Raw genomic sequence first — 144,179 nt, forward strand, 5'->3', positions numbered from 1 at the left:
ATTGCAAAACTGAGACCAGATGAGATCCTAAATGTGCTCGTGGGAGAGCAGCTTCCTCGAGGGACTGTGTAGGGGACGTGGGCAAAATGTTAAGAAGAGCCTTCCTGCAGCTGATTCTTACGTGGTGGCTGTGCCCAGGCGTTTCCAAGGCCGAGATGATGGGGTTGGTTAGGGTGTGAGAGGACAGCCCTGGCAGGCAGCCTAGGCCAGTCCACCAAGTGCCTGACACGTTCAGCCCATCTGCCCATGACTCCCAGGTTCACACCTCCAGTAGCCTTTCTTCAGAATCCTGTTCTGGATGCCTCCCCAGTGTATGCACAGGCTTTAATCCATTCCACCTTGAAAGTTCCTTCATTCATTCTTGTTTCCAGTAGGTATTTATCTAGCACCTGCTGCATGCCAAGCAGTGTTCTAAGCACCGAGGGCATCCGTGGAGCACCTGCCCTGCGTTGCTTGGTATCTACTAAGGAGAGATGGACAAAAACACAAGTAAAATGATATTTTAAAACATAGAGTGATAAGGGAAAAACTGAGCAGACTAAGGAGGATCAGGTGTGTAGAGGATCTAAAAGTTTGACTTGAAGAAGGTGATTGAGCCATGTGGATTCCAGACAGAGGAAACAGCCAGTGGAAGGCCCTGGGGAGGGAGGGTACCTGATGTGCCTGCAGATAGCCAAGAACAGTACGGGACGGGAGTGGGGGGTGGGGCAGGGTGACCTAAGGAGGGAGGGAGTGAAGCAGATTGTAAGGCCCTGTAAGGATTTGGGCTTTGACTCTGCGGAAGTTTCCCTACTGTTCTTCCTGTCTCCAGGGTTCTTTCAATCTCCGCCCCAAGCCAGCACCAGAGCTGTCTGAGAATTTTCTCCAGCCTCCGAAATACTGATGACACGAATGGCTTATCCATTCCAACAGTGGCCTCCCTAGCTAGGGAGGTCTGGCTTTGCCTGCACCTGTCCTTCGATGGGCCTGGGTGGGGGTATGGACTAGGCTGTGCCTGCCCCACCAGCACTGACTTCCATAGGCCAATTTTTGGAGTTACATTTTTAAAGGACTTTTGAAATACATTTTATTTCAGTCATATGAATTATGTATCTTACTCACTGCATCAAAAATACGAACTTATTTAAAGAGGTCTCCCTCTCCCTTCCCAGAAGAAAGCAGAAAACCACGTGTGTTCTTCCATATTTTTTCCTTTGCTCAAAATAAACGCAGAATTTAAAAAATGGATTACACTGTGCACAACATTCTGCATGTCGCCTTTTCACTTTATCTGCCCTGGACAAAGCAGACCTATTGACGGCCCCCAACCCCACAGAGGGGACATTCTGGTGGTTTCCAGTTGTGTGCGAACATCCCTGCCCCAGAAGAAACCGTTTAGCATGCAAAATTAAATGCATCGCATCCGGTCCAATGAAAAAGGAAAACAAAATAAAACCAGGTGAAAGGAGACAGAAACCCGTGTCTGAATACCCCAGGGCCCCCGGCCTCGTTTTTAGTCATCAGGTACTCCCCCAACGGAACCGCCGCAGGCTCGTTCCGTGCGCGGTCCCTGCCCCTGGGATCTGAGACATTAACAGCCACTGTGTCCCCTTCGCGAGGCTGGAGAGAGGCCCCCTGCTCTGAGATCCTGGCGCATCCCGACACGTCCCGGCCCGCTCAGCCTAGGTCTACCCACATGCTGGCTGTCCCTCTTCTGGAGGGCACCAGGGGGCGCCCAAGGACCGAGCGGCCGTTTCCGCCGGGGAGGGCGGATGGGCGGGCCGGCGCCAGGCGGGAGGTGGCGCAGAGCCGGGCTGAGCCGCTCCCTGCAGAGCCGCCGCCCACGGAGCCGCTCCAGCGGGTCTTAGCGGGAGGCGGATCCAGCTGGCGCCCAGGCTGCGCTCTGGCCTGGCCTCCTGCCCCACTGACCTGGGAGTGCCAGGGAGCGCGCCCGCCGCATTACCCCACAAAAACAGGGTACCAGCGGAGGTCGTCCCCGTCTGGTCACCGCTCACCCTCCCGCACGGTGTCACCGCCGCGAGCAGGACGCCAGGCCGCTCGCCCGCACACAACCTGCCCCTTCGGCTGCTCCGTGCAGCGCTCTCCGCCCTCCTGTTCCTGAGGAAGACCGGGGCACCCAGAAAGAAGGGAGGAGGCTGCCAGCAGCTTCCTTCGTGTCCTCTCTGGACTCAGGCTCCCACCCAGCCACGGTTAGGGCGCGAAAGAGAAGAGTGTGAGGGGGCGGGGGGCCTGGACAAGGTTGTGGGACTAAGAACCTGAGGGGAGCAAAGGGAGGAGGATTGGGACAGCTGTCATAGAGTAACAATAAAACTTTAGAAAAAGAAGAACCTGAGGGGTCAGGACGCCGAATGGGGGTAGTTGAAGCAAAGCGTGAGGTCTCGGAGGGGAGGGACACAGTACGGGGCACAACGCTGCGTGGCAGGAGCCTCTGTGCGGAAGCTCCGTGGTGTGTGTCACGCCGGGACACACCAGCTTCACCTGGGGAGGGGCAGCCTGGCCCTCCACACTTCTTTTTTGGTGCTGTGGGCTTAAAACTCTTCTGAACCCCCTTAATTTTTCTTCCTGTTACCTGTGGTGCACCACTCCTGGGTGCCTGATCCACCTTGGTCCTCATTGGGAGGAAGGGGACATGAAGATCACCAAGGCAACCAGGCCACGGTGCCAAACCCTGCTTATTTTCTCCCAGCTGGGGTAAATTTTTAAACCATCAAAAGATTCATTGCCAGTGGATGTCAAATTAAAAAAAATTGGATAGAGTCCCAATGTGGCAAGTTATTGATTTGGTAGCATAGGCAAGTCATTTAGGTCTCTGAGCCCCAATTTCCTTATCTGGATACAAGGGCAGCTGTCAGGAGCCCCGAGTACCTGTTAGGCCCCACCTTTGGTCTCAACAGCTGCAGCTCCCATCCCAGTCTGTCCAGGGTGCTTCAGATTCTGGGCACAAAGAAGAAAGATGTGGTTTCATTCTTTTTGGTCATTTTCAGACACCTGCAACAAACAAGAGGATCAATGACAGCAACCAAAATTGAGGGTTAAACTGTCAACACATGGATAGCTTTAGAACCTCAATATAGGGAAAGGGGAGAGGATGTCCATCTCCTTGGTGTCCTTGAATTCCATGATAAAGCCCCTTCAGTTGTCCCTCCTGGTTCCATTTTGTTTTCTTTCTTGCTATAACGCAGCAGGAAGCCCTTTCCTCCCCTCCAGCAGAGTTTTAAAAGCATTACCTCAGAATGCCAAATGTCTGGAGGAGAAGACTGGAAATGTGGAATGGGTGGAGGTAACGGCTGAGGAGCCTAGAAGCTGCTGGCTGGCTGTTCCGTCCTGTTTGAAATTGGCTCAAAAGACATGGAATTAGTAGGCAAAGCTGCCTCCTCCTCCTCCTCTTACCTGCAGAGGAGAGATCAGTTCCTGGTTGGCTGGGGCAGTGTCATTGATACAGCTGGTGTCATTGTTACCTTCCACTAACAGATCACTCGACACCTGTGGCCCAGGCAGGGCTGTGCCTGGGCATTGTCCTGCAGAGCTGGAGGCTTTGACCCTCTGCATTGTCCCTGAACCTCAGGGGAAGCCAAGATACAAGTGCTGCTGTGATGTGGTGCTTGGTGACCCAACAGAAGGACTAGATTGTTCCTGGTCCCTACTTCTCCTTGTAGGGTTGCAGCTGCCTCTTGGCTCCCTGCTACCTAGCCCCTGTTGCTGTCTCGGGCAGAGGAGATGAGTTTGTCGCTTGCTGGGAGCTGAGGCAGGGTAATGATGCTGCACAGAGAAGGGACTCTTGGAGTGGCCTTGGAGTGAGAAGTTGGGCGAGGAGTAGCCTGTCTGGGTCTCCCTGTCTGGCTGCCCTTCTGGTGTGTGCATCCAGGTGGCATCATGCTGCAGCAGATCCTGCACGACATGTACATTGACCCTGAGCTCCTCCCTGAGCTCAGTGATGTGCAGAAGCACATCCTTTTCTACAAAATGCGAGAGGAGCAGCTGAGGCGCTGGCGGGAGCACGAGGCTTGGGAGGCCCTGGCCCAGGCAGAGGGACTCAGGCCCCCGAAGGTCAAGCGAGGTACGTGCTAGGGAGTTACTGAGGGGCTGATTATTGATGCCAGGCTAGGATCTTCTTTAAAACGGGCACTGGTGTGATGTGGGGTTGGAGCTTGAAACCCTTGTTCTGTGAGCTTCTGGTCCTATTAGTACAGGCCTTAATTTTTTGACCAGGTCTGTAGGGCTCCAGGGGGGCTACCCAGGGACTGTGATGCTGTTGGGAAATGGGGACTGGCTTTGTCTTGTTGTGGGAAGCTCAAGCTCTGGGAGGACACCACTGGGCTCTCAGACTGTCTTTGACAAAGTTGGTGATTGCCTGGTGAAGAAGAAGCGTATTCTTGACCCTCATCAATGGTTCCGGGACAGAGGCCAGGTGCAACCAAGATATGCAGTTGCCCCCTCCCTTGTATGGGCAGCACAGTGGATCTCAGCCAGGGCCAACACTGGGCACCGTTCCCCTCCTCCCTGTCCTCATGAGAGGGTGCTCCAGTGGATGTCTGGAGAGGGTGTATTGGGTCATGTCCTGCACGATGAGTAACCGGCCCCCAATGGCAGTAGCAACTGCAGACAAGAAGCAAGGGCCCGACCTACACTTAAGGTAGTTTACATACTCTCATGTGCCAGTCGAGCCAAGGGGCTGGTATGCCTGTGAGTGAAGGCACACCGAAGCAGGCAGACTGCTGAGGCTTGGGACAGGACCTAGGGTCCTGCTGGTGGTGGTCCTCTACGTGGAGGCTGTGCTTCAGAGTTTGCAGAACCCGTTCACCTTCTCTCTCGTTCACTCCCCACAAGCTTCCTTGTGGCCTCCATCTGTTCTCCAGAGCATGCAAACTTAATCTGATTAAAGTTTCCAATTGGGAACAAAGTCCTGTTTCTGTCCTGGGCATGCTGACTTTTTGGGAACTTAGCTCCTGCTCTCCACTCCAGGGTCACTGCTGGACAGTCCTTGCCACGTGCCATAGGCCACACTTGCACCCCTCTGGACATGCTCACTCTAGCCTCTGTCCCCTGCCTTTATCTTCCTGACAAACTTGTTCAGGACTCGTCCCCTCCCCTGGAGTCTTTGAGGGGTGCTCCTGGCACAGAGAAGTTACTTACTCCTCTGCAGCTGCTTGGCCTGTGGGACCCACCCTGGCCCTAGCACTTGCCACATTGTTACTGTCATTTGTCATTTGCTTGCCTCACTCCTCCAGGGGACTCAAACCCCCTGGACTGTGAGACCTTACTCCATTCTGTCTTCCATCCCTGGGTCTAGCACAGAGCTGGCACAGAGTGTTAAGTCCTCCTTTTGAATGAGACACAGCAGGACCCCGAGGAGGCTGGGCAAGGACGTGGCTGCATGTGGCTGGTGCTAAGGCTGCGTGGGGCCTTCTGGGCCGGACAGCCCTGGCAGCTGCATCACTAGCCAGTGACAACGACAGGCTGCCTTGCCAGCCCCACCCGGCCTGAGCCCTAGGGCCTCGCATCATCTGTCCAGAGGCTCTTTTGGGAGGAAGACAGATGCCTGAAAATTTAACTGCAAAAATATTTTTAGGGCGATTTGTCACACATTGACATCTACATTTTCATGTATAAATTATACATTAAACTCATTTGGATTTCTGGCGCAAATGACTCTTTTCTGGGTAATTAATTTTCTGATTTATAAAGAATCGGGAAAAAGGAGAAAACACACGGAGGAATGCATGTATTCCAGGTCAGGATACTGTTCAGATCTCAGCTCTTTGCTTCAGTCCTGCCTGTGAACTGCCTGGGCAGGTAAGGGGAAGCTCTGCAGGGCTGGCTGTGCCCCAAAGGCTGAAGAGCTTCTTGCTGCACGCACAGTGCTTGCTTTCTGTCCTTGGGTCATGTTGGTCATGACACAAGATCTCAACAACCCTCCACCCTGTCAGTGAATGCCACAATTACCAAGTGCCTCGCCCCACCCCTGAATGCTCCCATAGGCCTGTGACCCCATTTCAGGTGAAGCCATAGTTCACAGAAGTGACACAGTCCATCCATAGTCATCTAGATACTAAGAAATGAAATTGGGAAGCACATCCCATGACTTTGACCTTGGGTCCAGTGAGTGATGTTTTTCTGTCCATTCACTTTTCAATTCTGACTTTCAAGTCACTTTGCAAGTTCAATAGATGATCCATGCACTCATTCATTTCTTCATTTCCTTTCACTCTCTTACCCAGCATTGCCACGTGCTGGCTTTGGTGAACTGGACAGAGCTCTGGCAAATCACAGCCCACTGGAGTGCCCCAAGCAAGGCTTGGTGTAGAGCAGCCACATGGTGGCTCAGGGCAGGAGTGTGTGGGGGCAACCTCCCTTGGCTGGATACTTCCTCTTCCTCACCTTCCCAGGCCCTCCATTTCCCGTTTGTGTCCCTTCCCCACCAAGTTTGTCCTGAAGGAAGCACCTGCTGTGTCTGTCGAGCTGTGTGCATCCCTTGGGATCCCTGAGCACAACGTAGTCCTGGTAAACCCGGAATGATGCTTTCCGCCCCCTGCCCATTGCTCCCGTCCTGCTTGTCCCCTAAGACCACCATCTCACCCTCTTTCCTGGCAGGCCTTCCCTAATTGTGTCTAGGGCTCACGTGCTAGAGGGCAGGACAGCGCAAGGTGTGCCTGTTGCTGCAACTCCCTGCTGTCCAGTTGTGCCTTGAGTGGGTAGGAGTAAACACTGGTCATGTGGAGCATTCCAAGTCACAGGACCTCGGGGGTTTCGTTGATGCCAGAACACACATTTGAGGGCCACACACAGGCATGGACTGGGATTGAATCAGTTATGGCTGGACTCCCTGAGAATGCAGGCCTGTCTTTTTTGTTTTCACTTTGTATTTTTGGTGAGAATCTTTTGATGTTCTACCCTGCTGTGAAAGATATACATCTTCAGCTTAGGTTGTTTTCTCATCTGCCATCATGCTTGCTGTTCGGTTACATTTCTGACCACATTTGATGTTCAACAGGAATTGAGTGCTCTTAGGCTGACATGCTGGGAAGTCATGTAACATGTTCCTGCTAGATTTAAGTCAGTCCCCCCACCCCTGCCCACATTATTATGACCTTTGCAATCTATTTCCTGCCTAGTGGCCTCTTACCAATGCAAGAACCCACACGCCATACCAAGAGTTGTAGTCTTCATACCCCCAACCCCTTCTGTGTTTGCTCAGTTATCCCAGTTTCTTGGGGCTGGAACTGGATGTTGTCTGGGACACAGGACTCAGGACATGTGTTTGAACTGCTGTTGTGACCCAGAAAACTTCCCCACCTGGGCCTGTAACTTCTTCCACAACTGGGAGTTTCTGTCAGTGTTAAATTGGTTCCTCTGTCACCACCTCCTTATCCATCTGGACATCCTTTGCCTGGGAACCAGACATCCTCCCCCACCCACCTCCCCACTCTCTTCTGTAATGCGGCTGACCACAGCCATACTGTGAACCAAACCTGCACATGCAGGTAGCTGGCTTCTTGTCCTTTGTGTTTCTTGCTCTCACAGCCAGCTATGTGTTAGAGTGTCTGTATGCCCCCCGTGCCAGCCCCTGGCTGCCCCTCACCCCAGCCTATGGAGTGCTCTAAGTCCAGCTGGGTTCCAGCCCCACTGCCTCCATCCTGCACAGCTGCGGTCAGGAGGTGGCTCCTACCTCCTAGCCCCCCTCTTTCTACCAGCTCAGCCTGTGCAGCTCCCAGAAGCAGCCCTGCCCTAGGCCTGAGTTATTCTCCTTAGCATCCTCTCTGTGTTGAAGGATTAAGCTACTCCTGCTGCATGTCTGCCCAAGCTTAGGTGCCTCCCATGGGCCTGGTGCATACCCTAATGAAGCTGTGGGACACAGTCCTTCTAGTCATTTGCCTTCTCTCTGTTTCCTGGGAACCATGGCAACCCTGCCTGGTGCTGTGAGCCTTCCTAGCCTCAGTATGTTCCCTTTCCTTGCATGGAGGTCCTGACTCTACTTTCCTGCAGGCACCCCTGATGTAGCCATGTTCACACCCCTACAAACCTTTCTTCACACAGCAGCCAACTGCTTTTTTTTATTTATGATTTTTTAGAGAGAGAAAGAGAGGGAGAAAGAGAGGGAGAGAAACATCAGTGTGAGAGAGATAGATCACTTGGTCGCCTTTTGCATGGCCTTCAGCTGGGGATCTGGACTGCCACCCAGACTGGGAACTGAACTGGTGACCTTTCAGTTTGCAGGGTCCACTGAGCCACACAGCCAGGTGCAAGTGCTCTTTTAATACATGAATCAGCTCATGATGCTCCCTTTCTCAGAGGCTTCCGTGCACTCAGAGACAATACAAATACCTTTCACTGTCCTCTGCCCATTTCCAACCTAATTTCCACCCTTTTGGGTTCCTCTGCTCTTTCCCCAAACCTTCAAGGGGCCGAGTCCATCCATCATTCATTTCTCAGTTAAATGTTGGGCTCTTCACCAACCACTCATTCTCACTGAGCTCCATCCCAATCTTTCTTTTACAACACTCTGCCCAATTTTCTTCATAGCACTCACCATATCGTAGGGTATCTTTTTTTAAAACTTGTGGTACAATTCACAAACCATAAAATCTACCATTTTAACCATTAAAGGATATGCAATCCAGGAATATTTAGTACATTTAAAACATTGTTCAACTGCCACCTCCAACTTGTTCCAAAACATTTCTTTCTCTCCTTTCTCTCTCTCTCTTTCTTTCTTTCTTTCCTTCTTTCTTATTGATTTTTAGAAAGAAAGGCAGGGGTTGGGGTGGGGAAGAGAGAGAGAGAAACATCAATTTGTTGTTCCACTTATTTATGCATTCATTGGTTGATTTTTGTATGTATCCTGACCAGGGATTGAACCCTCATCCTTTGCATATAGGGAGGATGCTCTAACCAACTGAGCCCACTCATCATCACCCCAAAAGGAAGGCCTGCATTCATTAAGCAGTCACTCCCCACCTACTCCTTCCCTCAGCTCCTGGGACCACGGATATCCTTTCTGTCTCTATGGGCTTGCCCTTCTCTTCCTTCTCCTTCTTTCCCTCCCCCTTTTCCTTCTGGATCTGTCTGCTCGGTTGAGGTCAATCTCCTCCATCAGCCTGAAAGTGCCATGAGACTGTGAGGGTCGCTTGCATGTTTCTGTCCAGGTTGGGAACAAAGCCTAGGGATATGGTGGGTGTGTGAGAGGGTGGGTGGGAGAGAAGCTGCTAAGACCCTTGCATGCCTCTAGGGGCTTGCCTGGGAGGACAGGTATTAACAGATTTATTTTTGAGTGAGAGACTGTGCACTGTGTACTGTGACTCCTCTAGACCCTGAAAGTCTTCAGAAAAGTATAAAAATCACAATATGCTTGTGTTTTGGGATATATTGTAGAAGCCAAAATACAATCTGTAGTGCATAAATAATGGTCATTTTGTCAACTTTTCCCCCTCATACATATAACTCAATTCACTTTCATTTCTTGTTTTAGGATTTTGACTTAGATTTTGGTTTGACCAACCCTGCTGTTGGTCTCTGCATCAGCATGGTGTGTGCTGCCTAAACCGTCTCTTCCCTCTGCCTTTGGTTATCACTTTGTTTTAGGAGAATCTGTTAAAAATGTATAGCATATGCTATTTTAAAACATTTTTAAAAATGTACTGGAATTCATTTTCTCTATTGTTATCAGGAATGAAACATTATTTGCTAAAGACGAGAAGCATAAATATATTTTTAAATTATTCTCCATGATTTTGTTGGTATAATCAATGATTTTAGATTGATTGTGTTTAGTTATTTCCTCTGTCAAGAGTTATGAATATCAATAATTATTTGGACACTAACTCTACTTTGCAATGGTTTCATTGCTCCCTACATTTTTTTCCCTCTGAGGGGAAATTGATAAATACTTTATTCTCCCTTTCCCCCATCGAACAAGTGATTTGGCCAGTCTAGCGGCACGCCCCTCACCATTAGGATCTCAGCATGTCAAACAGAAGTCATTAAACATCAAAAGAAAGCTTGCTTGAAGCTGTCTTCTGCCCCTTTCCTGTTCTTGCTGCTGTGATGTGGTGGGGATACCACTGATTTTGGCATGCTGACTTCCTTCCACCTGCTCCTGATTTTTCTGTTGATCCCAACAGTTTTCTAGTAAATACACATGTAGCATCCAGTTCGGCAATGACTGCATGGAAACACTGGGGTGTCAGGGATGGGGGGTGCCCCAGACTTCTGGAGCTGTTGCTCTGGGCCCCCTTCCTGAGCACTGGGGACAGGGGGACAGTGCTTCTAGGATGATATCGAGGTGGGGAGGTTGGGGAGGCCACTGACAGAATTCCCCTCCCGGTTTCTCTTATGCCCAGCAAGTGTGGGTGTCTCCAGGGGTGAGGGTGTAGTTGTTTTTGTCTCTGGAAAGAGATGAACCAAATAAGCATGTCGGCTTTTCTTGTCTAGAAGGAGAGAACTAAAATGTGGCCTGGCCCAGCTGAAGGCTTTTGTTAGGGGGAGCCCGAAGGAGTTCCCAGGGAGGGGCCCAAGTTCCGGATGCTCAAGAGGAAGGGTCAGGGTTAGGGTCCAGATGGAACACCTACTCTGTCTGGCCTCCCTGGGTCCCTTAAGTGCCTTTTTAAAATCTCACCCCCTTAGGGATCTGGAAGTTGGGTCTTTTATACTTCATAAAATCTAAGACACTATAGCTAGAAAAACATGCTGTGTTTATATACTACTTAAAAAGCTATACTTTTAACTTGGTACACCATTGTTCTGTCAAAAGAATTTAAAATGAGTCTGGAGGCTTTGGCTAGAAATAAGTGACAACGATTTATTAATGGCTGTTAGAGTTCACAAACTGCACACGTATCTAGGACCAGACCCAGGAATGTTCCAGTGAACAAAGGAAAACGATTCGTTTGTGTAATGTAACTGAGTCACACGAGAGAAGGGAGCCCTGCCTTCTTGGTCCATTACTGTGGTTAATTAGTATCAATAATTATGATGATGAATTTCAGGTGGTTGTCAAGTATGGCATCTGGCAGTCTGGACATATGGATACTTTCCTTTGAGGAGCCCTTGCACTTGACTGAGTCCAGGCTCTGACGCATACTGTTGTGACGAACAGCTGTGTAATGCGTGCTGCCGGACTGGAGCAGTGCAGGGAAGCTTACAAGTTTGAATGTCAAGATAAATTTATTGTTTTTCCTTAAGTTTTAAGTTCTGTTAATAATTTAGGAGTAGGGCTGGAAAAGATCCCATTATTTTTTCCTAAGTTCATTCTTTCCTCATTTGTAAGACATATCCAGATTTCAGAAATGTTCAAATGTCTTTAAATCAACGAAGTAAGTTATTATTCCTGTTTGAGTTGAAAGATAAATATGAATAGATTTAAAAATGTTCTTTTTTATTTTATTGATAATGCTGTTAGTTTTCCCAATTTTTCCCTCTTTGCCTCCCTCCACCCAGCACCCCCCCCACTCACTTAGGCAACCCCCCACCATTGTACGTGTCCAGGGGTCATGCATGTAAGTTCTTTGGCTACTCCACTTCCTCTACTGTGCTTAAATCCCCATGGCTTTTCTGTAGCGGCCTATTTGTACTTCTTAATCCCCTCCCCTCTTCACCGATTCCCCTACACCCTGTTTCCATCTGACAGCCATCAGAGTGCTCCCCGTATTCCTGATTCTGTTTTTGTTCTTCTTATTTGCTTAGGTTTTTTTTGGATTCAGTTGTTGATAGATACATATTTTTGCCATTTTATTTTTCATAGGTTTGATCATTTTTTCTTAAATAAGTCCATTTAACATTTCATGTAATAATGGTTTGGTGATAATAATCTCCTTTAGTAGTTTCTTGTCTGGGAAGCTCTTTATCTGTACTTTAATTCTAAATGATAGATTTTTGGTAGAGCCTGCTTTTCATGAGTTTTGGTAGAGCCTACAACCTTGGCTGTAGGTTCTGCTTTTCATGACTTTGAATGTTTCTTGCCAGTCCCTGCTAGCCTGCAAGCTTTCTTTTGAGAAATCTGCAGACAGTCTTTGGGGAACTCCCCTATAGGTAACAAATTTCTTTTCTTTTGCTACTTTTAAGATTATTTCAGCCCTGGCTGGTGTAGCTCAGTGGATTGAGTGTGGGCCTGTGAACCAGATGATCGTGGTTCGATTCCCAGTCAAGGCACATGCCTGGGTTGCGGGCCAGTTCCCGGCAGGGGCTAGTTCCCAGCAGAGGATGCATAAGAAGCAGCCCTACATTGATATTTCTCTTCCTCTCTCCTTCCCTTCCCCTCTAAAGATAAATAAATAAAATATTTTTAAAAAGATTCTTTCATTATCTTTAACTTTTTGCACTTCAATTATGATGTGTTTTGAACTGGGCCTCTTTGCATCCATGTTGTCTGGGACTCTCTGTGCTTCCTGGACTTGCATGTCTAGTTCCTTCACCAGATTAAGGAAGTTTTCTTTCATTAGTTTTTCAAATAGATTTCCAATTTCTTGCTTTTTCTTTTCTCTTTCTGACACCCCTATGATGCAAATGTTGGACTTCTTGAAATTGTCCCAGAGGCTTCTTATACTGTCCCTATTTTTTTCTGATCCTGTTTTCTTCTTGCTGTTCAGATTGGTTGTTTTTTGCTTCCTTATGTTCTCAACTTTTAATTTGATTCTTGGCTTCATCCACTCTACAGTTGTTTTTCTGTAAACTGTTCTTTATTTCAATTAGTGTATCCTTCATTTCTGACTGGAGCTTTTTTATGCAGCTGAGGTCCTTACTAGGTTCCTTGAGCATCCTTATAACTAATGTTTTGAACTTTGCATCTGATAGATTACTTATCTCCATTTTATTTAGTTCTTTTTCTGGAGTTCTGTTCTGTTCTTTCACTTGGACCATGTTTCTTTGTCTCCTCATTTTGGCAGCCTCCCTGTGTTTGTTTCTATGTATTAGGAAGAGCTGCTATGACGCTCTGTCTTAGTAGTGTGGCCTAATGTAGTAGGTGTCCTCTAGGGCCCTGTGACACAGCCTCCCCATCGCCTAAGCTGGATACTCAAGTTGCACCCTTCATGTGGGCTAAGTACACCCTCCTCTTGGAATCAAGCCTTGGTTGCTGTTGGCAGATCAATGGGAGGAATTGACCCAGGCCAGTCAGATGCAAGGATTGGCTGTGACCATTGACCACCTACCTCCACCCTCCATGGAGAATCAGCTGTGCAAGGACAGGTTCTTGGTGCTCCAGCATGGTTTGTAGCTGCCCACTGGGTGTACTGGCCCAAGGTTTTTCCCAGGTAGTGCAGGCAAATATCAGCCCCCACCTATGTTTTGCCTGGGGCCACCCAGCCTGAGCTATAAAGAAATCTCTGCTGGGCTTGGAGATTCTTAGGTGAAGCTAAGCTGTGAATATAGGGTAGCTGTTGCTAGTTCCAGGTCTCAGGCTCACTGAAGCCAGCTGTTGCTTATTTGAGAGGATTTAGGAAGTTGTCAAGCGTGAGCCAAGACCAGCCATTGATATGAAAAAGCAGCTTTGGTGGGCCTATAAGTTGGGTGGGGCAGAGTCTCTGGGGATCTTCAAGGCAGGCCAAACAGTGTTAGCCAGGTTGGTGGAGTTTCAGATATGGTACCAGCTTCCTATCCCTGTGGTTCTGTGATTCTGTGGCTCTCTGGGGACAGGATCTAGAAAAGGGCCTTTGCTCACCTTGATGTCAGACACTTCAGTTTCTCTCTGTATACACCGGTACCTTTCAAGCTGCTACCCTGGTGGTGCCAGAGCTCCGAGGGAGTGAGTCTCAGTAGGTGAGTCCATATGTGGGTTCTTTAAGAGGAATTGCTTGGAGCTCCATAAGTTTCTTTCACTGACTCAATCTCTGCTGGTTTTTGCAGACACAAGTTGGGGGTGCTTAACTTCCTGGCATGGGATCCCTGGGTTGGGGTGTTTGGGGCTGGGACTCCTTGCTCCCAAGATATTCCTCCCAAATTTTTATCCACCACATGTGGGTGTGAGACCAGCCCATTCTGCATCTGTGAACCTCCTACCAGATTGGATGGATGTGGTTTCTTTAATTCCATAGTTGTCAGAATTACATCAACTCAATTTCTTTCTTTTTTTAAAATAAATTTTATTGATTATGCTATTACAGTTGGACCCTTTCCCCTGTTTTATTCCCCTCCTCCCTGCACACCCCCTCCCACCCACATTCCCTCCTTTCAGTTCATGTCCATGTGTCACAAGTTCTTTAGCTTCTACATTTCCCACACTACTCTTGCCCTCCCTCTGTCTATTTTCTACCTACCATCTATGCTACTTAGTCTCTGTACCTTCTCCCCCCTCTCCTCCTCCCACTCCCCTGTTGCTAACCCTCCATGTGATCTCCATTTCTGTGGCTCTGCTCCTGATCTAGCTGTCCACTTAGTTTGCTTTTGTTTTAGGTGTGGTTGTTAATAACTGAGTTTGCTGTCCTTTCACTGTTCATATTTTTAATCTTCTTTTTTTTGATAGGGCCCTTTAACATTTCATATAATAAGGGCTTGGTGATGATGAACTCCTTTAACTTGACCTTATCTGGGATGCACTTTATCTGCCCTTTCATTCTAAATGAAAGCTTTGCTGAATAGAATAATCTTGGATATAGGTCCTTGCCTTTTATGACTAGGGATACTTCTTTCCAGTCCCTTCTTGTCTGCAAGGTCTCTTTTGAGAAATCAGCTGACAGTCTTATGGGAAGTCTTTTGTAAGTAATGGTCTTTTTTTCTCTTGCTGCTTTTAAGATTCTCTCCTTATCTTTAATCTTTGGTAATGTAATTATAATGTGCCTTGGTGTGTTCCTTCTTGGGTCCACCTTCTTTGGGACTCTCTGAGCTTCCTGGACTTCCTAGAAGTCTATTTCCTTTGCCAGATTGGGGAAGTTTTGCTTCATTATATGTTGAAATAAGTTTTCAATTTTTTGCTCGTCTTCTTGTTCTTCTGGCACCCCTATGATTTGGATGTTGGAATGTTTAAAGATGTCCTGAAGACTCCTAAGCCTCTCCTCATTTTTTTGAATTCTTGTTTCTTCATTCTGTTCTGGTTAAATGTTTCTTTCTTCCTTCTGATCCACACCATTGATTTGAGTCCTGGTTTCCTTCTTGTCACTGTTGGTTCCCTATGCATTTTTCTTTATTTCAATTACTTAATTTTTTCATCTAATTTACAACCATATTCAACCAATTCTGTGAGCATCTTGATTACCAGTGTTTTGAACTGTGCGTCTGATAGGTTGGTTATCTCTTCATCACTTAGTTGTATTTTTTCTGGAGCTTTGATTTGTTCTTTCATTTACACCATTTTTTTTTGTCTCAAAGCACCTGTTATATAGTAAGGGGTGGAGCCTTAGGTATTCACCAGGGTAGGGCAACCCACGTTGCTGGGTTGTGATGCTGTATGTGGGGGAGGGACACGAGAGTGAACAAATGGAGCTTGCTCTGCTGTCTGCTAGTTTTCAGTCACTTCCCATGCTACCCATAATGAAATTGGGCCATTCTGTTGCTGATTCCCAGGTGGGTGGGCTTGTGTACATTTTAGAACCCTGTGGGTCTCTCCAGTGAACTCGCCTGAGAGGCTGGGAGTTTCTCCAGCTGCTGCCTCAAGCCCTACAGGTGTTTTAAATCAGAGGTTTGAGGCTTTATTTCCCTGCACTGAAACTCTAGATTGCTCAATCTGTCTTGCTCCCCAGTCGTTCCTCCAAGTTTATCTGTAGGTGAATGTGGGACCACCCAGTCTGCAGTTCCCTGCCTCACCGGGTCTGCCAGTCACCTCCTTACCCTCCCAGTCCTCCAGCCTCCACCTTGTGGTGAGTCCTCTCTGCCCAGATGCCTGTCTCTGTCCCTCCTATCAGTCTGGTGAATGTTTCTTCTTTAATTCCTTAGTTGTCAGACTTCCAGACAGTTTTTCTGTCAGTTCTGCTTATTTTTTGTTTTTAAATTTGTTGTTGTTTTCCTTTTTGTTGTGTAAGGAGGCACAGTGTGTCTACCTATGTCTCCATCTTGGATGGAAATTCCTAAACTCAATTCCTGATGGTTCTGAGTGGTGGTGGTTCTGTATTTTAGTTGTAATTTTGATGTGGTTGTGCGAAGAGGTGAGTCTTGTCTGCCTACACCACCATCTTCTAAAAAATCTTGATAAAAGATACCAAGTGAGTTAAAACTAAAAGAACAAAATAAGAAATAAAAGAGAAGCATATTTGCAACATATATAATAGACAAAGAACTGGTATCCAGAGAACATGGAAATATTTCCAAGTAGTTAGCAAAAGATAAATAGAAAAATAGAGAAAAAAGATGAACAAGCAATTCACACGAGTAAAATTTCAAATCACAATGGCCATGTGGAAAGGTGTTCAACCTCTGCAGTAAACCACATCAGTGCAAATTAAAACGGTAAGCCTGGAAAAAATTTAAAAACTGTAGATGAGGATCTAGGAAAGCAGCTACTCTCTCTCCTACATAAAGAGCTTGGCCACATGGGGATGGGGTACACATGAAGGCCAGTGCCTGGGGCCAAGCAGAAAACTTGAGTTTCAGTGTATGTAGTTCCCCCTTCTTTTTCTGTCCCCCTTCCCCACTTTCTCCTGGCTGCTGCCAAAAGCCCAAGGACTGAACATACTGAATTTTGCCCAGCTCTGGATGGACGGGAGCCACTCTCCTACTAGGTGCAGGGCCTCAGCTGGGGTTGCTGATCTCAGCAGTCCAGGGTTAATTTCTCTCCTATTGGCTCAGGAGGATTATATGTGCCACCTCCCTGCTTCTGCACCTCTCTACTTCTCTGCTTCCCCTTCCAGCAGAGTGTCAGCAGGGGCAGTTTCTGAGAAAGGCTACCAGCTGGTTATCTCTGGACTCCCTGTAACCTGACTCCAGGTCCCAGCTCCAGCTCCTGCTCAGAGTAGCCGGGCTAAAGCAAAGGTTACCCACAGCTGCCTCCCCAGGCTATCTCTCCCAGTGGCTAGCATTACTCTTTCCAGGTTTTTCTCAGGTAAAAATTAGCAAAGCTTTTTAAGATTTTCCCCTTTGGGACCAGATTTTGCATTGAACTTGGGGGTCTGAATTCTTTTTTAAAAATATATTTTATTGATTATGCTATTGCAGTTTCCCAATTTTTGCCTTTGGCCCCCTCTACCTGTTACCCCACCCCCCATTTTCTCCAGAAATCCCCACTTAATTCACATCCATGGATTATGCATATAAATTCTTTGGCTACTCTATTTCCTATACTGTTCTTAACATCTTCTCGTCATATTTTGTACCTATCAATTTGTGCTTTTTATTGCCTGCACCTTTCCTCCCATTCTTCCTCTTCCCCTCTCAATTGATAACCCTCCAAATGACCTCCAACTGTATGATTGTTTCTGTTCTGCCTACTTGCTTAGTTTGTTTTTTAGATTCAATTGTTGATAGTTGTGAATTTATTGCCATTTTAGTATTCATAGTTTTGATCTTCTTTTTCCTAAATTAGTCCCTTTAGCATTTCATATAATAATGGCTTGGTGATGATGAACCCCTTTAACTTTTCCTTATCTGGGAAGTACTTTATCTGCCCTCCCATTCTAAACAATAGCTTTGCTGGATAGAATAATCTTGGATGTGTAGGTACTTGCTTTTCATAACTTTGAATACTAATTGCCAGTCCCTTCTAGCCTGCAAATTTTTTTTTAAGAAATCAGCTGACAGTCTTATGGGAACTACTCTGTAAGTAACCCTGTGCTTTTCTCTTGCTTTATCTTTAACCTTTGGCATTTTAATTCTGATGTGCTGTCATCCAGTCTTCTTTGGCTCCATCTTGTTTGAGATTCTCTGTGCTTCCTGGACTTGTATGTCTGTTTCTTTACCAAATTAGAGAAGTTTTCTTTCTTTTTTTAATTTAAGTATTTTATTTATTTTTAGAAACAGGGGAAGTAAGGGAGAAAAAGAGGGAAAGAAACATCAATATGTGGTTTCCTCTCACATGCCCCCAACTGGGGACCTGGCCCACAACCCAGGCATGTGTCCTGACTGGGAATCGGATGAGCAAGCTTTTGGTTCACAGGCTGGTGCTCAATCCACTGAGCCACACCAGCCAGGAAAGTTTTCTTTCATTACTTTTTCAAATAAGTTTTTAATTTCTTGCTCTTTCTTTTCTCCTTCTGGCACCCCTATAATTTGGATGTTGGTATGTTTGAAGATGTCCCAGAGGCTCCTTACCCTATCTTCATTTTGTTTTGGATTCTTTTTTCTTCTTGTTATTCTGACTGAATGTTTTTTCTTCCTCATGTTTCAAATTGTTGATTTGATTCTCAGGTTCATCTACTCCATTGTTGGTTTCCTGTAATTTTTTCTTCATTTCACTTAGTGTAACCTTAATTACTGCTTGGGTCTTTTTTTTTTTATGCTGTTAAAGTACCCAATGAATAATTAGTTCCTTGAGCATCCTAATAACCAGTGTTTTGGACTTTGCATCTGATAGATTGCTTCTCTCCATTTTGTTTAGCTCTTTTTTTCCTGGAGGTTTTTAAAAGATTTTATTTGTTTATCTTTAGAGGGGAAGGGAAAGAGAGAGGGAGAGAAATATCAATGTATGGTTGTCTCTTGTGCGTCCCCTGCTGGGAACTGGTCTACAACCCAGGCATGTGCCCTGACTGGGAATCAACCGTGATTGTTTGGTCTGCAGGCCCGCGCTCAATCCACTGAGCTACACCAGCCAGGGCTTTTCTGGAATTTTGATCTATTCTTTTATCTGGGCCATGTTTCTTTGTCTTCTCATTTCGGCAGCCTCCCTGTGTATTAGGCAGAGCTGCTTTGGCTCCCTGTCTTAGTAGCATGGCCTATGAATTTTCCATACTGTTCTCTTTGATGGTATGGAATCTTAGGTAATCACCAGGCCTCTGTATCGCCTGCTTTGTGGCTCTGTGTTGGGGAGGGCTTGGAGAGGGGACAATGCTGTTGCCTGTACTCTGGAGGTTTCTCTGGGAGAAAACTGTCTTCCTGTACTCACCCTTATGCCAGTTACTTTAATTTCTCCATGTATGCAACTGTGGCCTTGCTAGCTATTTCCCTGGGACTGAAGCCCAGAGGGAGCGAGTCTGAGTAAGTCCTAAGTCCATTGTGAGCCCTTTAAGAGGAGACTCCTGAGAATTCAGCAGTTTCTTCTGTCACCCCAACCCCCACTGATTTTTACAGTCAGAAGGTATGGGGATTTATCTTCATGGCACTGGAACCCTGGGTTGGGTGGTCTGGTGTGGTGCTGTGATTACTTGCCCCCAAGGTATCCCTCCTGATTTCTATCCACCACATATGGATGTGGGACTACTCATTCTGAGTTTCCATGCCTCTCTGCATCTCTGCCCCTCTTGCCCATGTGGATGAGTGTTTTCTCTATTTCCTTGGTTGTTGGACCTTTCTGATGATTCTGGGTGATATTTGTTTTGTAGTGTAGTTGTATTTTAAAAAAAATTGTGTTGATTATGCCATTACAGTTGTCCTATTTCCCCCTTCATTCCCCTCCCCCCTGCACACCCCTTTCCCCATTCCCCTCCTTTAGTTCATGTTTGTGTCACAAGTTCTTTAGCTTCTACATTTCCCTTACTATTCCTGCCCTCCCCCGTCTATTTTCTACCTACTGTCTATGCTACTTATTTTCTGTACCTTCTCCCCCCTTCTCCTCCCACTCCCCTGTTGCTAACCCTCCATGTGTTCTTCATTTCTATGTTTCCACTCCTGTTGTAGCTGTCTGCTTATTTTGCTTTTGTTTTAGGTGTGGTTGTTGATAACTGTGAGTTTGCTCTCCTTTCACTGTTAATATTGTTTATCTTCTTTTTCTTAGGTAAGTCCCCTTAACATTTCATATAAGAAGGGCTTGGTGATGATGAACTCCTTGAATTTGATCTTATCTGAGAAGCACTTTATCTGTCCTTCCATTCTAAATGAGAGCTTTGCTGGATAGAGCAATCTTGGCTATACGTCTTTGGATTTCATGACTTGGAATACTTCTTTCCAGCCCCTTCTTGCCTGTAAGGTCTCTTTTGAAAAATCAGCTGACAGGCTGATGGGCACTCCTTTGTAGGTGACTGTCCCCTTATCTCTTGCTGCTTCTAGAATTCTCTTCTTCATTTTAATCTTGGCTAATATAATTATGATGTGCTTTGGTGTGTTCCTTCATGGGTCCAACTTCTTTGGGACTTTCTGAGCTTCCTGGACCTCCTGGAAGTTTATTTCCTTTGCCAGATTGGGGAAGTTCTCCTTTATTATTTGTTCAAATAACTTTTCCACTTGTTGCTCTGCCTCTTCCCCTTCTGGTACCCCTATAATTCGGATGTTGGAACATTTAAAGATGTCCTGAAGGTTCCTGAGCCTCTCCTCATTTTTTTGAATTCTTGTTTCTTCGTTCTTTTCTGCTTGGTTGTTTCTTTCCTCCTCTGGTCCACTCTATTGATTTGAGTCCCAGTTTTCTTTCCATCACTATTGGTTCTCTGTGCATTTCCCTTTATTTCACTTGGTGTAGCCTTTATTTTTTTCATCTGATTTGTGACCAGAATCAACCAGTTCTGTAAGCATCCTGATCACCAGTGCTTTGAACTGTGTGTCTGATAGGTTGGCTATCTCTTGGTTGCTTAAATGTATTGGCTCTGGGGCTTTGATTTGTTCTTCTGATAGAGCCATTTTTGGTCAGGTCGCACCTGTTATGTAGTGAGGGGCGGAGCCTTAGGTGTCACCAGGGCAGGGCAACCCAGTTGTTGGGTTGTGATGCTGTATGTGGGGGTGGGGTCAGATAGAAAACAATGGCGCTTGTTCCACTCTCTCTCTTAGATTTCAGTCCCCTCTACTGCTTATCACAAGCAAATTGGGACCTTCTGGTGCTGGTTCCTAAGTGGGTGGGCTTGTGTATGTTCTAGGATCCTGTGGGTCTCTCCAACAAATTCTCCTGTGAGGCTGGGAGTCTCTCCTAGCACCTTTTCAATAGGTGCTTTTAGGCTTTATTTCCTGGTGCTGGGGCTCTGGGTTGTTTCGTTCTATTTTGCTGCCCATTTTTGCCTGGTTTATTTGTGCTTGAATGTGTGGCCTTGGTCAGCCAATCACCTTGCACACCTCACTGGGTCTGCTTGTTTCCTCTCCATGCCCAGGGTCTGCTAGCCCTGTGCTGCCTGTGCACCCAGGTCTGCCAATCACTGCTTTTTCCTGCCACGACCCCTGTCTGCCAGCCGCCGATTCCACCCCTCTTACCAGTCTGTATGAATGGTTGTCAGACTTCCATATAGTTCAATTTTCTCTCTGTTCTGGTTGTGTTTTTGCTTCTAAATCTTTGTTGTCCTTAATTTTGGTTGTGCGAGGGGGCACAATATTTCCACCTATGCCTCCATCTTGGCTAGAAGTCCCTAGTTGTAATTTTTGATGTGGTTGTGTAAGGAGGTGAGCTGTGTTTACCTACACCTCCATCTTTGGGGGTTTAAATTCTTAGGGTGCATTTTTCCATTTATTTCCTCCATGTCCTTTCAAAATTACATGACTTTAGGTCTCAAGTATTGTTTATTTTTATCCTATCATTTCACTGATGTGCTTATTTTCTGTCCACCATGGTTAGGTTCTCACACTCATACTCTGCTAGATGTTGAAGACATAGGAAGTCTGGTCCCTGCGCCAGTACATGTGCAATCCTTTCATTTTACAGATTAATTTGTTTGTGATATAGACATTGTTCCAGATGAGAAAACTGAGCTGGAAGGAGCAGGAGTAAGCCTGGGGTCCAGAGACCCTCAGTGGCACATGGATTTTGCTGTTTCTCAGGACTTAAGGGAGTTGGTGTTGGAGGTTGGAGGTTCAGGTTGGTGTTGGTGTTGGGGTACTATGGATTTCCCAGTGATAATTACAGCCAGTCCCAGCATACATGGGGCTTTATGGCACTGGTGAGAGATTTTGTGTTTGTCCCACATTCTTTATATAAGAGAGGCAGGGCTTCTTGGCAAGAGATGTGGCCTTGAGCTTGGGAAGATGTTTCAGGAGCCATTGTACAGTCACAAGGTTGGAGGGAGAGATAGGACGATGGTTAATGTGACCAAGTGTCTGTTAATGTGACTCCATGTCTGTGTTGCTGACTCTAAGTAAGTAGTGCTGAGTACAACATAAAGCAGCCTGGCATTTTACTGCTAACCTTACACCAACACCCTGCTGGCCTTCATGTTCTGTGCAAGAGGCAGATTGTACAATGGTCAGAGCATCTGACCATTGGTTCAAATGCTGGCTCAGCTGTCTCTCTGACTGTAGCTGTATTCCACTCATTAATTTGACATTAGCAAGTTACTTAAGCTACCCTGAATCTCAGTTTACTCTTACATACATTGGGGATAAAGATAATAGAACTTATCCCAGATTTGTGGGGAAGATGAAATGAGATGGTCTCAGTTAAGCCTAGTATGTTGAAGGAACCTGAAAAACAACCACATTTATCACATGCTTAGTTGAGTTCTTTTCTGTTTCTTCCCCACAGAAGACTAAGGTTCATGGTTTAAGACAATAGGCACGTATGTTAAGGGAACACACCAGCTGTTGGGACAACTACCTTCCCACAAGATTCCCTGGAAAGTACCACTTACTTTTTAAAAAAATTAAGAAAAAATTTAAACTTTTTGTTGACTATGCTATTGCAGTTTTCCCAATTTCTCCCCCTTTATCCCCACTCTGCCCTGTCCCCACAACCCTCCAGCATTCCCCCATCTTAGTTCATGTCCATGGGTTGTGCATATAAGTTCTTTGGGTCCCCTGTTTCCTATACCACTTTTTATCTTTCCCCATCTATTTTATGCCTACTAATTATGCTGCTTCTTCCCTGGGCTTTTTCACCCTTATTCCTCCCTTCCTCCTCCCCTCTGAAATCCCTCCATGTGCTGTCCATTTCTCTGATTCTGTTCCTATTCTAGTTGGTTGCTTAGTTTTTGTTTTTGTCTTTTAGGTTCGATTGTTGATAGTTATGAGTTTTTTGTCATTTCATTTTTTATAGATTTTGATCTTCTATTTCTTCAATAAGTCCCTTTAAGATTTCATATAATAAGGGCTTGATGATGATGAACTCCTTTAACTTGACCTTATCTGGGAAGCACTTTATCTGCCCTTCCATTCTAAATGAAAGTTTTGCTGGATAGAGTAACTCTGGATATAGGTCCTTGCCTTTCATATCTGAATACTTCTTTCCAGCCTCTTCCTGCCTGTAAGATTTCTTTTGAGAAATCAGCTGATGGTCTTATAGGGACTCCTTTGTAGATAACTGTCTCCTTTTTCTCTTGCTGCTTTTAAGACTCTCTTTGTCTTTAGTCTTGGCTAATCTAATTATAATGTGCCTTGGTGTGTTCCTCCTTAGGTCCAACTACTTTGGAACTCTCTGAGCTTCCAGGAAGTCTATTTATTTTACGAGATTGGGGAAATTCTCCTGCATTATTTTTTCAAATAAGTTTTCAATTTCTTGCTCTTCTTCTTCTCCTTTCAACAGCCCTAAGATTTGGATGTTGGAGTGTTTGAAGTTGTCCCAGAGGTTACTAAGCCTCTCCTCACTTTTTTGAATTCCTTTTAAAACATGTATTTTATTGATTATGCTATTACAGTTGTCCCTTTCCCCCACCCCACTTTATTCCCCTCTATCCTGCATTCCTCCTCCCACTAGCATTCCCATCCTCTTTAGTTCATGTCCCTGGGTTATACACATAAGTTCTTTGGCTTCTGCATTTTCTATACTATACTTAACCTCCCCCTGTCCATCTTCTACCTACCATTTATGCTATTTATTCCCTGTACCTTTTCCCCCATTCTCCCTCCACTTTCCTGCTGATAATCCTCCATGTGATCTCCATTTCTGTGATTCTGTTCCTGTTCTAGTTGCTTGCTTAGTTTTTTTTTTAGGTTCACTTGTTGATAGTTGTGTTTGTTGTTATTTTACTGTTCATATTTTTAATCTTCCTTTTCTTAAATAAATCTCTTTAACATTTCATATAATAAGGGCTTGGTGATGATGAACTCCTTTAACCTTACCTTATCTGGGAAGCACTTTATCTGCCCTTCCATTCTAAATGAAAGCTTTGCCATATAGAGCAATCTTGAATGTAGGTCCTTGCCTTTCATTACTTTAAATACTTCTTTCCAGCCTCTTCCTGCCTGCCAGGTTTCTTTTGAGAAATCAGATGACAGTCTTATGGGGGCTCCTTTGTAGTTAACTATCTCCTTTACTTTTGCTGCTTTTAAAATTCTCTCCTTATCTTTAATCTTGAGTAATGTAATTATGATGTGTTTTTGTGTGTTCCTCTTTGGGTCCAACTACTTTGGGACTCTCTGAACTTCCTGAAAGTCTATTTCCTCCATTACATTGGGGAAGTTCTACTTCATTATTTGTTAAAATAAGATTTTAATTTCTTGCTCTTCCTCTTGTTCTTCTGGCACCCCTATGATCCAGATGTTGGATCATTTAAAGTTGTCCTGGAGATTTCTAAGGCTCTCCTCATTTTATTTTTTGAATTCTTGTTTCTTCATGCTGTTATGGTTGAATGCTTAGTTCTTGCTTCTGCTCCAAACTGTTGATTTGAGTTCAGGTTTCCTTCCCATCACTCTTAGTTTCCTGTGTGTTTTTCTTGATTTCATTTCACATAGCCTTCACTTCTTTATTTAGTGGCCAGACTCAATTCTTTCTGCAAGCATTCTGATAACCAGTATTTTGAACTCTGCATCAGATAGATTGGCTATCTCCTTGTTTAATTTTTTCTAGAGTTTTGATCTGTTCTTTCATCTGGGCCATGTGTCTTTATCATGGCACAGCTCTTACTTATAAGGGACAGAGCCTTAGTTATTTACCAGGGTGAGAACAACCCACTTCATTGCATTGTTGTGCCATATGTGGGGGAGTGGTCTCTGAGGGAACAATGCTGCTTGCTCGGCTCTTGTTCTGCTTTCAATCACTTCCCTCTCTTCCCACAAGTAGATTGTGCCCTTTTAGGTGCTACCCCTGGGGGAGGGTGGGCTTGTGTGCATTCTAAGATCCTGTGGACCCCTCCAATGGACTCTCCTGTGAGACTGGGAGTGTCTCCCACCACTGCAATCCCCATTGTTTTTTTTTTTTTTATAGCCAGAGTTCTTGAGGCTTTAGTTTCCACTCTGGAACCTTGTGTTGTGAGGTCTGTCTTACTTTCCAATTGTTCCTCCCAGTTTATCTACATGCAAATGTGGGACTTGCCAGTCCACCAGCTACTGCTTTGTTGTGCATCTGCCCTGGCTTCCTGTCTCTGCCACTCCTACCAGTGTAGATGTTTCTTTCACTCCTTGGTTGTCAGACTTCCATACAGTTTAATTTCCTGGCAGTTCCAATTGTTTTTGTTTTTAAATTGGTTGTTATCCTTTTTTTGGTTGTGCAAGTATACAAAGCATTATCTACCTAAGCCTCCATCTTGGCTGTAACTCTAGAATTATGTTTTATTTCTGTATATCTGAAAGGACTTCCCCCCCCAGATAGCTTTTTTTTTTTTTATTTCTAGTTGATTCCACTATGGTTAAGAGGACATACCATAAATAATATCAAAAATTTTATTTTTTTAAATTGCTGAGAATATGATCTGTCTTGGTGAATGTTCTCTGTGAACTTGAAAGTACTATTCTGCTATAGTGTGGTGTTAGGTTTAGTTGGTTAGTAGTTTTTTTTCCCTTCTATAAACCCATTGACTGACTCCCCTACCCCCTTAATCTACATATTACTGGGAAAGAATTAAAAAAACAGAATTATTGAGATCCTGTATAATTTATATACCATGCAAGTCACCCAATTAGAGTGTACAATTAAAAGGTTTTTATGATATTCACATATATGTGAAACTATTGCTAGAGTCAATTTTAGAATATTTTCATTACCTCGACAAAACCCTATATACTTTAACTATCACCTCCCTTGACTCATCTCATCTTCCCCAGCCCTTAGCTATTACTGATGTACTTTGTTTCATGAATGGATTAATATAATAAGTGGACTTTTGTGATGGAATTCTGGACTTAGCATATTGTTTTCAAGGTCCATTCATAAAGTTGCATGTACAGTATGTCATTCCTTTTTATGGCTGAATAATATTACATTATGTGCATGTGTCATACTTTATCCCTTTATGTCTTAATGGGTATTTAGATTGTTTTCCCTTTTTGGCTGTTATGAATAATGCTTCTATAAATATTCATATACAAGTTTTTTGTGTGGGCATATGCTTTTATTTCTCTTGAGTGTATTTCTCTAAGAGTAGAATTACTGGTCCATGTAAAACTTTATGTTTAATCATATGAAGGACTGCCAGACTTTTTTCCAAAACTGTTACACCGTTTGACATCTCATCAGCAGTGTACAAGAGTTCCAGTTTCTCCACATTTTCACTGACATTTGTAATTGGATGTCTTTGATTAGTGCCATCATGGTGAGTGCGAAGTGTGAAGTTATTGTGGTTTTAATTTGCATTTCTTTGGTGACTAATGATGTTGAGCATCTTTTCTGGTGCTTAATGTCTATCGGTATATCTTCTTTGGAGAAATGTTTATTTAGATTCTTTGCCCATTTTTTCACTGGGTTGTCTTTTTATAATTGAGTTGTAAGAGTTTTTATATACTTTAGATACAAGTCCTATATATATATATATGAAACTATATATATAATTTATATATATGAAACTGTATATATAATTTATACATATCAAATTATATATATATATATATATATATATATAATTTGCAAATATTTNATATATATATATATATATATATATATATATATATATAATTTGCAAATATTTCCTCCCAGTTGTTAGAGTTGCCTTTTTTACTTTTTTGATGGAGTCTTTTGAAACAGAAAATGCCTTTTTTACTTTTTTGATGGAGTCTTTTGAAACAGAAAAGTTTTATTTTCAATGAAGTCTGAATTATATATATTTTCTTTTGCCATTTGTGCTTTTGGTGTCATAGCTAAAGAAAAATATTGTATAATTTAAGGTCATGAAGATTTGTGCCTATGTCTATATTTCCAAATTATTAGCACATGTTACTCTTTTGTAATCACTTCTTGCTTTACATTGTCTCTTTCCTTTCTAATGCTATACTTTTTTCTGTTTTACTTAACTAGTCATGCCAGGTGGCTTCTTATTTTATTACATTTTGAGAGAACAAAATTTGGTTGTATTTATAATATATATGCATTGTATTTCACATACATTAGATTTTTCTTCATTAATTTCTCTATTTTCTTTTATATTATTTTCTTTTAAAAAATTACTTTATTGTTGTTCAGTTATAGTTGTTTTCATTTTCCCCTACAACTCTCCCCAACCCCAGTCAAATCCACCTCTCTCTCGCTTTCACCCTCCCCCTTGGTTTTGTCCATGTGTCCTTTATAGTAGTTCCTGAAAACTCTACCCTCTATTATCCCCTACCACCTCCTCTTCAGTTACTGTCAGATTGTTCTTAATTTCAATGTCTCTAGTTATATTTTTCTTGCTTTTTTCTTTTGTCGAGTATGTTTCCGTTAAAGGTGAAATTATGGTGTTTGTCCCTTGCTGCCTGGCTTACTTCACTTAGCATAATGCTCTCCAGTTCCATCCATGTTGTCGCAAAGGGTAGGAGCTCCTTCTTTTTCGCTGTTGCATAGAATTCCATTGTGTAAATGTACCACAGTTTTTTTTTATCCACTCATTTACTGATGGGCACTTAGTTTGCTTCCAGCACCTGGCTATTGTAAACTGTGCTGCTATGAACATTGGGGTGCATAGATTCTTTTGGATTGGTGTTTCAGGATTCTTAGGATATAATACCAACAGTAGTATTGCTGGGTCAAAAGGCAGTTCCATTTTTAGTTTTCTGAGGAAATTCCATACTGTTTTCCACAGTGGCTGCACCAGTCTGCATTCCCTCCAGCAGTGCACTAGGGTTCTCCTTTCTCCACATCCTCTCCTACATGTGTTGTTTATTGCTTTGTTTATGATGGCCATTCTGACCACTGTGGTTTTTATTTGCATGTTTCTGATGGCTAGTGATGTTGAGCATCTTTTCATATGTTTCTGGTCCCTCAGTATGTCCTCCTTGAAGTGTCTCTTCAAGTCTTTTGTCCACTTATTAACTAGGTTTGTTGTGTTCCTGGAGTGGAGTCATGTGAGTTTTTTATATATTTTGGAGATCAAACCCTTGTCCAGGGTATCATCAGCAAATATGTTTTCCCAAATAGTTGGTTCTCTTTTTGTTTTAATGCTGTTTTCTTTAGTTGTGCAGAAGCTTTTTAATTTGATGAGGTCCCATTTGTTTATTCTTTCCTTTGTATCTCTTGTTCTGGGGGACATATCTGTGAAGATGTTGCTGCATGGAATGTCTGAAATTTTCCTGCCTATGTTTTCCTCTAGGACTTTTATGGTGTCATGACCTATATTTAAATCTTTTATCCACCTTGAATTTATGTTTGTGTATGGTGTAAGTTGGTGATTGAGATTCATTTTTTTTGCATGTAGTTGTCCAGATTTCCCAACATCATTTGTCAAAGAGGCTATTTTTACTCCACTTTATGCTTCCCCTTTTGTCAAATATTAATTGACCATAGAGACTTGGGTTTATTTCTTAGTTCTTTGTTCTGTTCCATTGGTATGTGTCTGTTCTTATGCCAGTTCCAGGCTGTTTTGATTGCAGTGGTCTTATAATACACTTTGATATCAGGTATTGTGATCCCTCCTACTTTGTTCCCCTTTTTCAAAATTGCAGCAGCTATTTGGGTTCGTTTGTGGTTCCATATCAATTTCTGAAATGTTTGTTGTATGTCTGTGAAATATGTCATTGGTTATATATAGGAATTGCACTGAATCTTTACATTGCTTTGGGTAGTATAAACATTTTGATGATGTTAGTTCTTCCAATCCACAAGCATGGTACATGTTTCCATTTGTTTGTGTCTTCCTTAATTTCTTTCTTCAGTGTTGTTTAGTTTTCTGAGTACCGATCTTTTACCTCCTCGGTTAGGCTTATTCCTAGGTACTTTATATTCTTGTTGCTATATCAAATGGGATTTTTTCCCTGATTTCTGTTTCTGATATTTCATGGTTGGTGTATAAAATGCCTTCAGTTTCTGGATATTTATTTTGTATCCTACTGTTTTCTGAAATTCACTTATCAGGACAAGTAGCTTTTGGTGGAGTCTATAGGATTTCTATGTCCATTATCATGTCATCTGCAAACAATGATAGTTTTGCTTCCTCCTTTCCAATTTGGATGCCTTTTATTTCTTTTTCTTGTCTGATTGCTCTGGCTAGGACTTCCAATACTATGTTGAATATGATTGGTGCAAGTGGATAACCTTGTCTTGTTCCTAATCTTAGTGGGAAAGCTCTAAGTTTTTGTCCATTGAATATGATGTTGGCTGTAGGTCTCTCACATATGGCCTTTATTATGTTGAGGTATGTTCCCTTTGTTCCTACTTTGCTGGGTGTTCTTATCATAAATGGGTGCTGTACCTTATCAGATGCTTTTTCTGCGTCTATTTCTATGATCATGTAATTTTTGTTTTGTTTATGTGGTATATTATATTTATTGATTTGTGGATACTGTATCATACTTGCATCCCTGGGGTGAATCCCACTTCATCATGGTGTATGATCTTTTTAATATATTGCTGTATGTGGTTTGCCAATTTTTTTTTTTAGGATTTTAGTGTCTATGTTCATCAGCAATATTGGGCTGAAGTTTTCTTTCTTTGTTGTGTGTTTATCTGGTTTTAGGATTAGGATGATGCTGGCTTCATAAAAAGAGTTTGGGAGTCTTCCATTTTCTTGAATTTTTTTGGACTAATCTGTGAAAGATAGGGGTTAGCTCTTCATTAAGTGCTTTGTAAATTTCTTCTGTGAAACTCTCTGGTCCAATGCTTTTGTGTGTTGGAAGCTTTTTGATTACTGCTTTAATTTCATCAGCTGTTATTGTTCTGTTCAGGCTTTCTGCTTCTTCTTAATTCAGTTTTGGAAGATTACATTTTTCTAGAAATTTGTCCATTTCACCTAAGTTTTCAAATTTCTTGGCATATCATTTTTCTTAGTAATTTCTTACAATCCTTTATATTTCTGTGGTATCAGTTGTAATCTCTCCTCTTTCATTTCTGATTGTGTTTATTTGGGTCCTCTCTCTTTTTTTCTTGATGAATCTGCTTAAAGGTTTGTCAATTTTGCTTATCTTTTTAAAGAACCAGCTCTTCAATTTATTGATTCCTAGAATTGTGCTTTATTCTCTATGTTGTTTAATTCTGCTCTGATCTTGATTGTTTCCCTCCTTCTACTTGCTCTGTGCTATCTTTGTTGTTGTCCTTAAGTTCTTGTAGGTGTAGGGTTAGGTTTATTTGAAATGTTCCTTTGTTTTTTTAGGTAAGCCTGTATAGCTATGAACTTCCCTCTTAGGACTGCCTTCGCTGTGACCCATAAGATTTGGATTGTCGTGAGTTCATTTTCATTTGTTTCCAGAAACTTTTTGATATCTTCCTTAATCTTGTTCTTGACTCATTCATTGTTCAGTAGCATGCTATTTAATCTCCATGAGTTTTTTTTTTCTTTGAGGTTGGTTTCTAGTTTCAGTCCCTTGTGGTCAGATAAAATGATTGATATAATTTTAATTTTCTTGAATTTGTTGAGGCTTGTTTTGTGTCCTGCCATGTGGTCTATCATTGAAAATGGTCCATGTGCATTTGAAAAGAGTGTGTATTTTGCTTCTTTGTGATGAAAGGTTCTATATATCAGTTAAGTCCATTTGATCTAGGGCATTGTTCAATGCCACAATATCCTTGTTGATATTTTGGTTAGAAGATCTATGTATTTTTGACAGTAGGGTGTTAAATCCCCTACTATAATTGTGTTGCTGTCAACATCTTTCTTGAAGTCCTCCAAGAGTTTTTTTTATGTGTTTGGGTACTCCTATGTTGGGTGCATGTATATTTACAATATTTTTGTCTTCTTGATGGATTCTTACCTTGAGTATTATGAAGAGACCTTTTGGGTCTCTTTTTATGGCTCTTTTTCTGAAGACTACTTTGTCTCATATGAGTATTGCTACCCTGGCTTTTTTTCCTGTCCATTTGCTTGTAATATTTGTCTCCAGCCCTTCACTTTCAGTCTGTGTAGGTCTTTTGTTCAGAGGTGGGCCTCTTGTAGGCAGCATATGTGTGTGTCATGATTTCTTATCCCCTCGGCTATTCTATGTCTTTTGATTGGGGTATTTAATCCATTTACATTTAAGGTTATTATTCATTGGTGCTTATTCATTGGCATTTTTTCATACCTGTGTTCCTCTTTCTCACTGTTTTTCTTCCTGTTCTTAAAGTGTACCCTTTAACATCTCTTGCAGACCTAGTTTAGAGGAGGCATGTTCTTTGAGGCTTCTTTTGTCTGGGAAGCTCCTTATTTGGCCTCCATTTTAATTGAGAGACTAGCTGGATAGAGTAGTCTCAGTTTTCATTACTTGGAATATGTCTTGCCATTCCCTTGTGGCTTGGAGTGTTTCCATTTAGAAGTCATGTGCCAGTCTTATAAGGGCTCCCTTGTATATTACTTTCTGTTTTTTCTTTGCTGCCTTTAAGATTCTCTTTGTCTTGGAATTTTGCCATTTTAATTTTGATGTGCCTTAAAGTGGGTCTCTTTGGGTTCCTCTTTATTTTATTCTTTTAAAAATAGATTGAAAAATTGGTTTATTCATGTTGTGACTTTTAAAAATAAATCTCTTAAAATTTCTCATTATAATATATGTAAACATATAGGCAAAGTAGAAAAGAATATAACAAATACTCATGGTCCCATTATGTCTTTTTTTTTTTTGCTGTTATAAAAATCAAGTGAATTTAAGACATGTAAGTTTCTTTTTTTCCGTTTTATTTATTTATTTATTTTAAAATTATTTTAATTGTTCAAGTAAAGTTTTCTGTCTTTTACTAAATGTTAACATTAGTGCCTTATTTATTTTTGTTTAAACACTTCATATAAGTTGAGATGCACTTTAATGCCTTTCTAAAATCTCAGTCCTGCCCTGGCTGGTGTAGCTCAGTGGATTGAGTGCAGGCCTGTGAACCACACGATTGTGGTTCAATTCCCAGTCAGGGCACATGCCTGGGTTGCAGGCCAGTTCCCAGTGGGGGATGCACGAGAGACAACCATACATTGATATTTCTCTTACTCTCTCCTTCCTTTCCCTTATAAAAATAAATGAATAAAAGCTTTAAAATTTTAAAAAATAAAAAATAAAATCTCATTCCCCATCTTTCCTCATATGCAACCCTTATTATAAATTCAGTAAGTATAATGCTTAACCTTTTTCATATAGAATATATACTTTGAAAGCAATATGTTGCTTAATTGTTATATGAATGACATTATATTATATGCAATCAGAATTTAAATTTTTGGTCTGAATTTTTAAAAGAGATATATGTGTTGTTCAAATCTAGTTATTTTTATTGCTATAGACCATTGTATTATAAAACATTCCATAATTATATTCATCAGTTTTATTGGGTATTTAATTTGTTTTTAATTTTTCTCTTTTTAATTATGTTTTATTCATTATGCTATTACAGTTGTTTCAATTTCCCTCCTTTGCCCAACACCCCCAACTCCCTCCAGCAATCGCTCCACCATTGCTCATGTCCATGTGTCATGCATATAAATTCTTTGGCTACTCCATTTCCTATACTATACTTTATATTCCCATGGCTATTCTGTAACTACCTGTTTGTACTTCCTAACCACCTAACTAATTCACCCATTTCCCTACACCCCCCTCCCAACTGGCAACCATCAACATGATCTCTGTATCCATGATTCTGTCTCTGTTCTTCTTATTTGTTTAGTCTGTTTTTTAGATTCAAATGTTGATAGATATATATTTTTGCTATTTTAGTGTTCATAGGTTTGATCTTGTTTTTCTTAAATAAGTACCTTTGATATTTCATATAATATGGTTTGGTGATGATGAACTCCTTTAGTTTTTTCTTGTCTTGGAAGCTCTTTATCTGTCCTTTGATTCTAAGTGATAACTTTGTTGGGTAGAGCAACTGTGGCTGTAGGTCCTGCTCTTCATGATGTGAATATTTCTTACCAGTATCTTCTAGCCTGCAGGCTTTCTTTTGAGAAATCTGCTGACAGTCTTAGGGGAACTCATCTGTATGTCACTAACTGCTTTTCACTTGCTGCTTTTAAGATTCTTTTTTTCTCTTCAACCTTTGGCCTTTAGCATTTTAATCATCATGTGTCTTGAATTGGCCTCTTGGGTCCATCTTATTTTGGACTCTTTCCAAAGAGTCTTCAGTGCTTTCCGAACTTGCATGTCTATTTCCTTCAAATTAGGGAAGTTTTCTTTCATTATTTTTTTCATATAGACTTCCAATTTCTTTCTCTTTATCTTTTCTGTCTGGCATGTTTATGATGAGAATGTTGTAACACTTGAAGTTGTCTGTTTTTTTTTTATTGTTTTTTCTTCTTGTTGTTCTGATTGGTTGTTATTTTGCTTCCTTATTTTCCAAATCATTGACTTGATTCTTTGCTTCATCCACTCTGTAGTTGTTTCCCTATACATTGTTCCTTATTTTAATTAGTGTATCCTTCATTTTTTACTAGATCTTTTTTATACTGTTGAGGTTCTCACTAAGTTCCTTTAATATCCTTGTAAACAGTGCTTTGAACCCTGCATCTGATAGATTGCATATTTCCATTTTTGTTTAGTTCTTTTTCTGGAGTTTTGATGTGTTCTTTCATTTGGGCCATGTTTCTTTGACTCCTCATTTTGGCAGCCTCCCTGTATTTGTTTCTATGTATTAGAAAGAGCTGCTATGATGTTCTGTCTTGGTATTGTGGCCTAATGATGTAGATGTCATGTGGGGTCAGTGGCACAGCCTCCCCTATTACCCAAGCTGGGTACTCATGGTGCGCCCTTCATGTGGGCTGAGTGTACCTCCTCTTGAAGTTGAGCCTGGGAGGGACTTACCCAGGACAGCCAGCTTCAAGGATTGGCTGTGATCACTGACCACCCACCTCCACTTTCCATGGAGGATCAGCTGTCCAGGGACAATATGGTGGTGCTCTGTTGTGGTCTGTAGTTGTCCACTGGGTAGTTGCTGCCTAAGAGTCTCTTTATCTTGGAATTTTGCCATTTTAATTTTGATGTGCCTTAAAGTGGGTCTCTTTGGGTTCCTCTTTATTTTATTCTTTTAAAAATAGATTGAAAATTGGTTTATTCATATTGTGACTTTTTAAAATAAATGTCTTAAAATTTCTCATTATTATGAGGTTATATCTCTGGAGTTTCCTGGGTGGTGCAGGCCATGGTCAGCCCCTACCTCTGTTTTGCCCAGGACCACCCTGCCTGAGCTGTAAAGCCATCTGAGATGGCTGCTACTTGTGCTGGGCTTGGTGGTCCCAGGTGAAGCTAAGCTGTGAGTCTAGTCTGGATGCTGCTGGCACCAGTTCTAGGACCCCTCAGCAAGTGTACTTGGCTGTTGCTTGTTTGACAGGATTTAAGAAGTTGTGAAGCATGAGCCAAGAATAGCCATACATATATTGGGTGGGCCCATAGTTGGGTGGGATGGAGTCTCAGGGTATCTCCAGGGTGGGGCAAACAGTGTTAGCCAGGTTGATGGAGTCCCAGATAGGGCTTCTGCCTGCTGGCTCTGTGGCTTTGTTGTGGGAAGGTTCAGAAAAGGGACAGTGGCCTCTACCTACCTTTCTATCTGGGAGGAAGCTGTACCCCTGCTCCTGCCAGATGCCGGGCAACTCAGTTTCCTCCCTATATGCCACTTGTATCTTTCAAGCTGCCATCCTGGTTCTGGAGCTCAGAGGAAGTAAGTCTGAGTAAGTTCGTGTGTGGGTTCTTTAAGGGCAACTGCTTGGGACTCAATAAGGTTTTCCACTGACTCAATCCCCACTGTTTTTGTAGCTAGATATTATGGGGACCTATTTTCTTGGCACTGGAGTCCTGGGCTGGGGACTGGTGTGGGGCTAGGACTCCTTACTCCTGAGATAAGTTTCCTGAATCTTTATCCACTGCACATGGATGTGGGATGGGACCAGCCTGTTCCATGTCTCCACCCCTCCTACCAATCTGGATGAATGTGGTTTCTTTAATTCCATACAACTTGATTTCTGATCGTTCTGAGTGATGGTTGTTCTATATTTTAGTTGTAATTTTGATGTGGTTGTGCAAGGAGCTGCGCCTTGTTTACCTATGCCACCATCTTGTTTGGAAGTCTGATTTTTCATATTTTGAATAATGTTTCTATGAACCTCCGTGTTAAAATTTCTCTGGGCATACCAGAAAGATTGTGGCCCTGGCTGGTGTGGCTCAGTGGATTGAGCACCAGCCTATGAACCAAAAGGTCACCAGTTCAATTCCCAGTCAGGGCATATGCCTGGGTTGTGGGCCAGGTCCCCAGTAGGGGGATGTGTGAGAGGCAACCACACATTAATGCTTCTCTTCCTCTCCTTCTCCCTCTCTTCCCCTCTGTCTAAAAATAAAATAAATAAAAAAATTTAAAAAAGAAAGATTCTGTAAGTTATGTACTTGGAAGTGCTATTCCTCATACATAATGTATCACATTTTTACTACATATTACTGAATATCTTCAGAGTGGTTGATATCAGTACTTTTTACTATCAGTCATTTCTAAGAATTATTTTTGCTTCATATTCTTTGGAACACTTACTCCACCAGATCTTTTGTATTCTTACCAATCTTGTAGGAATGAAAAGATAGTTCATTCCTGTTTTCATATGCTTGTCTTTAATTAGTGATTACGTATCTCTAATGTGTTAGTTTGGTATTTGTTTCCTCTTCTGTGAAATACCTGTTCATATCAATAAGCTGACAGCTGTTTTAAGTTGAAGCAGAGAAGTCAATCACCAGGGACATCCACAGTAGAAGTTATTTTTTTCCACTTAACCCAAAAATTTAGAAATAGGCTTTCCAGAGCTGGCTTAGTGGCTTTATGATATCATTAATGTGTCTGACTCTTCTTGGATGGTCTTCAGATGGTGGCTCAGTATTCTGGGTTCTCAGGTGGTTGTTGTGATACTTAGCATCACATCATGTCCCAATAGTGAAGAACTGGGGAAAGAAAGACTGCGTGGTGTTTATATTACGACAGCTGAGCTAGCCTCTTTATTCATGGAATAGAACTTTTCCTTGAAATAAGACTTACAGATAAACTACCTTTCTTTCAGACTTGAGTATTTGAAAATGAATAAAGTGAATCTGTCATGTCAAGGAAAACAATTGATAGAATTTATACCAATGATAAAATTGTAGCTTTCAGGCAAAATTTAGAATTTTTGGAAAACTTGTATCTGTCTCAATAAGGTTATTATATTCCCAATAAAGGTTATTTCTCATGATATTCATAGTGATATTAACAAACATGATTTTCTGATATTATAAATTGTTATAAAATGTAACCACATTTGGAAGATCTGCTTGACTCAGTGAACCAATATTTCCCAAAGGACCAATGAATAATGTTTCAAAATCACGAATGAGTAAAATAACCTCTCAAAGTAAAGTTGATTTTATTTTGCCTTTTAAAATTTTAACATTTTTATTTTGAAGTAACTTTAGACTTATAGAAGAGTAGCAAAGTAGTTCAGAGAATCTCTATATATCCTTTATCTAATTTTCCCCAACCGATAATAATTTATCACCATAGTATATTAATCAAAATTAAGAAAGTGCCCTGGCTGGTGTAGCTCAGTGAATTGAGCTTGGACCTGTGAAGGAAAGGGTCACCAGTTCAATTCCCAGTCAGGGCACATGCCTGAGTTGCAGGCCAGGTCCCCAGTAGGGGACACATGAGAGGCAACCACAAACTGATGTTTCTCTCCCACTCTTTCTCCTTCCTGTCCCCTCTCTCTAAAAATAAATAAATAAATAAATTTAAAAAACAACTAAGATATTAACATGACCAATGTATTTTAATATATCAAATACAATAAATTCATTGATATGGTTTTAGGTTCTACACCATAATTAACATTTAAGAAACTAACACTTGTTTGAGTTTTGGTATAGCATCAAAGAAGATGAATCAATAAATATCTGAAAAACTATCAATTTTCTATTTTATTCTCTTTTATAACTACTATATGGCAAATTTTTTACATACTTCAACTAAAATTACCTGTTGCAACAGAGGAAATGCAGATGCAGATGTAAGAATCAGCTGCTTTCTGTTAAGCTGGACATTAAATAGATTTGCAAAACTGTGAAACAAGGCAATTCTTCCAGTGAAATATTTTTTGTTTTAGAACATTAGCTGTTTTTCATAAAAATGTTATATACATTAGTGTATAATGAATTTAACATTATTTTAAATAAATATTAAAAAATTATCAGTTCTAATTTTGAATATGTTAAATATTGATAAATATAATCCATAGACAAAACTGCTTTGAGAAACATATTTGTAAAGACTGTAAAGGATCCTGAGAGCAAATTATTTGATAAGCAGTGCCCTAAAAGATATGTTGTGTATGAGTTAACTTTTTTACTGACTATTTAGACTAGTACTATCTATATCTACCACCTTTGAGAAAAATGAGAAAAATTCTTATTCAAATGGTTGTATAGGGCTTATTTTTCTCACAGGATCCAGGAGAGAAAGACTGCTCTAGACAGTTCTAGACATGTAAAATGTGTTGAAGCATGATGAGCAGATAAGCTCTCTGTAAATGTTAGCTGTTATCACTGCTTTTATTTTTTTTATTTTTTAAATATAGTTTATTGATTATACCATTACAGTTGTTCTATTCCCCCCTTCATTCCCCTCCACCCGCACACTCCCTCCCCCACCCTACTCCCCCCTTAGTTTATAACCACGTGTCTCAACTTCTTTAGATTCTATATTTCCCCCGCTATTCTCACCCTCCCCCCTATTTTCTACCTACCATCTATGCTATTTTCTGTGCCTTTTTCCCCCTTCTCCTCCTCCCACCCCCCTGTTTCTAACCCTCCATGTGTTCTTCATTTCTATGGTTCCACTCCTGATCTAGCTGTCCTCTTGGTTTGCTTTTGTTTTAGGTGTGGTTGGTAATAACTGTGGGTTTGCTGTCCTTTCACTGTTGATATTTTTCATCATCTCTTTCTTATATAAGTCCCTTTAGCATTTCATATAATAAGGGCTTGTTGATGATGAATTCCNTATTTGTTCAAATAAGTGTTCCACTCGTGGCTGTTTCTTTCCCCCTTCTGGTACCCCTATAATCCGGATGTTGGAACGTTTAAAGATGTCCTGGAGGTTCCTAAGCCTCTCCTCATTTTTTTGAATTCTCATTTCTTCCTTCCTTTCTGGTGGGATGTTTCGTTCTTCCTTCTGGTCCATTCCATTGATTTGAGTCCCAGTTTCCTTTCCATTGCTATTAGTTTCCTGGACATCTCCCTTCATTTCAATTAGTTTGGCCTTCATATGTTCCTCTAATTTGTGGCTGTAATCTACCAATTCTGTGAGCATCCTGATAAATAGTGTCTTAAATTGGGCTTCTGAGAGGCTGGCAATCTGTCGGTCGCTTAGAGTTATTGGCTCTGGGACTTTGAGTTCTTCTTGCACCATCTTTTGGGCTGTTCGTGCCTGTTAAGTAGCAGGATCGGAGCCCTAAAGTGTTCACTAGAGCAGGGCAACTCAGTCGCTTGGTTGTGACGTTGTATGTGGGGGCGGGGTCAAAGAGGGACAATGGCTTCCTTCCGGCATCCGCCTCCGAGACCCCCACCAGCACCGCAGCCACCACCGTCACCAGGGCCACGCACCCCGCTCCACTGCACGTGAGTGTGCCACCGCCGTCAGCCCTCCGCCACTGGGTTCGCCCCCTGGGGCCTGAGTGGTCCGTCTCACTGTGCGCGAATGTGCGACCTTGGTCAGTCTGCCCCGCACCCTGACTAGGTCCGGGCTGCCTGCCCTCCCAGGTCTGTCCTTCCCGACCCTGCTCCGCTGCTGGCTCTGCCTCTCTTACCGTCCCCGTTGAACGATTCGTAGCTGTCGGACTTCCGTATAATTCGGTTTTCTGGTCTCTGGGTGTGTCTTAGTTCTCCAAAACTTTTGTTGTATCCAAACTTGGTTGTGGGAGAAGGCACAGTGTTTCCACCTATGCCTCCATCTTGGCGGAAGTCCACTGCTTTTATTAATTGTTACAGTCATTTGACAGTTATGTGTATTCAAATGTCTTCTCTCACTGGCCGGATTTTAATTGTCTCTCTGGTATGTTCTTTTTGTGCGTGTGTAGAAATTTTAAGCTTTAATCTGTATTCAAATTTATCAACATTGTCTCTTGTAGTTTATTCTTATTAAGTCTTATAAAAGAAATTTCAGTGACTTCCAGTGACTTCCATGTTGCTCAATTCAATGACCAATTATCAGTCTTTATGACATCCACCCATCAGCAGCCTTTGACATGGTCGATTTCTCCTTTANATGTGTATTCAAATGTCTTCTCTCACTGGCCGGATTTTAATTGTCTCTCTGGTATGTTCTTTTTGTGCGTGTGTAGAAATTTTAAGCTTTAATCTGTATTCAAATTTATCAACATTGTCTCTTGTAGTTTATTCTTATTAAGTCTTATAAAAGAAATTCCAGTGACTTCCAGTGACTTCCATGTTGCTCAATTCAATGACCAATTATCAGTCTTTATGACATCCACCCATCAGCAGCCTTTGACATGATCGATTTCCTCTTTAATTCCTGAGATTCTGTCTCACCTTGACTTCTGGAAGAGGGCTCTCTTTTGATTGTTCGCCTGCCTCACAGTCTTATTTGTCCTTTCTCCTTTTGGGGGTCTCTCCTAAGAATTGGAGTGTCCTGGCCTCTGTCATTGGACCTCTTCTTTTTTCTTCCTATACTCACTCTCTACTTGCTCTCATCCAATTTTGTGGATTTAAATATCCATAAACTGATGACTCCAAAAATTTACACATTAGTCCCTGCCTCTCCTCTGAACTTTACTTCTTCTAGCTGCCTATTGGATGTCTAATAAGCATTTCAAACTTAATCTGGCCAATACAGAAATGCTTTCTGCATGTTGTTCCTTGAATGTTCCCCATTTCAATAACATGACATTCATTCTGTTAAGTTGAAAGAAAGATGTTTTCTTGTTTTTTTCCTTTCACAATTCATAGCCAAAATTTAAACAAATGTTGCTTTTTCCTTTAGCTTCTATCCTAAATCTTAATCACTTTACCGCTCTTCCACCAGTATCACCTTAGTCCAAGAAATAGTCGTTCTTTATCTGGAGTATCACACATGCTAACTGGCCTACAGGTCTTCTTGCTCTCATTTGTTTACCATACAACTGGAAGAGTGAACATATTGAAATATAAATGAGATTGACACTTTCTGCACTCTCCACTTCTAATGGCTTCTCTCTTTTTATTTTTTTAAGTATATCTTATTGATTATGCCATTACAGTTGTCCCATTTTTTCCTCCCTCTTATTCTCCTCCACCCTGCACTCTTCCTTCCACCAGCATTTACGCCCCGCCCAACCCCACTTAGTTCATGTCCATGGGTCATACATATAAGTTCTTTGGCTTCTCCATTTCCTATACTATTCTTAACTCCCCCTATCTATTTTGGACCTACCATTTATGCTATTTATTCCCTGTAACTTTTCCCCATTCTCTTCCTCTCACCTCCCTGCTGATAACCCTCCATATAATCTCCATTTCTGTGATTCTATTCCTGTCCTATTGTTTACTTAGTTTGTTTTTTTAGGTTCAGTTGTTCATAGCTGTGAGTTTGATGTCATTTTACTATTCTTATTTTTGGTCTTCTTTTTCTTAGATAACTCTTTAACATTTCTTATAATAAGGGCTTGGTGATCATGAACTCCTTTAACTTGACCTTATCTTGGAAGCACTTTATCTGCCCTTCCATTCTAAATGATAGCTTTGCTGGATAGAGTAATCTTGGATATAGGTCCTTGCCTTTCATGACTTGGGATGCTTCTTTCCAGCCCCTTCTTGCCTGCAAGGTTTCTTTTGAGATATCAGCCAGTAGTCTTATGGGAACGCCTTTGTAGGTAACTGTCTCCTTTTCTGTTGCTGGTTTTAAGATTCTCTTTGTCTTTAGTCTGGGCTAATCTAATTATAATGTGTCTTGGTGTGTTCTTCCTTGGGCCCAACTTCTTTCACTCTATGAGCTTCCTGGGCTTCCTGGAAGTGTATTTCCTTTGCCAGATTGGGGAAATTTTGCTTCATTATTTGTTGAAATAAGTTTTCAATTTCTTGCTGTTCTTCTTCTGGCATCTCTATGATTTGGATGTTGGAATGTTTTAAGTTGTCCCAGAGGTTCCTAACCCTCTCCTCATATTTTTGAATTCTTGTTTCTTCTTTCTATTCTGGTTGAATGTTTCTTTCTTCTTTCTGTTCCAAACTGTTGATTTGAGCCCAGGTTTCCTTCCCATCAGTATTGGTTCCCTGTACATTTTTCTTTATTTCATTTTGGATAGCTTTCACTTTTTCCTCTATTTTGTGACCATACTCAGCCCTTTCTGTGAACATCATGATTATCAGTATTTTGAACTGTACATCTGATGGGTTGGCTATCTCCCTGTTGCTTAGTTTTTTTTTCTGGAGTTTTGATCTGTTCTTTCATTTGGGCCATATTTTTTTGTCTTGGCCCAGCTGTTACTTATCAGGGGCGGAGCTTTAGTTATTCGCCAGGTGGGGCAATCCACTTCATTGTGTTGTGGTGCTGTATGTGGAGGAGGGGTCAGAGAGGGAACAATGCTGCTTGCTTGACTCTCGTCCCACTTTACGTCACTTCCCCACTACCGCATGCAACTTGGGCCCTTCTGGCACTGATTCCTGGGTGGGTGGGTTTGTGTGTGTTCTAGGACCCCATGGGTCTCTCCAATGAAATTTCCTGTAAGCCTGTGAGTTTTTCCCACTGCTGCAGCCTCCATAAATTTTACAGTCAGAGGTTTTGAGGCTTTCTTTTCCTGTGCTGGAATCCTGGGTTGAGTGGCCTGTCTTGCTCCCAATTTGTTCCTCCCAGTTTATCCTCATGCAAATGTGGGACTGCCAGCTTCTGCCTCACCTATTCATTCCTCTTGCTGCTGCCTTGCCATGTGTACTCTTTGCCTTGGCGGCCCATCTCTGCCCCTTCTACCAATCTGGATTAATGTTTTTTCTCTAGTTCCTTAGTTGTCAGACTTCTATACAGTTCAATTTTCTGGCAGTCTTGGTTGTTTTTTGTTTTTAAATTTGTTGTCCTTTTGCTTCTGCAAGGAAGCAAAGTGTATTCACTGTGCCTCCATCTTGGCTGGAAGTCCTTCTAACAGTTCCTCATCTCACAAAGAATAAAATGCAAAGTTCATACCAGGGCCAACAAGCTCCAACATGGCTGGTCCTGCCACTGCCCTCCACCTTCATTTCCAGTTCTTCTTTCCCACTCTGTGACAGCCAAAATAGCCTCCTTGTTGTTTATTGAACTTGTCAAGCACATTCCCAGCCCCTGTCTTCAATGACAATCCTGTTCAGGCCTCTGTTTATTTTGGAAGGGTCCCCTTTACTTTCTAGGGGACACAATCCTGGTGACCACTATTTGCTTCAAGACCCACATGGAAGCCTGAGGCTTCCACCATGCTCATTGTTTCTTGTATTTCCATATAAGAAATATGTAGAGGCATTTCTTATATTCCAATGTATTTTTCTTTTCATTTTGTATCAACTATTATTATATGTTTGGAGAAGAGAGGTATGTCTTTTGGGGGACATCAAAAACAAAAGCCCTAACCCTGTAAGTTTTGAGTTTGCTATTACTTGTGCTCATATTTTTTTGCTACATTTTTCCTCCTAGATAATGTGTAATTTCAGTTTTGATTTCCTCTAAAATTCCTGGGTTATCAAGGAGATATTTTCTTGATTATAGAGCAGTTAACATTTTTAATGTTTCTTTTCCCCCATTGATTTTTAATTTTTGTGTTTTTATTAGAAAATATGGCCTGTAATTTTTCTAATTGCAATCCAAAATGAATAAAATATATTCTCAATATTAAAGAGCAAAGTTCTTAGTTATTGAATAAAATTTGCTTATGGTATTATTAATTTAGAAATCTATTTGATCTACCAAGTTCTGAAATAAACATAGTAAAACTCCCCACCATGTGTATTTATACATTTTCAAACTTTACTGGCATTGTTAGAAGTGTTTGTTTTATGCAGTTGTTTGCTATGTTGTATGTTTTATAAAGTTTATGACTGTTATATCTTCTTTGTAGGTTGCATCTTTTATTGTCACATAATATCCTTCTTTGTCTGGTTTAAGACATTTGTCCTTGAATTTGCTCTGTTTCACATTGTCACTTTTGCTGATTTTTGCTTTGCACCATCTATTGTCCCCTACCTCTTTATTTTCAAACTTTTCCTTTTAAAAATATGTTATATTTAAATAGTACACAATTAGATTTTATTTTTAATCACACGTGATAGCCTCAGATTTTTAATTGAGGAATTAATTTTGTTCATGTCTTCATGTTTTTTTAAAAAAATACTTTATTTATTTATTTATCTTTAGAGGGGAAGGAGAGAGGGAGAGAAACATCAATGTATGGTTGCCTTTCGTGCGTCCCCTGCTGGGAGTTGGCCTGCAGGGAACCGGCCTGCAACCCAGGTGTGTGCCCTGACTGGGAATCGAACCGCGATCCTCTAGTCCGTAGGCCCGCGCTCAATCCACTGAGCTACACCAGCCAGGGCCATGTCTTCATGTTAATAAGTATACTTACAGTTTAGGGCTTCTGTGTTATTTTGTATTTGTTATCAGTTTCAGTTAGGGATGTGGTTGACTATAAATAACAATACAGAACAGTTGTTTAATAACATAAAACTTTCATATTTATATTCTATTTTATTTAATAATCATAGAACTTTATTCTTTGATGTTCTTTATTTTTCTCACATGATGAGAAATCTGGAGATAACTGCCAGATGGATAGTATTGAACACCAATGGATACTATTGGTTTATCTGCTCAACAAGATCATCAGGCGCCATCTCCTTCTACCTCCTGCTTACTCATCCCTAGTGTGTGGCTTTCTTCCTCATGGTTGCAAAGTCTTTCAGCAACTCTGGGCACCACTTCCACATTCTAGGGAGGAAGACAGAGGTGAGATAAAAGGGTGAAGGGTGAAGGGGTTTCTCCTAAGGAGTGTTTACCTTTTGTCTGGAGGAAGAAACCCTTTCACTGGAGCTTCTTTCTACATTTACTTTGTCAAAAACGGAGATATCTGATCACTTCTAAATCAGTCATTTGCCAATGAGAATCAGATCCCATGACAGGTTTAGACCAATGGGATTTGTCTTTTGAGGCTGGGGTAGGAACTTGCCTCTCCTGAAACTGGGGGTTCTCTGTTACTCCCTGAAAAAATGGGGGTTTTCTGTAAGGGAGGGAGGTGGGCTGGAATGGATGGTAGATAGGTAATTGAGTGCCTGCTGTAATAGCTACACATTTTTGTTTTCTTTTTTCCTTTACTTAGTTTTGCAGGATTGGTAAGCCTCTTATTTACTTTCTCCCACTATTAATTTGGAAGTTTTATAATTCTAGTAGTGGTTTTCTTCCTGTTTCTATCAGTCATAATTAAACCAGTGTCCTCTATTACTATGTTGCTTTTAACATCTAAAAATGACAGTGTTCTTCTATATTAGTCAAGGGAATTAATGCTGCCTTCTGCAATGGATAAACACTGATGTTTCAATGGGTTAATACAATGGAGGTCTATTTCTCAATACATCACAGTTTAAGGTGAATTGGGTAGCTCTTCTCTGGGATTTGCTTTGCTTTCTTCTTGCAATTCCACCATCTTGGAGTAATTTATTTTCAGCTGGGTGGATGAGTGACATAATGTGGACAAGGCACACCAACTTCAGATAGCCTCCATCTGAAAGTGGCACAAATCACTTTCCCTCACATTCCACAGTGTAAAATTCAGTCACATGGCCCCATGTAACTGAAGGGAAGCCCAGCAAAGTAGTTATCTGCTGAGTTCAGGAAGAGGAGATGGGGTTCTGGACATAGCAAGTCACTTAAAAATCATCATTCTGGTCACTCACACATTTTTTTCCTTTCCTCCATGTAAATTTATTCACTGCCTCCTTAAGGTTGGCACCCTGAAGTCACATTTAGTCACTGTGTCCAGCCCAAAGTCTACAAGGGTTTTGTATTCATCTGTATATGGTCTGGATGTGACTAAGACATGCTACTTAAACACCCTCCTCCCCCACCTTTAAGACACAGTGTACAGGGGTAAAGTAGGGTCACAATATCCATTGTGGAGAAGGGAGAATGTGAGCCCCTCTTAGTTGCTAGTCTGTGGCATTCCGTAAGTCCTCTAGGTTAGGCTCTGTGAAGTTCCCCTGCCCTGGCAGTGAAAGGACAGCCTTGAGTGGATGCTGGCTGCACCCTTGGGGAGGCTCCTCCTTGCTCATTATTCCCCTTGGCCTCATCCGAAGTGAGTGTTGAGGATCATACTCTTGTCGGACCAGCATCATCTTTGAAACCAGCCTCCTGGCCATTGAAAGTGGTGTTTAAGTCCTGAACAATCAAAGGCTTTTTAAGTCCAGACTCAAAAATTTAGGAGGCTTCTGATCTGTTTGCTTCAATGTCCCAGTACAACATCTACAGTTTTTCTAGACATGTTTCACAAATTGTCTGTACGTCTTTTCCTCTTTACCTCTATGCCTCTCCCTTTCAACTGAAGAGCACCTGCCTTAGGCTCTTTGTAAAAATAAGTGGGAGAGATTGCACTCTTAATATGTTTGTGTTAGCCTGGCTTCTCTATAGGGCAGAGATAAGGATGAGATTAAACACACAAAGGTTTTACTAAGAAGGTACCTGTGAGATGAGAAAGGATAGGGTGCTGTAGAAGGTGGGGAGCCATCACATTGCAGTGCAAATCTGACTGAGTGATGGGGACAGGAACTGCCAGGTTGGATGGAGGTGTTCTAGGCAGACATTCAATCCAAGGAAGGTTTGTCAAGGCCTCAGGGAAGTTGCCCATCAGAGGAGTGTGGTGACTCCCAGGAATGAGCTTGCTGTGCTCATTCAAAGGCTGGTAGCTGCCTCTGTGAAGTGTGGCCTTGGGCAAACACAAGAGCACAGGGACTGGAGTGCTTAGTCAGTTATGCTCCCTGTAGCTAGATATCTGGAGCACATTCTCATGGCAGCCACAGTGCTCTGTACCCAGGTCACTTAACTGTCCTTACAAGTCCTATGGGGCTTTGTTTTACAGAACCTTTAAAAATTCTATATCTTGCAATTTGGGCCCTAGAAGGAGGCGGTTTTCCCAGTCTTACAAAGTCCCAAATTTTTGTATTCTATTTCTTTTCATTTCTCCTTGAAAAGCACTCAATTCTTTCTTGAACTAATTTCTTTCTCTAAACACCTTGCCAAACACAACCACTAGCAACTAACACACACTACCAATGTTCTATTTTCCAGTCTTCCCTTAGAGTGACAGGTTCAGAGGGCATGAGGGTCTGCCTTTTATAGTGTCTGACAATTTTACCAAGTATTTTCCTCCTACATAACATGGATGTCCAGCCATTTAGCTGACTAAACATCACTCAACACCCAACTGCTAAGGCAGTGACCCATAGTATATGTCTTTGTCTCAGCAGTACCCCACTTTTGGGATAGATTTCCATTTTAGTCATGGTAATCAATAGAATCTATTGCAATAGGAAAACTGAAAAATCTCAGTGGCTTAATACAACACAGGTATAGTTCCAGCTCATGTTACAGGTGGTTGCTGGTAGGAGATTCAGGGGCCTAGCTACTTCATCTTGCAACTCCATGATCTCCAATTCCTTATTTTTAGCAAGTAGACAGAGGAGTGGGAGAAGGGGAGGAAGAAAAGAAAGGAGAGGAGAGAGGAGAGAAAAGAAGGCTCACTGGCTCCTAACTGCCTTGGTCCAAGAGAGACACAAATCACTTCCTTCAGAGAGTGCCGCACTCTCTGCTGAAGATTGAGGGGCACTTGGTCTCAGACCAAGTTCTGGATTTAGACACCTGCTTCAGCAGGCTGACTTGGCTGCTCTGTTGCTCCCTATAGAGAGTGGGAGGGTGAGACAGCTATGGACCTGCACTTAGGCCAAAATCTTTCTGGGATTCTCTTTGTTGATGACAGCATATTGCAGAGTGGTTGTGTACCGTCAGCCAATTAGAACTCAGACCTATTTCTTCTTCCTTTCTTGTTCCTCCTTATGTTGTGAAGCAGCAAGTGACAAGCACATCCAATGGCTCCTGGGGGCAGATGGCGAGGTATGGGTCTGGATCATGGGAGAAGGCCCTGGTGACAAGCCCTATGAAGAGATCTCTGAGGAGCTGATTGCAGAGAGGGCACGGCTGCAGGCACAGAGGGAGGCCGAAGAGCTCTGGTGAGAGGTGCCAATGGGTGTTGGGTGGGGCCTGAACTCAGAGGCTTGGGGTGGGTTCCAGATAAGGGTGATAGGTTGTGGGTAGGAGGAAGGAGGTACCAGGCAGCTGACTGCCTGTTTTGAGCTAAGATTAGGTGACCAAACCATCACAGTCTTGCATCAGATAGACCTCGTGGTTTCGAATCTTGGATCTACCAAATGGAAACGAGCTAACTGGGGGCTTGGTTTTCACATCTGTGGTGTGGGTATAATAACACTTTCTATTTGGATGTGGTTTGGATTCATCGAGGTGATGCATATGCCTGCTTTTGCTTTTTACCTCACTAGGACAGTAGAGCAGTTTGGATTCGCTTTTGTTATATACTGGTTTCTCTTTCATGGACATTTGTGCCCCCAGTGAGATTTGGAGTCACACTTATTTCATAAACATCTTTTGACATCTTTTCACCAAGCTTGGATGCTAACATTTCCCCTCACCCCAATTTTTAGTGACAGAGTTTTAACTGTAAAATTGGTAATAATAATCCAACACCTGCCACATATGATAACCACAGTGAGCACTTAGGCAATACAGATATTCCTTGACTTATGATGGGGTTATGTCCTGATACACACCCATCATAAATTGAAAATATCGTAAGTTGAAAACGCATTCACTACACCTAATCCACTGAACATCACAGCCTCATCTAGCTTACCTTAAATGTGCTCAGGACACTTACGTTAGCACACAGCTGGGAAAAATCATCTAGCACAAGGATGACACTGTAGAGTATGGGTTGTTTACCCTGGTGATGTGGGAGCTGTGGCTCTCTGTCACTGCCCAGCCTCAGAGGAGACTATCTTACAGTATACAATAGCCTGGGGAAAAGAGCAAAATTCAAAATTCAAGGTACAATTTCTACTGTATGTATATTACTTTCACACCATTGTAAAGCTGAAAAATCATCGTCAAACTACCATAAGTTGGGGACCATCAGGACATGTTTTGTAAACTGCTTTATTTACACCATGGTAAGTAGTATAGATTCACAACACTATTTAAGATTACTGCCCTGACTGATATAGCTTAGTGGGTTGGGGATTATCCCACAAACTGAAAGGTCATGGGTTCAATTCACAGTCAGGGCACAAGCCTTGGCTGTGGGCCAGTTCCCTGGGCCTGCAAGAGAGGTAATTGATCAATACTTCTCTGGTTTATCAATGTTTCTCTCCCTCTTTTTCTCCCTCCCTTCCCATCTCTCTAAAAATAAATAAAATCTTTAAACAATTACTATACAGTATTTTCATTACATGGGAAACCCAATGTACTGGTTCTGTTGATGGACATTTAGGTCATTTGCCATTCTTTATCCTATAAAAATCCTCTGATGAACATCTTTTACCTATGCCTTTATAAACTTGAGTGGGAGATGGTATTTTGTATTCTTTTATTCCCCTGGCTTCCAGAACAATTCTGCTGATTTATACCACTACACAAGTGAGTGCCTATTTCTCCCTGCTTTTGCCAACACCAAACTTTGTTGACTGGAGACATTTGTCATTCTAATAGAGTAACCAATACTGCCCAAGGTGAAGGGATTAAGAAGTACAAATTGGTTGTTACAGTAAAGTCATGGGGCTGTAAAGTACAGCATAGGGAACATAGTCAATAATATTCAAATAATTATGTGTGGTGTCACATGGGTGTGAGATTTACTGGGATGATCACTTAGTAAGTTATGTAATGTCTTATCATTGGAGCATACCCCTAAAACTAATAATAAAAAAAAAGTACTGCCCATAGTTTTTATTTGAACTTCTGTTGTTGTGTAGGCCTTTAGTTTTCACATGAGCTTATACTTATTGGTGTTCTCTTGGAAGGAGACAGAAAGAGGCAGAGATCACCAACAAGTTCCGGGATGCTCTGGCCAATGAGAAAGCCCGAATCCTGGCGGAGAGGTGGAAAGTGGAGATGGAGGACCGGAAGGCTGCCAAAGTCCTGGAGGAGCGCATTCGTGAGGAATTTAAGGTGAACCAGTGCATGGGGCATCTGTGTGTGGCCACTGCTCTCGCTCCCAGGCCACTGGTTTGGCCTTTGATTATTACTGAGTGCTTTATGAGAACAGAAATCTGGTATGTCTGAGCAGGAAGGAACTTGACTTATCATTTGAGCCAGTCCACTTCTCACTGTAAAGCTGAGAAAACTGAGGGTCAGACAGGGAAGAGACTTGCCAAGGCCATGTGTCGTTAGGGACAGAGCCAGCATCAGAACTCAGGCCTTTTGCATCCCAAACCAAGATTCCTAAAATGAGGCCTGGGAAAAACAATGTTTGCAGTCAGGTCAGCCTGGGATGCAGTTCTCACCCTACTGCTTACTGCTGTGTGATCTTGGGAAGCTTGCTGAACTTCTCTGAGCTTTTACTTTATTTTTTTGTAATATTAAGGTAATAACGACTCCCAAGTTGAAGTTTTTGGAGGATTCAAGGAAATGAAAATGTACATTTTCTGGCCCTGGATACAGAGTTGTTGGTAACCTTGCATGCCTATTCTTTCTGGGAGAGTTTGGAGCTGGTGAAGGAGATTTATAGAAGTTTAGGTAGCCTTAAATATTTTATTTCTGCTCCCTATTCTGAGATTTTGTTTTTGCTACATTAATAATACATTTTGGGCAGTGGGTAGAGAACTCAGAAATGCATATAAGCAAAAAGAAGAAAATAATAATTGTTCCGAATCCCCCAAATTATATCATTTTGTAACGTGTAGATCAGTGATTTTCAACATGTGTGACCCAAGAATTTTTAACATCTGTGCCCCAATTAATTTTTAATCCATCCATGCAACACCCGACTATTCAGTCAGGGACACTGACTTCTTTTCCCTTAGATTGTCAGATTAAGAAATGACAACACCCAAAACAATAGCTGTGAAGTGTGAATAAATCAAAATTATACCAATTTTTTGTAAAATTGGCAAGAAATATATTTTTTGGCATGCCACACAATTTTAGTAATTAGTTTATTGTGTCCATGAGGTGAAAAGGTTGAAAATCATTTCTGTGGATCAATGGCATTTGCCCATTACAATTATGTTGTAATCCCCTTTTCATCATAATGATTATGTAGTGAGGACATTGGCCCCTTAAGATAATTTATATTGCAGATATTTTCCTTAGTGTTGTGTTTTTATTCTTAATTTTGATTGTAGAGCTCATAAAGTACAGAAGATTAATATTTGGCTTTATTCATGTGTCCTTTATACATGGTCCTTGATGACACTTCTTCCATTTCCCCCCATTATCCCCTTGCACTTCCTCTCTGGTTACCATTAGTTTGTTCTTTATTTCAATGTGTCTGGTTATATTTTGCTTGCTTGTTTGTTTTGTTGATTAGATTCCACTTGTAGGTAAGGTCATATAGTATTTGTCTTTCACAACGTGGCTTATTTCACTTAGCATAATGTTCTCCAGATCCATCCATGCTGTCACGAAGGATAGAAGCTCCTTTCTTTCTGTTGTGCAGTATTCCATTTTGTAAATGTACCATAGATTTTGATCCACTAATTTATTGTCAGGCACTTCCCGACAATGGTTGCTTCCAACATGTGACTATTGTAAATTGTGCTGCTATGAACATTGGGGTGCATAGGTTTGTTTGAATTGGTGTTTCAGGATTCTTAGCGTATAATCTCAGCAGTGGAATTGCTGGGTCAAGAGGCACTTCCCATTTTTAATTTTTTGAGGAAATTCCATACTATTTTCCACAATGGCTGTACAAGTCTTCATTCTCACTAACAGTGTACTAGGGTTTCCTTTTCTTCACGACCTCACCAGTACTTGTTGTTTGTTATTCGGTTATGATGGCCATTCTGACCAATGAGAAGTGGTATCTCATTGTGGTTTTAATTTCCATCTCTCTGATGGCTAGTGATGCTGAGCATCTTTTCCCATGTCTCTTGTTTCTCTGTATGTCCTCCTTGAAGAAGTGTTTGTTCAAGTCTTTTGCCCATTTTTTAATTGGATTGTTTGACTTCCTGAGGTGGAGTTGGGTGTGTTCTTTATATATTTTAGAGATCAAACCATTCTCTGTGGTAACAATTGCAAATATATATGTTCCCATATGGTTGGTTCCCTATTCATTTTGCTGATGTTTTCTTTAGCTGTGCAGAAGCTTTTTATTTTGATGAAGTCCCATTTGCTTATTCTTTCCTTTATGTCCCTTGCTCTAAGGGACATATCAGTGAAAATATTGCTGCGAGGAATATCTGAAATTTTCCTGCCTATATTTTCTTCTAGGACTTTTATGGTGTTATGACCTATATTTAAATCTTTTATCCATCTTGAGTTTATTTTTGTAGATGGTGCAAGTTGGTGGTTCATTGTTTTGTATATAGCTGTCCAGATCTACCAACACCATTTGTTGAAGAGACTATTTTTACTCCACTTTATGCTTCTTCCCTCTTTGTCAAATATTAATTGACCATAGAGACTTGGGTTTATTTCTGGGCTCTCTATTCTGTTCTATTATTCTATGTGTCTGATTTTATGCCAGTAGCAGACTGTTTTGATTACTGTGGACTTTTAATGTAGTTGATGTCAGGTGTTGTGATTCCTCCTACTTTGTTCTTCTTTCTCAAAATTCCTGCAGGTATTTGGGGTCACTTGTGGTTCCATATCAATTTATGAAATGTTTATTCTATGTCTGTGAAATATGTCATTGGTTGTTAATAGGAATTGCATTGAATCTTTAAATTTCTTTGGGTAGTATGAACATTTTGATGATGTTAGTTCTTCCAATCCACAAGCATGGTACAAGTTTCCATTTTTTTTGTGTCTTCCTTAATTTCTTTCTTCAGTGTTGTTTAGTTTTCTGAGTACAGGTCTTTTACCACCTTGGTTAGATTTATTCCTAGGTACTTTATATTCTTGTTGCTATATCAAATGGGATTTTTTTCCTGATTTCTGTTTCTGATATTTCATGGTTGGTGTATAAAAATGCCTTCAATGCCTGAATACTGACTTTGTATTCCACTGTTTCCCCAAATTCACTTATTAGTCAAGTAGTTTTTTGGTGGAGTCTACAGGAGTCTATTGGTGGAGTCTATGTATATTGTCATGTCATCTGCAAACAATGATAGTTTTGCTTCCTCCTTTCCAGTTTGGATGCCTTTTATTTTTTTCTTGTTCAATTGCTATAGCTAGGACTTCCAATGTTATGTTGAATATGAGTGGTGAAAGTGAATAACCTTGTCTTTTTCCAGATCTTAGTGGGAAAGCTGTAAGTTTTTGCCCATTGAGTACGATGTTGGCTGTAGGTTTCTCACATATGGCTTTTATTGTGGTGAGGTATGCTTCCACTACTCCCACTTTGCTAAGTGTTTTTATTATAAGTGGGTGCTGTATCTTATCAAATGCTTTTTTCTATTGATATGATCATGTAATTTTTGTTTTCCTGTTGTTTATGTGATGTATTATGTTTATTGATTTGCAAATATTGTACCATCCTTGCATTCCTGGGATCAATTCCACTTGATCATGGTGTATAATTTTTTTTAATGTATTGCTGGATGCAGTTTACCAGTATTTTGTTGAGGATTCTATCATCTATGTTCATCAGTAATATTGGCCTGTAGTTTTCTTCCTTTGTTGTGTCTTTATCTGATTTTTGAATTAGGATGATGCTGGCTTCATAAAAGAAGTTTGGGAGTTTGCAGTTTCTATTGCAAACTTCCCTCTTTTAGGGTAGTTTGCAATAGAAGGATAGGTGTTAGCTCTTCATTAAATGTTCTGTAAAATTCTCCTGTGAAACTGTCTGGTCCAGGGCATTTGTGTGGTGGGAGTTTTTTGATTACTGCTTTGCTTTTGCCAGCTGTTATTGGCCTGGTCAGGATTTCTGTTTATTCTTGATTCAGTTTCACAAATATATTTTCTAGAAATTTGTCCATTTCACCTAAGTTTTCAAATTTCTTGGCATATAGTTCTTCATAGTAATTTTTACAATCCTTTGTATTTCTGTGGTATCAGTTGCAATCTTTCCTCTTTCATTTCTGGTTTGTTTATTTAGGACCTCTCTATTTTTTTCTTGATGTGTCTGCTTAAAGGCTTGCCAATTTTGTTTATCTCTTCAAAGAACCAGCTCCTGGATTTATTGATCCTTAGAATTGTACTTTTAGTCTCTATGGCATTTAATTCCACTCTGATTTTGGTTATTTTCTTCCTTCTACTTGCTGTGAGCTTTGTTTGTTGTTTTTCCTTGAGTTCTTGTAGGTGTAAGGTTAGGTTGTTTATTTGAAATGTTCCTTTGTTTTTTTTAGGTAGGCCTGTATTGCTATGAACTTCCCTCTCAGGACTGCCTTTGCTGTGTCCCATATGTTTTGGACTGTTGTGAGTTCCTTTTTGTTTCCAGAAACTTTTTGATTTTTTCCTTGATCTCTTTCTTAACTCATTCACTGTTTAATAGCATGCTATTCAACTTCCATGAATTTGACTGTTTTTTGAGTTTTTTCCTTGGGGTTGTTTTCTAGTTTCAGGCCTTGTTGTCTGAGAAAATTCTTGATATAATTTTAATTTTCTTGAATTTGTTGAGGCTTGTTTTGTGTCCTACCAAGTAGGCTATCTTTGAAAATGTTCCATGTGCATTTGAAAAGAATTTGTATTTTGCTTCTTTGAAATGAAAAATTCCATAGGTATCAGTTAAGTCCATTTGATCTAGGGCATTGTTCGATGCTGCAATATCCTTATTGATATTTTGTTTGGAAGATCTATCCATTTTTGACAGTACAGTGTTAAACTTCCTAGTATAAGTGTGTTGCTGTCTATATCTTTCTTGAAGTTCTCCAAGATTTTCCTTATGTATTTTGGTACTTCTATATGGGGGCATATATATTTATAATGTTTGTGTCTTCTTGATGGATTCTTACCTTGAGTATTATGAAGTGACCCTCTGGGTCTCTTTTTATGGCCTATGTTTTGAAGTCTATTTTGTCTGATATAACTATTGATACCCTAGGGTTTTTTTTCCTGTTCATTTGCTTGGAATATTTTTTCTAGCCCTCCACTTTCAGTCTGTGTAGGTCTTTTGTTCAGAGGTGGGTGTCTTGTAGGCAGCATATGTGTGGGTCATGTTTTCTTATTCATTCTGCTACCCTATGTACTTTGATTGGAGCATTTAATCCACTTACATTTAAGTTATCATTGATAGTTATTTATTGCTGTTTTACTTCCTTCTTACCTGTGTTCCTCTCTCTCATTCTTTTTCTTCCTTTTCTTAAAGCAGTCCCTTTATATTTTCTTGCAGTGCTGGTTTGGCGGAGGTGCACTCTTTCAGCTTTCTTTTGTCTGAAAAATTCCTTATTTCACCTTCCATTTAGAGAGTCTTGCCGGATAGAGTATTCTTGGTTGTAAGACTTTGTTTTCCATTACTTGTAATATTTCTTGCCATTCCCTTCAGGCTCGTAGTGTTTCTGTTGAAAAGTCAGCTGCTAGTCTTATCAGGGCTCCCTTGTATATTACTTTCTGTTTCTCCCTTGCTGCCTTTTGGATTTTCTCTTTGTCTTTGAATTTTGCCATTTTAATTATGATGTGTCTTGGTGTGGGCTTCTTTGAGTTCCTCTTGATTGGGACTCTCTGTGTTCCCTGGATTTGTGTGACTTTTTCTCTCAACAAATTAGGGAAATTTTCCATCATTCTTTTTCAAACAGGTTTTCTATCTCTTGCTCATCTTCTTCTCTTTCTGGGTCCCTATTATACAGATATTATTACATTTTGAGTTTCCTGCAGTTCCCTTAACCCCTCTTTTTTAAAAAAATCTTTTTTTCCTTTTCTTGCTGTTTTTGGGAGTTTTTTTCTACCTTGTTCTCCAGCTTGCTGATTCAACCCTCTGCCTCATTTAGTCTGCTTTGGACTCCTTCTACTGTGCTCTTCAGTTCAAAAATTGTATTCTTCATTTCCTCTTGGCTCCTGTTAATTGTTTCTGTGTCCTTTTTCATGCTGATGTAATTCACAGTAAATACCTTGTAGCTTCCCTGTAGTTTTTCGTAATTCTGACTGAGCTCACTGAGCTTCCTTATAACCATTGTTTTGAACTCAATATCTGATAGCTGATTTGCCTCTGTTTCATTTGGCATTCTTTCTGAGGCTTCCTTCTTTCCTTTCATTTGGGGCTTATTTATTTGTCTTCACATTGTTTGTGAGATTCTTCTTGTTAGCCTGTGCTTCTTAAATTGATCTGTTCTGACTTCCTGAATTTGTGTTGTGAACTTCTACGATAGGAGGCCTGTGAGATTCAGTGGTGCAGTTTCCTTGATCTCCTGAACTTGATTCTGTTAGGGTGCTCTTTATGCCATTTATGTTAGTTCTCTGGATGTAATTGGGTTTTGAGATGTAATTGGGGTCATTATTTAGTAAGTCCTTCCCTTCTGCTGGTTGACTGAGGGTCACTCCACCCACCAGGTCTTGTGTGCTGTTGTGTAGGTGCTGCAGAAAAAAAATGACAAAGCCCAGGGAACAAACCAACATCTGGAAAAATATCTGTACCCCCCTCCTGACACAATCCCACTATCAACAGCAAATTAACCAGTATTAATAAGGGTGTAAAGAAATTAAGAGTATTATAAGAAAGGAGAGAAAGGAACTATAGTATAAAATCTAGTAACTTAATATGCACAAACTTGATGGACAAGAAATGAATGTTAAAAAGCTATGCAGGAAAGAAAATATTCATAATCATGGAGAATACCACAGTGGATTTCATCTCCGTAGCCTCTAGGGTTTACCACTGTTTTTCCTTTCTGGATCCTCCTCCTCTGGTGATGTCAGATGCTGACCCCTTCTGACCTTAGGCAGTTTGCTGTGAGACTGTCCCTTATTCTACTGTTTGTGGCTGTCTACTTCAGTTGTTAATCTAGTTACTCTGCACTCAGCATTCAGGCTTAAGCCCCGTAGGGTGGGGCAGAATAATTTCTCGAATCGGGCTGTTGTTTCTCCTCAGGTTGCTGCTGTTTGAAGGAAAGTGGTCTGCCTGAGCAGGATTGCTGCTGCCATAGAGGTGATGACTCAGCACCAGGATCCCAGTGGTTACTTTCTCAGCTCTGTCCCAAAGCCTCTGTCCCCAGTCTCTCCTCAAGTAATCTGCTCTCCTCTAGTCCAATTTGCCCCCTGCCTTTGCCAGGTAGCTACTATCTGTGGCTGTCTCCTTTAGTTATTAATTTAGTCGCTTTGCATTCAGCCATCAGGCTTAAGCATGACAGAGCCAGGGAAGACTCTCTCCTGAGGGCGGGGCTGTTGTTTCCCCTCAGGCTACTGCCACTCATACAGCAGGTCCGCCTGAGCAGGATGGCTGCTGCAGTATAGGGGATGACTTAGCACCAGAATCCTGGTGGCTACCCTCTCAGTTCTCTCCCCAAACTTTCCACTCCCAGTCTCTCCTCAACTGTCTTTAGTCCAGTCTGCTCCTGTCTTTGCTGGAGCCCTGGGTAACTGCTTGCAAATGAAAATATATGTGTTGGCCCTTTAAATGGCTCTTTGTGTCTCCAGCTATGTGTCCCTGGCAGAGAGCAACCCTGCCGCTTTTTGCTGTTGGTTATCTGCATACTTTTTGAGACTCTGGTGCTCTAGGCTGGTGATCCCAGCTTAGGGTTTAGACCCCACACATCTCAGGGGGACCCAACCAGTTGCTTAACTATCCCTCTGGTGCTGATGCCTGTGGATGCTCAGCCAGCCCTCTCGAGTCTCCACTGCACTCTTTACCAGTCAGTTAGTGCTGAAGATGATTCTTCTGTCTGTCCAAGGTTATAAGGCTTCTCTCTTGCTATTGTTCAGTAGTTTTTTCTGGGTGATTTCTCCACAATTTAGTTGTAATTCCAGATTGGTTCTGTGACTAAGTTAGTGTGGCTTCCATTTACTCCTCCATCATCTTGCCTTCTGTTTCTGGGTATCTCTACTTGTTTAATTTTCCCTTGAGTTATATTTTAGAAAAATTTTCTGAGTTATTAAGTGAAGTAATATTTACTCTCAAACCATTTGATTAAAAATTTTTGAATTTGCAGAAAGGTTGAAAGAAAAATGAAATGAATACTCATATATTCTCCACTTAAATCCACCCATTATTAATACTTTGACACATTTGCACTCTCTCCTTCTCTCTCTCTATACACATATAGATATACATATGTGCAGGTGAGCAACATAGGCTTTGAACTGCCTGAGTCCTCTTATATGTGCATTTTAAAAACAAATATTGTAAGTGTATTTTCTCTTCCTTAAAATTTTCTTAACATTTCCTTTTCTGTAGCTTACTTTATTATAAGAATATAATGTATAAAACGTAAAACATAAAAATATGTTAATCGACTATTTATGTTAAAGCTTACAGTCAATATTAGGCTATTAATAGCTAGGTTTTGGGGGAGTCAAAAGTTACACAAGAATTTATTTGCCCAGGCATTGGCACCGCAACCCTCATGTTGTTTGAGTCAAGCATACACGTGTATATACATATATTTATAAATATACATCCACACACGTATATACTTTTTTTGCTGTTGTTTTGCTGGACAGTTGGAAAGGATATTGCAGAGATCATACACTCTAATGCAGGGCTAAGCAATCTATTTCTTTTTTTTTAATGTATTGATTTTTGAGAGAGAGAGAGATTTGTTGTTCCACTTATTTCTGCATTTGTAGGTTGATTCTTATATGTGCTTTGAGCACAGAATCAAACCCATAACCTTGGTGTATTGAGATGACATTCTAACCAGCTGAGCTACCCAGCCAGGGCAGCAATGCATTTTCTATAAGGAGCCAGGCAGTAAACATTTTAGGCTTTATGAGCAATATTATCTCTGTGACAACTAATGAACTAGGCCATTGAGGCACAAAAGCTGCCATAGATACCATATAAACAAATGGTGTGGTTGTTCCAATAACTTTATTTTAAATAATAGATTGAATCTAGATTTGGCTCTGGGAGCCTTCATTTGCTTATTCCTGATCAAACCCGAAGTCCTTCAGTGGCATCTCCCAAGTATAAGAACATTTTCCCTGCCCAGCCACAATAATCATTATCATCCCTGCTGAAATGAACAATAATTCTATAATAGCATCTAAAATTCAATCCACAGAAGAGAAATGTTTAGTTTACATTGTTGGATTTTGCATATGATTACTTATATTTCTTGAGGAAGAGAACCAAATCTTTCTATGTATCTCTGACAGTGAGAGTCACTTGTTCCAATCTCTGGCCTTCCTCTTCCCCAGAGGAGGTCTGAGGCTCAAATGCTGGGAGGGTGGCTCAGTGGTTAAGGGGTCGGTTCACAAATAGATTACAAAGGGATTGAGTTCCCAGCAGATTTTTTTTTTGTGGTTGAGGGACTGCTTCTGAACCTCAGTGTTGAGGGATGATAAACTGTGGGCTGGCCATTCTATTTAGGGTTCACAGAAGGTTTAGCAAAATCAGGCCCTCAGGTTCCCTGAGGGACCCAAATGCAGGTTTTTGGTATTGTTTTCAAAGAAGGTGATGGTCATTCTGTGTTTATTTTTGTTTTAAAACTTAATTTGCTAAATGCAAAGGCTCAAAATCAAATATACCTAGTAGTCCTGCCTGCCTAAGTGCATTTTGAGAAGCTTCAGAAATGCAAGTAGTGTCTGCAAGGTTTCAGAGGGGCTGACTAGGGCACATGTGCCAGAAACATTGGATTATAGATGGACTCAGGTTACATGGTCCAGGTTTGTGCGCTGGGAAATTTTTTCTCATAGCTGTCTGTAAATGAACCTCCTTTGTTGTAGTGATGAGCTCTTCATCACAGGAAATGGTTAAGCACAGGCTGAAACAGAATCTGAAAATGTGTCTGTGGTGGATTAGATATGGCTGGTGGCAAATTCTTTGCCATTCCTCTGTTGGGAAGGGGTCTCTTTCCCCTCCTCTGCCTATATAGCTTTGATCTGTAGAATGCACTTTGATATATAAAAATGACTCTGTAACTTTTAAGGACAGGCTCTTTAGAGATTTGCAGCTTCTGCTTTTTTTGTCCCTTTGTCAATGTTCACTTTTGGGAGCTGCCTATAAGAAGCCCTTCTACATTAGATTTCATGCTGTAAGGTATGTAACCTAAGCTAGCCAGAGAGAAAGAGGCTGTGTGGAGGAGGCACCAGACATGTGAGTGAAACATTCTTGGTTTTCTTAGTAAATGACCTAAACTAAGTGATTGACCTCAGTGGACACCATGTGGAATAGAACGGCCACCTAGCCAAGCTCTGCTTGAATTATTTTTATAGAATCACAAGCAAGTAAAATGGTTGTTGTTCTAAAGCACTCAATTTTCTGGTAGCTTGTTACTCAGCAATAGGTACCTGAGACAGCTTTGCAAAAGGAATTTATGCATCAGCTTAGAGATGGGCTTAGATCATTTTTAGTGTGTCTTTCAATGCCAAGATTCTAACAGAATGTGAGTCTTGCATGCAGCAGTGCACCAACAACATTAATTTTATTTAATTTTCTTTTTTTCTGAGAACCTAAGTGCAGGTTGTTTGGGATGGTGGTGATAGCAATTGGCTCCTTACTCTCAAAAGGCTTCCACGGTCCCAGGGCACAGAGGAACAACTCTGTCAGCAAAATGGAGGGTAGAGGAGCACCTCCAGGAGTCTGGGCACAGAAGAGACAGGAAATGGAGATACGTGGAAGGGTGAACATTCTGCTGAGGGGAGGGAAGAAAGCACATGATGGCTGGAGGCAGACGTAAACCTCAAAAGGTGGCCTGTTGAACCCTTCCATGCCACATCACGGAGTGGACTGTTCTTGTGGACAAAGCAGAGCTGTCGGGATCTCAACACAAAGAAGGACGTGGTCAGATCCAGTTTTATGAGGCCAACTGGTGGCGACGGTGCAAGTTTCGGGGGAAGGACAGGCCATTTAGGAAATTTTTGCACTGGTCGAGGTGAGAAATTATGAGTCTGCAACTATGGAGGAAGATAGAAGGGGGTGGACATAGAGAAATAGTGGTGGTAAAATCAATACGGCTTGGCAGCAGGTAGGTGTTGGGATGAGGGAAAGCAAAGAGCAAAAGTGAGCCCAAGGCTGTGGGATGGGTACGTGACACCCCTCTCCCACTGAGAAGGAGACGCACACTCAGAGGAAGTGTGCCTGACTGCATGTGCTAAGGGAGATGGTGGAGGATGGAGAAGAGTACCTGAATAAGAAGCTGGTGGCAGTAGAGGTTAGCTGGGCAGCCCATGCTGAGGATGTAGGTAGGTTCTGCAAATTCTCCTGGTCACAGGAAAGATAACAGCGAAAATGTATTTTAGAAAGTGGGGGCAAGAGGCAATCTCTGAATCTTGTGTCGGGTTAAAGAGAGAATGTCAAAATAGAAGATACAGACAGCTGGAAGCCTGTTTTTAAAAACCCTTCTATTGTGGCTGGTGCCATTTGAGTGCAATTTACATGCATATAAAAGTGTTGCTTTAGAAAATAAGGGATCATGAGGTTAAATAAAATTTGCATTTTATTTTCCTGCACTCTTAACTCATGAGACTGCTTTTGGATGCTTCTTCCTCTGCTTAAGACCACAGAACACGGACAGTAAGGATCCTGCTTTCTCTGTCTGCCTCAGGTCCTATGACCTCCTTCACTGCCTCCCAGGCTCCCTTCCACCTTTCCCACTTTCCCTGATGCGCAGCAGACACAGTTGATACAGTTAGGTTGTCCTTTAATTTTTCTCCATTTTCTATTTAAAGCCACTCTCTCTCTTTTTTTCTTCTTTAAGGTTGGAGTTCATTTTGGCCACTTAATAACATCCTCTATAGCTATAGAAACTATCTCTGCCTTGTTTCTGATAATACCACAAGTGGTTGGAAATTTTTATTTTTCTGTTTTCTCTCGAAAATTGTGTAGACTTTATCTGAGTTTCTCCTGGATGAAGCTGGTATCAACAAGACAACATGATGTGGTTACCCTTTCCCCGTCATGGATCATCACAAACCTTATCTTCACCTGCTCATTAATTCATTCACTCCTCTGGTCAGTGCTTATGGAGCACCTACTCTCTGGTAGGCTCTGTGCTGGGAAATGGCACTGGAGGAACATATGACACAGGCCTGGCACTGCCCTTTTGTCACCTCACAAAACCCAGTGGTATGATTGGGGTCAGACTAACAACAAAAACCACTGTGTCTTCCAGAAAAAGCATCTCTCTTGGTGATATTTTCCATTGGGGTGAGGCGGACCGGGCCTCTGTGGGCTTCTGTGGTGTGCTATTACTGATGGGTTATCAGGAGAAGGGGGATTGAATAAGCTGGACAGTTCAGAGGGCTTTTCTTTGCCAGAAAAAGGCAATCGATTCCTGAGGTAGAAGGGAGTGTCTGTCTTTTGGCTGCATTGGCCTTTGGCTGCTAAACATAAGAAAGATGGGCTTTCTTCAGTGATCACAGTGGGCCAAAGTATTCTGATTGTAGCAGTGAAAATGAGTTTTTAGCAATTTAACCTGTGAGGGTTGAGCACTTTAGCAAGGCCACAGAGAGAAAGAGGCAATCCTCTATATTTGTAGCTGCACAATGTTTTCTTTTGTTGTCTTCATCCTTGTGAAGAGCTTGCTTTTGTCACAGTCAGAGGCCAGTCATTCTCCTGTGGGAGGGAGGTCACTGTAGGTGCTGGTGCTGGCTCTCAGGTGAAGAGGAATGAGTGAACAGGGGCACTGCCAATTGTTTATTTGTTTAGATTTTATTTGGGGCAATTTCCCTTCAACTTTATTGATGTTTAACTGGCAAATAAAAATTGCATCTATTTAAGGTGTACAGTAGGTTTTGATATGTGTTTACATTGTAAAACAATGACCATGGTCAAGCTAATTAACATATTCATCACCCTACCTAGTTAGCTTTTTTAATATATGTGTGGTGGGAACACTTATGATTTACTTTCTTGGAAAATTTCAAGTATACACTACAGGATTAACTGTAGTCACTGTGTTATACATTAGATTTCCAGAATTTATTCTTCTGACATAACTGATGAATGGATAAAGAAAATGTGGTATACATATAGACACACAACAGAATATTTGTGTTGAAAAGGAGGGAATTCTGCCATTTGCAACAACATAGATGAACATGGAGAACATTATGCTAAAGTTAAACTTGCAGAGGGAGAGGGTAAAACAGGGTTGAGGGATGGGACAATGGGTGCTGTCATTTGACTTGCTGCTTTATGTTAGCCACAGCTAATTGGAATAGGAACACTGCATTGTAATTTGAGGTGAGTGGCCAAAAGCTACTTGTCCACTGTAGGCCAATCATGACCTTTCTCTGTGGAACAGCCTCCTTGTTATGGGCTAAATTGTGTCCCCTAAAATACATATGTTGAAGTTCCAACCCTCAGTATCTCAGATGTAAATGTATTTGAAGATGAGATCATGAAACGAAGTCTTTAGGGTGGGCCCTAATTCGTTATCACTGGTGTTCTTATAAGAAGAGGAAATTTGGATACAGACATGTGTGAGCACAGAGAAAAGACCATGTAAAGAAACAAGCCGAGGAGAGAGGCCTCAGAATGAAACCAGCATTGCTGACACCTTGATCTTGGACTTCTGGAAGTATGGGACAATACATGTCTGTTGTTTAACCCCCCTGGTCTATGGCACTTTGTTTTGGAAGCTTTATCTCTACACACCTTATCTGTTCAAGGCAGTGGTGCCAGGACATAGAAGCCTCTTTGGCTCTGACAGGACTGTCCTATCTGGACTTTCCTTGAAACCTGCACCTGCCTGAAGGACCCCCGTGGGCAGGTGATAGATCTGAAGTACCTGGGTGGAAGCTGTCTTGGTCGGTGACCTGTGTATTGAGTGAAGGAGGCAGTGACTGTGGTCAGAGATTAGGGAGCCCTGGAGAGGAATGGGGAACCTACTGTATAAAATGTGAAGTGTACCAGTGTGGAGGGTAATTTTTGTGCTATTGAGATGCTAGTGACTGATGAAGGTGAAATACAGCTTTGGGATAAAACTAAACTTTTTCTGCTTTGTAATCAGACAGATTCTGGTTCTAATTTTGTGTTAGTAATTAACGCTCTGTTCTGGTTATTTCCCACCTTAAAACCAACCAGCTCACCCCATTTCCAGCTTAACTCCACATTCCCCACTAGCTGCCACCTCCTGTTTCATAGGAACTGTCAAAAGGGTTGTCTGTGGTCACTTCCACTCGCTACCCTTGCTGCCTGGACACTGCCCATCCACTCCTCTGCGGTTGCTCTTGTCAAAGTCTGCCATCACATCCTGTGGCCTCATCCCTAGGTCCTTTGTGGCTTTGTTGTCCTTATCTTTTATGAGGTTTCAGCAACCTGAAACTCAGTTTACTTCCTTTTACTCGAAATGCTTTCTTCGCTTGGCTTCCCCTACAGACATTGGCCCTTCCGGATTTTTATCTTATCCCTTGGCTCCTTCTCAAGCTCCATTTCTGACTCCCACTCTTCTCTCAGGTTTTAAATGGAGGAGTGTCCCTCCATTTGATCCATGTTATTTCTCTTAGTGACTACGTTAAGTGCCGTGGCTGAGAAGCATCATCCCACGCAGATGACTTCTCAGTGTCTTCAGCCTGAACTTGCCTTGAAGCCCCAGGCTCACACATACCACTGCTAATAGCAGGCCTCTTGACATGTGTAACTCATCAAAAATAGAATTTTGATAATTTTTTCCTCCAGCCACAGTGGATAATTCTACATACTCCAATATGCCAGACACATTTGCAGTTCTGGGGCCATTGCACTTGTGGTTCCTTCTGGAAATTTCTTCTCCCTGATCTTCACTTATTTGCCCCTTCTTACTCTTCAGGTCTCAGATCATGTCACCTCTTCTGAGAGGACTGCTGGTCATGCAGTCTAAAGTAGCTTCCTAGATTCTATCACTTAATTCTGTGCACACTGCTCCTTCCATGCAACTGCATACTCCCTCTGACCAGAAGGAGATGGGGAGTTAAGGACAAGGTTTAGGGCTAAGTGTATCAGGCCAAGGAAAGAGAGCATGGGAGGGGAAGTTTGGAAACAGGAGGATTAAGTAAAGGTCTGAACTCTGAACAGGGGCACCTGGAGCCAGGGTTCCTCTTAGGGTGCACAGGGTCAGTTAATATTTTTTGTGGTGTTTTTTCTATAACAAATTAATAGTTTGAGCCACATAAAATCAGCCTGATAACTCCATTCTGGTGACTCAATCTTCTGTGATCCTGTGATGAAAATGGTCTGCTGGTGAGTTGGATTCACCTACTTCCTATGTCAGTCACCCTTACAGCACCATGGCCTGGCCCCTGGGCCCCAGGATGACTCCATAAATATGAGTTCAAGTTCTTTGGGGCATTTGGTTAACTCTATGCAAGGAAGAGAGAGCCAGTGAGCACCCTGAAGGGGAGTATCAGGGCCTAGGTTCATGTATACAGGTCTGGGACACTTTACCTGTGTGGGACTGCTGTGCCTAGGAGGACTCTTTCTGGCCATTCCTGGTGGGACTTGGGGGAAAATTTGCAAAGAAGTCACTTCAAAGCATTGTGTTCCCATGAAGGGTCCTGCTAGCTTGGGTCTGAAGGCTCTCCTGCCTGCAACCTGCCTTTAACATAGACTCCTGGAGTGCTGGTGCTTAGACATCACCTGAGTAAGATGAAATAAACACTGAATAATCTCAGAGAGAGGAACCCTAGATTCTTGCACTTGAAGTTTCCATAGTGAAATGGCTGGTTCTTCATCCATTCACCTTAGAGTGAAGCTCACCTCTCCCGGAAGCCCTGTCTACACATGCTGAGTCTCCCATTCAGACATGTATCTTCCCTCTTGAATATGAACAGTCAGGGAGCACTGGACATCTGAGGAAAGCCTCTAACATGAAGGACAAGCACTAAATGAAACAAACTTAAAAAAAGCCCCAAAAGCAAAAACCCAAAGTAGATGAAATAGGTCTAAATCAGAATATGAGGATGAAAGAGCTCTAAAGCCCTTAGAGGTGGGCTTTTGCATTTATGAAACAAGTACAGGATGTAAAGAAGCAAAAAGGAACAACCAAAGAATAAGAGCTCTCAGGAGTTGCAAATGCAATAGCTGAAATAAAAAATTCAGTAGAAGGTGTGGAAGATAAAGTCAGTGAAATTAACCAGGAAATAGAACCAAAAAGACAAGAGATGGAAAGTAAGAGAGAAATGATAAGGAACTTAGAAGATCAACTCAGGAAGTCTAGTTTTTGACCAGTAGAAGTTCTAGAAAGCAAAAAGAGAAATGAGAGAAGAAATTGTGCAAGAAATCCTAAGCCAAAATGTATTAGACTGGAAGGACCTGAGACTCCTGGGTGAGTGAGTATCCAACAGAGTCAATGAAAGAAAATCCAAACCAAGGCACATAATTTAAAAAATTTCCAAAACATCAGTGATAAAAAATTATTGCCTTACACAGAAGAATGAGAATACTACTTGCAGTCCTGGATGCTAGAAGGCAAGAAGGTATAGTCTTCCAAATTCTGCAAGAAATGAGTGTTAATCAAATTCTATGAGCTCAGCTAAATTAGCAGTTATATGTGAGGGTAGCATATAGATATTTCAGACAAGACTCAGAAAGTGTTTCTTTGTGCATATCTACCTGAGAAATACTACAGAATGAGGAAGTGGCCAAAAAAGAAAACTTATAACAACAAATCAAGGGCTCCAACTCGGGAAAGGCTGAGAGGTGAGGGTGGTGGGTGGATGGATGGTCAGGAGACCTAGACAGACCCATTGAGATCAGAGAAGAAGGTAAGATTGTGTCTGAGGGTGGGGGTATCTCTTGGAAAAAGATAACCACTGTATTATCTGTTATAATAAAAAGCACTTGGTTAAACACAGAGAAAGATTCCCTACAGATATTAAGGAAGTTTGGGAACAGTTAATATTCAACTTCTACATAAAACAATTATTAACTTAAGAAAAATACTTGAAAGAAAAAGTCACCATATTACTGTATTTTATTAAACTTAAGGTTCCATTAATTATAAAATGCATCATTATTTTAAGAAAAAAAAACTGTTGCCCATTGAAAAGACAAGTTTTAACATGCCAATATTTCAGAGACCTATCTTAGAAAGTTAAAAAATGTACTAGTTGGAATTGGTGGAAATATCACCCTATTTGTCTTTGCTGTGAACTGTGTTTACACTGATTACTGATTTAACCACAAATTGTGGTACAAATTCATTGTGCGGATGAGGAGAGGAAAAGTATATAAGTGGGAAATATAAGTGCTTAATACTCATGTAACAAAAAAGAAAGGTAATAGTTAATGTCTAGAATTGATAAATCAAGAATAGCAGCATTATTCAGACGTAGATGTAAGCACATGAAGGAACAGCTGGAATACTTGAAATGCTGGCCTTTGGGAATAGACCAGGGTGGGGTCAGTGGTAATGAAATAGCTTTGAGAATTGCTGTTTTTTTGTAAGAAGCCTTGGGCTTACAAACGTGTTTAGCATATGCGTGTTACTTTGATGTAAACAGAGGTGGAGGAAAACACACACATACACAAACACACAACCTTTCTGGAGCTTAAAAATTGGACAAAAAATAGAGATTTGGGGCCCCAAACCTGCTATTTCTTTGTAATATTTTTTCTGGACATCAGGTTGAGACCTGATCATATCCTGCTTAATTGGCCTCTAGGAAGACCAGGTACCCCTTTTCCTCCTTTCCCCAGAATCGAGTTGTGGCCAAGGATGGCCCAGCATCCACTTATCTTTGCAGAAAGCTTGAGTTTACAAGTTGCTCCTCATATTGCCACCCATGTGACCCCTGCCACAGCCTGATTAGGCATAACAATTGCGTTTCAAGTGCGTTGACATTGAGACTGGAGTGGCCACTGCTTGTCCACCCACCACCCAACAGCTCAGCTGTTTCCTCTGCAGAATCAGAGGCACTTCTCCCTCAGGGAGTGTCACTGCCACCTAACGTTATGCTACCCCCACTATATTTTAGAGGAAAGAGGAAGAGGAGAGGAAGCGAGGAGAAGAGCAGATTCGTCTACAGGAGGAGCAGAGGGCAAAGGAACTCTACTGGACACTGAAGCAGGCCCAGCTACAGAGCCAAGCCAGTGAGAAGGAGGAACGTGAGTGGGAAGAACAGTGTGAGTAGAGCTTGGTCCTCATGGTCCAGAGACCAGCCTGCCTTCCCCGCTCGCCCTCCTCCCACTTGTTTATCTGCTCAGCCCTCATTGTTCCGGGTCTCTCACTCAGCCCAGACGCCTTTACCCAGGGCCAGCTGTGTGCCTGGCCCTGCTAAGGACCCAGAGGGTAAGGGCTGCACCCTCAAGGAGCTCACTTCCCTGTAGAGGAGATTTCTTATATTAAAATAGAAAATCCTACATTTCCTGAGTTACAAATAATTTTCTGGCTCTGTGCTAAGCTCTGGGGATCTGGAGGGAGGGGTCATGGTGGTATCTTGAAGGAACTCACCAGGCAGGCAGAGATAGACCCACAAGCTAAGGGCTCTGATGAAGAGTGTTCCATGCAGTGTTGTCAAGTGAAGGTTGATGGTGGTGTAGCCATAGCTGAGGCACAGAGACTACAGAGGATGCTCTAGGCAAAGGCATGTGTAAAAGCAGGGTGACAGGGGAATGTGGTTGGGGTACCTAGCGTGTGTGAAGGAATGGTGGCAAAGGAATGTGGTGTGCTTAGGAAGCCATAGATGGATGGGGTGGCTACAGAGCTTGGAGAGTGTCCCTGGGGTGATGAGGAAGGGAAGGTATGGCCAGGATGGAAGTGTGGTGTTTTTTTTTTTTTTATATTTTATTCATTTATTTTTAAAGAGAGGGGAAGGGAGGGAGAAAGAGGGAGAGAAACATCGATGTGTGAGAGAACATCAATCAGTTGTTCCTCTCACGACCCCAACCGAAGACCTGGCCTGCAACCCTGACAGGGAATCAAAAAGGTGTCCTTTTGGTTTGCAGGATGACTATCACCCAGTGAACCACACTGGTCAGGGCAGAAGGGTGGTGTTTTAATATGCACTCAGGCTGGCTTTAATCAGGTCTGGTAAAACATTCAGACGTGGAAATGACTGTCTTGCAGGAAGAAGTTTTCACTCCTAGATTCCTAGAAACCCCAGAGAGCAGGCGTGACACTCAGGGCCACACTGGGAAGCACCAGGCTCAGTCAGGAGGCAGAGTGAGTGAAGGGAAAATGTGGGCCAGAGCCCTTGTTGTGGGTTCTGTGGGAAAGGCGAGGCCGGGCAGGGGAAGCAGGCTTAGGTATGGCTAGTCTGAATAATTTCAGCAGGTTTTGGGGTACAGGTGCTGCCTCCAGTTGCCTGACGCCTGGTCCTGGGGCGATTAGGGCAGGCGGATAGTGGCCCAGAGAGTGAGAACTAGATACAAGAGGTGGTTGGGATTGGGCTTTGGGTTGGTTGGTTTGCATGTGGAAGGGATACTTGCCTGGCAGTCCTTTACAGACTTTAGGAATTGGGGAGCTAAGGGAGGGGCAGTCTCTGGGATCAGATGGTAAAATATAAGAAAAACACAAAGTGAAAAGGCATATAATATGGGTGGACAGTGAGCGACATGATTGAGGCTGGGTTTGGGCATAAGAGGAGGCTGCCACAACAGGGCATTTCAGAGGTGACTGGCACCAAGGCCACAGCAGAGAGACTGGAGCTGTGAGGTGACGTCCACTTCTAGCCCTTGGGTACTCAGCCTTTCTTAACCATGTATCAGATTCAATAGGCAGACTTCTAAAAAAATTGAAATACAATTCACACAACGTAAAATTCATCCCTTTAACACATACAGTTTTGTGGTTTTTAGGCTACTTACAAAGTTGCACAACCATCACCACCATCTAGTTCCAGAACATGTTCTTTACCACAGATAGGAACTCTCCCCACAGGCACTCTCCCTCCTGCCACAGGAGTTCTATGCTTTGAAACTAGTCGAATAAGTCCTTTACTAATGAGTGCCTGAAGGGCTGCCCTAGCCAAGGAGCTTGGATCTTCTGTCTTTCAGAGACAATAGCTGGGGTTATAAGCTTAAGGTTGAAACCTTCCTTGCAGAGTTTGTCATATATTGCTTAGTTAAATAAGACTATATTATTGAACTAGTCCTGAAGTTTGCCTTTGGACCGCTTCTTTTTGGCCTTGCCCCTTTTTGTCTTTCTTGGCTGACTTTCTGAGGGCATCTTTCATCTTGTCCTTGAGTAGCCTAGAAAAACCTGAAGAATAGCTGGCACCACTACTCCCTCACTAAGATGTTGTACCAATGGAAAAAAAGAGGTACTTACTTGTTTATTTTTGCTTTTGGCGTCAAATAAAAAAAAACACTGCTAAAATCAATGTCAAGAAACTTTCTGCCTATGTTTTCTTCTAGGAGTTTTATAGTTTCAGGCCTTATATTTAAGTTTTTCATCCATTTTGAGTTGATTTTTGTGTATGGTTTGGGATAGGGTCTGGTTTCATTCTTTTGCATGTGAATATCCAGTTTCCCCAACACCATTTATTGAAGAAATTATCTTTTCTCTATTGAAGTTTAGTTGGCACTATATGCATGAGTTTATTTCCAGACTCTCTATTCTGTTTCATTTCTTTACATGTCTGTTTTTATGCCAGTACCATAGTGTTTTATTTACTATAGCTTTATAATTTTATTTGAAATCAACAGATGAGATGCCTCCAGCTTTGTTCTTCTTGCTCAGGATTGCTTTAGTATTCAAATCTTTTGTGTGTCCACAGGGATTTAGAGATTATTTTTTAATTTCTATGAAAAATGCCATTGGAATTTTGACAGGGATTGCATCAGATCTGTAGATGACTTTGAGCATATGCATATTTTATCAATATTAATTCTTCCAATCTGTGAACATGGGATATCTTTTCATTTATTTGTGCCTTCTTCAATTTCTGTCATCAGGGTCTTAGTTTTCAATGTACAGGTCTTTCACCTCTTTGATTAAATTTATTTCTAACTATTTAGTTCTTTTTGATGCTATTGTAAATCAGGTTGTTTTCTTAATTTCTTGTTTGGGTAGTTTGGCCTGCTAATATTTTGTTGAGGATTTTTTCATCTATGTTTATCAAGGATATTGGCTAGTATTTTTTCTTGTATTGTCTCTGTTTGGCTTTGTTGTGAGGATGGTGATGGACTACTAAGATGAGTTTGGAAGTGTTTCCTCCTCTTCTGGTTTTTGGAAGAGTTTGGGGAGGATATATAAATGTTCAGTGGAATTCACCAGTGAAGCCATGTGGTCCTGGATTTTTCTTTCTTGGGAGACTTTTGATTGCTGATTCAACTTTCTCACTAGTAATTATTCTGTTCAGATTTTCTGTTTCTTCATGATTTAGTTTTGATAGGTTGTATGTTTCTAGAAATTTATCCATTTCTTCTAGGATATCTAATTTGTTGGTAAATAATTATTCATAGTTTCATATAATTCTTAGTGTTTTTATGGTGTCAGTCGTAGTATTTCCTCTTTCATTTCTGATTTTATTTATTTGTATCTTCTCTTTTTTTTCTTTGACTGGAAGTTTTTCAGTTTTATCCATCTTTAGAAAAAAACAAAACAAAACCAAAAAACCAAAAAACACCACCACCAAGTCTTAGTTTTGTTTATCTTTCCTATTGTTTTTCTAGTGTCTATTTTATTCTGCTCTGATTTTATATATTATTTTCCTCCTTCTGCTAACTTTGTGCTTAGTTTGTTCATCTTCTCATTCTTTGAGGCATAAAGTTAGGTCATTTGACATCTTTTTTCTTTATACAGGAATTATCATTATAACCTCTTTTCTTAGAATAACTTTTACTGCATTTCATATTTTAATATATTGTGTTTCCATTTTCATTTATCTCAAGATTTTTTAAAAGTTTTATTTATTTATCTTTAGAGGGGAAGGGAAGGAGAGAGGGAGAGAAATGTCAATGTACGGTTGCCTCTCTTGTGTCCCCTGCAGGGAACTGGCCTGCAACCCAGGCATGTGCCCTCACTGGGAATTGAACCATGGTTGTCTGGTTCACAGGTCCGCACTCAATTCACTGAGCTACACCAGCCAGGGCTATCTCAAGATTTTTTAATTTCTCTTTTGATTTCTTCTGTGGCCCATTTGCTCAGTAGTGTGTTGTTTAATTTCTATGTGTTTTTGAAGTATGCCACATTCTGTTTATTATTAATTTCTAGTTTCATACTATTGTGGTTAGAAAAGATATTTGATGTGTTATTAATCTTCTTAAAAATTTTAAGACTTATTTTGTGACCTAAGCTATGATCTATCCTGTAGAATGTTCCATGTGGGTTTGAGAAGAATGTGTATCCTGCTGCTGAATGGAGTGTTTTGTGCCTGTCTGTTAGGTCCATTTAGTCTTCAGTGAAGTCATATTCAGTGTTTCCTTAATGACTTTTCTGACTGAATGATCTACTTATTATTGAAAGTGGGGTATTGACACCCCCTATTTGTATTGTATTGCTGTTTATTCCTCTCTTCAGATATTTTCTTTATGTATTTATTTGCTCCAATGTTGGGAGCAACAACTTATGATAGTTGTATCTTCTTAATGAATTGACTCCCTTATCGTTATATAATGATCTTCTTTTCTCTTGATATTATTTTTGGCTTCATGTCTATTTTGTCTGATACAAAGTTAGCTATCTGTGCTCTCTTTTTGTTTCCACTTGCATAGATTATCTTTTTCCATCCAGGAAGAGAGAGCATTTGGAAAGGCCCTGTGGAGGAAATGACATTTGGTTTGGGAAAATGGGAAGGTGAATGGTGTTATAGCAGAAGGAACAACACTAAGCAAAATCACTGTGTGCATTGTGCCCATGTTTTAATGTGGCTGCAGCCTGAAGTTGAATGAAGAAAATGAGACTGGAAAGATAAGATGGTCAAGAGCTAAGAAGAATTCTGTCATTTAAATTCAGAATAGAAGGCAAAATGTGGCAAAACTTTATGCTGAAAAAATAACAATGAGCAGTTACAAAGTGGAGTCACGTGAGGTTGTTGCTGTGCGGGGGGCGGGGGGGGGAAGAAACCCTGGGCTGTCAGTCCTGTTCTAGCTTTGCCACTTACTGCTGTGCCCAGGAGCAGGTTCTTGCTCAGTAGCTCAGTTATTTCATTTGTAAAACGAAGTAATCATTTTGAGTTGAGGTTTGTTGGGAGGGTGAAATGAGAGGGAAGAAACAAGGTACTTTCTAAGTTGTAAAGGGCAGTCACTCGTAAAGTGTTTCTTTTTTCGTAGCTACACGATGAGATGGAAAGTGATGGGCTGGGCTGGTGTTTCGTTAGGGATGGAGAATGGAAATCATCTGGCCCAAGTGCTGCCTGATTGCTAATTAATGTACTGTGTGGCAAGAGAAAATGGAAAAACCTCCAGAAACACAGAGAAAGGATATGATAATACAGGTCCCATGATTTTGGTTCCTCATTTTATGCTTTCCTAAAGAACAATGAGCCAAACTCTGGAACCTGTCATTCAAATCCAGCAAAGCCACGCTGCACTCAATTAATTTAATGTGAAAGATACAATGGGTCATTAATCTAGGAAAGCAGCAGTTCTTGATAAAACACCTAAATTAAATTCTCCAAGTTAGAATAAAGGGGACTTATTCCCTTTAGTATCACTTGAACGCAGACTTAGCTATTTTGTTCAAACTGTAGAGCAGTCTCTGTCTTCTGAGAAGCTCTGAATGTATCGGGCAGAAATTCATTTAATTATTTCTCAGCTGTGAACTTGGAATTAAGTAACATCTAGCGGCCCAGAGATTTAGAGATGAGGCAGGATGACTTGGTCAATGATACTGTTTACAAAAATTGGACGTGCATTATTGTTAACCCTTTCCCTCCCTCCTTGAACTGTGTGATTCTGATGGTGGCCCCTCGCCCACAGCTGCACTCCAGTTATCGCACCCTTTCTGGGTTGTTGTTAGAGCTGAGTGAGAAAATATGTGCCCAGGCCCAGTATGGTGTCCAGTGATACGTGTTCCATTCTATTCCCTCCTGGGAAAGCGCATGCTGTGGAGTCTGGGTGTAACATTAATGATTCCAAAATGCCATTTGCTTGAGACAGGCAGAACCTGAGGGTCTTGTGGAGATGCCATGTGGCCTGAAGATGGGGTGGGGCAGAGTGAAATTTAGGGCTGGAGGGAAAGCTGAAGGATATCACAAAAGGGCCTTTTCTATCCACTGATCAGATGGGGAATTGTGCAGTTTCTCCTTCAACATAACCCATTCAAACTGTTCCTCAAACTCTGGTGCCACATGTTTTTGGTTTTACAACCCAGAATAATGCCAGTGTGAGTCCCCACATGCGTAGTCAGGGTCCTGCTTAGGGTTTTCTTTCCTCTTGAATTGCTCAAGATTCCTCAGAGGCTAAATGTTGTCCCAAAGTGGAATTGCTCTGGGGATTCTGGTTTTGAGGGACTCCTGAAGTTGCTTCTGATGACCACCAGGGGTCAATGTTGGAAGCTATCAGGAATTGCCAGCTGGACAGGGGGGTTAGCCACCGACCTCAGAAGTCTCCAGTCAGTGTGAATAGAGTCCCTTCCTGTGGTCTGCATTCAGCTGTGGGTGGACCTTGTTTGTTGTTCCTGAGTCTCATCTCTTAGGGTTCCCTATCTTGGTGCCAAACCTGCCTCTTCCCCAGGTTGAGGCTGTTCCAGCAGGTTGAACCACCAGAGATCTGAGTGTGTTGTATCCTTCAATATCTGTACTGCCTGTTTTCCATTTTCCTAACAAGCGCTCTTAACTCAGCTCCCATCCCACCCCACGTCACCCCTTCCTCCACCTTTCTGTGCCTTGACCAAAATTGGCCCTTTGTAAAGACTGCATTATAGTCCCCTTACAACAATGACAACAATAACGATAACAACGACGGCAGCAACAGAGAATATTTAATGAACCCTTATCATGTGTCAGGAACTGTCCAGGCCCTCCTATGTATTCTCATTTACCTCTCAAAGCAACCCTATGAGGCCCCCATTTTACAGATAAGGATTATAAAGATACGGTAATTCAAGTTGTCCAAGGTCATATGCAGTAGAAAATGGAGCAGAATTTAAACATATCCACACCTGTACCCAGTTTAAATTGGTATTGGTTCCTTTTTGTATATAGAGAATTATTCACTAATTTTTCAGGAACATTTTATTCTATTCACCCAAGAGTTACTACAAACTGATACTGCTTTGAAGCTTTCAGTCTCTCTGCAGGATGTAAATGGATTATTTGGGTTCTGTAAAACACAGAGTCTTGCCTTGACTAGGGTGGCTCAGTGAGTTGGGTGTCGTCCTGTAAACCAAATGGTCACCAGTTCAATTCCCTGTCAAGGTGTGAGAGGCAACCCAATAATGTTCCTCTCCCTCCCTTACTCTGTCACTAAAAATAAATAAATAAATCCTTTAAAAAATGGATTTTTTTCTGCCTTTGTAGAGGTTGGGAAAGGGCCCAGGGAACATGGGTAAGTTCTCCAGAGAGGGTCTCACTGAGGAGCAGTAATGAATGATGTAGGATGTGGTGCCCACAGGACCTTTCCTCCTGGAATCTCACAGGCACCTCTACCTCAACATGTCCAAACTCAGTCCTCCTCTTCCTCTTCCTCCCAACCTGCTTCCTCACCTGACTCTCAAAGGCAGAAACTTGGCTGTCATTCTGGTCTCTCCTTTTTGCTTACTACCAATCCCCAAACTTACCAAGTTGTGAGGATTCAACCTTCTCAATACTTTTTGGATTTACACTCATCTTCCCCATTGTCCTGTCTTAACTTTTTAAAAAAATTTTTAAAAGATTTTATTTATTTATTTATAGAGGGTAAAGGAAAAAGAGAGGGAGAGAAATATCAATATATAGTTGCCTCTAGTGTGTCCCCTGCTGGGAACTGGCCTAAAACCCAGGCATGTGTCCTGACTGGGAATCGAACCTCGATCCTTTGGTTCGCAGGCCCGCACTCAATCCACTGAGCTACACCAGCCAGGGCCTAACTACCTTAACTCTGACCCCAATTGTTCTCTGTCTTGATTTCTGTTTTCCGAGGCTTCATTCTTGTCCCTGTCAGATTCATGTGCAACAATGGGGCCAAATCAGTCTTTGAAAAGTGCAAACAGTATCCTGCTCTCCCGCTTAAAACTTTTCAGTGGCTTCCAGTCACCCCTTGGTCAAACTCTCAGGTTCATTAGCCAGTATTTACTGGTTTAAATGAACTTTTCTGTTCCTGCATCCTCACCTCTTGTCACTGCCAACAATAGCTTCCCTCTATGGGCCATGCTGGCCCATTCCCAGGGCAAGGCCTGAAGTCGCTCTCACATGTTAGTGTCCTTTCCTGAGCTTCCTCTGCCTAAAATACCCTCTGCTCAGCCTCTCCTGATTGAATCTTGTGTGTCCCCCAAGCATCAGCTCAGGTCCTTCTCTGCACGATTTCTCTGCCTGAGCCCACAGCATCCTGTGAACACCCCACCTCAGCTCCACTCACCATTTGCTGGTGTGTTTCCCCTACTAGAGAGTAAGGTCTCTGAGGACCGAGACTATGTCTTGCTCATCGCTGTACCCACATCCTCTAGCACCAGCCTGGCAGCCAGCTGATATGGTGCCTTTGTGAAAATTGGAAAAAGGTGCTCACTCCTCACGACTCTGAATTGTCACCTGCCAGAAAAGTGTTGCAACATCTGTACAAATCTATGATGATCATAAAGTGACCGCACCCCCTGCAGTTGTGCAATGCACAGTTTGCTCCTGTACAACACAAAATAGGCACTAAATACACACTGAATATGTGTGTGCACCCTGCCTGAATGTATTATTTAAAGTGTTAAAAAACCCTGCCTCTTGCAATGACGAGCCTGGTTGTATTTCTGGAACTATGTAAATGCTCACAGCGATTCTGCCAAGAGGAAAACCAACCCTGCACTCCCTTTAGTGTTAGAGAACTGAGCAGGAGCCTTGGGCACAGATAAGGACATGATCCAGAATGGCCCGGGAGTTCTGGCAGCCCTGGACAAAGGATGGTACTTTTCCATGAAGGGAAAACTAAGACCCAGAAGGAGGAAAACTTGTCCTAGGCTAGACAGAGAGTTAGGAGACATGCCAAGCAGAATGCTCACCTCCCTGCTCCATCCTCTGACTCCCCACCCCTGAGTGGGGGCAGCTGAAATTCCCAGGTCTGATATGGGTGAGGTTGGACTCCCCGAACTGTGAGATTCTGGGTTTCTTATTGAGCAGGAGGGTTCCAGCCAGGCAATACTGGAGAGCCATGTCTCGGTTCTGAGAAGGTGACCCCAGGCCAGACCATCCTGTGATCGGAAGGCAGAGCTGGAGGGAACCTTTCCTTCTGATCTGTAGATAAGGACAGAGGTCTGAGGTGGGCCCACTGCTGGGCACACATCTAGCCGATGGGGCCATGCAGCCATGTTCCAGGCTCTTGATTCTCAGCCTGGTGCTCGCCAAACTGCAATGTTACAGAATGTCCGTTTTTAAATTGTGGTAAAATATACAACCTAAAATTTACCATTTTAACCATTTTAAGTGACATCGACATGTCACTTAAGTTCAATGACATTGGATACATTCACATTGTGATACCATCACCACCATCTCCAGAACTTCTTCACCTTCCCAAACTGTAACTCGGTCCCCATGAAATCCTACTAACTCGCCACTCTTCCCCTCACACAGCCCCTGGCAACCACCACTGTACTTTCTGCTGTATGAAACACGGTAGTCGTCCTTTGTGTCTGGCTTATTCACTAACACAATGTCCTCAAGGTCCATCCATGTTGCAGTGTGTGTCAGAATTTCCTTCCTCTTAAGGATGAACAATATTCTGTTGTATGAATATAACATGCTTTGTTTATCTATTCGTCCATGGATGGACATTTTGCTTCTACCTTTTGGCTCTTGTGAATAGTCCTGCTGTGAACACAGGTGTACAAGCATTTGTCCCAATCCCTGCGTGCAGTTCTTCCGGGTGTATATCTAAAGTGGAATTGCTGGATCATACGGTAATTATATGTTTAATTTTTTATGAAATTGTTATACTATTTTCCACAGCAGCTGCACCATTTTGCATTCCTACCAACAATACACAAGGGTTCCAATTTCTCCATGTCCTGGCCAACACTTGTTACCCTCTATTTTGTTAATAAAAACATTTTTTAATAGTAGCCATTCTGATGGATGTGAAGTGGTATCCCATGGTGGTTGGTTCACTTTTTAACATCTAAGTTCAGCCTTTCTTCTGAAGTCTTCAGTGTTTTTGTGCTATCTCAGTTGTCTTTATGGTATTTCTGTGAGATGAGGCTCACTCTCCCTTTAAGACATGAAGGAAAGAGTCCCTGGAACTGACCTTCGCAGGGAGTGATCAGAGCCCCGCTCCGTTCTGCATGCACAGTGGGCCCTTGCAGTGTCTGCCGAACAGGCCTCGGAGGGTCCCCTTGGGTCAGAGTGTGGGCCGTGGGAGGACGTGGAAGGTGACTAGGTCGGAGCACTCTCCTCTGCAGGGGTCTTCTGGAGCATGGGGACAGTCCAATACTTGCTGCCGCAGGGTGAAAGCTCCCTCTGGCTGCTCCAAGTGTGGCTCCTAGTGTTTGTTGTGGCTGTTTTCTCTGGGTTAGATGAAAAAAGTACTCCATGAATTCTGGGTCTTGATGGCAGATTCATGAGATACAGTCCAAAATCCTTCCCTATTTATGACAAGGAACTAAAAGCAAGCTTTTGAGATTTTGAGTTTAATTTAAGGGAAGCTGTTTCTGAATTGTCACAGGGCACATTCCCCGTGACAGACCAACAAGGGTGCCCCCTCCTGGACAGGCCAAGAACTGTTGTTGGCTCTGTTTTGGACAGAGCAATACCATGGGTAATGAAAATAAAAATTTTAGTTAACTTACCGTGGTGCTTACCGATTTTAAGTGGTTTATGTTGTTAGCTGCCCTAATCCTCATAACGACTTTATGTAGTAATGACCATTATTATCTCCACTTTGCTTATGAGGAAATGGAGGCCCAGGGTGAGTAAGTAACTTGTTCCGTGTCACACAGCTGGTACATGGTGTTGGGATCTGGCTCCAGACATTGGGAGATGTGGAGAAAGGGTCAGGTTCTGACGCTTGATTTGGTAAGACATTGCTTTCCCAAAGCATTTCATAGTTCATAGTATTTATACGTTTCATTTACTCTTTATAACTTAGTGAGGCAGACATTGATGTCATTTTCATTTTGACAGAGGTGGGAACTGAGGCCTAGAGACATCAGAGACTTCTTAGGAAAGTTGTTGTGAAGTGTTGGTGAGGATGAGGAGAAAAGGGAACCCTTGTGGGAGCAATGCCAATTGGTCCAGCTACTATAGAAGACAGTACGAATGTTCATCAAAAAGTTAAAAACAAAACTGCCATATTGTCCAGCTATTTTCTGGATATATAACCAAAGTAAATGAAAACAAGATATTGAAAAGATATCTGCAGTCCCATATTTATCGAAGTGTTATTCACAATGGTGGATGAATAGATAAAGAATGTATAGAACACTAATGCCCACACACACTCTACAGTATCACTCAGCTGTAAGAAAGAAGGAAGTCTTGCCATTGTGACATGGTTGGACCTTGAGGTCCTCATGCCAAGTGAGGTAAATCAGGCAGAGAAAGGCAAATACTGTATGTGGAATCTAAAAAAGCCCAACTTATAGAAGCAGGGAGTAGAATGATGGTTCCTGGAGGCCGGAGGCGGTGATGGAGAATCCGGGGGGATGTTGGTCGAGGGGTACAAAGTTGCAGTTAGAAGATGAGTAAGTTTTGGATATTCAATGCACAGCATAAGATAATAGTCAACGATGCCGTATTATATAATTGAAAGTTGCTAAGAGACTAGATTTTAAATGTTTTCATCACAAAACTGAAATTGTAATTGTGATGTGATGGAGGTGTTAACTCCAATGCAGAGACCCGGCTTCCTGCTTGCAGCAAGTCAGTGCCCTCAGTGCTGCTGCCTGGCTTTTCTGAGCTGGCCTGGTTGCCCAGTCAGAGCAGTTAGTCTTGGTCGGTGAACACAGGAGAGTTTGCAGAAGAGAGGGGAGTGGGGAGCTTAGTAGGGCCAGAGCAGCCAGCGTGGGGAGGAGCTCAAAGCCCTATTGTGCAGGAAGAAAGTGGGGTGGGTGGGATACTTCTTAAGGACCAAGGGGTTTGCCCTTTATCCTGTGCACAGTGGGAGCCACTGGAGGCTTTTGTGGAAGACAGTGGTGGGTTTAGAACTGGGCTTTGGGAGGCTGGGTTTATTCTCTGTTCCGCCAGTGTCGCAGGGCCTCCCCAGCTGAGTTCTATAACCTTGTCTGCCTAGTCTGCATTTGACTTCATTCTGCAACCTGTCACTGAATGTTGCTATCTCTTAGGAGCTGTAAACTCTCAAAGGTCCCTGGCCCTGGTAGGGCACAAGTTTCTGTGCTTAGTCTGCAGCCTGGTGACTGCAAAGTTCACAGTGGGGCATGAGCCTTGTGTGAATCTTCACCACACGCAAGGCAGACATTATTGTGTCTTAGTACCCGGAACTTACAGACAAGCCGACTGGGCACCGCAACCTAGGTCTTCTCTCAGGGATGGCTCCCTCCCTCTTCTTTCTCTGGAAAACTCCTGTAGACTTTTCTAGACCCAGTCAGGTGCTTCCTGCCCTGTGATAGCTTCTGGCTCCCTTGCTGCACGTGAGCACTGCTGCTACTAAACTCTGAGTGTACTGAACCAGTCCCTGTTTATATTTTGTTAGAGATATTTACTCGTCTATTTTTTCAGCTAGGCTCAAGTGCCTTGAGAAAAGGGTCTGGTCTTTGTTCTGTCTATGTGTAGCATAGATCTGGCACTGGTTAAATAATTAATTGGGCACAGTCATCCAAAATATGTATTACCTGCTGATCGACACATCTGTGTTCTAGGCACTGGAATACAGCAATGAATAAACCAAAGAAAATTCCCCGCTGGCCCTCATTGAGCTCACAGACCACTGGAGCCTCTGCTTGTGACCTCCACATCCGTAATTACCAGCCGAGACTTCATGCTACCACCCTCAGTTCTGGGGAATGTCATGTTTCAAGAGGGGTTGTTGGCAACTTCAGATTAGAAGTGCTTTCTTTCGGGAGCAAGGCTATTGACCTCCACGTATGAACAGACTTTGACACTGGCGGGTTGTAGGTGCTTGCTGCACGTGCACTAAATGGAGTTGGAGTAGAAATATTTGGGTGAGATTTTACTCCAGAAGGGAAAGTTGACCTGCTTGGTCCAGAGCTCACTAGCCGTGAACAATGAGAAGAACACAACCAGCTCCAAGTGTTCGCTATGAAGGGATTGGATTTTAGAGGCAGATAGGCCTGACAAGATGCAATCAGACTACAGAATAGTTGGTTTTAATTTAACACCTTGCCTCCAACAGGTTTGGTTGCCTCTCTTGGCATTTTGTCAGTTCCAGGACACCCTTTCAAGTTTTAGAAGCAGTAACATGCAGATGTCTTTTCAAGGCCACTTGGTTGAGACAGGGCCCTGACTTGAGAAACAGAAAAAAGCCAGAAGGCTGGGGAGAGGGGCATCTTGGAGTTTCGTAATCTGTGGTATAACAAAGCTATCAAAGAACCCTCTCCCCCTTTACCCAACACACTCACCCACCAGCTGTCAAGCCCACAGAAGACTAATGAAAGCAAGGGCCCCAGAATTGAGATACCAATGTTTCCAACAACTCATTCTGGTAGGAGAATTGATAGTTCCTGGTCTGACTTGGCCACTGGCCCAGCTAGCCAAGTCACTGTCCTTCCCTGGGCTTCAGTTTTCGCATGACTGATGTTAGGAGGTTGGACTGCATGGTCTTAGATGTTCTTTTGGCTTTTTTGTAGGAAAGAGCAGGGGCTCTTATGTCAAATGCATCTGGTTTGAAAATGAAGAAAGTTTGAGAGGTGGGGTCCATGTGGTAGAAGGAGCTGCATGTGTTCCAGAGCCAGACATGCCAGTCCTGGCTCTGCCCCTTATTAGCTATCTAACTTTGGGCAAGTTAGTTACGCTCCTGGAGGCTGGGTTTCTGATGTGGCAATAGTGATGTGCCTTCCTTACTGGGTGGTTGGGGGAGGTGTCTATCATGAGATATCGGAGAGAAAGCAGGCAGCCTGGGCACAGAGAAAGCCTATAGTCAGTGTGCGTGACGACAGCGGTGTTAGGCGATGCTGACCACTTTGAAAGGTGCTCATGAAGCTGGGTGGGTAGGCACAGGGTTTGAGAAGCTGCTCTGAGCAGGGCACTCTGAGGGAGAAATATATATATGGAGATGTAAAATTCCATCCAAAGATTTCTTGCTCATTTCGGAATGGGGTCACAGGAACAACCTAATGACCCCAAACTGTCATGAGTGTCTTTATCCCCACAGGGATGGGCTAGTTCAGGGCTGCTGGTTAGGGCTGGACTTGACCTTCCTTACCACTGGGGGGCTCTAAGGTTCCATGCAGCCCATGTGGAGGAATCCTGTGAATCCTGGGACTCTGGGAAAGACCCCAGGCTCCTAGCCTAGCCTTGGTTTGCCTAGTGTATGGCCTAGGCCTTGGCTCCAGGAGAACATACTCTCTCCTTTTCCAGTGCGTCGGTCCAAGGCAGCCGATGAGGAAAGAAGCCGCCGAGCCCAGCGGGCCCGAGACGAGTACCGGCGCCTTTCGCTCCGTGCCATCCAGAAGGGCGCTGTTGCCGGCCTCAGCTTCATGTTACAGGATCTTGGCCAGAGCCATGAGCAGGAGGCCAGACTCTACCACCACTTCCCAGGCCCGGGTCCACCGCTACCCCTCGAAATGCCTGTCAGGTGGGTCTGGTGGGGCTGGGGGGCTCTGCATGGGGAGGCCTGGCTAGGGACAGGGTCTTGGATGGGGGCACAGGGAACTGGGGACCCAGTCCTGCTTCTGCCTCTAACTTGCTATGAAATTTGGGGCTAGTAATTTCCTCTCTGTGGAATGGGGGGCTGGGTGGGGGTTGGAGATTTTGAATAACTCTGGAGTTCTGAGATTCTTAACCTTTTGGGGGTCTCAGATTCTTTTGAGAATCTAGAGGAAGCTGTGTACCTTCTTCCCTCCAAGATGTGCATATACAAATACCCCAAAATGTTTGCGTATCATTTAAACCTCTTAAAGGTCCACAGATCTCAGGTTAAAAACTTGAAGTGTCAGACTTCGAGTAGATTAAATATGGTCCAGTGGCCTGGGAACCTGGGCTGGCTGCCTCTGTAACCACAGGCAGTGTGGGGGCATCCTGGGTTCTGATAGTAGATTGGCAGGTGAGCGTGGAGGAACACACTGGCCTCATTTGAGGGGTCTGGCAAGGGCACTTACGTGACTGCTCATGATTGCCAGGACCGAGGGCGAAGTGGTTGCCTGGAGCTTCTCCACTGTCTGCCTGTACCCACCTGAGGCCAGCCCTATGATCTGTGTCCCCACCTTTGTCCAACAACTACCTCCCCCAGTGACAGCTCAGAGGCTGGGTGGTGGTGAGGGCCTGCTATCTTCCTGAGCCACAGTTAATCCGCAGAAGACTCTTTTCATCCCCAGATGATGGAGGGCTGAGTTTTGCTTTAGTTGGGATTTAGAATTATTTGTACCTCCCTTGTCCTTCTCCCTGCAGTCTAGGGAGAGCTGATCATGTCTGAATTTCTTCCTTCCTTTCCTTCTTTCTTCTTTTCCTCCCTTGTCACTGTGGTTTACAAACCAGAAAGTTTTAAAAGATATGTGGAGGAATGAGCAGCTCACATCCTTGGCCCCCATCTACTCAGCGCCCCCTTTCCCTAAGGGAACTGCCGCTCTTCAGGTACCTGCCTAATCCCTTTCTGTCCCTGCCAGCACGAAAAGTTGCATCTCACTCTTTTTTTGCATAAAGTCTGTGTGTTCTACAGACTTCTACATCATAAATTTTTCCCCATTTATATTTTAGAGATCTTTTCGTACCAATTCTTAACTATGAGTTTTTATTTAGTTTTCTCTTTATAGCTGCGTAGTATTCTGCTGCAAGCATGTGCTATAATTTACTTATCAAAATTTGTTAAATGAAGCTGGTGTTGTTTGAAATCTTTGGTTTTTACCAACAATGCCTTTAGTGAATAACCTTGTAGATGTTAACTTTATACACATAGAACTGTTATTTGTGAGAGATTTCCCCCAGGTGGGATCGTTGGGTTAAGGGCTGTGTGCATTTACAGCACTGATAGTTATCTCATCTTGCTCTTCACAGGGGTTGTGCCAATGGACACTTACACTTCAGCCTTTCAACAGTGTGTTGTCAAACTTTTGTGTAAGAACTATATCTCAGTGATCATTTAAAATTGCATTTGTGCTTATGAGGGAGATTAAGTATTTTGTATGTGTTTAAGGACCATTGGTATTTCCTTATCTGTATATTTTTTCTTCTACCAGTTTTTTTTCATTGTGCCATTGTTCTTTTCTTCATCCCCCACATCTAAGAACTCTTTAAATATTAGGGAAGAGGATCCTTTTGTTTATGATAAATGCTTTTTTCCTATTTGTCATTGTCTTTTGATTTTTGCAATGATGATTTTTGCAATGATGCCAAAATCCTTGATTTTCATGAGGTCAAATTTTCTTTTATGTTTTCTGGCTTTGGAGGCATAGTTAAGAAAGGCTTCTTGGTATGCCCCCAGGGAAATTATAATCCATCATTTTAAAGGGACCAGGTGATCTGTCCTTCAGGCCCACATGATGGAGTTGCATGGTTGGTGGTACTGCCTGGCTCCAGGCTGGCTGTGGCTAGCTGTCAGTAGGGGAGCAGTGACCACCACAGTGAGCCATCAAGGGAGCCAGGGTCCATATAGGTGAGACGGAGGACCCAGGCACCCCAGAGGCCACGCATCGGCCTCCCTCCTGTGGCTGCCCCATGGTATAGGCCCCTGTGGCCTCATTGCCCCCAGCTGTGCAGTACTGGCATTGGCCGGCTCACCCTCATCTGACTGTGCTGAGGGATGGCCACACATTGTTTCTGGGAGAGAGTTTCAGGTGCAGGAGTGAAGCTCTGGCCAGGTGGCTTCTTGGAAAACCTTCCTAGCATTTATAAGGTTATAAGTAAGGTTATATATATAACTGTAATATATATAATATATAACATATATATTTATATATATAATATATAACATATATATATATAAGTAACAGTTATATATATAACTGTTACTTATAACCTCCCCTTGCCTTCTAAGGAAAATGAGTCCTAGAAACCAGAGCAGTTTTGCTGTTGAGCAGTAAGGAAGAAGCCGAGCAGGGTTATAGTGTGCTGCTTAATAAAGAGGAGAGGCCTCTGGGGTTGCTGAGAGGGGGAAACCCCAACGTGTGGATCAGTGGGACCAACACTGAAAGTCGGGGGGGCGGTGAAGAAGAGCCAAGGGAAGCAGCGGTGGGAAAGGTGTTTAGAGCACAGACTCCATTGCTGATGGCTTTACGCCAATGCAGTGGAACCTCATCTGCTATCTTTTTTATAACAACTTTCCTAAAGTCACACTGTTCACTACTATGTATGTTCGTGTGCATGGATTCATTTTAGGGCAAATGCAAATATAAACTCATTCCGGGGTTTGCCAGGATGTGCTGAACTCTGCCTCAAAGTGCTGGTGCAGGGCAAATTAGAGTATGTGGGAGGACAACTCATTTGATAAAAAACGATGGCAGCAGTGGTGAATTATAAATGCCATGACTAGTAAGTAGATAGCAATGAAAAAGTGAGAATTTATCAGGTTCTGTCCCTCAGTTGGAAAGGTGACAAGCTGCGTTTGTTCAAGCTAGGCCAAAGGCCTGCCCTTGGTATGCTGTGCTTTCTCTCCGTAGATCAGTGCAGTGTGATCTTGCTTCATGTTGACTCAGCCAATAGCCGGCGTGTGCCCGTTACGTGCCGTGTGCCGCTGAACTCTCACGGCGCTTCCTGTCAGTGTGGCTGCCGTGTAACAGGGCGCTTACGTGGCAGTCTCTGTGCGCATCCAAGAACCACAGTTCAGACACAAAAACATTTAAAATCGTGGCCTATTTGTGAGAAAATGTCAAAAATATGTCCTTATAGATTCTTCAAGTGCCTCTATAGTCCCCACTCTCAGTACCTTCAGCCCCTCACCAGATCCCCTGTGAAATCGACCAAAAGTCAACCAGCACAGTGCTCTGTGCCCCCTCCTTTGTCTGTCCTTATCCTTTTTAATTGTTGGCAGTGAATCTCAGCCACATCCACAGCAAATCAAGGGTCTCCGGTTTCTCTCTGTTCACTGTCCTGATTTTGTCTCACAAAAGCACCGAAGGGAGCAGCTGGCAAAGGCAGGTGTCCCCTGTGGAAGGCTGGGGAAGGGGCCACACTGAGGAGCAAACCAGAATTTCCTGTAGTGGGCGTGGGTGGGGGATGGAGGACACTCACATGCTAATAGTTCTGCTCCTGTTACATTGGGATCCTGCCTCGTGGATGCTCATGTTTACACCCTGGCCATCCTAGAGGGAAAATATGCCTTTTCTTTCCCTCAGACTTCCCCTCCTGTTTTCTTTTCTGTTCCCACCTGTGTGGCTTTTTTCAAAGCAAGTGATAATAATTTTCTTTGGGGAAAAATAATGACAGCTGGTACATTATAATCTGCAAAGTGCTCTCAAGTACCTGGACTCATTTAATCCTCTCCACAGGTGGCTTGAGTGTGGGCTCTGTGCTCATTCATTTTCACTGTGGCCTCCCTCCTTTGCCTTTTCTCCCCGTCCCTCTCACTCCTTCTCTTCTCCCCTCTCTCCCTCCCTTCCTGACTCTCCCACACTCCTCTCTCTTCTCAGCAGGACTTGGGAGCGCCCGTTGAGACCTGTCTCCAGAGAAGTCATAGTCCGCTGGTTTAAGGAGGAGCAGCTGCCTCGCCAGGCTGGCTTTGAGAGGAACACCAAATCCATCGCTCCCTGGTTCCATGGTAGGACAGCTGTCTGTGTCTCAGAGCAGACACCTTTCATATCTCCACCTCTTCTTGAGACTGGGAAAGAGATGCTGAAGGACTGTTATAATCAGGGGAGTAAAGAACTTTCAACTGCTAATTTCATTCTGCCCCACATTCATTCATGAGTTCAAGAGTAAAGAACTTTCAACTGCTAATTTCATTCTGCCCCTCATTCATTCATGAGTTCAAGAATGTATCTCATGGCTCATGACCCCAGTCCAGTGATCTGAACATATAGGGGGCTCAATCAGGGAAGCAGGTTTGTGATTCTAGCAGAGACTTGCTACAGAGAAATAGGAAGGGCTGCTGGTCACCACACCCTCTGTATCAGTTCATGAGTGCCGTGTAACTAACCACCTCCACATTGCCTGGTATTTCCCCTGCATTCGTCTTATGTCCTGGCCAGCTTCCAGGTGTTGTAGGTTCCATCCAAATTAAGAGATAAACCCAGTGTCATTGTAGGCACTGGAGTCTTTGGGATCTTGAGGGCTGTTAGGGAGCCTTCACGGACAAGCTCTGGACATGGCTCTACCTCCAAGAAAGGCAGCTGGAGTGATTAGAAGAAATCATGCAGGGGGGAGCACCTCTGTTCTCACTTCCAGGAGCCAAAAGAGTTTGTGGACTATGAAGTGCAGACTACAGCCATACTCTACAGATGGGATGACTGAGACATGGCACTGTTAAGGGATTGCCCAAGGACACAAAGGTCACAGAGGCCCCACCCAGTCCAGGTTGCAAGCCTGTCCTCATTTCTCTTTCACTCTGGCTCCTGTACAAGTCATCTTCCACACACCATCCTGAGAATCATTTAGATATAAATCAGATCCTGTCACTGCCTGCTCAATACCCACTGCTTCCCTTTATAATTGCAATGAACTTCAAACTCCATGCTGGGGTCCACAAGGTCTCAGATGATGGGCCTGGCTTCCAACTTTATGCCATAATTATTTCCTTTCATAGCTTTGGTTTTTTCCTATTTCTCAAACAAGCCATTTTCTTTTCTGTATCAAGCCCTTTGCACTTGCTATTGCTCTTTCTCTAGCTTTTTGCATGGCTAATACATTCCCATTTTCCATCTGAAATATCCCCTCAGAGAGGCCTTTCCTGAAAACTTTATCTAAAACAGCCTTCACCTGTTTCTCTCAATTCACTGTATTTATTTCTCACCTAGTTTGTATTTATCTCATTTGCTTAATGCATATTCTCCTACCTAATTGTAAGCCTATGAAACCAAGGGCCTTGTCCATTTCACTAATGCCTACCACAGTAAGTATCCATGGGAAGAATGGATGAAGGCAGAAATGATGTGTCAGAGGTGAGACTGGATTCCAGTCTTTCTAATTCCTAAGAGCAACTTTTGCTCCTCTGCATTGGGCCTTCATGGGTGTGTGCTCAGGGCCCAGTGAGTGAGGTTGAGCTGGAAATAGTCAGAAAACCCAGAGCCACACACAAGGTTAAGCTAGCCTTCTCAGTTGGCCGTGTGCTCACTGGGGCCGGGCCATATGCCTTAGGCATCTCTGTATTCAACCCTCACCTCTGCTTTTCATCGGCCCAGAAACAAGGCCAAAGCAAACTCACCATTTTTCTATGTTCCCACTGTTGCAGAGCTCTCCAACTCAATTAATAGCATCCCCATTGCATCGGTCAGATTATGCTTGGCTATGTCTCAATGAAAAATGATCCCAAAGTCTGAGTGACTTCCACCGACCAAGACATTTCCTCCAAATGTTACATGCCCATTGAGTTGTGGAATTTGATAAAGTCCTCAGACTGAAGTTGCTGCTTCTCTTGAAACTCTAATGGTCTCATGACGGAGGGAAAAGAGAGGCATGGCGAGCCACATGTTGGCTCCTGAAGCTTCTGTGTGGAATTGTCACACACCATTGTTGCTCCTGTTTCTTTGGCCAGAGCCAGCTTGACCTCTGTGATGTAGATGAACAGTTTTGGATGATAGTAGAGCCCATTATAACCACCATTCACTTTTAGGCTTCTTTTTACTCTCTGGTCTCCACACATCTAACAGGAGATAGAGGGGCTTTTTATTGCTCAGAAAGAACACAAATCAACTTTCCTGGGTGACTTAACTGTGTGTCCCTGGAGCTTGTCCCAGGGATTCACTACGTCTCTCCTCTGTCCCAATTTTGTGTCCCTGTAGCTGCTGGGAGAGATTCTGTTTGAGTCACTGCTTTATTTTCATCCATTTATTATTATAACCATGGAAACATGATGCCAGCATCTTAGGCACCTCATAATGCCACTCAAATTTTTGTGGGATGGAGGTTTACAGGGCATTGGTTGCTCTGTGGATTGGAACAGATAATGGAGAACGCAAGATGGAGGTGGAGATGCTCAAATTTATCTTACACTTTATTTTCTATCCTGATTAAAAAACAAAACATGAGTTTTATATTGTCCCAGAACAAACAGAACCATGATTTCAGTCTTGCAATTTATGTAACTGATTTCATGTTCTTTTGACATTCTACCATAAAGCATGCAGAAAAGTTGCTAATATGTGGACTGGAGCTATTTAGTGACAAAGTTTTCATTGTTCTGTAACAGAATGAAAGTAAAGGCTCACACACGGAGGGGGGCCAACTCTCTCTGCTTGGAAAGGACTATGTCATATTCCAAGATAATAATCTTTCCTCGGTTTTAGTGTCAAAATGTCCTATCTTTTATGACTTGATGGTGCTGGTAAACAGTAGTTCTTTTTTATATATTGCCTTTGCTCAGAAGCAAAAAGGTAATAGCTCCATGCTGGTTTCCCAACTCTTTAGAGTAACTTTACTTATACCTAAAATCCCAATGTCTGGAGCTGCTGGGATGGTTCAACTCCTTTCCTAATGTAGGCATTCCCTGATAGCACTCCTGGCAGGACTGATCCTGTGGAGACAAAGCCTACCGTCCCCCAGGCAGCCTAACACCAGTCCTGCTGTTAGGGAGCCTTTGCTGCAGGCTCTGCTCTCACTGGTGCTGGCAGGGCACGTTGGCTGGGGTGGCTCTGCCCCGTGAGTCTCTCATGCTCCTCCGGGGACCAGCAGGGTAGCCCGGACACACTCTTCTCAGCGGGCAGACAAGCGGCTGCATGCCAGATCTCGAAGTCTAGTCTTTGAACCAGCACAGCATCACTTTCACCTCGTGTCATTGGTCACCGTGTGTCACAGAGTTGAAGGTTGGGAAAATATATTTTGCTCCTTTTGTGTGCGGAACTGCAAAACCATGTCAAAGGGTGTGAAGACAGAGTGGAGGAGAATTTGAACAATAATATAATCTATCGTGATCCTAATATGAACTGCTTTTCCCTTCTAGGTAAAATGTTCCTAGTTCATTTAGTTGGATTTTAGATGTAGGTAAAAATGACTACTGTGACTTCTGTTTCCATCTCTTCCCTCAAACTCATTTGGATGTGTTGTGGTATAATGCAAAGAACAGTGTGGACAAGGGGTCTGATGATTCAGGCCCACTCTAGACTTGAGCAGCTCTGTGACCTTGGGTGTGTCCTTTAAATTCCTCATCTGTTCAACTTTGACTTCATGAGATACTTATGAAGATCAAGACAATACATTTGCTTTGCCTACCATGATGAGCCATGTCATTGTGATTGCTGATATCTCCTCGAGTCGGAGGTCGACCACCAGAGGCCTCATGCTCTCTAGGGATTAGAGTCTGGGAAATGGGGTCTGAGCACAGAGTGGGTGCTTGGGGGGCAGGCTTCCCACTGCTACCATGGGGTTTTTGATAGAATCTCTTCTGTTAAAAAGAGACATAAAGTGGTAAGGTCATTCCTCTTCTCCTTCCTCCATTGTTACATCCCAGGGCTTATAAGAGAGACTTTTAGTTATCTAAAAATACTCCTGAGAAAAGTGAGTGCATATAAGCTTGGCTTTGGGAAAAAGAAATCTATTTTTGTACTTCAACATGTATCTAATTTAAGAACATCCTCTGTGTGCATATTGGCTCAGTTGGAAACCGTTTCTCTTCCTGAGTTTTACTTGTAGAAAACAGTCACGATGACATCCATGGTATATTGTCTTGGCAGCAACCCTCTGGCTGTCTTGAGGCTCGCCCCTAGGGCTCAGCAGGGAATGGAGCTGTGCCGTGGATGATGTAGTTGGCCTTGGAAAACTATGCCAGCAGGACCCTTCTTAGGAGCTGGGAGTGGATCCCAAGGATGGCCTCACCTGCACTCTGGTGGGGTGTTATTGCTGAGATTTTCCTGATGACCATGAGGCAGGAGCTTCAGCAGGGAGGAGGAACTTCCTACCCACATAGACAGCGTGGCCTGCAGAGAGCCCCGTGGTTGGGGTGACTTTCCATGCTCCCAAGTGGCATGGGCACTGCTTCCTACCTTCCCACACTGTAACTTCAGAGCATATTTAGAGGAGAGTACTGTTGAAGGTCAAAGGACTGAAGGGTTCTAGAATGGCCCATACCTTCAGACCCCTTGTCCTCCTTTCTCTTGGTCACAGCGCAGCCAAATGTGTTTGAAGGAAAGGAAGGAAATAGTCACAGTAGTAGTTTTTAATGGTTACCTGGGGGATGTTTGTCTTGGAAAGGAGAGGCCTTGCAGAGGGATGGATTGGGGAGCGAGCAGAGCTGCCAGTCTTCAGGCTCTGGAGTCCTGTCTTGAGAAAGGGAGATTTTTAAAGAGGACAGACCAGGGTTTGGGACTAGGAGCTCTGAAGAGACACATTTTACTTCAATGGAAGAAAGAGCTTTTCGATGGTTACAGCTTACTATTGGGCCATCTGGATGCCTAGTGGACTTCTCAGATGGAGGCCTTGAAGCTTTCCGCCCCGCATCTATGATGCAGCGTGGTTCTGACGCCATGTTCTGCTGTCATTGTTCCGGGACCACTAGCCCTGCCCCTGCCCATCCTTCATAGTTTTCTCAGCGGGTCAGGAGCATTGGAAAAGTTGGCCAGGGTGTGGGAATCTGCGGGCTGAGGAGGACTGAGGAGGACTGAGGGTTTCTTCTCCTGGAAACTGTTGGACATGTTTGCCTCACTCATTTCTCTATTGTTGAAAGTGTTTTGGTCCAGGAGCTGAGGCACAGGCAGTGGTGACCCATCTGGATGGTCCTTCTAGGAGTCCTGCGGGTAAAGGACAGACATACCATGCTGTCCTACAGGAAAGTAGGTCCCAGAGAGGTTTGAGGGATTGTGCTCTAGGAGGCAATGGCTGAGTGGGAATGGATTCTAGGCTTGACCCTTTAACCACATACACCGGGAAGTCATTTGTCTGAGCTGCGCAGAATAGGAAGGAGTTGGACTAGCTGAGCAGCACTGATTGTTGGCGATCCTTCACACTCTGCTGCTGTGCAGTCTTGCATGCTTCCCTGGGCTGTGTGGATGTAGAGTGGTTTGATGGGCACCATCTCCTGGGCATGCTCAATTGCGTCTTGAGCTGGTCATGGTTAGCCCTTTACAGGTGGCCATGCTGAGGCCCAGGAAGCTCTAGAAACCAACCCTTCTTCACCCAGCAGTAAGCTTGGGAGCTGGGACAGGGTACAGGGTTTTTGGCTCCTAGTTTTTCCTGCTCTGTTCTGGTATCTCCTTGAATACACTGCTGTCCAGGAAAAGAAATCGAGGCAAAAAAGTACCTCCTCTGGATTTATAATCCCTTACCATATATTCATGTGGACTTTTGTGCGCAGTCTGAATTCTTCATTTTAATCTTGTCCTTCCTCATTCTATAACCTTGAAGAGCAGACCTGCCCCTGGGCTCCCGGCCCAGCTTGAGGGAAAATGTGAGGATGCCTTGCTTAGTCTTTGTGATTAATTTCAGGAGTTGGAGTCTCTGGGGCTGAGTTGCAGAGGATGAGCCAGCTCAGGCCCCTGTCCTTGGCTTCTAGGATCAGGAGGAGAATACGAAACTATGGTGAGGCTTTGGAACCTGTTTAGAGGTGGCAGCTAGACTGGGGGACCTGGCAGTGTGGACTCAGGTGCTATATCCATATTATGCAAGGAACAGCTGAAGAAACCAGAGATAGAGAAAGTAATAACACTAACTTTGTAGTGGTGTTATGGGCATTAAATGCATAATAGTTACAAGTGTTTAGAACATGTCTGATGGCAATAAATGCTCCCATTGTTATATGGAATGAGTAAACATGTAGCCTTTGGAGATTCATGTCAGGATTTGAAGCCTGTAAATTGTGGCTTTATATACTGCTATCACTTAGAAAGAAAGGAAAAGTTAACAACAAATGACTCTATACAACAGGACCATGATATTTATTTAATCTAAAAATGTGCAAGTTTGAATTTTCTTTTGTTATGAATATGGACACTCTTTTTGAAATGTTTCTTTAAAGCTGTGTGGGGTAAGTCATGGGCCGTTTGGAAGGATGGTTAACATGTCACGATCCATCATGTCAAGTTAGATTGATAATTTTCTACTCTTACACAGAATTTGCAATGTAAATTTTCCATCAGCTCTGATCCCAAATGCAAAAATTTATAAAGAAGAAAAATGTAGGTCATTTGACCTACTTTCCACTTAAGTTCTTGCTTAAGCTGTTCTAACTAAGAAATAAAGGTCTCTCTTTTTTTTACTTAGAAAAATTGTGCACTGGCTATAGTCTCAAAAAAGGATTACACAAAAAGTGAATTGCTTTTTTCTTTAAGAAAGCATCAATAATAATGGTGTTTACAAGATTTTAACTGTTTTTCATCTTTCTATAGTTCCACACTCTTGATTTCAGACCTTCCGTCTCCTATCTTCCTAACACTTTTAGTTTGGCTATTCTGGTGAGAGGCCTTTGGTTTCTGACCCACAGGTGTGTGTAACTAAGATGTAGGGAAGGAGCAGGGGTGGTGGGACCTAGATGAATTAATTGGGTTTGATAGAACTGATTTTTTTATCTTCTATCTAGGTTTTTAAAAGTAGAGGGTAATAGTAAACAAAGATGTGATTTATGTGAATGTAATTGCTCTCATCATCTTCTGATAGTTCCACCATATTTTTGGTGGCTACAAAAGGTCCTCCTACCTCCCCAGCTCCAGGAAGTTCCTGTCATGAGTTGGACCTGTCTTCAGCTCCAGGAAGCTGCCTTTAGGTTTTCTGTGCTCCAGGCCCTAGAGTCTAGTTTCTCGCCACTCCTCAGCGCAAGCTCATCGCAGCCCTGGCACCCAGGTCTCCAGCCCATCCAGAGCCCTTGGGCTCATGTTTTTCTGAGGGCAGGCTTGGAGCTGAGTGGGAAGGCGTGGGGCCGGGGACACAGCCTCTCTTTTCAAGCTGCTAATGTCCTCCACCATGTAAAGAGCCTCAAGGCCAGGACACGGACCAGTTGGTGAAACCACAGGTGCTAACTTTGGTTCAGTCTGAGTTTTTAGCACTTAGTTGCCCTGAGATGGAATAAACTCTCTCAAGGAGTTGTGAGCACCCACTGCTGAGGTGTATAAACTGAGGCCAGACAGCCCCTCAGTCGGGACCATGAAAGTGTGAACTGTGCAGGGTGACAGGCTTAGGTCAGATTACGTGAGTCTTCTCCCTGACTTCCCACCACAAGCTCTTCTTTCTCTACTTGTCTGAGAAAGAAATATGGTGGCTTTGACATTTGCTAGAGAATGAAGTCTAGTCACGATAGTAGTTGAGACTCCTTTTTGAAAGTGAAGACTCATGAAATATTTATACTTAATTATTAAATGTTTATCAGAATCAAATTACCTTCTGTTTAGTATTTAATTAAATTCTTTATAGATTCGCATGCCAGGGTCACTTGCTTACAGGTTTCATTAAAAATAATGGTGCTGCCTTTGGGCCTCATGAGTCACACTCCCTTTCACTAGCCCCCAGGGGTGCACCAGGCAGGAGGGATTCCCCTGCCCTGGGATCAGCACAGCTTGTGTATATAACTGATGTATGTTTTCTCCTGTAATCATAAAAAATGCACTATCTGTCTGCTACATACAGTGAGGCTCTACCAACATTTGTGCTGCCACATTTCAAGCAAAGAAAATTGCAGTTTTACAATTTTTCTACAATTTTTCCGATCCCATGAAGTCATCACCTCCCCTCTTTTCCCTTCAGGTGATGGGGAGAAAATCAACTCGAGTCCATTTTAACTTCGTTCTATTCGATGATTTAGACTGTTTAGTTAACTCAGTCCCTTTGGGGAAAACTAGGTCTTTAGGATTTCCTCTTCCCTCTCTCTGCTACTCTCTAAAAGGGCATGACAGGGGCTTCCCTTCACTGTGAGAAGGAGGTAAGGGGTAGGGCTTCCCTCCCCTTAAGACTTCATCCTGCATGAGGGATTGTGGCTGAGAGGGTGAGAGAGACTGAGACTCAGGTCCCTGCTCTGCTTCCAAGCCCCGTATTGTGTCTGGGGATGTATCCATCTGGAGGTAGACAGAGACACCTCTTGGATTGGTGGCTTCTCTAGGCAGAGGTCACCTTGTTCCTTAGGTGTGAGCTGATTGGTATCTCCAAGGTGTGATTCATTGGCTGCGCCTATAAGGTCACACTGGCTTTTATGTTTTAATTCATTTATTAAACATTACTTTGTGCTGATCTTGTGTCAAGTAAACATTGAACTTCCAATATTTTATTTGTTCCGCACACTACTCTCTGGAAAAGGTAATGACACTAGCAATTAGGTACACAGTACTTACAGTGTACAGGCACACTTCTATGTACTTCACATATGTTAACTTATTTAATCCTTATCATGTCACTGTGAACTTGTTACTAGCATTAGCCCCATTTCACAGATGAGGAACTGAGGCACAGAGAAGAGAGGCCACTAGCCTGAAGTTCACTGTTAATAAGCAAGAGCAGTAGATTCAAACCCTGGTGGTCTGGCTTCAGAGTCCATGTGCATATCCGTGATGCAATGCAGCCTTGTTGGCATCCCACAGATGAGGATTAGAGCGCCAGTTAAGTAACTGCCCTGGGGCACACAGTGCTGGGGCAGAGGGTCAGTTTCTTTCCTGTCCAAGATGTCCCCTGGAGGATGACGAGATGGCCGTTCCTTTGGGAGATATTGAGGCACCTCTAGGTCATGGGGCCAGCTGTTCCAGCTGCCATGCCTTACTCCTGGCTGGTGCTCCTCCTGAGGCCAGCCCCACCCTTCCCATAGAATTCCTGAGGATGCCTTCCAAGTGTCCATACACTGCAAAGTCCTCATGCAATAAATGCAGTAAAACAGGAAATTGTTTACATATGGCATTATTGAATTACCTGGGCAGGGCCACTAGGAGGCAGGCTCCCTGTGTGAGGCATTTAAATAATTAATTTGTTGATTATTAATATTATGCTTGTGCTAGGTACAGGGCATGTGACAGAGAACAAAACTGACAACTTCCCTGTCCTTACAGAACTTACATTTACTTGTAATTAACAAACAAAAAAACACCCGATATAATAAAAAAGAATTTATTGGCTCCTGTGACTGAAAAATCCAAAAGTAGGCCCAGCTTCGGGCTTTGCTTGATTTGGTCCAAGGACCCGGCCTCTCTCCATCTTTAAGCTCTGTTGCTCTCTGTGTCATTTTCATTTTCAAGTAATACCAGCTGTGACTGTATTATTTGTATTTCTTAGCTCAAAACCAGCAGAAGAGAGAGTACACTTTTCTTTCAACAGTCCCAATATTAGTCCCGATATTCTGACTTGTTCGGTCTGGTTTGGACACATGCCCACTCCTGAACCAATCACTACAGTCAGGGAGATGAGTCTTGAGTAACTATGACCACCCCTGGTATGGGGCAGAATCCATCCCATTACAGCTGCATAGACTGGATGAGAAGGTGTGGCTTCCCCAAAGGAGTTCGCCATTCTGTATCCTTAAGAAGGACAAATGGTCCTGAACGGGCAAGACCAATTGATGTCCACCACAGAGGAAAACAACCTGTGCTGTCTCCTTGTGAAACTGTCAGCCCAGTCAACGAGACTGGCATAAATCAAATAACAAATTTATACTTCCAGTTGAGGTTAGTGCTACATAGGTTCCTGTGTGGCCTGTTTCATAAGTCATTCTGCTGGGTAGCTGGGGCCCTCTGTCACGAATGTGGCCTTAGTGATTTGAAACTGGCATGTCAGCTTGGAGCAGACGGTCATGGGCATGGAATATTGCCTCTTGTGAATAAATATATCTGGAATCAAGAAGCTTGTCCAGTGAAACCCTTGTCTCAGCAGTTAAATTTCATCTGGAGCTATAAAAAAATGAAGGCATTTGAACTCATTCATCACAATCTGCGTGGCTTTAGGATGCTTTGAGAAACTATTGAGAATGAAGAGCTTAATAATTCCAGCCTCCTTAATGATATCGTCTGGATAGCATGGCAATAAGAAAGAAAAGTCACAGAAATGAATGAGAAATAGCTAAGCAGTAATGGAGGAGCTGTCAGCTGGTGAGGCGTAGCTGCAGTGAAAGCTTTAATAAATATGCACATCAGACAAATTGAAACCCATAAAAAGTAAAAGGTAGTGTCTGGGCTGCCTGCATTTCTTTCTGTTCAGGGAGAAGTCCTAACCGAAATAAAAGGAGCTCACTTGGGTTCCTATGGTTCAGTTCTGAGCTAATGATTTCAGGGACCACTATGGAGGTGGAGGAGCTGGAAACCAAATCCCAGATCTGCTTTAAGATTTGCTAACGGGTGGATTTATTGGTCCATTACAGTGCAGCATTTTTTAAAAGTATGCTTCAAGTGCCTTTCCTTTCTTGGGGACGCTGTTGATTAGCACCAATGAAGTAAATATTTTGATAGCAAATGTGAAGTTGTTGGCAGTGTTTGAGAGCATCTGCATGGAAGGCAGGGGGATGGATAAGCAAGGTGTCAGGAAGAACACACCATGGACTTGTGCTCACAGTGCAGTAACGGAGGAGTCAGGAGCTGGCGGCTGCAAACAGCCTGCCTGTGATATTAATGTGTGATGCTGGGAGAGTGACAGCAAACCTAGACTTCTTTGCTGTGCTGGTGTACATACTCCTTCCTGCGTTCCCTGCCTTTTCATCCTCATAGGATGCAACCATAGGGAAAGGGATGCTGCCCTGAAGGGTGTCAGTACCCTGACCTTGGCCATGTCTTTTTCTACAGAGGCCCAATAGGGAGTGCTGCAGTTAGTTGGATATACTTTGTGCCCAGAGGAGCCTGGGGTACCTGTGGGTGATACTGAGTGCACCCCTGCTTTAGTCCTTATCAAGAGCCCTGATCTGTATGTTGGCTTTCTGCCTCAGTTTGCAGACGACAGCTCTTTTTGCTTCAGCTGCAGCCCCCTGACTTTCGGGGCTTAGCCCAAGCCGGTTGCTTTGTGTGTAGCCCAGCATGAGCAGCCACCATGGTTGAAGCGTCCGTTGTTTTCCCACCATTGTTTCACTTGATGTGGCCAATTACTTTGGGTGATACAAATGTGAATCCATTTTATTGTCCACAGAAGAGATTCCAAACCTAAAGAAAGGTTTAAAGAGTTTAATCTGAGCCAAAGGCTGAGACCCTGTTTTAGAAGCAAAATCTCAAAGGGCAGATAAAATGCTCCAGGAATAGTAGTGTTGCAGTTCTTTTTATACATTTAGAATCAAAGGAGAAAATGTAAGGAAACTTGAAATCCATTGGTGGTGGATTAAGGAGGCAAGAGAAAGCAAAAGTGGAAAAATCTCTACGACTGCATAAAAAGGCAAATGGAGAGAGACCGTTGAGTTTTTTCAGTAAAAGAAAAATCCCTTTAGTTTTTTTCATAAAATGAAAGACACATTTTTTATTTTCACCAAAAACTTTACTGATTTGGATATTTTGAGTATGTTGGCTATCTCCTGCTATTAGTTTCTAATGGGTGGAGGCCAGGGGTGCTGCTAAACATTTTCCCATGCATAACATAGCCTGCAGCAAAGAATTATTTGGCCAAAATGTCAGTAGTACCAAGAAATTTTGTAAACCATGCTTGACACATTTGATCAGTCACAGCACCTTCTCCGTAAATCTTTCTTTTTTGCGTTTCAGTTGCATTTTTACCTTTCTTGAAATAATAAAGCATAATGCACTGAAAATTGTTGTGTGTCTTCTTCCACCTATTAAAATGGCTATACAAAAAATCACCAATTTTGATAAGTTTTTAAAAAACACACATTTCACGTTTCACGTTGATATGACAGCTGTCACAATATAATTTAACAAAACTATTTTGAATGAAGTTAAAGACAACTAAGCACTGCTAGAGCCATTGTATAGAAAAAACTAGACAAACTTTTTGGCCAACCCAATACTTGTTTTACATTGGTGGGTACAGGATAGTTAATACTGAACAGTTACAACAAATAGAGATGGTATGCTGGGAACAAGATAATGAGTTTCCTCATAGTTGTGCTGTGTTGCCAGTGGGTGGCAAAGAACATAACTCTGACATTTTACACTTGATCTTAACCAAGAGTCTGAGAAGCAACTGCTGACATTTTAAAGGTACGTTATCCTAGATGCACAAGAACAATGGACAGGGCTAGCTTACGGTAAAGATTAACTTTTTACTAAGGAAACTGTAGGCCTAGGATGTGACTTCCCACCACAATCTGCCCAGGTATAAATTAATGATCTGTGTGGTTACTTTTGGTCAGTGAGCTTGCCACGCCTGCCACGTAGCCCCCTTTTCGTTCACATATCATTGAAGAGAGATTTACTTGCCAAAGGTCAGGCCATAAGTGGCAGAGACCTGACTGAAACTCAGACTTCTCTGGTCTAGTGCTGCTTTCTACAGGATAGTTTACTGAATCTTGTGGGTCCTGGGAACAGGCCTACCCAAACTGCACAGTTTCTGTCTGCAGAGATTTGCAACTCTTCCCAGTGCTTAGGCTACTTAGGGTACAGCCCCTGACAAAGCCAGATCTTCAGGGCATTGCTTTTGGAACCATGGCCAGCTTTACAATTGGTCAGTGCCCACAGACCTGACCTTGGACCTTCAGAACAGCAGTGCCCTGAGAGGCCCCAGCAGGCTTCTTGACTGAATCCTCATGGTTCTTGTTGTGAGCACAGTAAGCCCCGTGTCAAGAGCTGGTTCTGCTAATCCACACCTTGTGCGCACTTTCTTTCAGGGCCACCTGCATGTAAAGGGCCTGGAAAAGAGAGAAGGATATGGATTGCACCTGGGAGTACAACCCCTATGAGAGAGCAGGCTGCTTACAGTTTGATAGGAATACAAGCCTTTCACATAGGACTGACATTGAAAGGAAGGCTGTACCTCTCTCCTGCTCTGCCACTTACTCATGTGAGAACTTGGGCAAATCACTCAATTTCTTCAGCCGAATTTTCCACTCTGTACAACGGGGAGGCTAAAAGTGCCTATGTGAAAGGGTTACTATGAAGAATGAATGAATCAGTGGGTATGAATCTTTTAGCACAGTGGTTGGCATAGTGTAAGCATTCCAAAATGATGGATATGGGGTTATAATTTTAATTAATGACTTATTCAATAATATTGGGGGCCCAGAAAGTTCCAGGCACGAGGATATAGTAGGAACAAAGCAGACATAACCCTTGTACTCATAGATTTTGTGTTTACAAAATTATGATAATTTTTATATAAACTTGTGTAATTCACCTTTCTAGTATAAATAATATCGTAAGTTACTATTTTTCAGCACCTTTTTTTCTCAGTTATCAATTAGAGGTCTTTTAGGTCTATCTCCCTGTCAGCGGTTCTCAACAGGGGTGGTGGTGATGGGGGGCAGTTTTTTCTCAGGGGACTGTTGGCAATGTCTGGAGACACTTCAGGTTTCACAACCGTGTGGCATCTAGTGTGTAGAAGTCAGAGATGCTGCTAAACATCCTACAACACACAGGAGGCCCCCATGACAGATACTATCCAGCTCAAAATGTCAAGAGCGCCCATGTTGAGAAACCCTGGTATGTGTCTGGATTTGTATCTATCTCTCCTTTAAACATTTAAATGTTTGCTAGGAGAGTATGCAGCAGGCATAGCTTACTTACTTTCTTTTATAAGTGATTTCATCTTTCTCTGGACTTCTATTTCCTGTTAATGCCTGAAAAAAAGAAAAGCCCTTAAAATCTCCAATTAAAGATAATCCTGCCTTCTATGATTTAAGAATCTCTAAGTTTAACTTGGTTACTTTTAGCAAATATACAATCATTTTAAGCTCAAAGTCCTATCTCTCCCTTCTCAAATGTTCTCTCCTCGTCCCTAAATGGTGTCTGAATGCAGAGGAAATTCATGGCCTCGGAAGGGAGCCAAAGAAGGCCCTGGTCAGTGGCTCATCTCTGGACTTTGTCCTTTGTTTCAACTGATCTTCAAATGGTCCACAGCTGCTGAAACCACCTGTGACTGTTAGAGGCCAAGCACAACTGGGGCCGGTGGGGGGCCCCTTTCCCACACATTCGGCTTAACCCTGCTTTGACCCCTACTTGGGCTTCTGAGTTTCAGCAACTCCCATCAGCTACTGTTGGCTGAGGTGCCCACCCAAAGATTAGGTCTTGGAGTCACCTTGCCTCTTTTCTTCATGGGCCCTTAGGAATCAGGCCCTTAATAATCTATGCCTTTTAAAAAACTGCTAAGGGCCCTTAATAATCTATCCCTTTAAAAAAACTGTCCTCTTCATGAGATAACATGGTATAGATCAAAGAGCACTGAATTTGGAGTCTGAGGACCTGAGTTCAGATTATGGCTCCACCACTTAATAGCTCTGTGACCTTGGGTAAGGCACTGCTCTCGTTGACCCTCAGTGTCTTCAGTTATGAACTGATGATGGTAGGTCATTAGGAAGACTGATGAGATGAGGGCCACATGGTGCCCAGATGGTGCCCAGTTCTGGCTCTGGCATAAAGCTTCGCATGTGACTCTCACTGCGTCCTTTTGTCTTTCTGCCTCGAAATGGAAGCCACTTCTGGCAGCCCAGTGGCCTGGGAACTGCATTTCAATGCAACAGCTTTGCAAATGTAGCTGTGAAGTAGTCCTTAGACGAGAAAGCCCTTACTGGCTTGTATACCTCCAGTTCAATGGATACCCATTGAATCCATTTTCCAACCTTGAACGTTCTCATATTCTTTTATTTGGGAAACATCAGTATCTCCCCATTGCCCTCAGAGTGAAGTCTATATTCTTTTAATGCTATGGAGAGCACTTTGGAGCCTGGTCCTTGCCTATCTCCGTGCATTTTGCCACTGCCCCACCACTATGGTAGCCTTCCCTCCAGCCACAAAGAGCCACGTGCAAACTGCTCTCCTGGCCTTGCCCCTATGTTTTAACCTTTCTGTTCTCAGTCTAACTTTCACTTCCATCCAGAGGTGGGCGGGGCTCCTTCTCTAGATACAACCACAGCAGCTGAGGCCATACCCCATGTGGCCTTTATAACCACTGGTAACAGTCAGCCTATTGATTTATATATATTTATTTATTTTAAAAATTTGTGCTAATCTTTTTCTCTGTCCAGAGTCAGAGGTTCTGTAAGGCAGGAACTGTTTCTCATTCAGTCAGTGCTGACTTCTGGGTGTGTAGCATGGGGCCTGCTCCTAGATACTGCCTCATAAGTATCTGTTGAAGGGAGGAAAGGAATAAAGGAAAAATAAAGGGAGGAGAGAAACTGTAGGGAAAAACTACATTTTCTCTTGCTCGGGGTTGAGAACTGTCTCAGAAAGAATCTGCAGTGTACTTTCCAGTAATCATTCTAGAACAATCACCCCAGACCATTGTCTGGTAAGGTCACATGCCTCAGCCAGCCCTGGTCATTAGCTAAGTTACAAAATTTTTATGATCTATAATGCGTGCTCTCTCCCCAGCCAGAAGGGGTAGGGTGAGTTCTCCCCTTTCCTTAGCCAGGAGATTGTGCAGTGTTTAGGAGGGGCAGAGGTGGGACGGGTGGGATAGGATTAATGCTTTGTTCCCAGAATACTTGGCTTAGAGGCTGTGTGAAGGGGGAAGGCAAGGGGAGGTGGGGAGATGGGGAGGGCAGAGTGCATGAGGCAAAAAAACATAACTGGCTATCCTTGCAAGTATTTTATGTTTCCCCCTGCCACCAACCAGTTCTCTTGGGGCTTGGGGTTTCTGTGAAATATTTTTTGTCAGCCTGAACTATGAGGCTGTATTACCTTTGATCTTGGGCCAAATAACAATTTTTATTTCTAGATAAGTATCAAAGAGGGTGGGGGGAAATTACGCAGATGCTTACTATTGAGGTGTCAGTAGAGTCTCCTAAGAATGGCCCAGGCTGGGGCCCAAGGACAGGCTCCTTCAGAGGAAGTCACCCCCAGCAGCCTTTCTTTGAAAGGTTTCTTGTGTGAGGTGAGAGCAGTACAGCCTGGCAGCACTGAGTATTGCTGCTACCAGCACAAGGTAGCACCCATAACTGGCACATGTGTAGTATGCTTAATGAATCCAATGCAAATGAGTTACATTGTATTAGATAGGTATTATACTTCCAAGCACTGTGATAAGCACATGAAAGGATTAATATAATGAATTCTCAAACAACATTATAATGTAGGTAATATTATCAGTACTGCTTAATCGATGAGGACATTGAACTGGGTTTTAGAGAGGCTTAAGTAACCTCACTAAGGCTACCTACTGAGCAAGTCCCTGAGCTGTGATTTTAGTCCATGCACTTGATCTCTGTTCCAAATCAACCCCTCTACATCCCAGGCACTTAGGGGTGCAAAGACAAGGTTTTGACGTTCATTTGGGTCTTCCAGGAAGCAGAAGTACAAAAGATTTACTGGGGGAAGTGCCTGCGAAGGATAAAGGGGACGTGGAGCAGGAGGAGGTGGGAGGCTTCAGACATGGTGCAGGTCTGACACCTATGAAGGGAGAGAGATAAAGAAGGACAATCTGTAGGAAAAGCCTGGTACTGGAGCACAGCTCAGGGAAAATCCCGGTCAGGCTGAGGGGAGGCCCCAGTACAAACACTGCTCCCTAGAAGAGACCCGCACTGGTAGGAGTGGCAGCTCTGTACCCCTGTGCTCAGTCATAGAACCTGCCATGCTCTGAGTCAGGGGCTCAATCTAGTGTCTTTTGTGCTGGAAGCAGAAAAGGGGAGGGGAGGGGAGCATGCCTCTGCAGTGGATCCTGAAGATGTAGCAACTGGAGGCTTGAGCAGCTTGCTCCCGCAGTGGCCACAGGCTCTCTCTTTGAGCTGTTCATGACCCGTTACTAATATACTGTAAAGTCTGGGCAGGATGTTATAAAAACCCCAAGGTGGGTATCCCATGCAGGTTCCTGGGATAGAAACCATTTCCTGGTGGGGTTGAGCAGGTTGTACACTGAATGAAAGGGTCCTGCCAATGGGGGGCTAGTTGGGAGGAGGAAGAATCGAAATACAGAAATGTGAGCTTTGCCATTTTGGCCCAGAGAGACATTGCTTTCTGATTCAGCCACTCAGAGAGATGCGTTTTTCTAACTTGCTGGTATACTGTGGTAAAATGACACTGTGTAGGCCTGCAGAGTCTAAGAAAATTTTGTTCTTTTAGCTGCAGTGAAGCTTACTTACATACCTCCATTAAGAAACTGTTTGCCTACTGTCCACAGGTAGACAGAGGAAGTCTTTTTACCTCTTAAGAGAATGTTTTCAGGTGCTTATATACCAGAGAGATAACTGGGGCAGGAATAACAAGTCATCCTGGTCTCATCACTAAAGTAGACTCTTAAGGCTCTCCACAGGGCACTGCTTGATGAGTTGCATTTGTAATCGATAGGTACTATAATTCTGGGTCATTACTTATTCTTTGTAATGAATCTAAATTAGTGTGGCTTAATTCAGAGGAAAGGGTGCTAAGCTCAGGTCCTAGAAACTCTGCCCCCAGGCTCACAGCTTATTGTTCTGGACCAAGCAGGCCCCTTATCGGCCTGAGGCAAGTGCCGTACAGCCCCTGGGGCCCCTCCTTTCCTTTGACAGAGGCTGAGGGACAGGGTGATCAGTGGAGGGCGATGAGGGAAGTTACAGAACCTGCTAACTTTTCTCTCTTTCTTTTCTAAACCAGGAATTATTAGCCGAGAAGATGCAGAAGATCTCCTTGAGAATATGACTGAAGGAGCATTTCTGGTCCGGATCAGTGAGAAAATCTGGGGATACACCCTGTCCTATCGCCTGCAGAAAGGGTTCAAGCACTTTCTTGTGGATGCCTCTGGGGATTTTTACAGCTTCCTGGGAGTGGACCCCAATCGCCATGCCACCCTCACCGATCTCATTGACTTCCACAAGGTAGTGCTCTTAGAGGTGCTGGTCAAGGGGATGAAGATGGTAGAAACTTCAGATGAAGGGAGAGCCAGGCTGCAGGCCTTCTAATAGATGGGGATGGAGAGTGAGCAGACAGGTCCCCAGGGATATGCAGCATCGGGACAGAAGGGACCAGAGGTTGTCTCGACCAGGCAATGTAGGTCTTCCCTCTGGCTTTCCCTCTGACCCATGTAGGCACCTCAGGAGGCTCTCCAGACCTTCTCTCACCTTGAGGACCTGAGGGCTCCCTCCTGTCAGAACTTAGAGGCTGGTCAACAAGCCTTCTGTCCAAGACCAGCTCTCATTCCCAACTCACTCCCGGGATGTCTCTCTTGGGGACAGTCTATAAAGGCCTCTTGCAGCTTTGTGTAGTTAGTTGAAACACAGCAAGCAAACCTGAGGTTGGAGAGGGTTTCCTTGTAGAGTTACCATGTCTCTTGTTCCAACTATAGCTTTACTCCTTTGTATGTGTGTGGCCTTGGGCAGATTCCTTAGTCTCACTGTGCTTTAGTTTCATAGCTGGGCAAATGGATGTTAATAATACTTAGCTTAGACACTATGACTATTAAATGAGGGAATGTATGTATTCAATAACAGCACTCTATCTGTAAAGTGGTGTGGAAGTTCTTATCTCCCAGAACTCTTTTTGTTATCTGTTCCCCTGCTGTGGACCTCATGTTGAAAAAGATGCCTTCGAAATAATATATGTAGAAAGAAGCGATTTCTTTGTTAATGTGGCTGTTGGCATCAGTAGTAACTTGGAGAAAGACAGAAGTGGAACTCAGAAGGGCAGGACCCAGGGATTCCGAGAAACAGAAATGTGGTAGCTCAGGGGTCCTCCATCTGCCTGAGCTTTGCAAGTGTAGGAAGGTCCACAGAATTATTTGACTGTCACACTGGGATTTTGCTATAATAGGAACTCTTGGATTTGTATCCCTTTTTCTTTTGGGGTGTCCACAGAACTCTAGGGACAACTCTTAACCTGATCTTTTAAGTACATAGAAAGTCACCCACTTACAAATACCTAGGTGCTTTGAGGAAAGTGCTTCCTGGAAAACTAGACTAACCAGGATGGAGGCAGAATGGGAAGAGCCTTCTATAGGAGAAAGAAAGGGAGGGGCTGTGTGGATATTGGCACCTTCTCTGTGTCAAGTGCTGTGCCTTTTGCTCTATGCCCATGTTCTCATTTAATTTTCACCATAGCTCTGTGAGGGAGGCGTATTAGTCCCATTTCACAGATCAGGAAAGGGAGATCAAGTAACTTGCCTAAGTTTTCATGGCCGGTACCAGCTGGGTCTCAGAGTGAAGCCTTAGGCTGCGTGCCTCTAAAGCTTGTGCTTTTCCCACTGTATCACCCGACCTGCTTTTCCTGTTCAAGGTAAGCTGCTTGCGCAGTGGTGAGCTCTGTGTCTTTGGAAGTATTCAACCAAAGAGTAAGTGTTCATCTTTCAGAGATGCTGTGGACAGGTTCCTGAATAGGAAGGCTAAACCACATGTCTTTGAAAGTGTTTATTTTTTCCAAAGCTAAGGTTTGAGACTTCGAATTTAGTTTCTGACACTAAAGAGAGAACTCGTTTATGCCCATGTAGAGTTCTGGTGGCCAGTCTTATAAATTGAAATTTTAATTGCACAATTAATTTATGATTAAATTCTAAGAAAAATCAAATATAATACAAAGTGTAAGCACTGTTCATTTCATATCCTGGTTTGCATCCTCCGTCTTGAATTATCAGTGTGCCATGTACCTAACCAAAGTATTTCCTGGGCATTAACATGGAAATTTATGTACATAAGAAAATACATAGCATTTTATTTTTATGCAAATTAGATAATCCTTTACCAATAGCTCAGCTATTTTATTTTATTTTATTGTAATTGTTGTTCAAGTATAATTTTCTGTCTTTTACTCCCATCCCAGTTCACCCCACCTCCCTCCTATTTTCACCCCCCTTAGTTTTTGTCCATGTGTCCTTAGTTTCTGGAAATCCGTTCCCTTTTCCCCTGAAATTCCCCTGAAATTTCCTCTCCTCTCCCCTCTGGTCACTATCAGCCTGTTCTCTATTTCATTGTCTTTGGTTATACTTTGCTTGTTTGTTTGTTTTGTTGTTTAGGTTCCTGTTAAAGGTGAGATCATATGGTATTTGCCTTTTACCACCTGACTTATTTTGATTAGCATAATGCTTTCCAGTTCTGTCCATGCTGTTGAAAAGGGTAGGAGCTCCTTCTTTCTTTCTGCTGCATAGAATTCCATTGTGTAAGTGAATGGACCAAAAAACTATGGTACATTTACACAATGGAATTCTACGCAGCAATTTGATTTTAAACATGCTTAATATATTGTAGAAAGTATTTTGTAGAAGTGTAGTCCCTGGAATCAGTCTGCCAAGTTTTAATCCCAACTTCATTACTGTGTGTTACTTTGGGCAACTACCCAGACTCTTGTGCCTTAGTTTCCTTCCCAGTAAGATGGGTGTAACAATCGCATTCACCTCTTAGGGTCACTGTGAGGTTTTGATGAGATATCACTAAAATACCTGACATTTGTAAGTTGCCAGGATGTTGGCTGTTATTGAGGTACATGCATGTCAATCCATGTACTGCATCCTTGTAAAAATCTGTGGGACTCCATGGTATGGATGCATAATTTAGTTATCCATTCTCCTTCTGAGGGCCACTTGTGTAGCTTCCAGGTTCTCCTGATCACAAACAGTACTGCACAGACTTGCTTGCATAGGCCACTTTGGGCACATGTGTGAGTATTTCTCTAGGATGGATCCCGTGAATTGGAATTGCTGGGTAGAAGACTATGCCCATTTTAATTTGAAAATATCTGCCAGATTTCCCTCAAAAAATCTAGTGCCAGTTTGTGCTCCTGCCAAAAGTACATGAGGCTGCTTCCTCATACTCTTGCCAATACTGGAGATTATCAGTCCCTTACAATTTTCCCCCATCAGTTGGGCAGACACCGAATCTCACTGTTGTTTAACTTGCATTTCTCTGATGCTGAGGCTCTTTTCATATGTTTAATAGCCACTTGGATTTCTCCTGTGAATTGTCTGTTCATATCCTTTGTCCATTTTTCCTTTTAAAAGCCTCTTCTTATTAATTGTGTCAATCCTTCCAGCGACTAAATTGCCCTTTCGTTACGTCCATTTTTCTCTTCAGTTCTTCTATGACAATTTTCCATGTAATTTAAGTGGGCATCCTTTTTATTTCCAAGTATTTTTTTAAAAAAATATAGCTCATTCTTGTTTCAGGGATGATTTATCTTCTTATTACACTGAGGAGATTAATATACATCTCTTAAAGGCTCTTTCTGTTTGTTTCACAAACTTGATATTTTCTTGGGAGTCAGTTCTCTTTTTGAGGTTAGCACCTTTCTTTCATGGCTATGATTTTTCTTAAATATTTATAAATTTTGAGCTGGGAGGTGATCTTTCAACTTTGAGTTTCTTGTTTATCCATCACAGACAACAGTTTCTATTTCCTTGTCCAGTCTCTTCATGCTGTTAGTGTTGGAGTTGGTAAGGAGTGGCTCACGTGTTGAGAATGGGAGTTTCTGAACTTGCTGGGTCTTTGTGTGCCTCTTCTGCCCTTCTGCCCTGCCTGAGGCAAAGACCTCTACTGTCTGGGGGTCCCCCAGCACACCCTTGTCCCGTATTAACTCTTCTGAAAACCCCATCCTGAATATCTTTTGGTTTTCAAGGACGCTTCAACATTTTTGCTTTGTTGCTGGCTTTTCTTATTTGTCCATACTTTTATAAATTTGTTTATTTTTAAAAGCAGATTTTTTTTTCCCTGGGATTTCTAGAAATTTTAGTGAGGAGTAGGCAGTACCTATTCTTAGTTTCTCTCTCTTGAACTGGCTTCTCTCTGGTGGATCCTGTTTCCTTTTCTTGATTATAAGTGAATATTTCCTTTTTTTTTCCAGGAGGAAATTATCACTGTTTCAGGGGGAGAGTTGCTGCAGGAACCCTGTGGACAGAGGGACAGCCCACCAGACTACCATCTGTTGTTTGAATGACTCTTTTTTCCTCATCGATTGGATTCTTTTGGGCATCCTTTTTTTTTTGAACTCAAGAACATCTCAGCTCAAATCCTGATGGCCTCCTGGAAGATTCACCACCATTCAGAGGATTAAATACATTTGTCTATCTCAAGAGATATGAAATATATGGCACATATGCTACTGGCCCTTGTCCCGGTGCCCAGGAAAGAAATTGCTCAGGGTTGATGCAAATCGTTCATGAAGAATTTAGGTGTGACCTCAGGAGATGACGCCTCTTTGTCCCATCTGCTCTAGACCCGCCCCCTAGAGACCATGGATCACGATTTTATAATCCAAAGTAATCCCAGTGCCTAACGCTGAATTTAACAAATAGTGTCTATTCAATAAATGTTTGCTGAATGAATGTACTTCTTCTGAAGGTTTCTAACATGAATCCATGATTTCTAGGGAGTTATTTCCTACTTGTCACTGCTTGTATAGCCATGGAGATTATAGGGGAGATATTGTAGGGATTTATGTGGAAAACATAGATGCTGCATCTTTAATAATGTTCATCATCACCCTCATTGACAGTGTCACTGGGGTTACTAAGGCTCCTGAGCCCCAGCTTCTAGAGCAGCTGACTGATACTGCCCTGCCTCCCTCATCTGCCTCTTCTGCCACCTTCCTCTGTCTGAAATCCTCACTTGGCCCTTGTTTTGCAATATGGAGGCAGTGGTTTTACGTATTCCTATAGATGTGCCCCAAACCTAGGGGGAAGTTCAGAATGGTTTGTAGCCATCTCATAAGTCCTTTGTTCTCTGTTCCTTGGCCCTTTTCATACAGATTACTCAAGTGATTGCCTGTGCCTTTATAGTCCTTTGATTTTTCATTCTACTGCTCACTTAATCTGATTATGTCTCCCTGTTAAGGAAAGACTCTCCCAATAACTCCTCAGTAACCTTCAGGGATGGTGTCTACTGTGCATACTTAGGTTTCACACTTATGGACTTATACATAGAGACAGCTTTGTATTTGACGACAGTAAAAAGATGAATGAACTCTGTGTATGTCAACTGCATGGTTTACCTTACTTGATAGTTGTATCCAACATCTCTTATGCTCCACTTCGCCTCCTGCCTCCTCTGTTCCTTAGATCCTTGACCTGTGGTTTCACCCCAGGTGCCACCACTGCACCCGGTTTTGCAGGGGCTCTGGTCTTCCCCATTGTGTCCACAGCTTCATGTGAGCATGAGCCAATGGCACCTTGCCAAGTGTGGTACTCCGGCCTCTGCTGTTGCCACAGAGGCATAAGACACCATGCAACCAAGAAGAGCTGGGAAGTGAACTCCCCAGGCAGTGAACCTTTATCAATGGGAGACAGTGGCTGAGAAACCAGTTCTTCTTTCTTTCTCCTCCAGGAGAGACTTTTTAGAGAGGTCGTCCTCAGCATATTCTCTTAGAAGGCAGTCCTGCATGATCAGCAGCAGGTCAGAATGAAACCCAGCAGTGGTCAAGCCAGCCTTCCACTCTCCTGTTTGTTCTTCCTCCTTCTCTGCCTCACCCCACGTCCTCCTTCTCCTGCTCCCCTGGGGTTGCACTCCTGAGTAAAGGAGCAGCATGTAAGCACTTACCACAGGCTCTGCCTCTTGGGAAGGCAGAATAAGGACCCATCATACAAGTGTGTTTCATGATGTCAATTTTGCAGTTTGCCTCCATAGCTTCCCTTCTATCTGCCTGTCTCACAGGCCTCTGAGGATAAAATGCAGTGATAGAAAGAGCCTGTTTTCTAAACTCTAAAGTGCTTTGAAAACCATACTGAGATTGTTAACATTACCTTCTTTCTGTTAGACTTGGAGGAACCAAATTTTAGCTTTGGCTATGCTACTTACCCACTGTCTGACTTTATTCAAGTCACTTAACCACACTAAAGCTCACTGTAACTGAGAAGAGAATTTTCTGTAGGGCCATCACTAAGTTCTTTGGCAGATCAGTTTAATGATAAGTATAAAATCTCTGTCCAACTGAAAGGCATTTCTAATAGAAACTACCACAATAGCAATAATTATTTCATGCTTAGCAGTGATGTGTCAAGGGGACAGGATGTAATGATTTTCCAGGTGTTAGAAGAAAGTTTTAATTCCAAGAACTAGCAGCAGCTTTGGAAGCTGACTGAGATGGGTTGAGAACCTGAGTCCCTGAGCTGTTGTTTCTCTCACCCTAATTAATAGGTGAGTGACAACAGCTGAGGTGTCCACGCCTGACATTTATTTCACGTTACTTGGGGGCCTGCACTTCCTGCATGTCTCATATATTTTGGGTTTTACCTGGCCTTAAAATAAATTTCTTATAAGTTGTCCTGCAAATGAAATTACTGTCTGGAAAACTGCAATTTCATCCCGAGAATTTTATTATGCTAATAAATGTCAGGATGCTCCAATAAAGGAATTGCCTTTTTTTACCCTGAGCCCTACAAATATAATAAAAAACAGCTATAAGACTCAGCAGAAGGAAAATTTACAATCTACAACTAGAAAAAGTTATAAAAAACACTACACAAGTTAATGGAAGATACATTTCAAGGGATGAAATAGGAACTCTGGGCACAGATTCAGGGAGCTTGCTGGGTAGCAGATTTGGGGAGCTGTGCACTTGGGAGTAGGGGGCTCTCAGGATCGGTGAGCCTTTATCAGTGGCAGACAGTGGCCGATAAATCAATTCTTCTCCCTTCCTCCTCCCAGAGGGACTTTTTTGAGACGGTTTTCAGCATAGCCTGTGAGAGTGAACCATTAGAAGGGAGATGGGGATGAAGGCCTGGGTGCCTGGGGACTGTGTCCCCTTTGTACCCTTGACCCCCTTATCATCCTCAGCACTAAATTTGGAAACAGAAAGACTGTTGTTCTGTGACCTCAATTTTCTGGGCTACAGTTTCTTCTGTAAACAGTGCCTGCCTGAGAGAGTGGCTGTGAAAATAACATAATGTGAGATTTTGTAATAGTAATGACAAATATTATTTCAGCTCTGTGTGTGCATGTGTGCGTATGTATAAGTTTCACAACTATGCCAAAGGAGACAATGCTATCACCTCCATCTCGCACAAGGGGAGAGTGCAACCCAGAGCAGCTCAGAACTTTTCCAGGGCCGCTTCTCTGGTCAGTTGTATTGTTTGACCAGGACTCAGCAGTCTGGCTTTGGAGTCTATGTAAACCTTAAGCCTGTCCTTCTCAAACCAGGATGTGCAGATCAAACATAAGGTGATGTTCTTAAAATGCAGATTCTTCTTGCATGGACCTGGGGTGGGGCTTGAGTTTTGGATTCCTAACTAGTGCCTGGGTGCTGCTGCTGCTGCCGGGCTGCCAGCCACCCTTGGAGAAGCCTCGAGAGCAGGGCTTGGCGAATGGAGGCTGCCGTCCAAACGCAGCCTGCCCCTGTGTTTCTGAAAGTCGTTTTCAAGGGATTGGAAGAAATTTAAAAGGAGAATGCTATTCTATGACCTATGAAAATAATATTGCATTCAAATTTCAGTGTTCACAAATAAAGTTTTATTGGAACACAGCCACACTCATCTGATTACATGGTATCTTTGGCAATGGCCTGCGAAGTCTAAAATTTATTATCTGGCCTTTTACAGAAAAAAATTGCTGGTGTCAACTTGAAATTATGGTGCATAAATTAGGAATTATTTTGCTTTTTAAAAATCTAGTCTTAGTAAAGATTCTAACATCATCATTTATACTTCAGAGACACCTAAGCAAATGTGTCACATTTTCTGTTCGTGTTCCCATTTTAAATTTGAGTCTCATCTATCTCTAGTAACCAAAAAGGAGGCTTGTTTCTTTATCAAAAGATTTTAACCAAATGTAAGCAAGTACTATCACAGATGTAGGTACTTTATATAGGCATAGAATCATTTGCTATCTAGAATCTATCATGATTTCCTATGCTTAACTGCATATATCCACTGCCTTTCAGTCTGTAAGGTCCTGGAGGTCAGACCATGCCGTGTTTTTCGGGGCCTGGAGGAGCCCGAATTGCAATTGTTAGAGACTGAGAACAAACACACCACAGATTTCAGAGATCTGCTCTAACCTTTAGAGGGGCCCCACAGTGGAGAAGCCCAGGCTGAACCCACTATTTTCAGTTGCTAAGAAGAATGAACAGATGAACAAATAAACAAACAAACGAGATGGAAAAAGTCAAAGAAAACCCTGCTAACAGCTAGTCTGAGATGAGGGAACTGAGGATTGAAATAGCAGTCACGTCTTGGCAAAACCGTTCTGGGACTAGCAAAGCAGATGCTGTGGTCCCTCCTCTCTGCCCTTCCGCTTCCTGCGGTTCCAGTTACCCGAGGACAGCTGTGGTAAAGCTGAAAATATTAAATGGAAAGTTTCAGAAGAAAACAACCCATGCGTTTTAAACTGTGAGCTGTTTGGAGTAGCGTGAGAAAATCTTGCTGCCCAGGTCGTGACTCGTCCCCGCGCCCCACCTGTCCACGATGCTCAGGCTCCCTGCTCGTTACCCACGCAGTAGCGGTCTGGGGGTCAGAGCCCCTGGCGTGCGGTGGTGCAGAGAGAGTGTTCAAGTTACCCTCACTTTACCTGATAATCCCAGATTCACGTCATTTTTATTACAAGATTGTTATAATCGTTCTATTTCATTATTAGGTATTGTTAATGTCTTACTGTGTAAACTGCAAATTAGCCTTTATCCTACATATGTGCCTTTAAGAAAAAGCAGAGTATATATAGGGCTCTACACTGTCTGTGGTTTCAGGCATCCGCTGGGGGTCTTGGGACGCATCTGTTGAGAATAACGAGGACCACTGTGAGCTGAACGAAGCCGTAGCCTGCCAGAGAAGTTGTCCAAGCTCAAGTCCCCTTAACCAGTTATGCAGACTCCTACATTTTAATAAAACATCAGGCAAACTGATGTAATAGTAACTCTGCATGGCTTGTTTTTATTATGCACAAATATACATAAAATTTACCGTTTTAACATTTTAAGTGTCTTGTTCAGTGGCATTAAGTACACTCATATTGTTGTGCGGCCGTCACCACCACCTTTCCACACAACTGTCCCCCTTGTTGGACTGAATCTCTGGGCCTATTAAACAACAATTTCCCATTCTTTCGTCCCCCAGCTCCTGGAACCAGCATTCTATTTTCTGTCTGTATTAATGTGATGATTCTAGGTAACTCACATTACCTAGAATTTCAATGGAATCACAGTTTTTGTCTTTTGGTCACTAGCTTATTTCACTTAGCATAATTTCATCAAGGTTCAGTCATGGTGTAGCATATGTCAGATTTTTTTTGTTTTTTTTTTAACTGAATAATATTCCACTGCAATGCATATAGCACACTTTGTTTATCCATTCACCCATCAGTGGGCATTTGGGTTGCCCTTACCTTTTGGCTGCGTGACTAGTGCTGCCCCGCGTGTGGGTTTGGACCTGTATGGCTCGTGTGTGTCTGCAAGACCCCCCGAGTGCTCCAGCAGCTCCTCACTTTACAGATTCTCTCCAGCCTCTGCCAAGGCTGTTCTGTGATCAACTCCAGCTCCCCAGTCTCAATAGGTAAACTTTCCTAGCTCCTACCCTCTGAGACATTTCACGATTCCTTTGGTATGCGTGCTCCCTTGCTGCAACAAGCTAATAAACCTAACTTGGTTACCGGTGTGTTCTGGGTGGGCTTTTAAAAGACGAAATATGTAACATGCTGGGTTCATGATAACAACTGAATACAAGCTGAATGCTTCTCCCCACTGGCCATGCTAAGAGCAGCTATGTCAGTCTCAAGTCAGTAGTATTTTGTGCCCATTGATATCCTCATCTCAGGATCAATTCATGGCTTTCCTGGGCTGTGAGCTTGTTCCCAAGGAGACTTTGTAAAGTGGAGGATGACGAGGTTGCAGAGTCAGAGGCAGACTCCAAAACGGGTCTGCTAGGTGTTCTTCTGCAGGGTAATATTTTTGCCCGGGGAAGAGCCAGTGTCAGAGGCCCAGCAATCAAAGAAATCCCCTAGTGGGAAACTGCAGGAGAAGAGGCCTCGGGAGTACAGAGCTCTGTAGTCAGGAGGCCAGCAGAGATGGCACACGGTGGACCCTTAACCATTCCATGGGGCTTCTACCCTCCATGGACAGCCCCCCTGCTCTCCTCCACCTCCAGGTAGGAGGAGGCTGCAGAGGATAGTAGGAAGAGTAATTCTTTGGGGGCCAACAATATAACTCTGAATTTAATTGGCAGAAGAAGAATAGAAGATGTTTCTAGGAAGAGGAAGGAAACAACTGGCACACACAAAGGCGGGAAGGCACAAAGGTGTGTAAGTGTCCATGTGTGTATATTTGAGGGCAAAAAGCCTTAAATATGACCCACTGGGTCATTCAGACCTACACCTAGGCTCTGTGTGTATGTGTGTGTGTGAAGGCCTGATGTGTGCTTGTTAGCATACTATTCCCCTTCCTTGTCATACAAAGTAAGCATTTGCACAGCCGAGTTCCTCACATGGGGAACTGCCGCGGTCCGGCCACAGCTTAGCTAAGGGTCCCACAGGTGAGAGTAGGCGTCGGCGCTGGGTAACAGACGACAACACGCCTCAAAGGACAGTGAAGCTCTGTTCCGTTTATTGCAAGTACAAGCTGATTTTTATATTTTCATTTCTGGCATTGATTAATATTTTGCAGGGGGTTTATTTAATTAGTTAAGTAAAAACAATTAATACAAAGGTAACCAGGAAAAGTATAAAAGTTCCCATAAATTCAGTTATATAAGACAAAAGTTAATTTAACTAGGAGAATTATTAATCAAACAAATAGAAGTAGTTGTATGTATAGAGTTTGAATGTCTTAATATTTATTAAAGTTTCTCAGAAATTCATTATGGGGTAAAAAGACACGCTAGACTGAGTAGAGGCAATAGGCAATTATAAGGCCTTTTTGATGTCTAACTTAGCTATCTATCTTGCTGTCTAAAATGTTTTTTGTGTACTGTGGACTTTAACTCCTTGGTAGTTGTTTCTATGTGCTTAGTTTGTAATAGCTAACCAGCTTCTTCTGTTTTTATGCCTAATTCTAATTGATATATATTCCTATTCAAGGTAAAGGAGGGGCTGTTACTCTAACAACCCTTTGACAATCAGGGGCTATTTTCTTAAAGGGGTTTTTGCTATTCTATGAGGCAGTTCTGTGGGAATACATATTTTTCCCTGAACTGTTCTTTCTTGGGTGGCTTTCACAGGAACAAATAAGTAAAGTACGATGCCTTAATTCAGCCAGGGTGATATTGCTTAGGACTTGAGCCAACTGTTGTTTTTTCTCTGAGAGTGGTCATTAATTCTAGGAGATTCCAAATTATCAGAAGTGCAAAGGTTAGAATACTACGAAAAAGTAAGAATAAAAGCAACACCATATATCCACTAATGCCACGTCCGTCCTGCTGGAAAACGCTTCTGTGAAGCTGTCATCTCCAAGTCGTGACTGTGTCAAGCGACATGGTTAGAAAACGCTTCTGTGAAGCCTTTGTCCCCAAGCCGTGACTGTGTCAGCCGACCTGGTTAGCATTGGACGTGCGTGGCAGGGAACATTCTGCCCAGGCTCTCAGCCATCAGCCAGAGTCTTCAGACACTTCTGTGAGCTGATGGAGCAACAGAAATTTTGGGTGGGTCGCTTGGGCGTGGACCAAAATTTCAGCCTAGATCTTCCCTAACTTTGTTCCCCAGATATCTTTTCCTGACTACCTTTTATGTCGTATGCCGGCATGTCTCTGGTTAATTTCCAAGAGACATGGAAATCCTTTTATTCTTTCATCCCCATAGGGTTTTGGCAAGTTTTCCATTTGGCTTGTTCTGATTGGCGATAATTATTGCCTGTATTTTGCCATTTTTTTTAACAGTTCTTTTTCCTCTGGGCAGCTGCTGGGCAATTTGACAAGGGGAACCCACCCCCTGGAAATGGCAGGTATATGTTCAGCCTCCTATTTGTACTGGTAGCTGGTTGTTGGGCAGAACTTCAGAAAGTTGTTTGGAATAATAAAGACTCTCCTCTCGTTTCCGGTTTCTAAGGATTTATGAAAAGTAAGAAGCACTTGTGGCGTATAAGCAAACAAAACAAACAGAACAATCAAAATGTTATACCAAAACATAAAAATTAGCATTCTAATAAATAACTAAATCCATAGAAACCTCTATAAGCTAGGAGCCCAGGGTCTGACTGTAGTACACTGGTTTGGGAAAAAATCAGACAGGTCTGCCTAACAAAATATTGTTTTCCATTAACAGCTTAGCAATTTGTTCAAGATGCCTGGAATCCCTGAACAAATGGGCCACTGGAAACTAATTAATGACACTCTGCATTAGAAACATTCTTAACCTTAAAAACCAGACATTAACTCACAGCTAAAACAGAAAAGCAAAATCGTTTCAGGAACAACTTAACTTTTATTACTTGGTACATACCAGGGGAGGAATCCTTTGTGTGATAAGCACTTACCTGACACATCTATAAAGCAACAGAGCCCAGGCTGATCGGCGTAGCCCACAGAGCAGTTAAAGAGAAAACCGTCAGTATTCACAATAGAGATTTATGTTCTCGATTAAGCAATTCCATTATGGTGTAAGGGACGTACCATTTCTTCCAGCAAATTTAAAAGCCCTTGAACACTAATTTTTAAGCAATTGTACTCAAAAGTACAAAAGAGACTCAAAAAGGAGAAAAAGACATTTCAAAGGCTCCTGCAAGCCTTTCCTCTTGTCTCGGTTTCTCACTTCTTCAAGTGGAATACTTTTCCTGTCCCATTGAATATGTAATCTGTCTTTTTCCACAGACACCTGAGAATGGCCAGGAAAAAAATGTAAGGGCTGTTGGTGTCTATGTTACCTGGGGCTCTAATAGAAAAGAATGGGACCCTCAACAAAGGGCCATTTGATGAAATTTCATTTACACAGGTTGGGTATAGAAGGCACAGCTGGAAGTACCCTGACCTGTGTGGCCTTGCAGCATCCCACCTGTGACCTCCGAGGCTGTAATGATGGGGAGCCTGGAGACACAGACAGTTGGACCAGGACTGTGTCCAGGAACAGAGCCAGGCTGAGGTGACCTTTCAGAGAGGCAGCCAGGCCAATGAAAAATAAGTTGCCCGACTTCACGCACCTCTTTCCTTCTGATACCTTCTGGACACCCCTGTGGCTGAACTAGCCTGAAGCCAGAGAGTCTGCAATTCCTGTGTCATCTACACAGGTTGGCCTCTGGTGTAGGTGGAGGGGGTCTAGAGTAATCTTGAGGGGCAGGAGTTAGTCCGATAAGGTCCCAGCTTTTCTTGCCAACCTTCAGTCCTCTCACATATTCAGAGATAGCATCTCTGCCTGCTCTCCTGTTCCATTCACCACTGTCACCTTTCCAGGTCCCCCGGCAGAGTCTGTTAACCAGCCTCTCTATTTTGCTTTGAAGGAAGAAGTCTTCTCATCACTAAACCTCCAGCTTTTAAACTTGGCTGTGATGTCCTGGTGCCCCCACCACGCGGTGACCCTCACCTTATCACCAGTACTGAGGAGGCGGCAGCATGGCAGTGGTCACTGGGCCGGGCCTGCAGGCTGCCCCATCCTTTCCACTCTGACATCCCTTTCATATGTCGGTTTTGATGTCGGTTTTGATGAATTTTCCAGTATTCCACTTAGTTTCACTTTTTAGCAATGAATCCATTCTTGCTACATTTCTGTCCTGGTCGGGACCCTTTAAACAGTCTCTAATTAAAGATTTACTTCATTTCTACCTTCTTTAGTTTCCCCATGGAGTAGCTTCTTTCTTTTTTAGGTCCTCAAAGACAAAGTAACAATTGCAAACCTGTGAGATTAGAAAAGGACACAGCTGGAGTCGGTACACACTCAGCGCCCCCCAAGGCTCTTCACCTGAACCCGTAGCTCAGGGTTCCTGCACAGGTCCTTCGGAGGCTGGGAGTCGGGGCTCTGCTGCCGGGAGAGCCTGGGGCACTGGGTCCCCCCGGGGGGGCAGCACCGCTGGGTGGCTCTATGCCGTTGTTTCACGGTTTTAGAAGAGTGAAGCGTTGGCCTTTAAAAAATGGCTGTTGCGTTTTCTCGCTGGTTAATCTGAGCGTAGGATGAAACTACCAGTATAATCTCTGGCAAGTTGGAAGAAATAAGTGAAATTTAAATACAGTTTGGACTTGAGGCTGAGCCCGATAGGGCTGCATTTGGTAGTTTGCAAGAACAGAAGAACAGAAAAGAAACGGGGAAAGAGGGAAAATCCTCAATCATCTGCCAGTACGCGGTCTACATGCATTTTACACGGTGGCTGTGAGAGGAAGACCTAAAGTAGTTTCCAGGTGTGCTCACGGGAGCACCATCCAGGGACCTTACAGAGAAGCCAATGAACAGGCAATGCTGCTCCTCCTCTAGGGTTGCTGCTGCCCTTGGTCTGGGCTGGGGCTTCCGCATCAGTGTGCTTCAGGGACGTGGCAGTCTGTGTTTCTGATGCGGAGCCCCTCCGTGGGGCGCAGGAGAGTGTGAACATGCTATCTCTCTCTGTAAGGATGGAGACCTTTATAGTGCTCACCACTAGGGCGGCTCTGCAAGAACTGCACCTTTAATTCTCTGTAACTCAATGTAGTTTACATCCAGTTCCCATTCCGTTGAATAAAACTTGGTTACTACAATTAAATTCAGTCGACTTACAACCTTTTTTTTCTCCCCAGGGTGGATTTACAGAACTGGGGGATTTGTGACTTATCCTGGTGGGTGAAGGGGCTGATCAGGGGTCTGCCTTTTAGGACACCTTCCATCCTAGTCAGTGTCCATCTGATCTTTTGGGACTGTCCTGCTCTCCTGCTGGACTCTGGCAGAAGTCCCCATGTAGTTCCTGTAAGTAGCCATAAGTTTCCCACTGTACCCATTGATAGTCTTGCCCTGATTCCAAAGCCCCTGCAGGTCCACTCTGTCTCAAAGCCACACTGGGAAAAGTTTGCCTCCTTTATGAGCTCTCTATCTAGACATGTGGGGACTCTGTGACACTGCCTGAATCTGTCCTTCTGGGCACCTCCATGTAGCCTTCAAATATACATGAAGGGTAGACAATCAGGCTGGAGACCGGGAAGGAACTGATGCTACAGTTCAAGGCCAAAGACTGTCAGCTGCAAAATTCTCTCTTGGTCAAGGAGGTCAGTCTTTTGTCCTATCCAGCCCTTCAACTGTTTAGATAAGGCCCACCCAAGTGAGGGAGGACATTCTGCTTTACTCAGAGTGCACTGATTTAAATGTTATCTCATCCAAAAACACTCTCACACAAAGACTCATAATTATGTTTGACCACATATCTGAGCACTGCGACCCAGCCAAGTTGACACATAAGATTAACCGGCACAGTGGCCCTTAACTCCAGAGGCCTGGGGTGGTGCTAAGCATTGACCTGCTGATACATGACCTGGGCCAAGGAGGGCCTTGCTCAGTGGTCCCTTCTCTTGGTGGTCGGACTGGAGGAACCCAAATTAAGCCTTTGCTGAATCATTCCACTTGCTTTTTCATCCTAAAATGGGAGAGGAAGGTTGCCTCCAGGCTCTGCTCTTTCTCTGTGTTGGCCAAATTGAAAGCATGTGATTAAAAATAGACCCCTTTCCAGAGTCAGGCTGAATGAATTCTGCTGGGGGCTATCCCGTGAAAATATATCTGTCAGGGTCTTATGAACCTGTCCACTCCTGCCTTCCTCTTGCTGGTAGGTGAAGGGAAAAAAGCTGCTGTGGCAAATTGCCTGTGTTTTTTGTGTACTTGATATGAATTCTGGAAGCCATCACATTATCTCCAGTTTCTATTGTCTTCCTGAGGGGGTGAGAGGCCACAGGCCCGCTATGCCTGAGAACTCCAAATGCTTGTTCACCTTCTTGAGATAAGTGTTCTCTGTTTTTTAAAAAATATGTGTTATTGATTATACTACTATCATTGTCCCATTTTTCCTCCCCTTTAATCCCATCTGCCCTGTACTCCAACTCCCACCAGCATTCCCCCGCCTTAGTTCATGTGCATGGGTTGTACATATAAGTGCTTTGACTTCTCCAGTTCCTATTCTATTCTCGACCTCCCCTGTCTATTTTATACCTTCCATTTATGCTTCTTATTCCCTGTACCTTTTCCTCCATTCTTCCCCTCCCCCACATCACTAATAACTCTTCATGTGGTCTCCATTTCTGTGATGCTGTTCCTGTTCTAGTTGTTTGCTCAGTTTGTTTTTGTTTTTGTGTTATTTTTAGGTTCAGTTGTTGATAGTTGTGCATTTGTTTTCATTTCACTGTTCATGTTTCCACCTTCTTTTTCTTAGATAAGTCCCTTAACATTTTATATAATAAGGGCTTGGTGATGATTAACTCCTTTTAACTTGACCTTATCTGGGAAGAATTTTATCTGTCCTTCCATTCTAAATGAAAGCTTTGCTGGATAGAGCAATCTTGAATGTAGGTCCTTGCCTTTCATGACTTGGAATACTTCCTTTCAGCCCCTTCTTGCCTGCAAGGTTTCTTTTAAGAAATCAGTTGACAGTTTTGTGGGAACTCCTTTGTAGGTAACTGTCTTCTTTTCTCTTGCTGCTTTTAAGATTATCTCCCTATATTTAATCTTGGCTAATGAAATTATGATGTGCCTTGGTGTATGCTTCCTTGGTTCCAACTTCTTTGGGACTCTCTGAGCTTCCTGGATTTCCTGGAAGTCTATTTACTTGCCCAGATTTGGGGAGTTCTCATTCATTATTTGTTCAAATAAGTTTTCAATTTCTTGTTCTTCCTCTTCTTCTCGTGGCGTCCCTATGACTCTGATGTTGGAACGTTTAAAGATGTCCTGGGGGTTCCTTAGCCTCTCTTCATTTTTTTGAATTCTTGTTTCTTCATTCTGTTCTGGTTGAATGTTTCTTTCTTCTGGTCCAAATCATTGATTTGAGTCCCAGTTTCCTTCTTGTCACTGCTGGTTCCCTGTACAGTTTCCTTGATTTCACTTAGCATAGCCCTCATTTTTTCATATTCGACCAATTCTGTGAGCATCCTGATTACCAGTGCTCAAAACTGTGCATCTGATAAGTTGGCTATCTCTTCATCATTGCTTAGTTGCATTTTTTCTGGAGCTTTGATCTGTTCTTTCATTTGGGCCTTTTTTTTTTTTGTCTTAGGATACCTGTTACACAGTAAGGGGCAGAGCCTTAGGTGTTCTCCAGGGCAGGGCAACCCATGTCACTGCGTTGTGACACAGTATGTTGGGGAGGGGTCCAAGAGGAAATAATGCCACTTGCTCTACCCTCTGCTTGTTTTCAGTCATTTCTTATGCTACCCACAGTCAAATTGGGCCCTTCTGGTTCCTAGTTGCGTGGGCTTTTGCATGTTCTAGGACCCTGTGGGTCTCTCTAATGAACTCGTCTGTGAGGCTGGGAGTTTTTCCCACTGTCCTTCAATGACCAGCGGTGTTTTCAGTCAGAGGTTTGGAGGTTTTACTTCCCTGCTCTGGAATCCTGGGTTTGTGTGGTTTATCTTGCTCCCCAGTTCTTCTTCCTGGTTTATTAGCATGTGAATGTGGGACCACCCAGTCTGGCAACTGCCATCTTGCTGAGTCACCAGCCTCACCTTGCCAGCCTCCATTCTCTAGCCACCACCTTCCTATGAGTCCTCTTTGCTTGGCTGCCCGTCTCCGCCCCTCCTACCAGTCTGGAGGAATGTTTCTTCTTTAACTCCTTGGTTGTCTGACTTCCATACAGTTTGATTCTCTGTTGGTTCTGGTTGTTTTTTTGTTTTTGAATTTGTTGTTCTTCTTGTTGTTGTGTGAGGAGACACAGTGCATCTACCTACGCCTCCACCTTGGCCGGAAGTCGAGACAAGTGTTCTCTTCACATTGGACCCCTCCTAACCATAAGGGCCCTCTGACCTTGGAAACACCACAAATTATTTTCTTTGGCAGAGGCAGTGTGACCAAGACTTGCCAGATAATGAAGAAAAAGTAAATCCAGGGTAAAGTTCCCTGACCCTTGCCTGCTTGACTCCCACCTTGGTCTGTAGTTATCTATTGCTTCATTTTACACCTCAGAAGCAACCGTTCCTTCTAGCCAATGTTAATTCACTTTTTGGAAATTTCCTGTCCCTTGTTGAGTTCTGTGAACATGGCAACGAATCAGTCACAGGCAGCTTTGGAGGGGGCTCCCAGTCCAGGGTAGGGCAGTGGAGCAGACAGTGTCAGAGTTTATTCTGTCACCTTGGACCCTGTTTTACCATTGCTGAAGTCAATGTCTTGTTCTCAATAGCTTGCACCTGCCCCTCTTCTTGGAGGACTGTGACAGGGTGACTGGAGTCCCTTTGCGAGGATATGTCTTAGAGTTTTTATTTCCATCTTTCTTCTCCAATCCTGGCTGCCATTAATCAATGCCTGCTGGGCATGGAATGTGGGCACCCATTCCCTTGGGTAGAAGCAACTTTGAGGTATAATTTACCTTCCTGAGATCCCCAGTGGGGTCAGTTGGAAGCCACCCCTGAAATCCCCTCCTTTCTCATCCTGTCTTGCTTCCCTGCTCTCTCATGGACCTTCGCTAGAGAATTTCCTTCATAAATCACAGGTACGTAGTTCCTCCTCTTGAGGCCTGCTTTTGAGGAGTCTGTCCTAAGGCAGTCATGGAAATCTAGCCATAAAAATACAAAACCACCTGACTCAGTTTCAGGGGTGCTGGGAGCACTGTCCAGGGGCTGTGTGTCACACACAGAGAAATGTGTGTCAGGGAGGTTTGGCCACCACTCTGATGCTCATGTAGAGTCTTCATGCAGATCCATTATCTTTCTGGCTGTCTGGCATCTGAGCCCTTTACTTGAGTTGATCTGGCTGGAATGCAGGCTCCACAGAAGTTGAAAAGCCCAATTTTCGACTTATAAGAAAGGCAAAGTCCCTGAAACTTGCCCATGTGGAGAGATCCATCTGGGACTTGGCACTGCAACTGATGAGTCTTTTTTCCTAGACTGGTGATTGTGACAGAGAGGGGGCATAGTCAGCATGCAGGGCTGGTGGCATTGGCAGTGCACCTGCAGTTTCTGGTGTTGGTGTTGGCAACCCCTCGGTTGAGTCTGGGCTGTTTTGCTTTGCAACCCTGGCTGTGTTCTGTCTGTGCTTCCCTTCATTTCCATCCCCCTGCCCAGCTGCTTTCTGAGCCTTCCTGGTGATTCTGTGCTCTCCCTGGTGTTTTCTGACATGTTATTCAACCTCTTAAGTCATCCAGAGACAGATTCCGCTGTAAACGAGAGCTCTGACTGGTTCCTAACTCTTCTGATATTTGGGAAGGGTTGAGGGGAGGGGCATGTGAAAAGGCACAAGGCAGGTGGGGGGGGGGCATCTGGGGAGCTCCAGGACTTTGGCATTATTAGAAATAGAGTCAGGGATGAGCTGGAGAGGGCCAGTCTGGAAGGGTCTCCTGGGTTCTGCTTTGGAGATGGGACTTACGTTATTTCAGTCACTCTTTGCTTTAAAAATGTAACTCTTATGGGTATATAGGTTTTCAACAGTTAGCAACTTAGGCTCTTGGACTGTTTAATAAATTGCAGTACATTTTGTTTATAAAATACAGGGTCTGGCAGAAGTAATGATTGTTTGAGAGTGGTTTGTTGGGTAATAATGTGAGTGTAATAATTTATGGTTTTAATTTGAACATTTCACCTAAAATGTCATATGGTGTGCTTGGGTATAATATTTTTGTATTACAGAATTGCATGTTTATGATTTTGTAATAAAATTTTTATAATAAAAATGGGATGTTATTTGTGCCAGACTCTGTATACTGCTGCCTCTAACTTCGTGGATCCTTGGGACAAGAACTTGTGGAGAAAGATCCCAATTTACCTGAAATTCCAACCCTTCTCACACAAGAGGAGCGCAGGCAAGGGGGATGATCATTTTCAAAGCACTTCACATTCTATGTCTAATTAGGATGCATTGTTTTCATCAGTTCATTTTATAGATGGGGAAACTGAAGCTCAGAAAACTTATAAGGTTTGTGGAGTAAGCTCAATGACAGAGTGGTGATGGCGGTATGTAAATGTAGAGCTTCTAACTCCACAGCAGAAGTTTCTCCCCAGTACTTGCTGAAGATTTTATTTGCAGGCCACGTTCCAGCGTCTGCCTACAGCACATGTGAAATAGGACTTATGGCTAGTGTGGTGATAAGGCATCTGTCTTATTTCTTCTGTGTCTTTCCAGTGTGGGTGTGAGAGATGTGCATTCATCAGGGACCCCTGAGACCACCAGCTCTAACTGAACAAAGCCTCAGAGGTTGCAGTTTTAGGGGTCTAACCTTGGCAGTGAGGGGCCGATAAATGAGACTGTAACATCCATACACTTGAGACGCTATGATTTACAGGTTTGTGTAGATCAAAGCCTTTTATAGTATTAATGAGCCAGTGAGCTACTGGGGACAGAAAAAAGGACCCATGGACAAAGTCAAAGGGAGGTGGAATTGAGGGGGGGGTGAGGGTATATGGGGTGGGGAAAAGTGGTGGCAGGAAAAGTACAACTGTACTTGAACAACAATAAAAAAGAGAAAAAAACAAAAAAATTGGAAAAAAATTCCCATGATGGTAATACTCACCATTTACTGAATGTCTATTATGTGCTGGATACCACCCTCAGTATTTGTATATGGTATTTATACAATCCATTCAAAATGTGAGGTAGGTGTGGATATGCCCATTTCACAGACTTGGAATTCAAGGTTCAAGATGGTTAAGTCCTCCTGAGATCACACAGCTGGTAAGTGGAAAAGTTGGGATTCACACGGCTCTGTCTGACCCCAAGGTCCATGCACTTTCATCTAGAATGTTGCTACTCAAAGTGTGGTCCTTGAACCAGCAGCACCACCTGAGACCTTGTTAGTAATGCTGGATACCAAGATCCACCCTAAACTCAGCTGAGCAGAATTTGCATCTGAACAGGATCCCCAGGAGATGTCTATTCACGTTGAATTTCTTTTTAAAAAATTTTTATTTATTTAATTTTTCCATTACCATTTTCCCACTTAAACCCTCACCTACACTGCAGCTACCACACTGTTGTTTGTGTCCATGAGTCCTTTTCCTTTTTGCTCAATTCCTCCACCCAGCAAAGCTACCATTTAGAATGGAAGGGCAGATAAAGTGCTCCCCAGATAAGGTCAAGTTAAGAAGTTCATCATCACCAAGCCATTATTATATGAAATGTTAAGGGGACTTATCTAAGAAAAAGAAGAAGATCAAAAGTATGAACAGTAAAATGAAAACAAACTCACAACTATCAACAACTGAACGTAAAAAACAAAAACTAAAACTAAATGAACAACTAGAACAGGAACAGAATGACAGAAATGGAAATCATAGGAAGGATTATTGGTGAGGAGGGGGTGGGGACACATGGGGGAAAAAGGTACAGGGAATAAGAAGCATAATAGGTAGGCACAAAATTGACAGGAGGATGTTAAAAATAGTATAGGAAATAGAGAAACCAAAGAACTTACATGTACAACCCATGGACATGAACTAAGGCAAGGGGGAATTCTGGAGGGAGAAGGGGTGCAGGGCAGAGAGAGATAAAGAGGATAAAAAATGGTACAACTGTAATAGCATAATCAATAAAATATATTTTTAAAAAATCACTCTGCCCCCTAATGAGCCCCCGCCCCAGAGCTGCCGGCTTGCTCTCTATCTGTGATTCTGTCTCTATTTTGCTTGTTAGTTCAATTTGTTCATTAGTTTCCACATATGAGTGAAATCATGGTATTGGTCTTTCTCTGGACTTATTCACATAGCATAATGTTCTCCAGGCCCATCCAGGCTGTTGCAAAGGCTAAAATTTTCTTCATTTTTATGTCTGAGTAGTATTTTATTGTGTAAATGTCCCATAATTGTTTTATCCACTCATATATTGATGGACACCTGGGCTGATTCCATATCTTGGTGACTGTAAATAAAGCTGCAATGAACGCAGGGGTGCTTATGTTCATTCAAATTAGTGTTTTGGGTTTCTTTAGATAAATTCTGAGAAGTGGAATCACTGGGTCATAAGGTACATCCATTTTGAATTTTTGGATTCAATTTCTGGTTTTTGGATTCATGGATCTTTTGTATCATTGTTTTAGACTCTATTTCATTTATTTCTGCTCTGATTTTTAAAAATAGATTTTATTTATTTATCTTTAGAGGGGAAGGGAAGGAGAGAAGGAGAGAAATATCAATGTATGGTCGCCTCTCATGAGTCCCCTCCTGGGAACTGGCCTGCAACTGAGGCATGTGCCCTGACTGGGAATTGAACTGTGATCGTGTGGTTCGCAGGCCCACGCTCAATCCACTGAGCTACACCAGCCAGGGCTATTTCTGCTCTGATTTTTATTTTCTTCTACTCACTTTGGGCTTTGTTTGTTTTTCTTTTTCATGTTCCTTTAAGTGTAAAGTTAGATTGTTTACTTGGGGTTTTCTTTTTTTTTTTTGAGATAGGCTTGTATTGCTATGAATTTCCTCCTTAGGGTTGCTCTCTCTGTGTCCCACAGATTTTGGATGGTTGTGTCCTCACTTTCATTTGTTTCGAAGTATCTTTTGATTTCTTTCTTGATCTAGTTGTTTACCCATTCATTGTTTAAGAACGTGTCATTTAGCTTCCATGTCTTTACATCTTTTTCAGTTTTCTTCTTCTGATTGATTTCTAGGTTCATAGCATTGTGGTCTGAGGAAATGCTTGATAGATTTCAATCTTCTTAAATTAACTGAGACTTGTTTTGTGTCCTATTGTGTGATCTATTCTAGAACACATTCCACGTGCATTTGAAAAGAATGTATATTTTGTTGCTCTAGGGGTCAAAAGTTCTGTAGATATTGATTAAATCCATTTAATATATAATTTAAGGCTGCTATCTCCTTGTTAATTTTTCTCTCTGGAAGATCTATCCACTGAAGTCAATGGGATGTTAAAGTCCCTTACTATGTGTTTCTGTCAATATCTCCCTTTTGGTCCATCAAGATGTGCTTATATATGCAGGTGCTCCTCTGTTGGGTGCATACATGTTTACTAGGGTTATATCCTCTTGTAGGATTGTTCCCTTTATCATTATGTAGTGTCCTTCTTTGTCTCTTACTATAGCCTTGGTTTTAAAGCCTATTTTGTCAGATGAAGGTTTTGCTGCCTCGGCTTTTATTTCCTTTCCATTGGCATAAAATATCTTTTTCCATCCCTTTACTTTTTTTTTCTAAAAGCTGATCTTTTTTATTTTTAGATCTTGTTTTTATTTATTTTAGAGAAGGGAAGGGTGGAAGAAAGAGAGGGAGAGAAACATCAGTGTGTGTTTGCCTCTCTCATGCTCCCGACTGGGGACCTGGCCTACAACCCAGGCGTGTGCCCTAACTGGGAATTAAACCAGTGACCCTTTGGTTCTCAGTCTGGCACTCAATCCACTGAGCCACACCAGCCAGGGCTCCATCCCTTTGCTTTTAGTCTGTGTGTATCTTTTGGTCTGAGATGTGTCTCTTAAAGACAGCATGATATGGGTCTTGTGTTCTTATCTATTCAGCTACATTATGTCTTTTGATTGGAGCATTTAAGCCATTTACATTTAAAGTGATTATTGATAGATAAATATTTAGTGACATTTAGTTTTTTAACTATTTTCCACTGAGTTTTTCTTTCCTTTTCATCTTCTTCTTAAACCAAGCTCACTAACATTTGTTGTAATATAGTCTGGTGGTCAGAAACTCCTTTAACTTTTCCTTCTCTGGGAAACTCTATTTCTCTTTCAGTTTTAAATGATAGCTTCCTGGGTAAAGTAGCCTTGGTTATAGGTCCCTGCTTTTCATTACCTTGAATATTTCATACCAATCCTTGTCATCCTGAAATGTTTCTGTTGAGAAATCAGATTACAGTATAATGGGAGCTCCATTGTAGGTAACTAACTGCTTTTCTCTTGTGGTTTTTAAGATTCTCTCCTTGCCATTTTAATTATGATGTGTCTTGGTGTGTGCTTCTTTGAGTCCATCCTGTTTAAGACTCTCTGTGCTTCCTGGACTTGTGTGTCTTTTTCTCTTACCAGGTCAGGAAAGTTTTTGGTCATTATTTCTTCAAACAGGTTCTCATACCCTTGCTCACTCTCTTATCCTTCTGATATTCCCATGATGTGGCTGTTACACTTAATATTGTCCCAAAGGTTTTTTAAACTCTCCTAATTTTTATTTATTTATTTATTTATTTATTTATTTATTTATTTATTTCTGCTCTGCTTGATTGCTTTTACTACCTTGTCTTCCAAATTGCTGATTTGATCTTTTGTTTCATCTAACCTGGTGTTGATTTCTTCCATTGTATTATTTATTTCAGATACTGCATTCTTTATTTCTGACTGTTCTTTTTTTATAGTTTCTGTGTCTTTTTTAAAAATGCTGCTGGGTATCTTTATAATCATTACTCTAAACTCTCTATGTGATAAATTGCTTGCCTCCATTTCTTTTGGTTCTTCTGGAGAAGTCACTTGTTATTATATTTGGGGCCTACTTCTTTGTCTTCCCACTTTGGCTGCTTCTTTGTGTCTGTTTTAGGTAGAGCTGCAAAGACGGTAGAGCAGACCTATATCAGATGCTGCCTATATGTGGACCTGGGCAAGTTGCTCAGAGTTGTCAGCAATCTATAGCTTGTTGCTTCCTTTGCTGGGCCTGGGTGTGTGTAGAAAGAACCAAGTTGTGCCCCAAGGCTGGTTTGTACTAGCACCAGCTCTGGGGGAGGGCCTGCTAAAGTCTCAGATCTCCTAGAGCATGGGTAGCAGACACAAGGCCCGAGGGCTGAATCTGTCCCTCTACCTTGTTTTATCTGGCCCAGCACCTTGTTTTTACTGGTGGCAGTGCTTAGATTCTTGCCCCTAGTTAAGGAGTAGTTATGTTTCACAGTCCTAAAATCACATTCAGCCCTTTAAAGGCAACTGAGAGGCTGATGTGGCCCCCAGTGAAAATGAGTTTGACACCCCTGTCCTAGAGATCCACCTTAGTCCGCAGGCTTTCTGTTACACTTAACACTGAAATAGCCTTTATCTGTACTCAGCAGCCTAGTTGAAGCTCCACAGGTTTGGGCAAGAGGGATTCCTGAAGGTGGGACAAGGCTTCCCCTCAGGCTGACGCTACGTGAAGGGTAGTGCTTTTCCTGAGTTAGAGGGCTCCTGCAGTATGGGGAATGACTCAGCACAGGGATCCTGGTGGCTGACCCTTCAGCTCTTTCTCCAGAGCTACCAACCCTAGACTCTCTTCACATGGTTCTAGTCCACACTGCCTTCCCCTTGCCAGAGTCCAGGGTAAGTGGCTACAATCAAACTTTTATGCATTGGCTCTTTAAGAGGCTCTCTGCATCCCTAGTCATTTCTCCCTGGTGGACAGAAACCGTACTGCTTGTCACAGTATGGGATACTATTTGGGTCCCTTTCTGGTCCTGGTGCTCTAGCCTGGGGAGCCCAGCTTGGTGCTTAGACCCTACGCTTCTGGGAGGAAATCCCTACAGCTGCTGAAATATCCCCCTGGAACTTCAGCTGCCACCGTGGGAGCCCAGCCAGCCTCTGGCACCTCCATACTTCCTACCAATGGTGTGGTTTCTTCCACGTTTGGTTATAAGGCTTCTCTCCAGCTAGTATTCAGTTGGTTATGAAGGGTGATTTTTTTATAATTTAGTTTTAATTCTAGAGTGATCCTGGGAGGAGGTTAGTGTAGCTTCCACTTATTCCTCCATCATCTTGGATCTTCTATTCACATTAAATTTCAAGGTGCTGCTTTAAGCTATCCTGCCCATGCTTCATTCTTTCTAGATTTTGGGGATAGAATTTCAATTGCCATAATCAGTTGAACATGAACAAAGTTTCATGGAACTTTTCCTTTTCTCTGTATGTGGAGAATGGTCCACTTTGGCTCCATATCTTATGTGCAGGGTTTAAACCTCTGGAGACCAAAATCTGTAAAAGGAAGGGCCGCCAAACCTGTGATATTCAGCTTGGCCAGTAGGGGGCATCTGAAGCATCTGCTACAGCAGCCTCACAAGCAGCAGGGAAGCTAGGTGGGAAATTCGGACCCTGGTGACACTGAGGGTGCAATGAAATTGAAACAGTGATTAGAGTAAAAGTAATACACTAATCAGGTGATAATTATAGAATAGGTTGTACTAACAAACTCATGAAAGATTCATGTATTAAAAGTTTCCTTATAAGTATGTTATAGACATCAGCGGTTGCAGCTCCTGCTTACCTAAGGAATGGACCCTGACCATAAGAAACTGGACAAACATCAGCAACTCACGCCAGTAATAGCAGAAACACTGCCAGTACATCCCGTTCCCAGATATCAGCAGTGAAACTGCAGATAAAGTTGTGAAACTACATGAAAACACCCACAGGAGATAACATTGAAACCACTCAAGACCAGGGCTGAGAAACTGCACATCACCAGATTCCTGTGCTCCCCTCTTCCCACAGTTCCCCTCTAAAAACTGGCCATGATGCCTGGCATGCTAAGATGGGCTTTGAGACTAGAGTTGCCTGTCTTCTAGGTAGCTGGCACCTGAGTGAAACCACTTTCCTTTACATCAGCACCTGCCTCTTGGGTACTGGCTTTTGAAGTAGTGGGCAGCCAAATCTGCATTTGGATACTTAGGGAGTAAGTCACGCTGGTGAGAAAGCCTTGCTTTTGTCTTTCTTGGCCTTCAGGAGATGGCTTTGTAGCACTGTGGTGCAGAGGTGGAGGGGGGTTTCGTCACTGTGTACATTTCAGAGTGAGCAACGGGATTGACTTCCTGGAAAAGAAAATGCACCACTACAGTGCACGGAGGCAGGAGCTTGTGGTCTGGGGCAAGGCCCTGGTTCTAATTATGCCTTTGCCAGAAACTCACAGTGCGGCTTTTGGAACTTGGTTTTCTTCTTGGTCTTAGTTCACTGAGCTACCTGAGGAACAAGGGTCATATGATCACCTTGAAATGTTTTTCAAGTTGTAACATTGTATCAAACCATAATTTAAATGCCTTGGGAGAACGTTCTATTTAAAATAATATATATATATATATATATATATATATATATATAGTTAAATCAAACTGTGCAAAGCTAATTATCACTCCTTAATTCATCTATTTTATAACTTTCACTCTTTTCTGCCTAAGTTATTTTTAGATACAAAAGTGAATTTAAAATGTAAAAACCACAACAAAACACTAATGTGAATGAGTTGCCAAATAAAACAAATATCTTCCAATCCAGAAAGATGGCATAATATGTTCATCAAATAACTGCCTAAGGTACCTTGATAGTATTTTCAAATTCCTGTTTTTTTGGCTTGATACTCTTTAATCATCTCTCCATATAAATGTTATTTATAGTGTTTTCCATATAAAGATTTAAAAAGATAGGCCATTATTTGCTAACAGAAATGATCAAAATTTGTTTTTTATTGTTGATATTTGGTATATGTAAACTATATGACGTCAGACACAGGCATACTCACTGTGCATAGTATTGCTGTAGAATTGTGCTTTTCAAATAGAAAAATCTGAAAAAAATCATAATTTCATTCAATTCCCATAGACACAGAGAAAAATATATGGTGCACTCATAACTTTAATACCTTCTTGAGAAGAGAAAACTTCCATTTTGATTAAGTGCCAATGAGAATTTTGGCTTCTATCATTTATTGTACACACCTAATGATTTGAAGACTTTTCATGGATTGGCTTCTGGCTCAATGTGTTTTACACCTTCTTTCTCCTCCATTGTCAATTTACTCCTGGTGTGAGGTGTAGCAGGACATGTTCCTGGGAAGGCAGAACTGGTGGTCCCATCCCTTCGTGAGAAGTTGTCGAATGGGACAGCACGCAGAATATTCCTGGAAGCCACTCCTGCTACCCTCTTGCTTTCTCCAAAGCTGTGGGTAAATGCAGGCTCCATCCTTGCTGCTGAAGGATTTTCACCTGAAGGGGTGACACACCCACAGGCTGTGGCTGAGCAAGGCTTTGATCTTGCCCAGGAAATGTTTCAGGGGCAAATGGGATGACTGGACAAACTTCTTTCACTTGTTTTAATTCTTCTTCACAACTTGTTAGCTGGTTCAGACCTCTTTCATTTCCCTCCTATCTGATGTGTCCTTTCTTCTCATAAACTATTGTTTCCTCATCATATTCTTAAAGTCTGGAACAATTAGTAGACTTGGGATAAAAATAGTTGCATCCCACTTTTCCCTGTCACTTCAAACCACAAATTGAAGGATTAGTATAAAATGAAGCTAATGTTTGGTTATTCTATTCATCTAGAAAATATTTCTCAGATAGTTCTCTCTGTCTCTCACTTGTGCTGGTGATTCTCTGCCTAATTTTTTGAAAGTTAAACCTCATACGAGGACATAGTGAGCCAAAAGTCACAACAAGGGGAACTCTACTGGATTTTTAAAGAACAGAAATGACCTGAACAAGACATGGGGTGGGAAGTAATTTTTAGATTAAAAGAAACTTAAGAGACAGATCAGCTAATTGCAACATGTGGACATTGTTTGAATAAGTCACCTATGGGTAGGACATTTGTGAAAAATGTAGGGATGTTTGCACATGGTCTAGAAATTTGTTGATACGGTTACAGAAACCACCCCACAGCCTTGGGAGTCTTGTTACTCTGTACATTTTGCCCGCTGCTGTGTTAGGAGCTGTTTGGCAAAACAGAGTTTGGTAATAAGGAAAGGAACTGTTTATTCAGAAGTTATACAGGTTTAGAGTCCTGGTGGAATGTCACGTTAAATCCCAAAGTCCCTTCAAAACACCCACAAACACGCACACAGTCCTGCCTCCCCTCGCCAAACCAGGACAGTCAGGGACACTGTGTCTCAGGAGAAGAAATGGAAGTCCATAGCTCGGCTAGACTCCTGTTCTTAATCCAAAACCTCATCCTCACGGTGGGCTGGTGGGGGTCCTTCTGCATTCTTTCAAACCACCAAGAAAGCGCTCCACATGGCTGCTACGTCTTGCTTTCCTGCTTCCTAAGCCACGTGGTCAAGGGAGCCCTCTCTCTACCTCCTAACACCACATGGTTAAGCCCCAGCATGGCTGGTGTGCCTGGCTGTAAGTGCTGGTGCGCATCTTCCTCACTAACCCCATTTCCAGCTCCTCCCACAATTGGCTACACCTGCCAGTCAGTAGGATGGTTTCTTCTGCCTTTCTCGGCTGCCATTGTTAGTCCGGGCAAGCGTGGCTCTATGCTGTGGAGAGAACCGCCTCCAAGCTCTAGGGCAGACACTGTGAGGGGAGTGGGGAGCTGCCTCCCAGCTGCATCATGAGTCAAAGTCGTGTATATCTCCCTGGCTCCTAGCAGGCTAGCCTTCTGTTACTGATATGCAAAATAACTCAATCCCTGTCAGCTGCTGCTTTTCCCAGACCCCAAGCTAGGCTTGTGGGGGGGCCCTGGGGCCTCTCAGCCTACACCCCAGTAAGTCTACACCCTGTTAAGCCTATGCCCTGTTACAATACTAAATTTTTTTATTAATTTGGTTCAGTGTGACATGGTAAAAACTTAGATTTTGGTTCAGTAATGGTCATCCCCCTACTACCTACTACTCATGCCCTCTAAGAGTAGAGACATACAGAGGAGCAGAAAACAATGAGGCAGGAAAGCAAGATGCTAAGAAAACTCCTTGGCAAGAGGAATGGGGAAGCTGAGACAGGTAGGTGAGCAAGCTGAAAAATTTACAGCCAGATAATACATGGAGAGGTCTTATCTTCCAGATAAGAAGGTTTGGCAGAGGGATGCAGGGCTATTCTTTTTGGGGTGTTTTAAAGGTAGCAGGACTTTAAGGCAGAAATCTGTTGTTGTTCTAAATCTTGCAAGGCCTTCAAATAAATAACCCCTTTCCCTTTTCACCACATTCTTGCTTTGGGAGTCATGCATCATGGCAGTGGGCAATGGAACTCCATGGCTTATTCCATGGCCTACCCAAGGACACTTAGGAGCAAATGGTTTACACATTCCAGATGGTGCCAAGGCAGACCCACCTCAGTCCCAGTTTCTCTTCAGTGATATTCTCTGAAGGTGAAACTGACCAGAGAATGACCCGGACTCCTCTATTCACTCATTTTGATGAATCATCATATTAAAGGACACACCTGAAAAGCTTAGGGATGTTTTACTAAGATCCTCCCCTAAAATTTCCTCCTTTAGAAAGTAAGTAAAAATCCTTAAGACCAAGGACCCAGTGTTTGCTCTCTGTGGAGCACTCCTGTGCCTTCCCTTCTGTGATGGGGTACAGAGCATGGGTCCCCTGAAATATGGGAATCCCCCTAAATTCTGCAAAACTGCAGAAGGGTGTGAAGGAATACCCACAAAGCAGAAAGTACAGTGTTTGAGGCACACTGCATAACAAAGGCAGATGAACAGCCCGTGCCTTCCTGGAGGAAGAAGGCTGCTGCTGCCCAGGGTAGATTGGACACATGACTGTGAGAACATGCACTGGCAAGGGGACTCAGCAGAAGGACTTGTGACACAGCAGCAGTGGGGGAAAGCTCATACGCGCCTGTGTGAACTGCAGGGGAAGACCAGCCTGGATGCTTGTGCATAGCTGGGAACTCTTGCCCTGACTAAAGATGGCAGGCGAAGTGGGGGGTCAAAGACCTGGGGAGCTGACAAAGATGGCTGACACTAGCACACCATGGGAAGATCTGGATGTCTGGCCACACAGGAAGTTTGAGCCAAGCATTTAAGGTTAGAGAGGGCTGAGAAAACTGAGGTCTGCCACGAGGTCTGGGAGTCTGCTTGGAAGTCTGTCTGGGAGGCTGCCTGGAGAAGATGGCAGCAGAGCTGGTGGTGCTGGGGGGGACACGCCTGGCCAAGCACAGAGATAGGAAAGATGCTTAGAGCAGAACTGTGACTGGGAGTTGAGCTGCAGACTTCAGCTTTTCTGAAGGACAGTGCTTCTGAGAGGCATCTTCTGAAACTGGCTTGGTTTGGCAGAGGGATGCAGGGCTATTCGTTTTGGGGTGTTTTAAAGGTAGCAGGACTTTAAGACAGAAATCTGTTGTTATTCTAAATCTTGCAAGGCCTTCAAATAAATAACCCCTTTCCCTTTTCACCAAATTCTTGCTTTGGGAGTCATGCATCATGGCAGTGGGCAATGGAACTCCAAAGCTGTTCTGGAACACTTCCCCCTATCTTTCTTCAGTCATATATTCTTGCATTATTTTTTCCTAAGCTCTAAAATTTCCCAGAAAACTTGCAACCAGGAGAGTACTGGGCAAAGGCAGTTCATCCTGGGCTAACTCCCAAACCTGTCTCTAAGAACCCTTATTGTGCCTCTGTCACTTGCTTCCTGAGGTCACACAGCCCACCTGTCTCATTTCTTCTGCCTCCATGAGTTTCTTTCTGAAGGGTTGAGGCAGCCTTGTGTAGGCTTGACTCTTCCTCATGTTTCTAAAGGGTCAAGGCCACTCCACCTATGTTCACTCCTGTTACTGTGGGGTTGCCTTTTCTGTGTGAAGCTCTTCCTTTGTTTTACTATCCCTGGATTTAATAAACACATTCTCCAAATCACCTGAACTCATGTCATGGAATCTTTCCTTCATGAAGTTAAGAACCCATATATCCAGACTGTGCCAGGGCAGACCTGACTCAGTCCTGGTACATTTACTGTGACATACTTTTCTGGTGACCCTGGTATGACCTGGAGTTATTTTCTCTTCTTGACTATCACTCAAATTCATCTTTCCTGTCACTTCTCATAGTCCATGTGGGGCAGTTCTTCCTGTTGGCTATGGAGTAAATTCTTTATAGGAAGCAGTTCACTGATGTGGGAACTGTAGTTACATCTACCCCCTGGGCTGAAGTAACCCACCCACATGACTCCTCAGGTGGCTCCAGGTGACGAGGTCCAGTGGGTCGGGGCCTGATCGCCCCTATGTTTCTACCTCCCCTTCTTGTTTTGCTTCCTGTCATTGTTGCCATTGTGGAGCTGAGTCCCCTGTCTGAGCAGAGTGAATCCAACATTGGAGTATCTAGTCACTGCCACAATTGTTAGTAAGTCTGTCCTCAAAAGATGCGGTAAATATGTCCGAAGGACCATGTCTGGGTGGCTCCCAGGGTGACAGGGTACTGCCATGTGCTAGGAACCGATTACACCTAGCAAGCAAAAGGACTCACTTTGTTTTGCTTCTGCTTTCTATAAGCACACTTTCTTTTTGTATATTTCTCTTTTCTTTGGGGACCAGACATTCTCAACTTTGTTCAATGCCTAGACTCTTGTTTAAACAACTCTTCAGGCTGTTATGTATGTAATTCCTTGAATTGGAGCTGAGATGTTTTCTGTTTCCATGGCTTATTCAAGGCCTTTGAAATGTTCATTGAGAGTCTCAACAAGTTTTCCTGCTGGGTAATTAGAGATGTAAATGAGCCTGAGGTAATTAAGGGACTTTCCATCCCCATTCTTCAGCCTCCTTAGAATTTATCAAGGACAAAGAAAAAAATCTTATGGCTTCTCTAAAAGATAAATGATCTGGATTATGCGCATGGTCTTTTTTATGTGATATGTGTTCATCTGTGTATTATATGTGGTGCATTTTTTTGCTTCCCGATAGCATTACTATTAATATGTAGTTAATATGAGAGCCTGAAAAAAATGTACCCAGATGGAAAGAAACATTCCAAAAGTGAGTGGACAGATTTGTCAGTCATTTGCCAACATTTAGGTGGTAACTTCATTCTGGAGGTATTGAAACACCTGTCCTTGTTTTATAAATAGTGTTTTCAGTGCCGGAAGAGTGACTCCAGAAACAGTTCAAACGCCACCAACTCCTTTTGCCTCCAGAAACCTCTACGATTTATCTCAAAAGGTTCAGAAATAATTGGCTTTGTGAAACCAAAGTCCTTCTAGGAGGAGCTTGCATTTCTTTCCCTGTACATCTGAGATAGAAATACCTGGTCCTCTTCAAGAACTCTTATCTGGGCTATCTTTTATAACACAAGTTTGTGGGAGGCATTTCTTATTAAAAAGAAAAGACCTTGTCATCTCAGGAGACCGATTTACTCATTCCAGTTGTTCCTTTCTGAATTAGTGAGTTTGCTTTATGCTACCTGTCTCAAAGTTGTCAAGAAGAGGTAAACTAAAAGGAACTAGAAACATTTTGAAGGTTTATGAAGAGAAATTTTGAAAGAAAATTATATGGTTAAACTGAATAATGAATTTAATTTAGTAAATAATTTTAAATATCAAAAGTAAGCCAATACAGAGTTGGAGTTTGGTTCTTTTTTACTCAGTTAAAAGAATAAGGATTTTACTGTATGTATTGTTCTACTCCAGATAAGATATAAAATTTTTCTACCTAGAAAAGCAAAGATTTCATTTCTTTCTTTCTTTTTCTAATTTACGGGGTCGTTTATTACTAGAGTATAATGGAGCACCTCATGACTGATACAGAAATGTTAACCTAGTGGGTTACTATGGTATTAACCTAATTTGAAAGTTTATTTTTTTTAAGATTTTATTTATTTATTTTTAGAGAGAAGAGAAGGGAGAGAGGGAGAGAAACATCAATGTGTGGTTGCCTCCATGTGGCTCCTACTGGGAGTCTGGCCTGCAACCCAGGCATGTGCCCTCACTGGGAATCAAACTGGTGACCCTTTGGTTCCCAGACCATGCTCAATCCACTGAGCTACACCAGCCAGGGCTGAAAGCTTATTTTTAAAAAAGAAAACATATTGTTGATAGTTATACTCAGAAGTAATGCAGTAAAAGTTGATTAGGAAATCAGTTGTGCACATCCTTGGGAAAAGAATTTTATCCACATGGATGTGTGCATAATGTAAAATTGTTGTCCATCAAGGTAAAGATTATAATATTGTGACAAAGCACAGACAAAGACATTGAGAGAAAATAGTCATGCAAAGATTATTTCACCCAAGTTAATAATAAAACTTGAATAAAAGTAAACATGAAGCCCAGATAGAAGACTGATTTAAACAAACAATAAATCTCATGATCTTCTGAAATTTAAGCCTCTTTTATTTTTTATTTTTAAAAATTTTTATTTTTATTTAATTTTGGTTCAAGAACAGTTTTCTGTCTTATATTCCCAGCCCTGCCCCCCCAGTGCTCCCCACCTCCCTCCCATTTCCTCCCCCAACTTTAGTTATTGTCCATGTGTCCTTTATACTTGTTCATGTGAGTCCATTCCCTTTTCCCCTATGATTCTCTCCCCTCTCCCCTCTGGACCCTGTCAGCCTGTTCTGTATTTGAATGTCATTGGTCATATTTTGCTTGCTTGTTTGTTTTGTTGTTTAGATTTCTGTTAACGGTGATATCATATGGTATTTGTTTTTAATTTATTATTATTATTTTTAATAGTTCATTTTTTATTGTATTTTTTCATTACCATTTACATACCCCCAGGCCTCTTTTTTTTTTTTTTTTGCCTAGGACAGTGTAAGACCTTTCCACTAGGTCTATTTAGGTAGTATTTTATTCTAGATGAGTTTTCTGTAATTGTTGATTCTATGGCAGTTGCTTTCATTTATTTATTTTTAGGAACAATCCAATTCTTTTGTTCTGTCTTTACTTGTATCAGATTCTCCCTCATTTCTTCCACCTCTTTGCTTGCATTCTGATGGAATTTCACAAATTCGTGCTTCACATCAGTTTTTTAGTTTTCTGTGTAAGTCTTCTGCTTTGTCTATTTTATTTGCCTTTATTTGAATTGTGTTGTACATTTCCTTTTCTTCTAAAACCAGTGTCTGTGTATTTCACATTATTGTCTTTGAAATTTGTCTTATTGTATTTTTTCCATTACCATTTAGTACCCTTATAACCCATTCCCCCGGCAATCACCACAGTTACCCGTTTTAAAAAGTAGCTGTGTGTCATATTGTGTTAATCAGGTTCTTGATTACTTAAGGAAGTTATATTCTCAATCTTAAATTACAAAATTTTGCCAGCCACTATTTATGTCTGATACATTTTATTGCCACTTTGGGTAAATAAATAATTTAATATTGTTTCATACTCATATATAATCTTTTGGTCAAATATGTTTGAAAACCTTCCCAAGGTTTAAATTCTAAGAGACTTTTTCTTAACCTAGAACTGGCTTTGATTTGCTCCAATGGGACCCTGGAATACCTCAAAGATTTGTTCTCTCTCTTTACAAAAGAGAAACTTTAAACTAATCAGGGCTATTCAGTATGCTTGATGTACATGGGAAGCTTTGTCAAATAAAAACATAATGTCTAGCCTTGACCAGTGTTGGCCCAGTTGGGTGGGTGTCCTCCACAAAGTGGAAGGTTTGATTCCTGGTCAGGGCACATGCCTGGGCTGTGGGTCCCTAGTTGGGGTGCTTATGGGAGGCAACTGTTTGATGTTTCTGTCTCACATCAATGTTTTTCTCCCTCTCTTTATTTTTATTTATTTATTTTTAAATATTTTATTTATTTATCTTTAGAGGGGAAGGGAGGGAGAGAGGAAGAGAAACATCAATGTATGGTTGCTTCTCGTGCACCCCCTGCTGGGAACTGGCCCCTGCAGGGGAACTTGCCTGCAACCCAGGCATGTGCCCTGACTGGGAATCGAACCGCGATCGTCTGGTTCACAGGCTCGCACTCAATCCACTGAGCTACACCAGCCAGGGCTCCCTCTCTTTAAAAATAAATAAATCTCTTAAAATATCTATGTTCTATTTGCATACATATATTTTTATNGGGCTATTCAGTATGCTTGATGTACATGGGAAGCTTTGTCAAATAAAAACATAATGTCTAGCCTTGACCAGTGTTGGCCCAGTTGGGTGGGTGTCCTCCACAAAGTGGAAGGTTTGATTCCTGGTCAGGGCACATGCCTGGGCTGCGGGTCCCTGGTTGGGGTGCTTATGGGAGGCAACTGTTTGATGTTTCTGTCTCACATCAATGTTTTTCTCCCTCTCTTTAAAAATAAATAAATCTCTTAAAATATCTATGTTCTATTTGCATACATATATTTTTATTAAAGTGGATGTTCTGAAGATTGTATAAAAATCTCCAAGGGCCTAAAAGTTCTGATACACTTTTATTTGTAATCTTAATTTTTATCTTAAGATGTTGTTACAGAAAAGCAAGGTTCTTTCTCAGTTATACTATAATCACATCTATAACCATGACATTTTAAGTATTTGTCATTTAGGGACAGTCACTGTTTTATTCTGATGTGTTTGCAAATACATTACATCTTTAGAAAGATCCATGCAAAGGACTCTGACTTACTCTAAGATAGAGTTTTCTGAGAATAAACTTTTAGATTATATCTTTAAACTAGATGAAGATTTATAGCAGTCTAAGAAATAACCGGATTAATGGAAATAGTGGCAAATCATCAGGATAAACAAAAATTGAGACTGAATGAACTGAGGATAATTGTCATTTTTATGACTGTGTTTAAAATATTGCTGATTTTTAAATTATTTTTGCTTTCCAGATGTAAGAAAACTTTTTTTTTCTTAAAGTAGTTTGGTAAATTATACCTTTATAGGCAATATCAAGACATTTATATTTTTTCTCCCAACCCAATTTCTCCAGAATTTGGGGACTTTTAATGAGTATTATTATTTTCATAGCAATATATTTGTTTGCATGAATCTGATAAGAATCTGTTCTCTTTGACAGAACACAGTTGGAAACTGGTTTTATTAACCAAGACTTTGAGTGGAATGTCATGTTTGAGAGAGACATGCCTAGACCTGGATGTCACCAGAAAGTTTTAAAGAATTAAGACTGACTTTGGAAGTTGATAGAAGTCCCTTGAGAAACAGCCTGGTACCCTGCTTATTTACATGGTTCATGGCAATCTTTCCAGATAAGGAATAAAAGTTTCTTTCCTAGGAAATTGCAAAGAAAGAACCTTAAGACATTTTTAGGGACCTCAGGAACTTGAGTTATTTACCCAAATTTATGGGTGTTACAGGCAAAGTCTGGTGACAAATATGTGGCTTGTCTTCTTCACCCTAGGGGTCTAAAGAAAGCTCCGTCTCAACATTCCTTATGAGATTTCAGCAAAGCAGATGTAAGAGAGCCTATATGAGCAATTGTGTATTTGTTGTGCTTATGCAAATGATCAGGCCGAATTGAAACTGCATTGTATCCAGTGAGTAAATTGGTCTTAATTTGGCTCTGATAAAAATGAGGATGATTTTAGGGGAGAAATTGTGTTTCAATAGAATCTATAATACACAGTTGTGGATATTAGACTCCCATTAATTGTCTTTAAAGTTTTTTTTTCACCTATAAACTGAACTGGATCCTAAATTCTGCTAGTTGTCTTAAATAGATGGCTATAACCCTTTAGAGTAATGTTTTATTTTTCTCCCATCCCTTGACTTGGAATAATTGAGAACTCAAACTTTTTTTCCCTTAGCTTGCCATACAAATTACAGCCGAAGGACTTTGTAGAAACTTCAGAAATCACAACAGCTCATCCTTAAGCAATCCTAGTGACTACTGCTGTGGAAACCGCACAGACTTTACCTGAGCACCTGAGAATGTTGTCATCAGAGACATTCAAACTGCAGATAAGGAGGATCTGTTGAATTGTCACTGTTTGCTTTCATTTTAGCAAAATAAATGTTGGGACTTACATCTAGAAATCTTCTTGACTGACAGCATTACAGACCCAGAAACTGGTTTATAATTTGCTTTGATCATTAACTTTTGGTTTTTCCTTCTGTTTTCACAGGCATACCCCATCTAAAATTCCCGATTGCTGGTTTATGCAATGTAAACCTCAGTTTTGGGAGCCCGTCTGCGTCACCACTTTTTGAAATGACAGTCAACAATTTCACCTAAACAAATAATTGACTCAGTGAAATATGGAGCAATTTACCAATTTTGATTCTGGAATGTAAAATTTTATTATTAAGAGGCAGGATGGAAGGTACCAAAGTTCTGCCATGGTGAAACTGCTTTTTAGGGATATTGATTTTAAGCTGTTTAAGAAACAAAAGACTCTCAAAGGAACCTCTGATGCTCCTAAGACTCAGATAGAAAAAAGCCCTGCTTCAGGAAGGAGTTTTTAGAGCCTAGGTCCCTCTCCTGTGGCAAATTGCCTCAGTCAAGGGTGTGACAGGGTTAGTGGGAAGGGATGAATCACAGAATTGTTTTTACCTCACCATTTCCCCATCATCTCCTCTCCATACAGTCAGGTGTTTCTTGACTTCTTTTAGCCTCATAAGCCACATGGGTGTGAGAGTTTTACTGACTCTTGCTTCTTCCTAGAAAGTCCTCTCGTGGCCTTACCTCCTCTACATTCTGCCCTGCCTTTGCCCTGCCTCCTTCAGGAGACTGTCTATACTGTAGCACACAATGCCAGCCGTTCTCTGGAAGCTGACTGCACACCCTGAGTTTACAGGCATTTGTGTATAGGTCAGCCCTTGGTCATCTGCTCATCTCCGCCTTTGGATAAGGGGCTCTGTGCAGAAGAGCAGGGCTGGGTCTGCTGTGTGCTGCACCCCACTTGTCCTATGTGGTCAGAAAAGATTTGCTGATTGAAAAGAACACCAGACAGAGATAATTTAACCTGGGAAATGTGTTCACATAGAGGTGGGGTGGTCCCAGCAGTATCTGTACCAATTGGAGGTGAGTTTGGAGGCCAGGAGAGTACCAGGTGGGAACCTGCAGAACCTCTGAAGGATAATGAGTGGTGTAGCTTTCTTTCATCATGTCCCATCCCTGGTCATGGCACTTCAGAGATGCTTCCCTGAATGAGGAGGCAGGAGTCCTTCCTGGCAGAGAAGGTGTAGACCTGCGACATCATGATGCTTCTCAACCTTCGCCACACATTAGAATCCTCTAGGGTGTGCAGGGAGGGGCTTAAAAGGCAATCTTCATGCATGGTCCTCCCCACCCCTTGCAGGCTAATTAAAACAAAATTTCTGGGGGATGGGGACCCAGGCATTTTAGTCATAGAAATGCATCCTGATGATTCCAATTGCAGCTGAGGTTGAGAAGCACTGGGCTGTGGAAATCTTCGCCCCCGACGACAGAGCTGGGGTTTAACAGAGTCATTTACAAAGCTGCCAGCTGTTCCTCTTTGCCTGCGCCAACAAAGAGAACAAGCTCATGTTTTTTTATTTCTATAAAATACAGTCAATACTCCCAACAGTAAACAAAGGGAGGTTTTTAAAGCCATACGCTTCAGGAGAACATTGGGGTCTGGGCTTAGCTGCCAAGAGGAGGAATTTAGAGGGATGGGATAGGTGCCTCCCTGCAGATGGAAAAGGGGTGGGGCAATCATTTCAGATGCTCTAGAATTCCTTGTTTTGGGGAGGATGCTGGAGCACGAGGTGAGGAGGGCAGGAAGAAGGAGAGCACGAGGAAGTGCATCTACGCTTGAGATTCGGAGTCAGAGGAAGTCAAGTCGCTGCCTGCAGCCCAGCGACTCACCTACCACTTCTCTCCGTGTTGAAGCTTGTGCCCGTCTCCCTGTGGGCCCTGATTAGCCTCTGTACCACTGCCAGTGCTGGGTGTGGCTGAGGGGGGCTGGTAAAAGGAGAGAGATACTAGCCGGCTTGAGGAACCCCTGCTGCACTTCTGCAGCACTTGCTACCCTGTATGACCACTGAGTGGGTAAAAGTTCCAAATTACTAACATGCACAGAAAAATGACACATTTTCTAATTTTTCTAAATAATGCAAAATCCAGTTCTGAGATTCAGTTTACAAAGAAGCCAGGTCCAGTGATTTCTGGCCTCTGCTTAGACAAATGCCGCAGGGCTTACATGATCCATGGTGGCTGCCGGTTTCCTTTCCTCTGCTTCATCTGCTAACAATGTGACAGCTTCCTGGGAAGGC

The 144,179-nt window shown here is 42.6% G+C and overlaps 1 protein-coding gene across 2 annotated transcripts; it reads left to right on the forward strand.

Annotated features, from left to right (window-relative positions):
- Positions 1–3,537: 3,537 nt before the first annotated feature.
- On the forward strand, positions 3,538–108,787 carry SH2D4B (SH2 domain containing 4B). 2 transcript variants are annotated; one of them, XM_037059454.1, is made up of 8 exons: positions 3,538–4,057; positions 47,205–47,364; positions 49,228–49,375; positions 67,298–67,445; positions 81,878–82,094; positions 86,083–86,207; positions 104,149–104,369; positions 108,316–108,787. In XM_037059454.1, exons 1-8 carry the CDS (start codon positions 3,874–3,876, stop codon positions 108,406–108,408), a joined length of 1,296 nt encoding a protein of 431 aa, XP_036915349.1. In that variant the 5' UTR covers positions 3,538–3,873; the 3' UTR covers positions 108,409–108,787. The 2 variants fall into 2 exon arrangements, with proteins under 2 accessions (XP_036915349.1, XP_036915350.1); XM_037059455.1 differs by lacking the exon at positions 104,149–104,369 and having other exon boundaries at positions 108,316–108,404.
- Positions 108,788–144,179: the final 35,392 nt, after the last annotated feature.

The sequence above is a fragment of the Sturnira hondurensis genome, unplaced genomic scaffold, assembly GCF_014824575.4.
Source record: "Sturnira hondurensis isolate 20B ecotype Veracruz unplaced genomic scaffold, ASM1482457v3 Scaffold0010874, whole genome shotgun sequence".
NCBI classification, from domain to species: domain Eukaryota; kingdom Metazoa; phylum Chordata; class Mammalia; order Chiroptera; family Phyllostomidae; genus Sturnira; species Sturnira hondurensis.

What these genes read in the sequence shown, in the direction of transcription:
- SH2D4B (XM_037059454.1), top strand. Translation starts at nt 3,874, where the DNA reads ATGCTGCAGCAGATCCTGCACGACATGTACATTGACCCTGAGCTCCTC. An exon ending in GCCCCCGAAGGTCAAGCGAG is followed by an intron (nt 4,058 to 47,204) that starts GTACGTGCTAGG and finishes GTTGTGAAGCAG; the next exon opens with CAAGTGACAAGCACATCCAA. An exon ending in AGGGAGGCCGAAGAGCTCTG is followed by an intron (nt 47,365 to 49,227) that starts GTGAGAGGTGCC and finishes TTCTCTTGGAAG; the next exon opens with GAGACAGAAAGAGGCAGAGA.